Genomic DNA, 118,151 nt, shown 5'->3' with positions numbered 1-118,151 from the left:
CGCGGGGATGCTATTAGGGCAACGGTTCTAATCCCGGGAGTCCCTCTTCCCATCCAGCTCCCTGCTTGCGGCCTGAGAAATCAAAGACGGCCCAAAACCTTGGGACCCTGCTCCCGCGTGCAAGACCCGGAGGAGGCTCCAGGCTCCTGGCTTCAGATCGCCTTGTGGCCCCTTGGGGAGTAAGTCATCGAATGGAAGATCTTCCTCTCTCCTCCTCTTTGTATATCTGCCTTTCAATAAAAATAAATGAATCTTAAAAAGAAGAAAGAAAGAAAGAAAAGAAACAAAGATCTCTCTTTAAAAAAAGAAAAAGATTCCAAACTCCAAGCAAGTTGCTAGGGTGATGTTCCCCCTTGCGATTCCCCACCAGAATTTCAAATCAACCAAATGCCAGGAGTTCAAGGGTACTGAAGTCTATGTTGGAGAGCTTACTATTCAAGATCTGCCAAATTGCTCCAAATGACAAGCAAAAAGAAAACAGCAAATCTGGTTGCAGCAAGAAGTACAAAGGGAGAAAGAATCTGTGTGCTGATGAAGCTTACTGAATAATCTTGCCGGCATTGTCCCTGGAGTCCTCTTGATTTGGTGGGAGGAGGGTGTGGGCATGCACCTGCATTGAGAACACAGGCTTCCTAAGGACTCCAGCACAGCTGGGGAAAGCGATTTAACCCCAGTCGTGATTGCAGCCTTAAAGTCATGGGGGGAGGGGAGCAGCTCTGTGGCATAGCAGATAAAGCTGACACCTGCAAAAACAGCATCCTACATGGGCTGCCAGTTCACGTACCGGCTGCTCCACTTTCCAGTCCAGCTCCAAGTTAAGGGCTGCACACACATGGGAGACCCCGACAAAGCTCCTGGCTCCTGGGTTCGATCTGAGTGTTGCAGCCCTTTGGGGAATGTACTGGTGGACTGGAAGATCTCTCTCCCTCTCTCTCTGTAATTCTTTCAAATAAATAAATAAAAAAATAAAGTCTTTGGATTTGTCACTTTACCTGAGTCTCAAATTTGGGTATCTTGCAGGATGGAGGAAGTTCTTTCTGTTAGGCACAGTCGCTCTAAATCCTTCTTTTTCATAACAAATGGTGTTTCAATATCTTTGCAAGAAACACAGATGACCCAGTGGTACTTTGGCTGCCTACTCCACGTGAGCTGCAAGGAGGCCCCAGGTTGCAAGCTGCCCCTGCTCTCCGCGTCAGTGCATCCACTTTGGCAGCAAACAGGTCACCACCATGGGAGTCTGGATGTGTGCAGAGCATGTGGGAAAAAAGCAACCCACAATGAGAAAGCATGGAGGGATTCATCCCATGAATAAACTGGGGAGCTAACACTTCCTGGGAGCCTGTCCTGGGCAAAGAGGCCAGACCAGGGACAGAGCATGGAGAGACGCCAGTCCCCAGGATGAGACAGGATCACACCATCCTTGTGGTGGGCCTCCCCGAAATGAAAAATAAAAGGAAAACCTATCTTGGAGAAGGAACCTGGCAATGCTAGTTGGCTCATGCCAGTTTCGGCAACTGCTTTTGAGCACAGCGCTGTAGTGTTAACCAGTGTGGGTTAGTCAGTGTGTAGTTCCGTGTGGGAGAAGGGGAAGTAGAAGTAGACCTATGAAGGAAAATGTTATCAGTTACTGCGCACATGTGCGTCCTCATAGCCATCCCCATCACCACCATGTAAAAGTTAAAACATTGAATCACCATGCATGCAGACATACAAGGGAGACACAGGAGCCACAAAGATAAAGGAATGCCTCCCTCTTGGCTTCACGCATAGTATTTTAAGTATGAATTCAGCTGAACTTCATGCAAGCATTAAAATAAATAAATCACAAAATCTGTCTAAAGACAGAAAGCTCTGGGTTTCTGCCGGTGCTGGGAAGTTCAGCTTTCAAGGAAAAGAAAATTGGAAGGAATTGTGCCCCTAAAGATGTTTTAAGTCCAGGTATGAGGCCCGGGACCATGGCCTAGTGGCTAAAGTCCTCACCTTGAACGCACTGGGATCCCATATGGGTGCCGGTTCTAATCCCAGCAGGCCAACTTCCCAGCCAGCTCCCTGCTTGTGGCCTGCAAGTCGAAGACAGCCCAAAGCCTTGGGACCCTGCACCTGCATGGGAGACCCAGATGAGGCTCCTGGCTGTTGGCTTCAGATCAGCTCAGCGCCAGCCATCATGCTCACTTGGGGAGTGAATCATCGGACGAAAGATCTTCTTCTCTGTCTTTCCTCTCTGTATATCTGACTTTGCAATTAAAAAAAAAAAAATGTCCAGGTACAGGGGACCGGTGTGGTAGCTTAGTGGATAATGTCCTTGCCTTGCATGTTCCGGGATCCCATATGGACACCGGTTCTAATTTCAGCAGCCCCATTTCCCATCTAGTTCTCTGCTTGTGGCCTGGGAAAGCAGTCAAGGACTGCCCAAAGCCTTGAGACCCTGCACTAGTGTGGGAGACCCGTTAGAACTCCTGACCCCTAGCTTCAAATTGGTTCAGCTCCAGCCATTGCAGCCACTTGGGGAGTGAATCAAAAGATGGAAGATCTTCCTCTCTGTCTGTCCTCCTCTCTGCATATCTGACTTGCCAATAAAATAAAATAAATCTTAAAAAAAATTCCAAATACATTCCACTGGTGCATTTTCTCAGTAAGCCAGTGGCCCATACTCTCCTTCACTATATCATTCATTCAGTAAGAACTTTGTACCCCCTACAAGGTCTGAGTTTGAGTTCAGAACCAGAAGTCCATAGAGAATGTAGTTCCGCTTAAAATCCTTGCCTTGCATGTGCCAGAATCCCATATGGGCACCGGTTCTAAACCCGACAGCCCCACTTCCGTCCAGCTCACAGCTTGTGGCCTGGGAAAGCAGTTGAAGATGGCCCAAAGCCTTGGGACCCTGCACCAGCATGGGAAATCCAGAAGAGGCTCCAGGCTCCTACTTCAGATCAGCTCAGTTCCAGCCATTGTGGTTGCTTGAGCAGTAAATCACTGCATGAAAGATCTTCCTCTCTGTCTCTCCTTCCCTCTGTATATCTGAGTTTTCAGTAAAAATAAACAAATCTTAGAAAAAAAAACAAACCAAAACAAACAAAAAACCCCAGGCTTTATTAGGAATGCTGCCAGGCAAGGCTCACTGGTCTGAAGCAGACAGTTGGTGTGAGAAGTTGCCCCCAGGGGTTGAAGGGAGGAGATAGAAGAGGATGGTGGGAGAAGAGTCTGACCCAGAGCTCCCTGGTGGGAGAAAGTCCGGGACTAGCTCATGGCAGAGTGAACCATGAGCGTAATGGCCGCCAGGGTGCGCAGCACTGGGCTTTTCACACGTTTTGGGGTGTGAGGGATGGGGGAGGTGGGGGCGCCTCAGTGTGCGCATGCTTGTGACCGCGATGCGTCTTCATGGCGGGGGTTGATCTTCTGCACAGACTCAGCATTGGAAACATTTCTGGATAAGAGCGTCTGTCTGACCTTGGCAAAGACAGTATTGAGACTAGCGGCGCTCTCCCCTGCTGTTTGTGGCCAGAGGGAGGCAGGAAGGAGAGACAGCTCTGGGACTCTGCTTGGTGTTCCAAGGCCAGCAGGTGTTCCTGGCGCGAGATAAGTGTCCTTGTCTTTGATGTACTCGGCTCCTTGAGTTGCTTCTGCTCAGCCCAACACCCCTGCAGGGTTTGAGCGTGGAGACAGAGAAAGACAACAGCGTCACGGTATGATGAGTTAGGCGCCTATGTTCTGCGCTGGGTCCAGCTGGACCTCTTTTCTCAGCTGTGGGAAAATTCAGGTGCTCTGACAGTAAGTTGGAGTTGGCTAGGGAAAAGTGGAGATGCAAATTCACCCTAGAGCAGGTAGAAGCCTGAAGTGACAAGCAGGTCTCCCAAGGACCAGCAAGTCAAATGGAAACTCACGGTTCCTAATATAAAGAATGGGAAGGCAGTTTCCAAGGTGTTAGTATGGGTGGGAAAAGTAAAAGACAAAAAAGCTTTTCACGCATGCCAGGCTAAGAGGCTTGGCCTCCATTTCATGAAGAAATCAAGCAACTGCAGAAAAGGCCCCAGACGGCAGTACTATGGAGGTGCCCACAAAGGCAGCCGGGCTGGCTGCATCCTGGACATCAGGGCAGGAGAAAACAGTGGGACCTCTCGCTGGACCGGCAAACCCAGGGTGGGGCACCCCTGAAGCCGGTCCGGAGATGGGCTTCCTGTGTCTGTTAGAAATGCCACACAAAACACAATAAAGGCTGTGGCGGGTGCAGGGGCAAGGCTACTAACGTCTCTCTGTCAGATACGGAGTGAAACGCGGTGGTGGCAGCGGCTTCCCGGATTAGAGGAGCCTGTGCTTGGTGACTCATCCGGGAGTCAGGCAGCGGAAGGTCAGCCTGTGCGGGCTGGCTCCGCCGCCCTGAACCGCAGCCAAGAGGGGAAGTCAGACCCCGTGATGGATGCGATCCCGGAGACCCGCACAATGAATCGAGTCTCCATTACAGCTCACGTCGTCTCGGGGTCTGCTCGTGCTGGGGGGTTGTGGGGCGGGGTGTGCAGTCCCCACATCTAAGAAGTCAAGGAACAAAAGGGAGGGAGGAGATGGGTGGGCAAGGAGTGACTTGAAATCGGAGGGATGGCGGTCTCCACGTGGCGCTCAGCGGATGGATGTTTAAAAATTCAGAATGCAATCAAGTACATCTGAAACAGTCAGGAAAACAGAAGTCGATCTAGATAATCCAAACAGAAGAAATGTGATATAGGCAGCTGGTTACTGTGATAAAATACTGCAAGTGCGGCCTTGACTCAGGTCTGAGGCAAAGCTGCAACCACTCTGCTCCCTTTCGCAAGCTGCCTGCTGAGCCCCTGTTCCCACTGCCATGGTGTGCCTAAAATACAAATACCACACATACTCAGAGCCAGACTCCTGCATGCCCAATACCCAGGCCTGCTCCCTAATTCATGGGTTCAAAAATTACTCGAAATATCTAATCCCTACAAAGTTCATAGAAGGCCAGTCAACGCTATGGAATAGCAGGTAAAGTTGCTGCATGGGAAGTCAACAGCCTAAATGAGCACTGGTTCCCATCCCAGCTGTTCCACTTCCAATCTAGCATCCTGCTAATGTGCCTGGCATTGCAGTGAAAAAGCAAAAACGGTCCCAGTGTGCAGGGATCTTCTAGCTCATCCTGGCTTCAGCCTTCCCGGTTCTGACCACTGGACCCATTTAGAGAGTGAACCAATTAATGGAAGAGCTCTCTCTCTCTCTTTCTCTCTCCCTCCTTCTCTGCCTTTCTGGGAAAAAAAAAAAAAAAAAAAAGCTTCACAGAAGAAGACTCAGAGCCCGGTGTGTTGGTTCAATCACTAAATCTTCTCTTTGCAAGCACCAGGATCCCATATGGACACAGGCTCGTCTCCTAAAAAAGAACCATTACAGGGGAACACACAAGGTCTGGCAGGTTGACTCAATGACTAAATTTCACCTTGTAAGCACCAGGATCCCGTATGGGTGCCGGTTCACCTCCTGGATGCTCCACTTCCCTGCCTGTGGCCTGGGAAAGCAGTAAATGGGAGGCCCGGAAGAAACTCCTGGTTCCTGGCCTCAGATCAGTTCAGCTCTGGTCATTGTAGCCACTTGAGGGGAACTAGTAGATGAGAGATCTTTCTCCCTGTCTTCCTTTCTCTCCGTAAATCTGCCTTTCAAATAAAAAACAAATATATATGTATATATATATATGTTAACCACAGTAGAAAAAGATATGGTATTTAAGGGATGCCATTCAGATGCATCCTGTGACATGGGTTAACTTGAAAAACAAGCTGAGTGAAGTCAGCCACATGTAAAAGGGAAAACGGAGTATGGTTCCACTACCATGAGGTCCACAGAGTAGAGCAAAGGGGATTGAAGTGCGAGAAGAGCAGGCAGCAGGGAGTTACCATCGACAAGATACAGGCCTTCTACTGGGGAGGAATTGCTAAGATCACAATATGTGAGTATGCTCACGTCCCTGAAGGACAGCTGAAAGTCTAATGCTCCTGTGTGTATTTCATCACAATTTAGAAAACAAAGCACAAGAAGGGAGGACGGAAGGATTGAAAGCAAGACATATCTTCTTTCAAATCTCAGTTTAGAGAAATTCAGTTTTTCCAGCACAATTTGTTGGAGAGATTTTCTGTAGAGTGACTTTGCATTTGTCGAAGATCAGTAGATTATAGATGAGTGGGTTAATTTTACAGGTTTCTACTCTGTCCCGTTAATCTACCTGTTGATTTTTGACAAGCACCTTCCAACTCTGACTTGGTACCAAGCCTAGTTTATCTCTTTGATGATCTGGAAGGCAGAATCTTGCAATGTCTCAGGTCACCAGGCAGGAAGGCTAGTTAACTCCCTGGGCCTTTCTTTGTAGAAGGCGCAGGTTTAAGAAACACTTTGCCTATGGCTATACACTTATGAAGGCTACTGAATCTCAATTTTATTTTTTTATTTTATCAGAAAGGCAGATACAGAGAGCAGGAGATACAGAGAGAAAAATTCATCCACTGGCTCACTCCTCAAGTGGCCACAATGGCCAGAGTTGAGCCGGTCGGAAGCCAGGAGCCTCCTCCCAAGCTCCCACATGGGCACAAGATCCCAAGACCTTGGGCCATCCTCTATTGTTTTCTCAGGACCCAAACACGCAGCCGGATGGGAAGTAAAGCAACTGGGACACAAACTTTTGTGTTCATGGGATCTAAGTGGATGAAAGGCAAGAATTTAGGCATGAGGCCATCAAGATTTGTTTTGTTCTTATTAGCAAGGCAGATTTATGAAGAGAATGTGAGACAGATCTTCTGTCCACTGGGTCACTCCCTGAAGTGGCCACAATGATCGGGGCAGAGCTAATTCACAGTCAGCAGCCAGGAGCCTCCTCTAGGTCTCCCATACAGGTGTAACATCCTCAACTCCTCTCCCACAAGCAGAGCTGAATGGAAAGTAGTGCAGCCGAGACGTGAACCAACTTCATATGGGATCCTGGTGATCAAAGCAGGGATGTTGCCACTGAGCCATTGCACCAGACTTGTGAGTCTCAATTTTATAAAATGGCAGTTTTAGGGTCTAGTGCAGTAATCTAGTGGCTGAAGTCCTCACCTTGCATGTGCCAGGATTCGATATGGGCACCAGTTTGAATTCTGGAGACCCCACTTCCCATCCAGCTCCCTGCTTGTGGCTTGGGAAAGCAGTTGAAAATGGCCCAAAGCCTTGGCACTCTGCACTCACGTGGGAGACCGGGAGGAGGATCCTGACTTCGGAACGTCTCAGCTCAGGCCATCACGGCTGCTTGGGAAGTGAATCAGCTGGATCATCTCCTACTAGTGAGAATTGGATCAGAGGCTGGGTAACCAACAGGTGAGAGAACCAGGTCCAGGGGCAGATTCTGTGGGATATTTTGGGCTCACCCTGTAGAACTGTAATTTCCATTGGTTTGCTTAAGAGCTGGGGGTGGTGATGGGCTGAGCTACGTATAACCATGCAACTCTCTGACACACATGGGTGCTGAGATTGGGATCAGGCCAGGCTGATCGAGGCACACCCAAGAATAGGGTGTGGGATAGGCTGGGCTGCAACACCCTCCAACTCATTCAAAGGCTGAAATGGAGGGACAGGCTATGCCCAATAAGGGTTAGCAAGGGTTAGCACCCACCGGCACATGTGAGATCTGGATCCAGGAGTGGGGGAACTTGGAAAACTTCCCTGGTGGGACATAGCTCCCACTGGAGAGCATGTGGTTTAGTTAGGCCTGGGTGTTGATCAGGCCAAGCAAAGTAGCTCCCCCTGTTGGCAAGTGTATGCATTGTGTGTGTGTTGGTTTTGGAAGGAGGTGGATCAGGTAGGGCTGGGCCAATCTTAGCCCACTGCGAGCCAGGCTGGATACCAGTCATGCTGGGCTAGGCTATCACACCTACCAGTTTGTATGAGCCCAGGATGGGAGTTCACTGGGCAGAGTTATGCTGCAGCATCTGCCAGTGAGACTTGAGAATAGGGGTGGGCAGGGCAGGGCAGGCTGGCATCTGATGACAAAGGCCAAGACAGGAAATGGGCTACGAAGAGCTGGGTCAGAGCAACCACTGACATGCTCAAGATCTGTGGTTGAGAATAGGTCTGGTTGAGGAACTAAGGAGACACCCAGGCTGAGTTGTACTTCCCACTGGTGAGCACAAAAGCCAGAATGTGGGCAGCTATCTGGGCTGGCTATAACTGCAGTGTCACTTGGCATGGGTGTGGACTGGGTCTGGGGTGAGTCAGACTGGGCTAGACTCTAGCACCCACCGATACTCATGGGAGCCAGCGTGAGTACAGGATGGGCTGGTCTAGGTCCTGGTACCTGCTGAACCATGTGAGAACTGTGATTAGGCATGGACCAGTTGTGGCTGGGCTGTAGCACTCAGCAGTAAGAACCAGAATGGGATGGGCCTGGTTGTGTGGCCTAGCAGCTAAAGTTCTCACCTTGAATGAGCCAGGATCCCATATGGGCGCTGGTTCTAATCCCGGGAGCTCCACTTCCCATCCAGCTTCCTGCTTGTGGCCTGGGAAAGTAGTTGAGGACGGCCCAAAGCCTTGGAACCCTGCACCTGCCTGGGAAACCTGGAAGAAGCTCCTGGCTCCTGGCTTTGGATTGGCGCATCACTGGCCTTGGCGGTCACTTGGGGAGTGAGTTATCAGACGGAAGATCTTCCTCTCTGTCTCTCCTCCTCTCTGTATATCTGACTTTGTAATAATAAATAAATAAATATTAAAAAAAAAAAAAAAAGAACCAGAATGGGTATGGGCCGGTTGTGCAAGGCCACTGTTCCTACCAGGTCAGGAGGTGGACTAAGTCAGTCTGGGCCAAGGATACACTGGTGTGTGCAAGATCTGCCACTGGGAGGAGACCTGATAGAGGAGCTTGAGGAATGAGTTTTTTAGGATGCAGTCTCTGCAGATGAGCACAAGAACTAAGTCTGGGAGCAGCCTAGACTTAGCCAGGTTACGATATCCACTGGCACACATGGGGTCAGGTCTGGGGGTAGACTAGGCTAAGCCGGTTCATAACACTCACTGGCAAATCTGAGAATGAGGATGGGGTGCAGGCCAGGTCAGGTCAGGCTGCAACACCAGCCAGTTCACATTAGGGCAGGGACTGGGACTGGCTGAGCTGGGCTAGGCTGCAGCCACCACCAGCATGAGCTGGAACTGGGGACAAGCCTAGGCCTGGCCCAGGATACAACACTTGCTGACCAATGCCGAGGTGAGGTGGGCCATGCCAGATTGAGCTGCACACCTACCACAACGGGGCGTGGGGGGGTGCTTGGTAGGAACCTGCTAGGGAGGCTTTGTGCTGCCCTGTTGGGCCACTACTCTCACGGGTAAGCATGAGAGCTAGGATATGGAGCAGACCAGGCTGGGCAGGGCTCCAACATCTGTTGGCCTGCATGTGAACTGGGTTATGGGGAGAACCAGGCTGGGCTACCAACTATATCCACTGCGTGAGCCATAGTTCAGTGCAGGCTGGTTAGGCTTTGCTGCAGCATCAGCTGGCAAGTGCTAGGACTGGAGGCAAATCCTGTCAAGCTAGACTGCAGAACCATCTGGAGAGTGCAAGATCCAGGACTGGAATTGGGCCCAGTAGGGAAACTGTGGGCACCTCTCTGATGGCCTGCAACTTTCACTGGTGAGAACCAGGGCTGGGGGCGGGCCTGGCTAGACAGGCAGTGGCACCTGTCAGCATGAGTGTGGGCTGGGAAGTCAGGTTGGTTGGTTGAGCTATGGTATGAGAGCTGAAGGGGATGTGGGACAGATTGGACCAGTCTGCTGCACATGCTGGCAAGCACAGGAACCAGGACTGGGGCAGGCCTAGTGGGGGTTATTGTGGGTCACTCCAACTAGGCTGCAGCTCCCACTGGTATACGTGAGGACCAAGTGTATGGTGAGCAGGGTTGGACTGGGCTACCACATCTATGGGTTACATAAGAGACAGGGCTAGACACAGAACTGACCCAGCAATTGCAACTACCAGTGTGTGTGTAGGCTTTTGTGGGTGATGGGCTGAGCCAGATGCTGTACTGGCAAAGCGTATGCAAGAGTCAGGTCTGGGATCACCTCACATGAGTTTTCTTTGGGGATCCCCCTGAATAAAATGCTGAACTCCAATCATGGGGAGAATCACAGGATTTGTGGTCAGAGTGTAGAGTCCATGTGCCAGCCATGCTTCCTCAGTGGCTTAGATGGAGCAGTAGATGGCATACCCAGATGCACAGGGAGGATAAGGCAGTCCACTGGGGCCTACAGAGGATAGCTGATGTCACAGCAGAGGAAGCAGAGCAGAACACATTGATCAACTACCCCAGCCATCATTGACAGCAAATATCTGGGTGAATGGAAACTCTAAAGTGAACTATGCCAGCCAAGGGACTTTGGAAGGATTTCCTCATCCTTGAAGAAACAAAATCAACAGCATTTCAGAATTACTGAAAACGTTGAAGAATTGAACGTGCATTATTTTTAACATATTGTTTACTCAATACTATGTCAATTAATTCCATTACATTGTATATTGATGCTGATGTTTTGTTGGGGCTTTTAACTGACCGGAACTTTACTCTGTTAGCTCTACCTTCAGACCAGAGAAGGTCTCCCCAAGAAGCCACTGAACTTATCTGGACAATAAGATGCTGGACTTTATGCTAGGTATATGCTTGCAATGAAGGAATCTCAACTGAACTTGAACTGTGGTTATGCAGCAAGGTGGAGGAATCCATTATGGGGGAGGGATGTGGGAGGGGTGGGGGAAATCCCAGTGCCTATAAAACTGTATCACATAATACAATGTTAATAACAATAAAAAAAAAGAAAAAAAAAAAGAAAGAAAACGTTTAGGCAGAATCTTCTGAACGTGCTCCACATCAGGGACCCTGGGATGACAGTAGGTGGCTATTCTCCATGCCCAGGTACTGAGACAGTTGGGAGGCTGGGTGTGACTTCTCCTCTTATTACCTCCTTTTCCCAAATATGGAACAAGAAATAGAAAATATGGAAACAGGGCCCGGCGGCATGGTCTAGTGGCTAAAGTCCTCGCCTTGAACGCACCGAGATCCCATGTGGGCACTGATTCTAATCCCAGAAGCTCCACTTCCCATCCAGCTCCCTGCTTGTGGCCTGGGAAAACAGTCAAGGATGGCCCAAAGCCTTGGGACCCTGCACCTGCGTGGGAGACATGGAAAGAAGTTCCTGGTTCCCGGCTTTGGATCAGTGCAGCACCAGCCATTGTGGTCACTTGAGGAGTGAATCATCGGACAAAAGATCTTCCTCTCTGTCTCTCCTCTTCTCTGTATATCTGTCTTTGTAATAAAAATAAATAAATCTTTTCAAAAAAAAGAAAAGAAAGAAAATATGGAAACAATGGTCTCATCCACTTTCCTTTAATCCTGGACCCTTCCCACCCCAATCAACTGTGTAAACATTATCAATAATATAGATTTTTAGAAATGTATTTATTGGAAACAAAGTGAAACAGTCAGTAAGAAAGACAATGAGATCTTCCACCTGTTAATGTGTTCCCACAGTCGCTACAATGGTCCAGGCCTTGGCCAAACCAGAATCGATGCCAGGAGCTCCGGTCGGATCTCCCACCTGGCCAGCAGGCACCCGAGCAGGCTTCTTCTCCTGCTTTCCCAGGCGTGTTAGCGTGAAGCTGGATTGGAAACAGAGCAGCTGGGACATGAACTGGTGCTCATAAGTGCAAGTTAATTTGTTTCCTTCAGAACTGAGTCAAGGTAATCAGAGTGTTGGGGGAATCTTTGATTGGCATCGTCACGGCTCTTGGCATACCCAAGGATTCTTCTAGAGTGTTTTAGGCTTATGAGACCTATGATTCCTATGATTCATATCAGCACTTTAATTTTATTCTTTGTCCATGGTTATAAATTAACAAAGGCTAAAACGCACTCAAACATTTAAAAGCTTGTACAAATCATTCCTTAGGAGGGCAACAGCACTGAACCTGGCAGAATCTGCAGGGGAGATCAAGGCCTGGCTGGCAACTGAGAGCTAACAGATCAAATTCAGCAGTGCTGATCCTTGCAAACCTGAGCTAGTTCACACTAACAATCTATTCACCACATAATCTGTTCCATGGTGCCCCTGAAAAAACCTCAACATAAGACAATGAATATTTTCTAATGTCATTTCTCAGGTCTCATTGTATCTTAAGATTTTGCCATTTATGGATCTGGCACAGAAGTCTAGCGGCTAAAGTCCTTACCTTGCAACTGTGCTGGGATCCCAAATGGGCATTGGTTCGTGTCCTGGCTGTTCCACTTCCACCAGCCTCCTACTTGTGGCCTGAAGGCAGTAGAAGATAGTCCTTGGGGCTCTGCAGCCATTTGCAGAGACCTGGAAGAAGCTTCTGGCTGCTGGCTTCAGATAGACCACATGGGGAGTGAACCAGTGGACAAAAGATCTATCTCTCTGTCTCTCCTTCCCTCTGTAAGTCTGACTTTCCAATAATAATAATCAGAATAATCATGATAAGATACATAAGTACTATACTTACTGATCTTTAAGAAAAAAAAATTGCCATTTGTATATCTTTTTAAGGATTTAGTTTATTTTTATTGCAAAGTCAGATATACAGAGAGGAGGAGGAAAGACAGAGTGGAAGATATTCCGCCTGATGATTCACTCCCCAAGTGATTGCAATGGCTGGTGCTGCGCTGATCTGAATCCAGGAACCAGGGGCTTCTTCTAGGTTTCCCATGAGGGTGCAGGATCCCAAGATTTTGGGCAGTCCTCAACTGCTTTTCCAGGCCACAATCAGGGAGCTGGATAGGAAGTGGAGCTGCTGGGATTAGAATCAGTGCCCATATGGGATCTCGGGGCATTCAAGGTGAGGATTTTAGTCACTAGGCTATGGCGCTGGGCCCACTATTTGTATATCTTATATTGTTTTTTGTTTGTTTGTTTTATAGATATAATAAGGTCAAACATCCTGGGGCAGGTATCATGGTATAGCAGGTAAAGTCAGCATCGCCTACCAGCTCCAAGTGGAGCCCTAGCTGCTCCATTCAAATTCATCTCGCTGCTAAAGACTTGGGGAAACCAGTGGAGGATGGCCCAAGTACCTGACACGCACATGCAAAGATCTCTCTCTCTTTTTGTAATGTCTTCCAATAAATGCATACTTTTTTTTTTTTTAAATCAAGCTTCCTGCACACTTTCTCCATCCTATTCCTCTCGCTTTAACAGTCTACATTGTACAACTTCAGTAAATTAGGCCCTGGAAGCTGAGGTCGAGTACGTGGGCCTTGGAGGAGGAAGCGGAGGTCTCTCACTACCCGGATTGCATCTCAATTCTGTCTACACCTACTAAACATGCCAGCTGTGCGGAACCATGCAAAGCAGGACCTTGGGGCTGCTCAGGCAACTCAGGCAGAAGGGAGTCGCTCTTCTGCCTCTCTCTCCAGGCCCCGGAGATCATGGGTCATATCCCAAACTAGACAGTGGCTGGACTACCCGAGGAATGCTGCTGACCAACTAACAAAGTACAGAAATCTCACCCCAGGTGCCTCTTTTTCAGCCCAGCCACCTGGATACCCAATTCTCCTTCCCTATTTTCATCACTGTGAGACCAAAAAAAAAAAAAAAAAAAAAAAAAAGGAAAAAATAGAAGAAGTTTTTTTTTTTTTTAATGATTTATTTTATTTTTATTGGAAAGGCAGATATACAGAGAGGAAGATTTTCCATCCAATGATTCACTCCCCAAGTGAGTGCAATGGCCGATGTTATGGCGATCCGAAGCCAGGAGCCTCTTCCAGGTCTCCCACGTGGGTGCAGGGTCCCAAAGCTTTGTGCCGTCCTTGACTGCTTTCCCGGGCCACAGGCAGGGAGCTGGATGGGAAGTGGGGCTGCCGGGATTAGAACCGGCGCCCATATGGGATCCTAGGCGTGCAAGGCAAGGACCTTAACCACTGTGCCATCGCGCCGGGCCCCAAAAAAAGTTCTTAAAAAGCCTAAGCCATTTCTCCTGAAGTCAGTGGCCAGTGGACACTTCACTTCCCTGCATCCCCTTGGGGAAGCACTTTCCTGTCACTCTATTTCACTAAAAATATAGTCTCTGCTATGCTTGCACTTGCTTCCTGGCTTTTTACATCTGTACTAAACCAAGAAAAACTTTGCCACTAAGCTTTGCCCATAATCAAAATAACAATTCCACTTTCAAAAAGGGTGCCTTTTTGACAGCAAAACTGAGACGCACCCTTAGAAATAAAACACAATTTATCATATCAGGCTATATATGCCAGACAATCATTAAAAGCGCCAGCTGGGAGGAGGGCACAGCACCATGATGTGGCAGGCTATGCCTTCACCTGCAGTTGCCAGCATCCCATATGGGTGCTGGTTCGTGCCTAGCTGTTCCACTTCCAACCCAGCTCTCAACTATTGGCCTGGGAAGGCAGTGGAGGATAGCGCAAGTCTTTGGGCCCCTGTATTCTACTGAGAGACCCAGAGCAAGTTCCTGGCTCCTGGCTTCAGCCTATCCCAGCTGTCCCTGTTAAAACCATTTGAGGAGTTCCCATATGGGCGCTGGTTCTAATCCTGGCAGCCCCGCTTTCCATCCATCTCCCTGCCTGTGGCCTGGGAAAGCAGTTGAGGACGGCCCAAAGCCTTGGGATCCTGTACCCATGTGGGAGATCTGGAAGAGGCTCCTGGCTTCGGCCGTTGCGCTCACTTGGGGAGTGAATCATCGGACGGAAGATCTTCCTCTTTGTCTCTCCTCTCTGTACATCCGCCTTTCCAATAAAAATAAAATAAATCTTAAAAAAAAAAAAACATTTGAGGAGTAAACCAGCAGATAACTGTCTCTCGTGCTCTCTCTGTAACTCTGTCTTTCAATTGCTGGGTGGGCAGGTGCTGTGGTGTTGTGGTTCTGAGTGTTAAGCCACTGCTTGGGACCCCGACATTCCTTACTGCAAATCTCCACTGAAGCAGAAGACAGCTAAGAGTTAACTGGAGAAGCTGATAAAAGCAAATTCCACAACTCCTTTGTAGTCTGTTTCTCTCAGCTCTGTGTCGCCTATCCTCGACCTTGAGGCAAGAGACCAAACAAAGGGCTACTTAGGGAAGCTAAGAAAAAAGAAATTGCAAGGTTAAAACCCTTCACTTAGGAGCTATATAGAGATAGACGCCAGATGGGCTACCCGCCAGGTGACTCCAAAACCGCACCAGGGCCCCTCACCCCATGCCCCCTCCTATAAAACCCACAACCCCAATAATCTACCTCATGTCTCAGCCTCCATCTGAGCTTTGACTCTTGGCCTCTGCTCTCTTAAGTGCACTTCTTTTCCTGCAATAACCTCTGCTGTTCCACTTATCTGTGTGAGCTTTGTTCAAGTCACCAGTCCTCGCCTTTCTATTCTCGATTCCCACAGCACAACTACTCCATGTTTCCCATCCTGATCCCTGCTAATGTGCCTGGGCAGGCAGCTGATGATGGCCCGAGCACTTGAGCCTCTGCTACCCTGTGGGAGACCAGAATGGAGCTCTGGGCTCCTAACTTCCAGCCAGGTCTAGACCCAGCTGTTGCAACCATTTGGAGAGTGATCTAGTGAATCAAAGACCATTCTTTCTCCCTCTCTCCTTCCAAATAAATAAATAAATTTCATTTTATTTAATTTATAAGTACCAATGAGGGCAGGCATTTGGCATAGTGGCTTAGCCACCGCTTTGGTCACTTACATCCCACATTACAGGTGGCAGATCCTGGCCTGCTCCTGATTTCATCATCCTGTTAAAGTGCACTCTGAGAGGTAGCAGGCAATGGCTCAATACTTTGATCTCTGCCATGCATATGTGGGAGGCGTGGGTTGAGTTCCCAGCTCCTGGCTTTGGTCTGGCTGAGCCCCAGCCACTGAAGCCATGTGGGTAGTGAACGCCAGATGGGAGATCTGTGTGTATGTTTTACTCTCTGCCAGAGCACATCTTACCCATTCTCCTGATCCCTGTTTCTCTCTGCTTCTCAAATAAAAAGAAAATATTTTAAAATGCCAATTAGAGGAAGGAGCTGAGGGACAGGATACTATTTCATGATTATCTTGCAGTCTTTTTAAAAAAATATTTATTTATTTTTATTTCAAAGGAGTATTTACAAAAAGAAGGAGAGAGAGGAAAAGATGTTTCATCTTCTGGTTCACTCCCCGAGTGGCTGCACCAGCAAGATGAGCCAATCTGAAGCCAGGAGACTCCTCCAGGTCTCTCACTTGGGTGTTAGGGTACCGAGGACTTGGGCCATCCTCCACTGATTTTCCAGGGCATAAGCAGGGAACTGGATTGGAAGTGGAGCAACTAGGACACCAACTGGTGCCCATATGAAATGCTGGTGCTAGAAGGTGGAAGATTAGCCTGTTGAGCCATGTCACCAGCCCCTACCTTGCAGTTTCATTTGTATTATGTTTGCCCACCCTGAGAACTAGTATCACCCCACCCCTTACAGGTTTAATAGGGTCACAAAGTTTGGTGCTAACTCGAACCAGTATTTATATTTTCATTTGGGAAATGGAGGCCCAGAGAAGTGAAACAAGTTCTTCAAAGTCACACGGGAAATGCATGGCAGAGCCAGACCTTTGCTCCCAGGTCGCATTGCTTTCCAAACCTGGCAAGCAAGGGCGATGTCGGAAGGGAGGAGCGACCAGTCATCTCCCCACCCCGGAGGGGTGAGGACAAGGCTGAGGGGTTGGATTGTGCGAAAAGAGTGGAGCCTGGAGAGCTCAGAAACTCAGGCAATGCCTAATGACTGCACACCAAGGCTGGGATGGTGAGAGGGACTATAGACATTGCCTGGCATTCAGGTGCTGCTGGCTGTAATTGACATGAGGGAAACAGGCAGAAAGATCAGGTAAGATCTGAGTCTGAAGATTTTCCACAGTTTCTGCCTCTAGCCAGATTTTCCACAGTTTCCGCCCCTTACCTGTCAATCTGGTATGTTACCTTCCCATGATGCACCTGCTTCTGCTGCTAGACCAGGAAGGAGAAGATGCCATTGATGGGCATGTGGAAGCTAAAGTCCACTTGGAAATACCATAAAACTTCCAGAAAGCCCCCGCAGACACACTGAACCCCGCCCAAACTCCACTCTCTGAGTGTGTTTAATTAGGGAAGAGACTGTTACGTGTGGGAGTGGTCCTTTTGCTTCTTGGCTTCTGGCCTTTGTTGCTCCATCCTGGCCCCCTTCCTTTCTCTCTCCTCATAGGCAACTCTGGCCTTGTAGAGTCATTCACAGTCACGCGTAGATGAATGTTTACTCTCTCTTTTAAATAAATCCTCCTCTGGGAGTAGTCCCCACCAATTCTTTTCCCACTAGATACAAGAGAAAAAGGAAGAAAAGAAAAAGCGAAAGCATTTGTTCCACCCATCTTCCCCCTTATCTTGACTTGCCCCACTCTAATCAGTGGTCCTCGTGGGCATACTTGTCAACTATGTCAACATCAAAAATTAAAAATTAAAAAAAAACCCTACTCTTACTTGTGCCCTGCCGCTGGCAGCTTGTGAAACACACCAGCGTGACTTGATAAGAGAGAGCAAAGCAGATTGTGTTGGAATTGTGAGTTCACAGACTGCTGGCGCTAGAGACTGAGGTTGAACTCTAGGGGCAAGGGTCTGCAGGTGGATGACAGCTGAGGCTGACAGGTGAGGGTTCGCCCTGGGCAGTGGCCCAAGACCGCAGAAGTGTTTGCTTTGATATCCTTGAGACAGTCACGTACTGACTTCTGTACTTGGGTATACTGTTGTTTCCCAGTCATCAAGTATTGACTGCTTAACATGAATATGGGGTATGGCTATCAAAGTTTGTGCGGCATCACCTTTTGTAAATTTTTTTGTTAAGATTTATTATTTTTTATTTTTTTAAAAGATTTATTTTATTTTTATTGGAAAGGCAGATATACAGAGAGACAGAGAGGAAGATCTTTCATCTAATGATTCATTCCCCAAGCGGCTGCAACGGCTGGAGCTGAGCCAATACGAAGCCAGGAGCCTCTTCTGGGACGATCTGAAGTGGATGCAGGGTCCCAAAACTTTGGGCCATCCTCGGCTGCTTTCCCGGGCCACAGGCAGGGAGCTGAATGGGAAGCGGGGCTGGCGGGATTAGAACTGGCGCCCATATGGGATCCTGGGTGTGCAAGGAGAGGACTTTAACCACTACACCATCACGCCAGGCCCAAGATTTATTTATTTATTTATTTATTTATTTTTATTTATTTATTTTTATTGCAAAGTCATATATACAGAGAGGAGGAAGGATAGGAAGATCTTAGGTCTGCTGATTCACTCCCCAAGTGACCAAACAGCCACAGCTGAGCCGATCCAAAGCCAGGAGCTTCCTCTGTGCCTCCCATGTGGGTGCAGGATCCCAAGGCCTTGGGCCGTCCTCCACAGCTTTCCCAGGCCACAAGCAGGGAGCTGGATAGGAAGCAGGGCTGCTGGAATTAGAACCTCACATCTAAGGTGAGGACTTAAACTGCTAGACCACCGTTCTGGGCCCCAACTCTTGTAATTTGATCCCCTTCCCCCAAACAGCTCAATATAAGATTGAGACAGTAAGACTATGGGTTGACCTCCCTTCCTTAGAGAAGGGGGGCTTCCCTCTGGTTGCCCAGCTTTTAGAGTCTTTATTCTGTGTCTTATTTCTCATTTCTCAAGGGCACATAGCCTCCCCCTGCAATGCAGTTCATGCTGCATCAGCCAGCGGCATGGCCCTTGCTTCTGCTTCTGCCATGATTATTGATCTCTGTGTGGGCAGAATGTGAAACAAACATGGAGCTCCTTGTTCCCACACCAGAATCACCCTGACATCAAGGAGCTTCCCTAGGAGGCTGAACCAGACTTGAACAGGCCCTGCTGTTAAACAGGGTGAGAGATCTCGGTACCCAGAAATGCTGTAAAGTTGCCCAGGTTATCATTGCCCCTCTCCTGGAGCAGATCTCCATGGGCATCATGGTGAGAGGGACTTGAGTTTGTCTGTATCATTTAAGGAATGCAGCTGGCTGCTTTTTGCATTGTCTCATTACATTTTGCTGTAGTAATAACCAGAAACAAAAAATACATTTCAACTTTGTTCCCTCCTTGAAATGAAGTTTCCAATCAGATGAATCCCAGGGACATTTCCACCAGAGTATCTAATTTTTAAATGTGTTTAAAATATTTGTTTATTTGAAAAGCAGAGTGGCACAAAGGAGGAGAAAGAGAGAGAGAGAGAGAGAGAAAGAGAGAGACAGAGCGAGCTTCCATCTGCTGGTTCATTTCTCTAAATGGCTCTAACATTGAGACTAGATCTGGTGGAAGTAAGAAGCCTGAAATTACATTCAGGTCTCCCACATGGGTGGCAGAAGCCCAAGGACTTGGACCATCCTCCGCTGTTTTTCCCAGGCCTTTAGCAAGGGCGTTCAATCTGAAGTGAAGCAGCTAGGACTCAAACTGGAGTCCATAATGGATGCTGGCACTACAGGCAGCAGCTTTACTAGCTATGCCACGGTACAACCCCTAGAGAAATTATTTTATTGATCTACACTGTGGCCATCATCTACACTTTCAGGATGATGCCCTTTGTCTAAGAATACATAGCATTTTATACCCTGAATGAATCCGGTGTCATACAAAGTTTCCATTAATCCTTATCTTATGTGAAGCTAGCAATTCTTACATTAGGGACAAAACATTAACACAGAGTGTTGGTATGCTTTGATTTGTTACTTGTAACTCATGGACACAAAGAAGAAAACATAGTATTGAGGCCAGGGACAGTCTCTTCTGTTATTTTTAACCAGAGAGAGGCACAAATGAGAGATAGCACCGGGTAATTTAGTCTGTCGCTTGGTTCCAAGGTTAGACACAAGCCCTGGTATTCCTGGCTTGCGAGTAGAATCTTGTCCATCGATGAACATGGCTCCTGCACTGCCACGTGGATGCAGGGTCCCAAGGACTTGGGTTGATGCTTGCCTCCTAGTTTTCTCCCCCTCCACCCCGGCTCCCATTCCTATCCTGTTGGAATGTAGGGCCTCCTAAGCCAAAAAAAGAAAAAACAAAACAGATTGCAGTATTCTGAAAAAGGAAAAAGCTCCGCACTTACAATTGCTACTAATTCCTGAATTGGCTGTGCTGCCACAACACATCAAGAAATTAAAGAAACCATTAAATATTTAGGCACATTCAACATCAGAAGCTTTAAAATCAAAAGCAGCCACTCAAAGCTACAAACCTGCATTAAGATCTTTTCTTTCTTTATAAAGAATCTTAATGGATATACAAAAATTTGAAGCTTTTAAACTGAAGCAGAGAATGAACTGCATATTTTTAAATTTTTTTTTTTTAATTTTGGAAGTACATACTTTTTAAAGATTTATTTTATTTATTTGAAAGGCAGAATTGCAAAGATAATGAGAAACAGAGGGAGGGCTTCTATCCTTTGGGTCATTCTCCAAATGGCTGCAACAGTCGAAGGTGGGCCAGCCCAAAGTCAGGAGCTTCCAGCAGGTCTCCCACCTGGATGCAGGGACCTGAGGTCAGGAGCATCCTCTGTTCTCCCGGGCCACTGGCAAGGAGCCCAATTGGAGGTGGAGCATCTGGGACTCCAACTGGTGCCCATAGGGGATGCTGGTGTCACAGACGGCAGCTTTATGCGCTATGCTGCAGTGTCTGCCCCACAACTTCATGTACTTAGCAAAATGATGGCCTGAGGACACATGCATATCACATGTGTGTGATACTGTGTTACAGAGATGGCTGGATGTGAGATCCTTGTCTTCAGGTAGGGGAAGAATTTCAGATGGAGAGTAGCAATAAGCACACTGGCTATTGCCTGGAGCTTCTTCCTGGACTCCCATCAAAGCACAGGGATCCAAGGCCTTGGGCCATCGCCCACTGCATTCCCAGGTGCATTAGCAAGGAGCTGAATCTGAAGTGAAGCAGCCAGGATTTGAACTGGTACACAAATGGGACACAGGTGCCTCAGACAGTGGCTTTACCCACTATACCACAGTGCTAGCACCCATACTCTTCTCTTTAAATATATTTCTTTGCAAGGTGGAGAGCACATGGATGCTTCCATCTGCTGTTTCCCTCCCCAGATGGCTGCAATATCAGGATGGTAAGGTCTCAAGCACTTGGACCATCCTCCTTATCTTCTGGCTGCTTCTTCTTTGATTCTTGAGCATGGAGCCAGAGCTGAGCTGATCCAAAGTGAACAGTTAAGAACTTTTTTCCAGTCTCCAACATGGGTGCAGGGTCCCAAGGATTTGAGCCATCCTCTACTGCTTTCCTAGGCCATAAACAAGGAGCTGGATGGCAAATGGAGTAGCTGGGACACGAACCAGCATCCATATGGGATGCTGGCACCACAGATGGAGGCTTAGCTTGTTGAGCCACCATTCAGGACCCTCTAGCATTTCTCCTGCTCATTTATAGTCAACCACTGCTACTCCCATTAAACATTATTTTGTTGTAGAGCAGAGCTTTTCAGATTTATTCTGTGGTGTTTTACACTTTTTCTTTGTGCTTTGATTCTTATGTTATGATTGTAATTGCCCTTCCTCCCTTTTAATGGATTCTGGGGAATGTATACAAATTCCAATAGAAACAATAAAGAGAGCCTGGTGCAATGGGACAGTTGGCTAATCTTCCCCTTGTAAAGTACCAGCAATCTGCATAGGTGCTGGTTTGTGTCTCACCTGCTGCACTTCCCATCCATCTCCCTGCTTGTGACCTGGGAAGGCAACTGAGGATGGCTCAAAGCTTTGGGACCCTGCACCCGTGTGGGAGACCCAGAAGAAGCTCTTGGCTCCTGGTTTTGGATTGGCTCAGCTCCAGTCATTGCAACCACTTGGGGAGTGAACCAGAGGATGGAAGATCTTTTTTTTTTTCAGTCTCTGCTTGTCACTGTGAATCTACCTTTTCAATGAAAACAAATACATCTTCAAAAATAAAAGCTTGTGCAATTCTTGCCTTCAGCTTACAGTTATCTTTGGTAGATGCTTAGCTTTGTTTGATGGGATTGTGCAGGTTCCCCGTGGAAGCTTTAATAGAATGATTGTGTTCCAGGATAGAGTTACATTGAGGCTCTTGTCTCCCTATAAGAAGAGAATTTCTGGGACCAGCACCATAGAGCAGCACGCTAATCTTTTGCCTGTAGTGATAGCATCCTATAGGAGCACAGGTTCTGTTTGTTGCTGGCTGTTTCATTTCTGAACCGGCTCTGTAATGATGTACTGGGAAAGCAGTGGAGGATGGCTCAAGTCCCTGGGCCCCTGTGTCCATCTGGGAGACCCCGAAGATGCTCCTGGCTCCCAGCTTCAGATAGGCTCAGTTCTGGACATTGTAACCGTTTGAACCAGCAGATGAAAGAGGTCTCTCTGTCTCTCCTCTCTGTAATTCTGACTTTAAGTAAAATACATAAAATTTTCTTAAGAAAGATTTATTTATTTTTATTGTAAAGTCAGATATACAGAGAAGAGGAGAGACAGAGAGGAAGATTCTCCATCTGATGAATCACTTCCCAAGTGAGCACCATGGCTGGAGCTGAGCCGATCTGAAGCCAGGAGCCAGGAACCTTGTCCGGGTCTCCCATGCAGGTTCAGGGTCCCAAGGCTTTGGGCCATCCTCGACTGCCTTACTAGGCCACAAGCAGGGAGCTGGATGGGAAGTGGGACATCCAAGATCAGAACCAGCACCCATACGGGATCCCAGTGCATTCAAGGCGAGGACTGCAGCCATTATGCCACTGTGCTGGACTCAAAATACATAAAATCTTTAAAAATAGAGAATTTCAAAGTGAGATAGTAGTAAGCAGAGTAGCAAGGTTTAATGGGAAGAGCACCTGTCGGGACAATAGGCACCTCTGTGGATGGATCTGTGGGTGCCTAGCCATTCAGGCTGGGGGTAAGCAGGTTACACATCGAAGAGAATATACCTGAGTTGCTAGGTGAGCATCTCAGCAAAGAAGTGTGAGCAGAGAGTGTGGTCTACATCACACCAGGGCTTTAAGGGTATGGAGTTTGGTTTTTCAGCCAAGCCTCCCACCCACTCCTCGAAAAATGGGTTTGTTGAATGTGAAACACAGAAAAAATTCTCACATGGTTTTCTGGTATTATCTGATGGAATAACTCATTGGGTCCACAGAGCAGAGAGGATTCTCTTGGGAGGGAAGGTCTGGACCCCCTGTAAGATTGGGGTGCAGGCAGAACTTCTTAGTACAAAGTATTGGGCAGCTTCTGAGGCTGCACATTCATTTCTGTAGGTGCTTTGCTTTCTTCAGGCTCACCCCCCACACATAGGCTGTTTCGATATTTCTTTCTTTCTTGCTGAAGATATATATTTGAAAGTTAGAGTTACAAAGCGAGAGGGGAAGAATCACAGAGAGTGAGGTCATCTATCTGCTGGTTCACTCCCCAAATGACTGCAATGGCCAGAGCTGGGCTGTACCACAGCCAGGAGCCAGGAGCTTTGTCTGGGTCTGCCATGTTGATGCAGGAGCCCAAGACCTTGAGTCATCTTCTGCTGCTTTCCCAGGCACATTAACAGGAAGTTGGATCAGAAGTGGGGTAGCTGGGACTGCAAATGGTGCCCATAAGGGATGCTGGCATCCAGGTGGTGGCTTAATCTGCTAACACTGGCCCTGGAGATGAGGTTTTTTTTTTTTTTCCTTTAAAGAAAATGAATTTTTGTGCAATGGAACCAGGAAGGAACCAGGACACAAACCGTGAACACTGAGCAGCGGTTACACCTGCAGCCACTGCTCTTGTACTCTGAGCCTGACAGACGGGTTCCAGCCCTCTCCCTGGGGCAATTCAGGGGAATCTGCCTGCCCTGCATCAAGAACAGTCTGATTGCACTGTGCCTGACAGCATCCTGGGAGGGTTTTGGGGAACTCTACATTCAGAAATCCCCTATCCACAACTGCCCAGAAGAGGGAGGAAGGAGGAAAAGCAACCCTCTGCAGTGGACCATGGAGTTCTTCCTTACTGCGTCTTCATAGTATTCCACTGCGTGTTAGCATTCCACTGTTGCACCCATGTGAGCCAGTTCAGAGGAGCACGGGACGTGGAAAGTCCTCTGTCGCTGGCAGTGAAGAATGGGCTCACGCTCCAAAGATGTCCAGATCTCAAACTACAGAACAGCAGGGGTTATAAAGGCAAAAACCACAAACTTGAAAGAGTGTAGAGGGACTGAGCTAGTATGCTGAGCTAATGCAGAACTCTCTTAGGGATGAAAAATTACTAATTACTAACTTGACAAGCCTTTGTTGCTATACCCTTTATTACTGAACCAAGTGAAACTCATTTTTTTCCCCTAGTCATGCTTGAACAGCCTTGCCAGTGGTTTCTGCATTCTTGCCAAACAGGATGTAGTTTTCTTGACAGGTGGGGCTCCTAAAGATGGAGCCCAGCTGGAAATAGAGCCCGTCATGTCAAACCTCTGATTTTAGCATGTGCCCCATTTTCTTTATCCATTGGTCTGAGATGGGCATTCGGGTGGAATCCATATCTTGGCCACAGGCAGTGTAGTGGCTGGCGCAATGTCTTGAGCAATGCAGGTACTCCATATTGCAAAAAGAGAGGGGAGCCTGTTGGCTCCTGTCTGTGTTGGTATGTCAAGTCCAACTTTTTAATGAAATGAGCAACACGGTATGACCTGAATTCATCTACTTATGTAGTCATTCATATATATTTTTTAGCATCTCATTCCGACGAGTTATGAGTTCGAGGTGCCAGGGCTGTAGTGGTAAATTCAGCGATACAGCCTTTCAAATCAGATTGTGATCAAAATAAATTCTTGGCAGCAGACCTGAACTTGGCTAGGCTCACCTTCTTTTTTCCTTCAGCAAGGTTTCAGCTCTGTGCTTTTTACAGTAAGTAGTCCATAAATCTTAATTGAACTGCTGGTTGAAATAAGGGCAGAGTAGGAGATTTTAAATGTCCTCATTATCATCTCAATTTCCTCTTTAAAAGATGTCGCCTGGTCATTCTTCCCTTTGAAGTTTTATGGTCCCAAAGAAATGAACAGTTGGATAATAAGTGTTGGATATGAATTCCAATTCCCTTTCTGGGAATCCATCTTTGTCACACTCCACACTATTTCCCTTTGAACTTTAGATGGGTAGACATTTATGCAGAAGAGCTTTGCCTGGCGGCTGGGCACATAACATCACAAAATGTTAGCTTCCCTACTCCCAAGTTTTCCGTGTTAAAAGCCAATTGTGGCGTGGAAGCCCCCAGCTGCCATCGCAATTTTTGCATAGATTCTTCAAAGACTTATTTCCCTAAGCCTGAGAAGTAACTTCACGTTCATTCAGTTGCTGGAAAGGAAGTAATATTTTTCTACTTTCTAATCGTACATACACATGTTTGCTCAAAAATACAGTTCCTGGCTCATCAGCCAGTCTTAAGGTAATACTGATAGCAATTAGTGGAGGCAGACACCTGGCACAATGGCTCCCAAAGGCTCATGGCTTTAGGACCCTGTACCCATGTGGGAAACCTGGAAGAATCTCCTGGCTCCTGTCTTCAGTTCAGCTTGGCTCTGACCATTGTGACCATTTGGAAGCTGGAATATCGTCATTTCTCCTTCTCTCCAGAAATCTGATCTGTCTTTCCAATAAAAATAAAAGTTTTAAAACAGATTCATTTTTTTAAAAAGATTCAGTTTTTTTAAATTGGAAAGTCAGATTTACAGGGATGAGGATTGACAGAAAGGAAGATCTACCATTTGCTGATTCACTGCCCAAGCGGCCAAAATGGCCAGAGATGAGCTGATCTGAATCCAGGAGCCCAGAGCTTCTTCTGGGTCTCCCACATGGTTGCAGGGTTCCAAGGCTTTGGGCCGTCCTTGACTGTTTTCCCAGGCCACAAGCAGGGAGCTGGATGGAAAGTGGGCCTCCTGGATTGGAACTGGTGCCCATATGGGAATCTGGGGCATACAAGGCGAGAACTTCAGTCACTAGGTTACAGCACCAGACCTAGATTAATTTATTTTTATTGGAAAGTCAGATTTATGGAGAGGAGGAGAGACAGAAAGATCTTCTGTCTGTTGGTTCACTCCCCAAGTGGCCATAATGGCTGGAGTTGAGTGGATTCAAAGCCAGGAATTAGGAGCTTTTTCCGGGTCTCCCACGTGGGTGCAGGGTCCCAAGGCTTTGGGCCATCCTCAACTGCTTTCCCAGGCCACAAGCAGGGAGCTGAATGGGAAGTGGAACAGCTAGGACACAAAGTGGCACCCTTGTGGGATCCTGGCGCTTGCACGGTAAGGATTTAGCTACTGAGCAATTATACCATGCCCTCAAATAAATGAATCTTTTTTTTTTTTTAAGATTTATTTTATTGGAAAGGCGGATATACAGAGAGGAGAGACAGAGAGGAAGATCTTCCGTCCGATGATTCACTCCCCAAGTGAGCGCAACAGCCGATGCTATCCGAAGCCAGGAGCCTCGTCCAGGTCTTCCACGTGGGTGCAGGGTCCCAAGGCTTTGGGACGTCCTTGACTGCTTTCCCAGGCCACAGGCAGGGAGCTGGATGGGAAGCGGGGCTGCAGGGATTAGAGCCGGTGCCCATATGGGATCCCGGGCGTGCAAGGCGAGGGCCTTAACCACTGCGCCACCACACCAGGCCCATAAATGAATCTTAAAAGAAAAAAAGGAAGTGAGTGGAGACAGCATATGCCAAACTGGGGCTCAATAAACAGGATTCCAGGTTTTTCACAATGAGGTACAAAATGAGAGAAGATCTCCCAAAGAAGCATAGTTTTGTTTTGATCTTTTATCTACTGGTTCACTTCCCAAAGGACCACAACAGCCAGGGCTGAGTCAGACCAAAGCCAGGAGTCTGGAGCTTCTTGCACGTTTCCCACGAGGACAAAGGGACCGAAGCACTGGCTCCATGTTCTGCTGGCTTCGCAGGTGCATGTTAGGGTGATGGGTCAGAAATAGAGCAGCCAGGACTGGAGTAGCAGCCCAGAGGGGGCGCTGGAGCCATAGGCTGAGGCTCAGCTTTTTCTGTTACCATGTTGGTCCCCAGACACAAACCTGTTTATTAATTAGTGGCAATGTATTGGGGTCCGAGCACAATCATTACTTCCCATTAATGATTTCATTCAATTCTTGTTGTATTCCCCTTTCCTGTCCTTTTGTGACATCCCAGAGGACCCCACCATGTCCTAGTCCTGGTGAGTAATTCAAAGTCTACTGCAGTGATTCTATCCTTTTAAATAGGTATTTATTTTCTGCCTTCAGCATGCCTATGGACTTGAGCCTGCCCTCGATTGGCTGGAAATCTATGTTTCAGACTTGCTGGCTGCTGCAGCCTCCTTGTGCCCCTGGTAGGGGCTGTTTGTCTGCAGGGGTTTTGTCTGAATCTCAGCCCTCCCCACCTGGCCTGTGTCAGGGGCCTCCGGCTGCGGATGTGCTCTGCGGGCTCCCAGATCTGGGAAGGATTTTTCTGAGTTCCTCTTCTCTGGTTAGGTGAAGCACACTTCCTCCGCACACCTCCAGACAGGGCAGGGGAAGCCAGCATGGCTGCTCTGAGTCAGCAACATCCCACCCTTGCCCCTTCTCTTCCCTGCTCCCCTTCTCAGTCCTTCTGGGTGGGAATCTGGGTTAAGAAGATGGGCACCAGGGATGCTGGCTGTTTTTGGACTATAGGACATTGGGTGTCCCTTTATCCTCAGCCACAGGCCCCCAGTCATCAGTTCCGAGGCAATGGCAACACTGGACAATCACCACCAGTTACAATAAACTGCCAGCGTGTTGTAAGCCACTTCCTGAAAGATGATGTTCAGGGCGGGCCTTGTGGTACAACAGGACACCTGTTGCTCAGGACTTTGACTCTGCTTCCAACTCCAGTTTCCTGCTGATGAGCACCTGGGGAGGAAGCAGATAGGTGGCGTAAGTCTGTGGATCCCTGCCACTCACAGTGGAGACCCGGGCGGAGCTCCTGGCTACTGCTCTGCTCCTGGTCTAGACCTAGCCATTGTAGACACCGAGGAAGCAAATTGGTATGTGGAAGATGATTTCTCTTGTTGCCTCTCCGTGAAAGGGTTACTTGTAAAGGTGACTACTTCTGGACATCTCCAAAGAAACACCTGCATCCTGTTAGGGGAAAAAGCTCCTGCTTGCCAAGACACCAGGAGGCAGACAGGAGATAAGGAGAAATCTTGCAGTTTTTAGATTTACAGGAAAGACAGCTAGCTTCGAGGCATACAGTTTTAGTACTGTCTACACTGAAGTGACATGATCAGGACCCCAGCCTATGCGTTGTCAATTCTTATCGCACGCTTTCTGTTTCGTGTCACTAACAGCCCCTAATCATGTATTTGCTCACTGTCACAGAGCTTTTGATTCTCTGATAGATACTTACTATAAAAACCCACACTTAACTTCGTTCGGGGTGCTTCTTGCTTGTGGCAAGAGGTTGCCACTGGACTAGAAATTAAAATCATCTCACTCACCTTGGAGTCTTGTTCGGATTCATTGAACCCCAACACTCTGTCTTCATATAAATAAAAATGAAAATGAGACATTTTATTGTATTTTATTTTGATAATCTTTACATAATTGATTGGGGCACAAAGGGTCAAGGGCTGTAAAAAAGGGGGTAAGACCATTGTTTCCACATTTTTTTTTTTCCTGTATCTGGGATAAGAAGAGAGATAAAGCAGAAGCCCCACCCAACCTCCTGCTCATCCCAGGTCCCAGATGTGGGGCATTCTCCCAGGGCACTGCTCAAGCGGTTCAATAATTCAACAGTTCTGAATTGCTGCCAATCTCGCCATTCCAATGAACACACTCCAGACTCCACTGGCTGACACAGTCCATCTTAGAGTCTCTGTTTGCCCAGATTTCCATGGCCAACACATGGCTCGGCTAGTTGATCGATTTGTTCTGGATGGGAAGTGGAGCAGCTGGGACTGGACCCACTACTGCTCCAAGAGGAAATGCTACAAGGCTGGTCCCCTGCACTTCCTAGACTTGGACTCCAGAACACTGCTTTCACACTCAGGCCAAGCTCCCTGCAGTGTGTCACATGTTCTGACTCAGCTTCTATTCCCTGCTGATTCCCAACTGGACAGACTCTCGGGGGATTTTGGATTAAGGTAACTTCCTGAAATTTTATGATCATCCAAGAAACCATGCACAAAGTACCTGCTGGGAATCATCCGTGAACGATCTATCAGTTCAAGGCAGCTGAAGTTCATGGAAGTGGAATGAAACAGTCTCCATTCGTGACTATGTCTCACAGCAGCTCTTCTGTTGTGAGAACAGCCAAATGTGTACTGTGCTGTTCAGAAAAAGCCTCTATTTTGAATTGTGTTTTTATTTTTTTTTTACAGATTTATTTTATGTTTTTATTGGAAAGTCAGATAGATACAGAAAGGAGATACAGAGAAAGATCATCTGTCCACTGGTGCTGGTTTACTCCCCAAGTGGCCACAATGGCCAGAGCTGAGCTCCAATCTGAAGCCAGGAGCCAGGAGCTTCTTCCAGGTCTTCCACATAGGTGCATAAGGACTTAGGCCATCTTGTGCTGCTTTCCCAGTCCACAGGCAGCAAGCTGGATGGGAAGTGCACCAGTTGGGATATAAACCGGCTTTCATATGGGATCCTGGTGGATGTAAGGTGAGGCTTTGGCCACTAGGCTATCGTGCTGGGCCTGAGTTGTGCGATTTTATTTTATATTATATTTTATTTTACTTTATTTTGAGACAGAAAGATCTTCTGTTTGCTGGTCCACACCCCCAAGTGGCCATAACAGCTGGAGGTAAACTGCTCCAAAGCCAGGAACCAGAAGCTTCTTCTGAGTCTTTCACCTGAGTGCAGAGTCCCAAGCTTTTGGGCCATTCTCTACTGTTTTCCCAGGCCACAAGCAGGGAGCTGGAAGAGAAGTGGAGCACCTGGGACGTGAACTGGTGCCCAGATGGGATGCACTGTGCTTAGAGATGGAGGATTAGCCCGTTGCACCAATGCACAGGCCCCCTTGATGGTATTTGGAAAACGGTTCTGCTACAATCAGCCTTTTCCTTTGTCCTGTTTGCAGACTGACTCACAGAGGAAACCTGATCTACTTTTCCCAAATTCTGAGATCTGTTTGGCTTTCTTCACTGGTCAATTGAAGTTGAAACAAATGGGTAAATTCAGAGTTGGTTAAATATTAGAAAACTCCATTTCCTGTTAAAAAACCTGCAAGAGTAAACACAGTTTCCTGCGACCCCTCAAGCCCAGGCATCGCACGCACACCTTGCAATACTAGGCCATCCTTGGCATGCTTTAGCCTCCGCCCAGCTGCCTTGCTGAGGGGGGAGAGGAGTCTTTATCTTCTGGGGAATTTGGGAAAGTAATCCCCCAGTCTGTGCTAATTGCTCAGAACTTTCTGAATCAGGGTTTGGTCTGAGTGATAAAGTTCCATTATCTTCACTTTGCTAATTCAGTACACACACACTGGCTTGCACATTAGGTCTCAGAATAAGAGCTTCCTTTTGTTCTCTATTCTTTTTTTTTCTTCCTAAAGATTTTTACTTGCTTTTATTGGAAAGGAAGATTCACATAGAAAAGGAGAGCCAGGGCCCAGCGGCGTGGCCTAGTGGCTAAAGTCCTTGCCTTGAACGCGCTGGGATCCCATATGGGCACCAGTTCTAATCCCGGCAGCTCCACTTCCCATCCAGCTCCCTGCCTGTGGCCTGGGAAAGCAGTCGAGGACGGCCCAAGACTTTGGGACCCTGCACCTGCGTGGGAGACCTGGAGGATGTTCCTGGCTCCTGGCTTTGGATCGGAACAGCACTGGCCATTGTGCTCACTTGGGGAAGGGATTCATCGTACAGATCTTCCTCTCTGTCTCTTGTCCTCTCTGTATATCTGACTTTGTAATAAAAATAAATAAAAAAGAAAAGAAAAGAAAAGGAGAGCCAGAGGGAGAAAGATCTTCCATCTTTTAATTCACTCCCCAAATGGCAGCCATATCTGGAGCTGAGCAGATCCAAAGCCAGGAGCCAGGAGGGTCCCAATTAGGGCTGCACTTTCCCAGATCACAAGCAGGGAGGTGGACAGGAAGGGGAGCAGCCAGAACATGAACTGGCATTCCTATGGGATGCTGGGGCTTACAGGTGGAGGATTAGCCAGTGAACTGTCAGAGCAGCTCCAGATAGGTTTCTCATGATAGTGCATGGAGGGACTTCAAGAAATTTGAAGGAAGGTGGAATTAAGAGATGGGTTTACTTAGGAGAGGTGCAGGGAGGAGAAAGAGAGAACTAGGAGATATGGAAAGATCTTCCATTTACTGGTTCAGTCCCCAAAGGCCTGTAGCAGCCAGGCTAAAGCTATAGGTTGGCAGAGATCCAAACAACTGTTGTTTCCTGGGGTGCAAATTAGCAAAGAGCTGGAATGGGAGGCAGAGCCAGGACTTGAACCCAGGCAGGAACTTGGACTTGCCAGACATGCTAAATTGAGTCTGAAGCACTGAGTAGGCCATAGACAGCAGGTTACCTCAGCAGGTTCACCTTGCTCCCCATAGGGCACCCGAGGCAATGGCTGTTCCATTTTCTCCAGCTCTGACTTTGTAACTTAGGGTCTCAGGTATGTTTCCGATTTCTCTGGGAGGAGGGACACTTCACATTTGAGTGGAGTCTGCCCAGGTGTACCTTCCACCCCTTTCTCCCGTTTGAAGCACTCAGAGAAGGATGCTTGAGGAGGTCAGTGAGAACGGTGTTGTGGCAGATAGGATTAAAGTGCCACCTGCAAAGCACCCATAGCTTTTGGCTTGTTAGAGTCCTAGTTGCTCTACTTCAGATCCAGCTCTCTGATGCACCTGGGTAAGCAATGGAAGACGGCCCAAGTGCTTGAGGCCCCGTGTTCACCTGGGAGACACAGTAGAAGGTCCTGGAACCTACATTTGGTCTGGTCCAGCTCCTGTGCAGTGGATGGAAATCTCTGTCTCTGCCTCTTTCTCTGTAATTGTGAAATGCAATGCAAAGTGTCTCTTTTGAGGCCCTCCCCCCATTGAAGTCCATATATAACTTATTCAACATATGTATTTTCCTTGAACTTTCTGAAGAGCCTATTGGATGCATGGATTTCAACTTTTTGGTAAAGATTTATTTATTTTTATTGGAAAGACTGATATATATATAGAGGAGGAGAGACGAGAGGAAGATATTCCATCCACTGGTTCACTCCCCAATGGCTGTAATAGCTGGCACTGAGTCAATCCAAGGTCAGGAGCCTCTTCTGTGTCTCCTGTGTTGGTGCCAAGTTTTAAGGCTTTGGGCCGTCCTCCACTTAGGCAGGAAGCTGAAAGGGAAATGGTGCAGCCTGGACATGAACTGGCACCCATTTGCAATCTTGGCACATGCAAGGCTAGGAATTAAACCACTAAGCTACCACACTAGGCCCAGATTTCAACATTAAAAAACCAAATTGTAAGATTTATGGGCCCAACATGGTAGTCTAGTGGCTATATACATTTATATATAATTATTTATTTGAGAGATACGGTGACATAAAGGAACGAAGAGGTTTTCCATCCATTGGTTCACTCTGCAAATGGCCACACATGAGGTCCGGGTCAGGTTGAAGTCAGGATCCTGGATCTCTTTTACAGGTGTTGGGGCCCAAGGACTTGGGTCATATTCCAGTGCCTTTCCAGGCACATTAGCAGGGAGCTGGATTAGAGGTACAGCCGCTGGATTCCAGGTCATCACTAGGGAACAAAAGCCTCGCCAAGTGGTAGCCTAAGCTGTTGTACCACACCAGTGGGGCAGTTCAGTTGTGGTTATTACCCAGATTTTTTTTTCCCCATTTCCTCTCCCAAGTCCAGAAATCTCTATAGATTTTTGTATATTTGTTCTCTTCTCAGTGATATTTGAGGTTTCCACACATATGACCAAGAATCAAAGATCACTTTGGGCCCTATTGGCTAAATCCCTGGCTTGCTTTTGCTGGGATACTATTTGGGTACCATTCAAGTCCCAACTGCTCCACTTTCATTCCAGCTCCCTGCTGTGGCCTGGGAAAGCAGTGGATGGCTCAAAGCCTTGGGACCCTGCACCCACGTGGAAGACCTGGAGTTTCATCTGTGTCTCCCATGTGGGAACCCAATGTTGGGGAATTTGCTGCTGTTATCTGAGGCCATTAGCAGTGAGTAGGACAGAAGTGGAGCAGCTGGGACTTGATCCATATGGGATGCTGGCATAAGTAGGTTAGCCTGCTAGGTCATTACACTGGCCTTTGTGAGTTAAGAACATTTAACATTAGAACTTCTCTTAATGGCTTTCATCTTGTGAGACAGGGATCTCCCACCTGCTAGTAGCAGGAAACCAATTCTTACCCGGTTTTCGTGGACAGGAAATGGGAGTCAGGAGCAGAGCTGGACATGAACTCAGGGCATCTCAGGCAGCATCTTCATCTCTGCACCAGATGCCCGCACTGACTTCCATGATCAGTATTTTGTTTTTTGATAAATCAGTGGATCCAATTTGCCAGTAACAGAAACACCGCCAAGTTCATGGTGTCAGTGCTATGGAACGCTTCCTTTGGTGTCTCATTGCTGCGGTCGTTTCAATTCTAACTGGACATGGGAACTGCTGCTCCTTCTCCAACTGATCTCCCATTCTACATTCTTACTGAAAGTTAGAAAAGGAACCAACCACTGGTCCTCCCTCCAGCTTGCTCCCCAGTTCTTGGTTTTGGTGGTTTTCATTCTCCAGCCCCATGACCAATGTCCCGAGAGTGTAGACCAAGTGGGAGGCCTTGGGCTCCTGGCGGACAGCTGTCGATAGGAGCCTTGTTACTCACCCCTTCTTGTGGAAAGGTTGCCACATGCAGTTGTGCACAACTCTAGGGCACAACCCTGGGGCAGTGTCCAGAGGAGGCTGCCATGACACCCTCCTGAAAGCAGGCCAGACGACCTGTAGGACCCATAGCCCCCACTGGCACCAAGCAGCAGCTGTGCCCAGAGGTATCTGAGAGCTGTATGATCATTCATGGCTTTCCTCACCTAATCAATCCAGTCATCAAACAAAAGCTTATTCCATATTCCCCACCAAATGATTTTTTAACAAGGTTATCAAATTTATCTTTACCCACTTGAAAGGCAGAGTGACAGGGAGGGGAAGAAGTGAGCAAGCTTTTATTCACTGGTTCACTCCGTAAAGGGCTGCCAGAATTCCAGCAGTGTTGTCTAATGCCCGGAACTCTGACACCCACACCAACGTTCTATTTCTTAAGCGGAACAATGACGGTTTCAGAGATGTTCCTTTTCATTATGCTGTAAGACTTATGCATGTTACTTTTCTGTGTAACTGAGCCTTCGAGATCTGTTCACAAACCCCAGGATTGCACTGTTAGCAGGCGTGTTACAACAGCCCTCATGTCTTGATTCTAGGGTTAAAAGTAACTGTTATGACACAGAGAACTGGGGAACGAATAGTAGCAGTGCCCTTTCAACTTTTTCAAGATTACTTCATACACCACAGCAGTTGTTAAAGCTGCTAAAAGCTTATACTTGTAAATGTGCTAGCAGGGTTCTAGATTTCTCTCAGCTATCTCTAGAATTCAAAGCAGTCATTAGTGGCAGAAATGCCTTCTATACTATTTTGTAGTGAAGTTGGGATGTTATTAACTGCTATCCTGAGCAGCATGCAAGAACCTAGAAAATCTAAATTCTGATCTTAGAAAGGAAGCTTGGGTATAAAGGAAACACAGAGGGCATCAACTGTGTGATAGATACCGCTGGAGGTGACCAGCAATCCCTTAACAGAATACTGGGATGGTAGCTGGGTCCATGAGTTAACAGCAGACAGACTTACTTCCCATACCCCTGCTACCCTGGCAGAACCAAGCGACTAAGGTACGGACCACAAGTCTGAGTGCTGCGACTAACTCGCAAAGTGTTCCGAGAGGAGAGGGACCGCCATCTTTCAGCAGGCTCAAATGTCCAGGGCACCTGTCTCCAGGTCATCGGGCAGGGACGAGGAGGGACTGTGTGGCAGGAAACCATATGCCTGTCCTTGGGCAGTCACGTCAGCCAGCCCGGGTCTGCCTTTCCTGAGTAAGTCCCTACTGTTTGGGGCACAGCCAAATGTGTACTTATAAACTCAAGCATCAGCCAAGATTTCCCTAACCCAGCAGGTCGACAGTGACCCAGGTTCCTGCAGGCAGATGCACGCATGTACTGAAATGACAGAAACACAGGATGCTCCCACCATGAACACTGTGGGACACAAAGAGGGACACTTTCTAAGCAGCTTGACGCCACTTCCCAGCAGTAAAGCTTGTACCTGTTATTGCAGGGAGAAGAAAAAAGTCAAAAACAACAACACAACTTTCAATTAGTGTAGGGTGTGAAATGACTGACACGGTACCGTTCCAACAAGAGAACTATAGCGAGCATGTTAAACAAAACAAAAATGGTTTGTTTTATTTACAATATTCAATGCATCTTACAAAGAACATCTTTGCATTCCCTAAGTCCTTGGAAAGTAATTCCAGTTTGTGCAATGAGTTTACAGGAAGATCTTAAGACATCTATTAGACATCTTAAAAACTAAATTCTAAATTTTGAGATATTTCACGCTGTTTTAATAGAGGGCTGTTTTATTTACGAAAAACTAAGCTCTGTTGTTAAATATTGCCCTTCGGTAACTTTAAGGTAAATACAAATCGGATTCACCTATGAAATAAATAATACCTGCTGAGCTGGGTCAATTACTTTGACTTCCCTTTCCCAGAAAAACGCATGCACAAAGTAAACATGAAATTACAGGAATCACATTTTCATTCAATGCCTTTTTTCTATTTTTTTTTTGGACTCTCTCAACTGTTGTTTTGTTCAATACAGCATACAAGAAGGTAGGATTCCAGTCTGGAGATCTCTTCAACCAGCATATCCCACTTCAGCGCGGGGCAGGGTTTTCACCAAGCATGTGGAAGACAGCCAAGGTTCAGCAGCCTCCCTTCTGAGTGGTTCCTCTAGAAGGCTTGCTAATAAACAGTAACAAGGTCCCTCTCCCAGGCCCGACACAGTGTGAAGGGTCAGTCAGCCCCTGGCTATGTCAGCACAGCACGGTGCCTTCCGAGAGGAGGGAAAGAGGTAGGTCCTCTGGCAGATGTCAGAAACTGCTTTGATGTTACAGAAAGATTCCTGAAGAATGAGGAATGGTTCAGAATTGTTCAAGAGTTTTGTTATCTCAAGCATGGAAAAGGGAATGGGACTAATTTTATCACTCATATAGCTGCCACCTCTGGAAATAATCCACGCCCTCCTTAGCTTTGAGCCAGGGACAGCGACACCACCTTTCTGGATCCACCCCAGATTCAGCAATGTGCTTCTCCATCCCCACAACACAGCTTTCCTGAAACCACGCTGTCATGCACACCTGGCACAGGTGGCTGAATGGGGAGCTAACCAAGCTGGAGGAATACAGCTGACAGAATCTGAACATAAAGAAATGGTGAGGTAGAGTTGAGAGAGTTCAATTCAATTTCTGATCATAAATCTTTTGGCACATTCTAAAATCACAGAATTTTATTAAATTCTCCTTTGTGATACCTTCCCAACTCAGGGATCCTCAGATCTATTTAAGAAGCATCTATATAAAGCTACCAGAATGAAATCCTTTGAAGACATTCTTTCCTGGCACTCCAGCTATCATTTTCCCCTGTATTGAAGCCAATAAAACAATACTATCCATTTGCTGAATTTATTTAAACAAACTGATTTAAAAATTCCATAAAATTAAACAAAACCTCTGACATGTAAACATACTGTCACGTTCCTGAAACAGATGTTAACACCTGATAAAAGTTAACCACTTGATAGGAAAGCCGTCCATGAATAAGGCCCGTCTTCAGAAAAACTAAACCATTCTGTGTCTGTAGCTTTCCTAAGTCTGACAATGCAATACCACAATCAAGTAGAGACAACGCTGGAAAGGAAGATCAGTACCATTGGTTACAGCTGTTAACAGGTCCATTCTTGGCGCCACGTATAAACAGGTAAGCCAATCACATCAAATAAATCATGGCTTTTCTCTTTACCACAAGTCACTAAGTGATGTTAATTATGGTCCTTGTCAAACACGTTTGGTAAAGGCTATTTACAGTGTACATGGCTGAGCATGCACTATTTATAGTTACAAAGATACCTGCCAGGTTATTACAATAGAATTACACAGTGCCTGAAAATGGTGGAACATCTCACATGTCATGTAAATCAATACAGTTCAAGCAGGAAACGTTCCTTATTTGACCACAATTGCAATAATTACATGAAAATTCTTATAAAAACACAAATCCTCTTCAAGAATTGATGCATATTCTATGTACTACAGGTTAAGGCAGTAAAAAAATGTCTTCCTGATAACTGGAGGTCTTGACAATGTCAATTAAAGCTGTCTGACTCTAGGTTTCATTCTCCATCATAGACTCAAAGTTTGTGAATGACTTCAATTTTACAGTAAAAAAAGTTACTAGGAACTGAGAGATGATGCTGGAAAAAAGCAATTGCTAGGGAAAGGAAAAACGTAAGTTGAATTTTGCCTGAAAGTTTTCAAATCATCAACAATAGCATTATTTTAAGAGTCTGAACCTTAAATGTATATAAAAGAAATACATAGTTTACCTTTCTTAAAACATACTCTACTTTGAACAATTCAAGTAACGCAAAACTATCAAAAATAACTTCATAAGTCATACAAGTGTCAACTGCATTTTCAACCTCTTGAATTAAAAACTGCAAACTAAACCATGACAGTTTAGTTAAATAAATGATACATGACTTTTTATTTGCACTTGTGATTCTTTTAATACAAATTGCTACCAACAAATATGTAAAGATATGGCAGATTATGCATTTGATCAAAGCACTTTGATTTAAGCATAAAACAGATTCAAATGGTATAAGTTCGTGCATAAGATCCAAGGAGTCGCCTGCCATTTGAAGGCGATCCTTTCTCTAATCAGAATCCGTTATTTCTCAGCTGCAGAGGAGCCAGGGCACAATCCGTTGTAAACAGGGCACTGTTGTAAAACCAGGATAATATTCTTAAATTAAGATCGCTCTTGTTCAATGGAAAGACCTTCCCAAGTGTCTTCAAGCACTGTGTGTAAAATATTCTGATGACCTCTTAATTTCATAAATTAGCTTTGCTTTGATTCCATTTTTACGGTGGTTGTGTTCACAGTTTTGTTTTAAAAACTGGTTTAAATTTATATAAAACTCTGTACATGTTCACAAATTATTGCATAAACAGCATAATCTTCAAGACAGTGTTTGCAAACACGTGTCCAATATAGGAAAAAAAAAAATCACGTTTCCCGCCTGGCTTTTTTCTTCTTTTTTATTTGTTTGGGAGATTCCCAGTTAGTTTCAGACTTGGCTAAAGGGGGAGAGAAGCAAGGAAAGAAAGGCAAAAAAGTTAGGAGGATAATAAGTAATACTTAATTTAACAGAAAGCATAACACTGAAAAAAATTCCTATAAAATAGACTTTAACTCTTCAAGTCCCAGTTACACATTTTTAGGTTATTTTTTGTCTTTATTTTTTGAGCCTAGTGTATTATTAAGCTTAATCATATAGAAATAGTGATATTTAACCAGTTTTGACCTAAAAAGCCATCATTTAATATTCCTCATTCTAACTAGGCTGAGGGAGGCAGGTGACAAGGCCCACGCCCTTGGCTCCTCCCTTCTGTTGTTGTCCATCCTTGGCCTTTACAACTCGACTTCATGAGATTTTAAGGAATTCAACATTTGCAAAGAAAGCAAGGCAGGACTGTTCTGCTAAGAGCAGAACCTGAGCACACACAGGGGCATGTAAGGCAGACACCATGGCAGCAGGGCAGGGTCACTCACTCTGAGAAGGAGGCACACTGTTTTGCTTGGTGTTTGACTTGGATTTATCTGTCTCTGGCACTTGGGAAGAACTCTTGTCAGAATCATTTGTTGATAAGCTAACAGATGGCTCGGCAGAAACAGCAGGTGGAAGAGTCTTGATAGGCTACATTGAAACAAACTTATCTCAGGTTAGTTGTAAAATTTTCAAATAAAATAGTGATATCAAGAAAATTGTTCAGTAGCAAGTAAATAAACAGTTTCCAAGTGATTTAGTAAAGTACTGCAACTCATGTCTGCCCTCTATTGACAAAGCAAAGCAAACACTACTACAATGGGACCACAGCCTGGGACAAAATGGAGGCAGGTATAGGTGTATTTTTGTTATTTTAAAAATTTGTTTATTTTTCTTAAAGATTTATTTATTTTTATTGGAAAGGCAGATATACTGAGGAGAAACTGAGCCAATCTGAAGCCAGGAGTCTCTTCCAGGTCTCCCATGCAGGTGCAGGGTCCCAAGGCTTTCGGCCGCCCTTGACTGCTTTCCCAGGGAGCTGGATGGGAAATGGGGCTGCCTGGATTGGAACTGACGCCTATATGGGATGCAAGGCGAGGACTTTAGCTGCTAGGCTACTGTGCTGGGCTCCAAATTAGTTTATTTTTGATTTATTTAATTTGCTTATCTTGAAAGCACTTATTTTTATTAGAATGACAGTTATAGGAAGTTGGAGAGAGGAAGATCTTCCATCTGATTATTTACTATCTAAGCAGCCGCATCAGCCAGAGCTGAGCCAATCCGAAGCCAGAAGCCAGGAGCCAGGAGCTTCTTTTGCGACTCCCACGTGGGTACAGGGCCCCAAGACTTTGGGCCATCCTCCACTGCTTTCCCAGGCCACAAGCAGGGAGATGGATAGGAACTGGTACCCATATGGAATACTGACGTGTTCAAGGCGAGGACTTTGGCTGCTAGGCTACCATGCAGGGTCCGATTTATTTCAATTTTAATTTATTTAATTTTATTGGAAAGTCAGATATACAGAGAGAATGCAAGATGAGGACTTTAGCCGCTAGGTTACCATGCTGGGCCTGTTGTTTTTTTTAAGAGCTATTTACAGAGAAGGAGAGACAAATGAAGATCCTCTGTCCATTGGTTCATTCAAATTATGTAAAGCTGATGTGAAGCCAGGAGCTTCTTCCAGGTCTCCCACTTGGGTGTCAAGTGCCCAAGGCTGTGAGCCACCTCTGCCATCTTCCCAGGCTGTAGGCAGGAAGCTGGATGCAAAGCGGAACAGTCAGGATGTGAAGTGGCACCCACATGGCATGCCAGCACTAGGAGCTGGAGCATCTTCTTGATGATTACATCAGCTTTAGCAATGCGATTTTCACAGTCTTTTATATTCCTCTATTAGAAATGGCATAATTTTATATTTGTCAAGGATTCAACGACTTTGTTTATTCCTTATTGGATTAGAAACTTATTTTTTCTTTCTTTTTTTTAAAGATTTATTTATTTATTGGAAAGTCAGATATACAGAGAGGAGGAGAGACAGAGAGGATGATCCTCCATTCCATGTTTCACTCTCCAAGTGAGCACAACGGTTGGTGATGTGCCGATCCAAAGCCGGGAGCCAGGAACCTCCTCCAGGTCTCCTACGTGGGTGCAGGGTCCCAAAGCTTTGGGCCGTCCTCGACTGACTGCTTTCCCAGGCCACAGGCAGGGAGCTGGATGGGAAGTGGAGCTGCTGGACTAGAATTGGCGCCCATATGGGATCCTGGTGCGTTCAACGTGAGGACTGTAGCTGCTAGGCCACTGCGCCAGGCCCTAGAAACTTGTTTCTCAAACTTTAGTTTCATTTGAAAGGCAGATTCACACACAGATTTTCCATCTCCCCAGTGGCCGCAAAGGTTGGAACTGAGTTGATGTGAAGCTAGAGCCAGAAGCTTCTTCTGGGTTTCCCATGTGGGTGCATCATCCTAAGGCTTTTACCTCAAAATTAGCTTAGAGAATCAAAAACATCAAATCCGAAGTTATGATGAAAGTTTTGCTCTTATGAGACCTGCTGCAAGCTGTTTCACTCAACATGTAAACTTCACTAAGGCAAGGCAGACACATTTTGTTGTGCTCTCCGTCGCATTCAAGTCCCACAAATAGTTGGGGTACACACAGGGTTCACAGCACATTTGGAATAAAAAAAATCAACAAATTATGCAACTCTAACAAATTTTAATGATATGTTTACCTATTCCTCTGCGGCACTGGCCCATACTTCCTGTAAAATGATCCCTGTAACACACCACTAGCCTGCAGCAAAGCTACATAATGATAAACTAATCAAAGGAAGATCTGTGCCCTTCATGTCTCTTTCTAACTCTGACATTCAAATAAACAAATCTTAACCAAAACCACAAAATTTCAAACAAATGGTACTTTGGGGAGGCTGAACTGTCACATCATTCACATGCCTTAGGGAAAATAAAACCATTCCAATTTTTCTAAGCCATCTATCTTTTACATGTGCAGATTCTTAGTCATATATATGTGTATATATATGTATAAACATAATCTTACATATATTCTGATTTCTTCCCCTCCACTCATTCATTTTCTAGATGTTTGCAATCTAAGCATACTTTTCTTGTTTCACTGATTCAAGGACTTTCATCTTTTCACTTAAAGTAAGCATTTGGTAGCTTTGTTTTGGCACGTTAGAATTGCTGTATCATTACTCTTGCTCTCAAGGGTACGGAACACAAGTACGACAGTCAATTTGTCAGGAGAGCCCAAACGATTAACACATGGCTAATGTTTGCAGTGTAGACAGGACGGAGAAAGAGACGAGGCTCACTGTTCTTGGCAAGATGGCACAGAATGACACTTCATGACACCACTCAGAAGGAGCCCAACTTAAAGCTTAGCTAGCGCTTACTTCAGGAGTTCCCCAACACATATGTTTAAACCTAACTCATCATATGGAGCTGAATGGCAGCAAGCAAAATGATGGACAAAGGCCAATACCATATAGTGGCACTGAGTTCACTAATAAATGACTTGACATGTCACTTCTCTAGCCTCATTTACAGGAATCCTTTCTCTTGGGGGTGTCTAGTAGTATAACAGGTGTATTTAAAATACTTAGTACTGGGATCCGGCGGCATGGCCTAGCGGCAAAAGTCCTCGCCTTGAACGCACTGGAATCCCATATGGGCGCTGGTTCTAATCCTGGCAGCTCCACTTTCCATCCAGCTCCCTGCCTGTGGCCTGGGAAAGCAGTCGAGGATGGCCCAAAGCTTTGGGACCCTGCACCTGCTTGGAAGACCCGGAAGAGGCTCCTGGCTTTGGATTGGCATAGCATTGGCCGTTGTGCTCACTTGGGGAGTGAATCATCAGATGGAAGATCTTCTTCTCTGTCACTCCTCCTTTCTATATATCTGACTTTCCAATAAATAAATAAATCTTAAAAAAAAAAAAAGATTAAAAAAAAAATACTTAGTACATTGAGACTGGCATCCCACTTAGGTGCTGGTTGAAGTCCCGGCTGCTCCACTTCTGATTCAGCTTCCTGCCAATGTGCCTGAGAAAAAGCAGATGGCAAGTCCCTGGGCCCCTGCACTCAAGCAGAGACCCAGAGAAAGTTCCTGGCTCTGGACCAAGCCAGCTCCGCCCACTGGGGAGTGAACCAGCACATGGAAGATCTCTCTGCGTTTCAAAAAAACCTAAAAAAATAAAATGCTTAGCACAGTCCCAGCTGAGATGCTTGTTAAGAATTACCTGGCTGTTTTTGAGGAGTACTTCAGGTGCATCACTAGTGCTTATGGTCTTTGAGGAAAAAGCTTTTTCCTGTTTCGGACGGGATTTCGAGGTATTCACTGGAAGCTCTTCTCTGATTTCTTTTTCTAATTCTTCTGTGTCCTGCACATGAATGTGTTAGAAAATACAAATGATCTGCTTTAGTTATTAAAAGTTATTACTGTCCCAAGGAGGAAATAATTGCATCTTAGAAGTTGTCGACAAGTTAAAAAGCATATAAAATAATAATTACTCAAAGATTGAGAACACATACATGTACAATGGAATACACATTTACTATTTCCTGCTTTCTCCAAGAAATTGCCAATGGAAAGCAAAAAACAAAACAACCCGACAACGGTGGAAATGCCACCACAGCATCCTACATAGACACTGCTTCATGTCCTGGTGCTCCACTTCTGACCAGCTGCCTGCTAACATGCCTGGGAAAGCAGCACAATGCGGCCAGAGAGGTCCTGCCACCCACATGGGAAATCCAGATGAAGCCTGTGGCCTAGTGCTTTCGGCTGGAGCCATCTGAGGAGTGAACCAGCAGATGGAAGGTCTGTCTCTTCCTCTCTGTAACTCTCTGAGAATAAATGAACCTTAAATTAACACCTCCCCCATAAAAACTATTCTAATTAAATAAACTAAAATACAATAAATTAAACTAGCATATCTGATATTAAAAAAAAAGTTTTATTACTATCTATGTGGAAGACCCAGACTGAGCCCCAGGCCCCAAGCTTCAGCTGGCCCCATCCTAGCTGTCATGGGCGTTTGGAGAGTGAACCAGAACACAGACAATTCTGTTTGTCTTTGTCTCACATATGCATGCATGTACATGCTGCCTTTGAAATAAATAATCTTTTACAAGTACATAATAGGGCTCAATTGGCTAATCCTATGCCCTGCAAGAGCTGGGATCCCATTTGGGTGCTAGTTCATGTCCCAGCTGCTCCACTTCCCATATAGGTCCCTGTTTGTGGCTGGGATAGCAGGGGAGGATGAACCAAAGCTATGGGACCCTGCATCCATGTGGCAAACCAGGAAGAAGCTCCTGGCTCCTGGATACAGATTGGCTCTGCTCTGGCCATTGTGGACATTTTAGGGAATGAACCAGTAGATTGAATCTCTCTCTCTCTGTCTCTCCTTCTCTCTTGTAAATCTGCCTTTCCAGTAAAAATAAATTTTGATATAAGAAAAAAGTTTATAATGAACTAATCATGCTTGACCTAAGATTTTAAAGTAGCGTTTTGCTTAATGACTTCTCCAAGCAAGGAATGTTTGTACGTAAGTGCAATTGTTATATACAGTAGGTTGACACGTTAGAAAGGCTCAGACAGGGAGTTCCAATCTTGGCTTTGTCACTGTCCAGCTGTATATGCAGGGCCAAATCAATAGTTATTTTGAGACTTAATTTCTTCAATTACAAAATAAATTTATCTGTATGATTATCTTCCTCCTCCTCCTTCTTTTAAAGAAATTTATTTATTTACCAGAGATTCACTGCTTCACTCCCCAAGTGGCCCAAATGTCTGGTTGGGTGAGCCCAGACAGGAACCTGAAACGTGACCCAGTCTTCCACAGGGGTGGGAAGAACCCAAACACTTGGTACCTCCCGCTGCTTTCCCAGGAGCTGGATCAGAAGTGGAGCAGCTGGCTTTATCATCTATGCCACAACAGTGGCCCCCAAAACAGCATGTTTGACTTCTTTACTAAAATCTAATTTTATCCCATATAGCTGAGACCAAAGAAAATGTATGTTGGATGCAAAGGGTTTTTTCTGATGGTTAGAAGCCTTAGTTTCTCTCTCTCTCTAAAATTTATTTATTTTTATTGGAAAGTCAGATATACAGAAGAGACAGAGAGGAAGATCTTCTGACTGATGATTCACTCCCCAAGTGGCCACAATGCCTGGAGCTGAGCTGATCTGTTGCCAGGAGCCCAGAACCTCCTCTGGGTATCCCATGTGGGTGCAGGGTCCCATGACTTTGGACTGTCCTGTATGGCTTTACCAGGCCACAAGCAGGGAGCTGGACAGGAAGTGGGGCAGCTGGGACTAGAACTGGCAACCATATGGGATCCTGGCATGGAAAATAAGGACTTTAGCTGGTAGGCTATTGTGCCACGCCCCCCCCCCCTTTTGACCTCTAGTTAAAGGAAATTACCAGTAAACTGAGAGGCAAGAGTATTTATTATATGACTGTTTGTTTGTTTTAAAATACTGTAAAATTTACTTAAAAGCTAGGGAAATCAGGGTCTGGTGTGACAGCCACTGTAGCTATCTAGGGAGCGAACGAGCACACGGAAGACCTGTGTTACCTTCTCGCCCTGTAAGATCTGCCTTTCAAATAAAAATAAATCCTTAATTATCTATTTCTTTTAAAGGTGAGAAAATCATAGACACCTGAGCCATCCACAGTCACTGCTAAGGGAGAGGTGGCAGAGTGATGTATCTACCTTCTGTCCTATATCCCGTGTCCGCGGGAAGAGCGAGCTCCCTTCCACATAGCCAGACTAACTGGGAACCTGGAAATGGGAGTGGTTCCACGATGCCATCCCCAGGACCCACACACCTGGTCTTTCTAATCACTCAATTTATAAAATACTGTACTTCCCTTTTCATTTCATTATTACATAATCAAGAATGCATTTGAATAATTTGGAATTTTATTTATTTTTAGATTTTGGCTATAGCCATTAGTTTTTAGAGAACAATTTTAAATTACAGTATATTATCTAAATGAACATTATTTTTAAAATGCTTTAACGCTGACACCTCCTTCTCCCTCTCATTTGAGACACCCAACATCGTTTCCTCATATTGCCAGCTGCAGGTATGGAAGGCTTGCTGTTGATATTTTACCTGTGCAGGAGAGTTCTCTTCACCTTGCTTCTTCTTTTTCTTTTTTTTCTTTTTAGATTTCCCAGATGGAAGAGCTCCCTCTCCCTTTTCTTTATCATCATCTGAAATCTGATGTGAAAAACAAATTTAAAGTGAATCACGTCAAGTTTCTATTATTCAGAATTAATATCACCACTACATTGTCTTTATCCCTTAAAATGTAAATTAAGACTTAAAACATAACAAAACAGACCAAAACTTGCACATTCAAAACACAATGAAGGAGCCAGATTTGGGTACTGCCACTTCCTGCAATGCCAGCATCCCATTTGAGCTCTAGTTTGAATCCTGACTGCTCTATTTTCAATCTGGCTCCCTCCTAATGTACCTGGGAAAGCTGGTCCCAGTCTTGGGATTACGCTACCCACATAGGACACCAGGGTGCAGATTCAGGCTCCTAGTTTTGGTGTGGCCCAGCCCTGGCAACTGTGGTCAAATGGAGAATGAACCTGATGGTTCACTCTACCTTGATTACATAACCCATATTTTAGGGGGCTGGGCTGCAGCCACTGCTTGTGGCACTAGCTGGATATAGTCCTGGCTGATCCATTTCTGTTCCAGCCCCTTGGTAATGCACTTGGGAAAGCAGCAGAGATGGCCTTGGATCCTGTACCCACATGAGAGATTCTGAGGAAGCTTCTGGCTCCTGCTTTGGCTGTCCGGCTCCAGCAGTTGGAAGATCTACAACACTAGTCCCTATGTCCTGCCTTGGTCCATCCTGTCATTTTCCCAGGCCATCAGCGAGGAGCTGGAATCACAAGTGGAGCATTTGCAATAGGGATGCTGGCATTGCAAGTGCTGGCTTAACTGGCTATACCAACAGCAGTCCTACAGTCTTTCCTTCTTCACAAATTTATTTATAAGAAAGGCAGAGTGGCAGAAAGAGACAGAGAGATAGAGGGAGAGACAGAGAAACAGAGATAGGTATCTTACATTTGCTGGTTCGCTTCCCAAATGCCCACAACTGCCAGGTGTAGGCCAGGCTGAAGCCAGAGGAAGCAAGCAACTCATCTGAGTATCCTAAGTGGTTGGCAGGGGCTGTCTTCCTATTTCCAGATGCGTCAGAAGTTGGATTGGAAGTAGACAAGCTGGGACTGGAACTGGCATTCTGATACGGGAAGAAGCTTAACTCAAAGCATCAAAATGTGGACCCCTTAAAAAATTCTGGCTACAGTTACTGGCTATTTAACTTTGATAATTGTGCCTGGGGAAATTCAGTGTAAAAACAGATGTATGGTTATATATTTACTAAAAGTTCAACATTTATTTCAGTGACAGTTGTATGTTAAGGGGTCGTACCAGGAAATTTATTTAGGCCCAATCTACACTCTTTTCTCCCTTCAACTTTCACATGTTCCTTTTAATTTTTGTGTTTTTAAAGATTTATTTTTATTATTTTTTTATTGGAAAGGCGGATATACAGAGAGGAGAGACAGAGAGGAAGATCTTCCGTCCAATGATTCACTCCCCAAGTGAGCGCAACGGCCGATACTATGCCGATCCGAAGCCAGGAGCCTCTTCCGGGTCTCCCATGCGGGTGCAGGGTCCCAAAGCTTTGGGCCATCCTCGACTGCTTTCCCAGGCCACAGGCAGGGAGCTGGATGGGAAGCGGGGCTGCCGGGATTAGAACTGGCGCCCATATGGGATCCCGGGCGTGCAAGGTGAGGACCTTAACCACTTGCGCCACCGCGCCGGGCCCTCCTTTTAATTTTTAAAAACGATTTATTTATTTATTTTAATGGAAATCAGATCCACAGAGAGGAGGAGACACGGAAAAGATCTTCTGAAGCCAGGAGCTCGAAGCTCCTTCCAGGTCTCCCACGCAGGTACAGGATCCCAAGGCCCTGGGCCATTTTTTGACCATTCTCCTAGGGCATAAGCAGGGAGCTAGATGGAAATTGGAGCAGCTGGGATTAGAACTGGTGCCTATATGGGATTCCGGCCTGTGAAAGGACTGGATTTTAGCCACTGGACTACCATGCCGGACCCAGTTTTCACATGTTCTTTTGATTGTTTCTCCATTTGCCTACCCTCCTTGGACCCACCCCTCTCTTTGGTATCTAAACACTCTGTAATTCAGCCCAATGCTAATTTTTCAAGCAAGACTCATGTTTGTATCACCAATGGCTGTGTGTAGCAATTCAGTAGCTTATTCAGAGTATTTGACCTTTTGCTATTTTGCTACCTACACCAAAATGTCATTTACCATTACAGTACAAATAACCCTCCCCAACAAACCCTGAATATGCTGCCATCTATGACCTCACCTACATGCCTATCCAGACTTCAAAACAAACAACTCGTTCTGACTAGTTTTTATTCCTTCATTCACTCAACTTACTGCAATGTGGCTTCTCACCGTTCCAACATACCATAGGGCAAATGCAGCACTACTTTTCAGGCCTAACAACCTTAGATTGGCCATGCACTCTCAATGCTGTTGACTGCTGTCTCTCTTGGCATTCTACCAGCCGCAGGCTCCATCACCCAGAACCCTCCTCCCTCAGCCTCCTTCATTAACAAACCCCTCCACTCACCTTTTGATCATCAGGAACTGCCTCTTGGGACTTCAGAAGTGAAGCTCTTTCTTCATCTACCCAGTTCCCCCATTCTTCTGCTGGTGCATTCCAATCAGAGCTGGGATCAGCAGAGGACAGACCATCTAAAATTTAACAGTGCCAATTAGGTATCTTATTATTTCTGCCATACTCTAAAATATAAGAACTTAAAACTCTGTAAAGCTAAGGTAAATTTTAGACTTTTGCTTTTCTTTTCCTGAGTACATTACAAAAACTAGGAAAAAACCAACAGCATGATAACAATCATCCTCCAAATTTTGCTGGCCATATGCTTAGCTAAATAACTTTTAAGATACTCCAGGAAATTTATTAGCCACCTAATTTTACTCTCCCTATTCTTTTAGCAGTTCCTGAATTTGTATTTTGGATTCCTTTCCCTATTTTCCAGTTGGTCTAGAACTGGTAATTTTTTGGCCCTTATTATCACATTTTTGTGATAACAAATTCATTTTCTTGGTTACAGAAATCTTGCAGTAATACCAGTATTATATTTCAATCACTATCAAGAGCTTCCTAGTTTCTTCTTCTTTTTTTTTTTTAAAGATGTATTTATATTTATTGGAAAGGCAGACATACAGAGAGTAGGAAAGACAGAGAGGAAGATGTTTCATCTGATGATTTACTCCCTAAGCAGCTGTAATGGCTGGAGTTGAGCCAATCTGAAGCCAGGAACCAGGAGCTGCTTATGAGTCTCCCACATGGGTACAGGGTCCCAAGGCTTAGGGCTGTCCTTGACTGTTTTCCGAGGCCACCAGCATTAGAACAGGTGCCTATATTGGATCCTGGCGTGTTCAAGGTGAGGACGTTAGCCACTAGGCTACTTACTGTGTCATGCCTGCTCCAATCTCTTAAAACCTTTAATTAAATATCATTTGCAATCTTACCACCAATTAATGACTATTTTTGCATTTTGATGTGTTATTTTAAGAAATGCATACATTTACATGTCCATATACGGAATTTTAAAAAAGGATTTATTTTTATTGGAAAGGCAGATTAGATTTATGGAGAAGCAGACATAAAGATCCTCCATCTGCTGGTTCATTCAGCAAGTGAGCTGCTAGGCCACCATACCAGGCCCTCCTAGTTTTTAAAATAGATTTTATTCCAGATTTCCAAGTTATTTTAATCCTTTTTTTACACTCTTGGAGCTACTAATTTCTTTCAAAACTTCTCTGTAATGCTATCAATTTATTCTAAAAGAAAAAAAACATTCTTGGGCTTTGTACTAGATAAATAAGCAGATCTCCAAATCAGTACTTCTCTCCTGATTCCACGAATCACATCTTCCCATACACTCCTGTAATATCTGCTTACACAGTCAGGTTTAATTTTACACTTGCTTAAGATGACAGAGCCTGGGCTTTATTTTCATATGGAAGATCTGTTGTTCTAACAATTCTTGGCTAAAATCCTCCAACCATTTTCTATTAACCCCTAATGCTACTGTGATGTAATATTCAGTTATTTCAAAGACTCCCGTTTCTGAACTTTTAATTGCACTGATCTATCCCTGGGGTAGTGCCATACGTAATTTAACACTATAATACATTTTAGCATCTAGAACAGGGGTAGAAAACATTTGGATCATTGATCAGGTAAGGGCCATGAGGCCATTGTGTCTGGTTCCGCCAAGCAACTATACATGGGACCTGAAATTCAATAAGCCCACAGCAGGCTAAATTTTTAAGCTGATAATTTTGTATGGCCCATAAATGGTATTATAGTATCTGAACTGTCCTTGGCAGAAAAAAGGTTTCCCACTAGTGATAAATCAGCCTTTTTTTGTTATTCATTTTTACATATGAATTCTTATTTTTGTTAAAGGGGAGGTATATTGATGCAGCTTTATCAAAACTTAAACATTCATGCTTTGTAAGAATATACAGAAGATGTGTGCAGGGGGGAAAAGAAAACAAAATTCCACAATATAATCTTACAATTTATACAAAGTATAGCAGTATGCATATACTTAAAAAAATTTTTTTTTTGTTAAATTTCCCTTTTATTGTTCATTTTCCAAGTAAGTATATTTTTAATAGTGGAAATAAAATACTATGCACTACAATTTGAACTCAGCAGGTACCAGAGATACAGAAATGAGTCAGACAAAACTCTTCCCATATCCAGGTCATAGAATGCTTACTGCAGAGAATGCTGGGCCACAAATATGTATACATTTATAGTAAGATTTATTTGAAAGGCAGAGTTGGCAGGCGGGACAGAACAAGAGAAGCAATTCTAACTATTCATTTAATAAATGCCCACAATGGTCAGAACTGGTTTGGAAATCCACCCTGGTTTCCCCTGTGGTTGCAGAGTTCTGAACATCTTGGCTATATTCCATTGTTTTCCAGGCACATTAACAGGGAGATGGATAAAAAGTAGAACAGCCTGGACTCACTGACACAAAGGATGTCAGCTTACCAGGCTGTGCCACAATACAGATCCTTCTTAATATCCTTAAAATCATTTATTTTGGCCTGACAAGACAACCACAGGAAGGACTCAAAATTCAATAAATCCACAGCAGATTAAATTTTACATTGATAATTTTTTATGGCCTCTGAATGATGTTATAAATATCCACATGGCTCTTGGCAGAATTAAGGTTCCCCAAAGAAGACAGTGGCTAAGAACAAAATAAAGAAGGGGCTGTTGAAACAAGAAAAGAAGCTAAACCAATATTATAGGATGAAGATTAAGCCAAGAATCGATACTGAGGAGAACAGCACAGAACAAGTTATCACACATGTAAAATAGAGTACAAAAAAACCTAGTTCCTTCCATATTTTTCTAGACTCATTCTCAGGAACAGGATCCCAAGTCAGCATCACGTAACATTATCACAAAGGTTAAAAGCAAGGGGTTAGACTAACAGGACATGTGAATGTTGTTCCACTTCTTTAGTATAATGTGATTTTAGTTACGTTGCTTAGTTTTTTTTTAAGATTCATTTTTATTGGAAAGTCAGATATAAAGAGAGGAGGAGAGACGGAGAAAGATCTTCCGTCTACTGATCACCCTCCAAGTGGTCGCAACGGTCAGAGCCTAGTTGATCTGAAGCCAGGAGCCCAGTTCCTGTTCCAGGTCTCCCACGTGGGTGCAGGATCCCAAGGCTTTGGGCCATCCTGGACTGCTTTCCCAGGCCACAAGCAGGGAGCTGGATGGGAAGCAGGGCTACCAGGACACACATCGGCATCCATATGGGATGCCAGTGAGTGCAAGGCAAGGACTTTAGCTGCTAGGCTACCACGCACGGTCCAAGTTGCTTATTCTCAATGGGATAAATGTGAATGTCAAAGGACTACTAGGGGCCCGGTGCAGTAGGTTAGTGGCTAAAGTCCTTGCTTTGCAATGGTTTTGATTGGCTTAGCTGTGGCCATTGTGGACACTTCAGGAGTGAACAGTGGATGTGAAATCTTTTTCTCTGTAAATCTTACTTTCCAATTAAAAAAATTACATACATAAAAATAAATCAGTTCATAGCAATGCAGTAACTGCTCACTTAAGGTAGGTTTTTGAAAATTTTTTTGGTAGATAAACCACTATTTTTTCTTTTTTTAAAGATTTATTTATTTTTATTGCAAAATCAGATATACAGAGAGGAGGAGACAGAGAGGAAGATCTTCCGTCCAATGGTTCACTCCCCAAGTGACTGCAATGGCCAGTGCTGTGCTGATCCGAAGCCAGGAGCCAGGAACTTACTTACTCCAGGTCTCCCATGTTGGTGCAGGGTCCCAAAGATTTGGGCGATCTTCGACTGCCTTACCAGGCCACTAGCAGGGAGCTGGATGGGAAGCAGGGCCACCCAGATTAGAACCGGCGCCCATATGGGATCCTGGCACTTTCAAGACAGGGACTTTAGCCATTAGGCCTCGACGCTGGGCCCAACCACTATTTTTCCTTACAACACATTCCAAATATGTGTACACACAGGCCGTGATTTATTCATTTACTTTCTATGTGAAAGGCAGATTTAACAGAAAGAGGAGGAGATACAGAGAGGAAGATCTTTCATCCACTGGTTCACTCCCTATGGGCCCACAAATGCCTGGAGTTGAGCTTATCCGAAGCCAGGAGCTTCTTCTGGGTCTCCCATCCATATTCAGGGTTACAAGGCTTTGGGCCGTCCTCTACTGCTTTCCCAGGCCACAAGCAGGGAACGGGATGGGAAGTGGAGTTGTTGGGACATGAATGAGTGCCCATATGGGATCCTGGTGCATGAAAGGTGAGGAATTAGCCATAAGGTCACTGTGCTAGGCTCGGTGCTTAAAAATTTTATTATCTATAATATTAAAGCCATTTTCAAGCTATGAGTCTATATGATTACAATCAATTTGTAAAGATTTTATTTTTTATTTAAAGGCGGATATACAGAGAGGAAGATCTTCCATCCAATGATTCACTCCCCAAGTGAGCGCAATGGCTGATGCTATGCTGATCTGAAGCCAGGAGCCTCTTCCGGGTCTCCCACACAGGTGTAGGGTCCCAAGCTTTGGCCCAGGCCACAGGCAGGGAGCTGGATGGGAAGCGGGGCCATCGGGATTAGAACCGGCGCCCATATGGGATCCCGGGCATGCAAGGTGAGCACCTTAACCACTGTGCCATCGCGCTGGGCCCTACAAATTTATTTTTTAGTCATCCCAAAAGGACAAACATCATGTTCTCTCTATAAGGCAACCTCGATGCAAAGTGTAAGATCAACAGCCCTTCTAATACTGTTTTCATTGCATTTCTTGGGTTTGGATATTTTTATTTTCATTTTTCAAAATAGTTTATTTTCTCTTATTGAACTCTTCACTGACTCACAGGTTATACAGTAGCATTAACCTCTCCAAGAAGGTTTTTTATTTTCTTTTTCATTGCTTCATTGGCACAATACTCATTCAGTAATATGTTATTTAACCTCATGTCATTGTGAATTCTCTAACTTTGTTTAGTTTTTTAATTTGGTAAGGCAGATAAATAGAGAGGAGGGAAACAGAGAAAAAGATCATCTGTCCACTGGTTCACCCCCTAAGGGGCCACAATGGCCAGAGCTGAGGTGAACTGAAGCCAGTAGTCAGAAGCTTCTTCCAGGCCTCCCATGTAGGTGCAGGGTCCCAAGGCTTAAGCAGGGTGCTAAATCGGAAATCAAAGCAGCTGGGATACAAACTGGCACCCATATGGGATCCCGGTGCATGCAAGCTGGGACTTTAGTCACTAAGCTACCATATCAGGCCCTAACTTTATTCTTGTTGTCGATCTGTTTTATGGATTTTCATTTAGGGGAATATATAGTAACTGTGCATTAGATATTATCATATCCAGATGTGAAGATACAATGCAGTATGCATCTCTACTTCCAAATCAAAGATGAACTCCCAACGAAACTGTTAAGTATGTCTTAACAATAGGATGCTGGATTCTCTGCCAGTGATGTCAGGATACACTTTCACAGCAGAATGATGGACTTTTGAATGCTTATGAGGCACTACAGTATTGTAATAATATAGGGAAAATCAGCACTCAGTGAATATTATGTATAAGGTCATATTCCAAGTGGTTTGTAAATACTAGTTGACTCAATCCTTTCAAAAACTCTATGGAAAAAGAAATTATTTTATGGACAAAGAAACTGAGGTATAGAACAATCATGTAAGTTGGATAATGGTAAAGACCAGGAAGCTAAAACTGAAGCCCATGTCTGTCCTCCAAGCCTATGCTGTTAGTCATTTCACTAGGATATAGCCCATTCAGAACTCCGAGTATGTCAAGAAACATTTTATATTTCATAGGTTACAATGACATTGCTCATTTAGGATCAAGATCAATTAAAGTCCAGAACCTGACTTTAAAAACAGGATCTCAATCTCATGCCTATTCAAGAACTTGGGCGTAGTGCATGTCTCTGTGTGAGTTAATAATGTGGCTATTTCATACCAGAGGGAGAGAGCTGGTGCTGTGGCATACTGAGGTAAAGCCTCAGCCAGCAGTGCCATATCACATACGGGTCCTGGTCAAACCTGGTTTGCTCCACTTGCGATCCAGTTCCCTGCCAATATTTCTGAGAAAGCAGTCACTGGTCCCTGCATCTGTGCGGGGGACCCAGTAGAAGTTCCTGGCTCCTGGTTTTGGCCTGACCTAGTCCCAACCATGGGAACTATGTGGGGAGTGAACCAGCAAAGAGAGCCCTGTCTCTCATTCTCTCTGTGTAACTTTGCCTTTCAAATAAACAAACCTAAATAAATAATCACCCAAAGAACACTATATTAATTATTATCTAAATGTAAAGCTACAATTTTGTGGACTAATCTAAAAAAAAAAAAAATCATGTACTGTAGAAATTGAAAACAATTCTATGACAACCCTACCCCAAAAAAAAGTCCCATTAAAAATTGTAATACAAAAAATAAAACCTCAGCAAAAATAGGTTACACAGAAGCTCAATTAGTTAAAGAGACTCCTCAATGGTATTTTGCATAGCTAATTATTCTTTCACAGCACAGATTATATTTTTCATACCTTTGTAGCACCTTGAATTTTAGGTTGTCATGTACAAGTAGGCTTCGTGTTTACAGAGTGAAATGTTACAACTGCCTACAACAGTAAACAGGACAGATTATCTGCTCCATTTAACCCTCAATCAATACAGATTCCAAGATAAGTGACCAAGTCTATGACACCCAGAGCTATACTTGAGGAACAGGACAGATTCCCTTGCAAACTTCCCTGGTCTCCAGCCAGCAGGGAAGGCCCCGTCCTAGGCTAGCTTTCCACTTTCATCTCCCTCATCTGTAAGACTTGTGCCCTGTGACTGTCATCATTACCAAGGCTGTACCAGGTTAAGGGTTCAGAGCATCACATCTGGATCAGACCAGCAAGATTCAATCCCAACCTTCCACCTCTAGCTGGTGCCCGAGCAAATGTTAGATAAGTTTTCTTTACCTCAATTTCCTGATATGCACTGGGATACCATGTGGGAGCTGGTTCTGTATCCTGGCTGTTCCACTTCCCATCCAGCTCCCTGCTTGTGGCCTGGAAAAGCAGTGGAGGACGGCCCAAGGCCTTGGGACCCTGTACCTGTGTGGGAGACCCAGAAGGAGCTCCTGGCTTCAGATCAGCTCAATTCCTGTCGTCATGGCTACCTGGGGAGTGAACCAGTGGACAGAAGATCTCTCTCTCTCTTTTTTGTATTTATTTATTTAGTTAGTATTTTATTTTTATTGCAAAGTCTGATACACAGAGATGATGAGAGAGAGAGAGAGAGGAAGATCCTCCATCTACTCCATCTACTGAATCACTCCCGAAGCATCCACAACGGCTGGTGCTGCGCCAATATGAAGCCAGGAGCCAGGAACGTCTTCAACTATTTTGGGGTCAAATACACAATGCTAGAGAATCTCATAGGGCAATAAACAAATAGTGCAAGATGCGCCCAGTACAGTAGCTTCAGATCAGCTTGGCTCTGGCCACTGTGACTACCTGCGGATGAATCAGTGAACAGAAGAGTTTCCTCTCTGTTCCCTGCCCCTGCCCCGTATATCTGACTTTCCAACAATAAACAAATAAATAAATAAATAAAAAGAAACAGTGGATGATGTATAAAAATTCAGAAGAGTCAATTCTGAGATGGGGGGGGGGGAAAGCCTACATATAGACAGATATGCAGGTCATCTATTTAAGGCATCATATGCTAACTATTGAAATAAAAGCTTGTGTGAACCTTCTGAATGTCCTTTCCTTCTTTCATTATTACTGTTTAATGATTATAGTAGACATTTAAAGTAACACATCCTTCTTGTGCTTCACATTTAACCAACATGGTAAAAATACTTCAGGACAGCTGCACCTACAGACATCAACTACATGATTATTTCCTTCCCAAATACCTTCTTTCAGATATGGTTCAAGGTAGAACTTATTCTCCTCCTATTCTGTCTACTGCTCCTTGGGCAAGATCTGCTGCCTCATGGTCAGGTCCAGTGCCCTCTTGATGCGAAACATCCTGTCATTATAAAGGTTCTCAGGGAGCCTCCTGATGGCTTCTTTCACATCTTCATCCTCGTACGTTGTATCATTTCGCATTAACCCCAGTTTGTTGAATCCTGCAGCACTGTAATACCACTTCCAAATGCCCTTCAGCCATCAGCCTAAAGTTGCAATAGCAGCTTGGCCAGCCATGTTTACCTGAGAACCTCCTTCCTTTATTTAAAAACAAACAACAACAAACAAAAAAACCACTTGCCTTTACGTTTCCCATGCTCCTACCTGAAACTAGGCTAAGAGAGTGGCTTTCTATCAGTACAAAAATGTGCCCGTACCACAAATTCAATCTTTCCTGTATATTCTATTCACTATATTACACTAAAAGCAGAACAAACTGAACATTTAAAATGAAAACTAACAAAAAATACTGCAGAGCAATTAGAATTAATTAAATATGCAATAACTACATTTCAAGCAGTACATTTAGTGTTAAATGTAAATTTCACAATGACTTTTACAAGCATGAAATTAGCATTAAAGTTAAAACAAAGCATGAATTCAGGTGTGAGAAGGAAAATTCTAAAAAACAGAAAACAAAACCAAAATTGCTAATTTTTAAAAGGACATACTTAACCCAGACCATTCATCGTCGACATAGGGTTGATTACGGCTAATATCCCACTGATAATCAGAAGCAGCAGACTGAGGACCTGGCTCAGCGGCTGACCCTTAAACAAAAAACAAATGCAATAAAATTCAAAAAAAAATTTCCTAACGATGTTTTAACAATATTTTTATACTTTGCACATGGAGACCTTATTTTTAAAATTTTTCCTGAAAGGAAAATTCAGATATTAGAAAGTGTTAAATTAAAAGGAAAAGGAGAATTGAGGGTAATTTTAGATTAAGTATAATAATCATCTAATTTATTGATCAGAAGTATATTTTTCTCTCCATTATATTTTGTCTTTCACAATATAGACTTCTAATCATTTAGCTATAAATTTTTAAGAAGTGAGATTTTCTTCTTAAAAAAATCAAGCACAAAAGAAGTCCCCATTATTTATCATTTTAGTCCTGGATGTTTCAGGGTGTAACTAGAAGCTCTGAAGCCTGAGAGACAGGACTACAGAATGTCTGAGTCAGCTAACGCCTTCTGGCTAAGCAGAGCTAGCTAGACAGGTCAGCATCCAGAGAGGTGAGGCAGAGAGAAGCCAGAGACAAACGTTGCTGGAGGTGCATTTAAAGAAAACAGAACATTACCTTCCAAGCTTTGTTTTTGTTATTTCTGTTTTATTTTGGAGGGGCGGGGTAAAGAGATCTCATGAGTTCCTTAGTAATACAAAAGCAGTGGTGGCCTACTACGTAGAAGCTAGCAACAAATTTGAAAGGAATTCTTTCAGGATCATAAGTTAATGGGCTCCACATCATAAACCCTTGCTCTACTGCCACGTTCATTTCAGAATGCAAATGTAAGCCAGTGGTTCTCCATCACAGTTACTGAACTTCTATGTCTAAGTCCTTAACTGATACATATTCACTTCGAATTCACAATCGCTGACATGGTTAAGAAAACACCTACTACTATAAAAGGCTTAAATACAATTACTTCTTCACATCTGAATTCTAATTCCCATTTCTGCTTGGTTATTATAATTGACCACATTAACATTCCACTAAAGTAACTGATATATACACCAAACAGTTAATATTGTTTTGGTGTAAATTCTAACAAACAGAGCAACCCTATAAAACTTAGAAGAAAAACAGCATCTGTGCTATACAAAATTACAAGAGGAAAGCAATTAATCTGGACCTATGGAACTAATATATATACTGCATGAGATCAGGGTTTGGCAAACTGCAATCTGCAGGTCAATTCCAACCATTTCATTTTTGTATGGTTCATGAACTAAAAGTAATTTTTCAGAACCAGACCCAAATATTTGCTTATGTATCATCTTTGGCTGCTTTCCACTGGCAGAGTTGTGAAGCTACACGAGACAATGTGTCCTATAAAGCTGAAAGCATTTACCATCTGGCTGTTTATAGAAAGTTTGCTGACTCTTATTCCAGGCTAGTGATTCTAGACATGGTGGAAATATAGTGATTACTGGATCCATGAATTCCAATGTGAACCACCAGTACATCAAAGTATTCAACATTTATGTAATATTTGTTAAGTAGATATACCAGGGTCTTCAATAAATTCATGGGAAGTGCACACTATGCAAAAACTACAAATTTCGATTTTTTTTCCACCAAAATGAGAGATCATAAGTTAAATCTATTTTTCCATGAACTTTCTGAAGTACCTTTGTTACTTCTGTATGTTTATTAAAAGGCATACTATTTAAGTAATTCCAAAATGACAATGGTTCACAGTTGCATTTTTAAAATATATATTCAAGGTAGAATTATCACAAAGGTTCATATAACCTGAAAGAGTTAGCTATAAACTAATGGTGAATAGAAATGTCAGATTGCAACTAGCAATATGATCAGAATATATGAAAGACTATCCATCAGTTATTGCATACCAATATATTCCTCTTCCCTACGAAAAGCGCTTCATCACTTGTATATAAACATCCAGGTTTCCCTGTCTTTTTCTTTTTAAAAGGTTTCTGCTACTCTTTGATAGCAGTACTTGATTCTGATTGTTTTTCAAATAACAAGCACTACAATTAATTTAAACAGATTTTTTTTTTTGTTAACTAAATGAAAGACTGTTTTTCACATACCAGAAACAGCAGAGTTAAGTGTGAGAGATGCAAAAGAAGCAGAATTCTGTTCAGAAGTATTCATCCCCCTATCCACACTAGACCAAGCAGCTGTTAAAATAAAGAACGTCACTTGGAACCTTCAACTTGCAATGAAACTCATACAAATTTAAACTATGGCAACAAATTTAGAGATAAATTTAGAAATCAGAACCACAATAGTAATAGCTACTACATACTGCATATCTATTATGTGACTGGGTCCTCACGCATTTCTAACCCTTACAGCAACCTTACAGTTAGTACTTCAGCAGTTAAATGACTTGCTGATAGCTAGGAAATAGCTGAGCCATGACTGGAATTCAAGTCAGTTTCTAAAATTTATACTCTTCATTTCACCAAGGCACTAAATAACTAGATGGATTTAGGCATTTAACTTAACACTTGACATTCATTCTTTATAATGAACTCTTACAACAATTTAAATATCAGATACATACAAGTAACTAAGCTTAATGTCCACAGAAAGTTTGGCTCAACTGGTGCATATTCATTTTTTCTACTATACAATTTTTTTTATATTTTCAAGAAATTTCTTATATGAATACAGCTGTGTGCAATACTAAATTTTGTTGAGTGGCAGGCTACATATACAACTATGCTCCTGAAGGATTTTATTAGTGACATCACAGCCTCATTTTAGTTGGTATAAGCACACTGATGTTCACACATGCTAGAAATAACCTAGTTATACGTAAACCAATTTTCCCCAATGCTAAATGATACGTAGCTGTTATTTCTAAATTCATGGTTGTATTATACAGAACATACACTTCCATGAAAGTAGTAATACCTTTTTCTTCAGAATAACTAAATGCAAGTTTAACATATATCATATTCCCATATGATTTCAATAAAGGTCCTAATCCATACAGGCAGGGAATTCAAATCTGCTGCTTAATTTTATCTGTAGCAATATTGAGCAAATACAATGCAATCTCTGACCTACTCATGAAATGCTAGGTAACTTTTATAAGTAAACTGTAGACGTCAGATAATAGTTCCTAACATTATTCCATAACATTATGCTAGTTATTTAATTAAATATGTCAGAATGCTTTATAGCACAGGAATGTGTTCTCTTCTCTGCTGAACACGAGGTTAAGAATTTATTGAGTGTCCTTACAAATATTTTTTATATTGCTACCTATGGGGATATGGCAGGAGGAGGAGGAGACACTAAGCTTAAGAACAATCTTAGCAAATTTAGAGTTTGCTTGTTGAGAGTTTTTTTTAAAGATGGAAGAAGCTACTTTTTTTTTCTGTTTAAAGCTAACAAAAATACTTGCAAAAAAGCACAGCAGAAAAAAAAACATAACGTGTAATGCACAATTATAATCTGATTACAAAAAACCACAATAAAAGGGGCCATTAGACAAATAGCAGGGAGTTGCTACTGTGGCTCAACAGGCTATTCCTTCATTTTCAAGTACCAGTATTCCATATGGGCGCTGGTTCACGTCCTGGCTCTCCACTTCCCATCCAGCTCCTTGCTTATGGCATGGTACATTGGAAGGAGGATGGTCCAAGTGCTTGGGACCCGTCACCCATATGGGAGAAGCAGAAAAAGCTCCTGGCTCCTGGCTTTAGCTCAGCTCAGCACTGGCTATTGCAGCCATTTGGAGAGTAATTCAGTGAATGGAAGACATTTCTCTCTGTTCTTCCCCTTTCCCTATAAATCTGCCTTTCAAAAAAAAAAAGACAAATGACAAAGAACATAAAGAATTAAAAAATAAATAGATGGCCTGGTGTGATGTCTTAGTGGCAAAAGTCCTCGCCTTGCATTTGCCAGGATTCCATATCTGTGCACCCGTTCATGTCCTGGCTGCTCCATTTCCCATCTATTTACTTGCTTGTGTCCTGGGAAGGCAGTGGAGAATGAGCCAAAGCCTTGGGACCCTGCACCCTTGTGGGAGACCCAGAGAAGACTTCCGGCTCCTGAAAGGCTCATCTCAAGCTCTTGTGGCCACTTGGGGAGTGAACAAGTGGATGGAAGATCTTTGTCTCCCTTCCTCTCTATAAATCCGACTTTCCAATAAAAATAAAACAAATCTTAAAAATAAAGAAAAATACATAGAATTCGGGACTGACGTTTTGTGTAAAGCTGATTCTTATAATGCCAGCGTCCCACATATGTTCTGTTCGAAATTCTGACTGTCCCACTTCTGATCCAGTTAATGGCCTGGAAAAAGCTGCAGAAGACTACCCAAGTGCTTTGGCCTATACCACCCGTGATGCGGGAGATATAGATGAAATTCTTGGTTTGAGCTTGGCCCAATCGCGGCTGCTATGGCCACCTGGGAAGTGAATCAGCAGATGGAAGATCACTCTCTGTAATGCTTTCAAATAAAAAAAAAATCTTAAAAAACAACAAAAGAACCCACAACCAAACCAAACCAACAGTAACAATAACAAAAACCTTCATAAACAACAACAAGTTGTGGAGAAATATTCAAACTCAACAGTGACTCTAAAAAAGTTAATCAAAATGTATCTAATTAGAAGATGTTTCTTGAAAAACTAAGCCTTCACCACCTCAGTAAACTTTTTTTTTTAAACAAATGGGCACTTATACTGATGTTAAGATTATAAGATAGAGTAACTCTGATAGAAAATACTGAGTGAAGAGCACAGTAATATCAATATTCACATTTCTTTTACTCTAAAATCACTCCCAAGAATTCATCCTGAAGGAACAACACAGAATGAAATACTTAATGTGAGCCTTATTTACAATGGGTAAAAAGTTACTTATCTATATAGTTAAGTAAATCACGCTGTACTTATATAATACTCATTAAATGTGCAACAGGTATTAAATGAATTTAATGAAAATATTTATGTTACAATGTTAAGTGAGCAGAAAAAAAAGCATAGTTAATTTGGGTTATTTGAACAACAAAAAAACTAAACTGTACATGGGGAAGAGGAGACCATAAAGAAATACAAAAACTTACAGTGGTTACCACAAGCTGGCATAAGGTCAATGCGGTTTTCCCACATTTAACATGGGTTTCTTTTCTATAACATATACACGTGAAGATAGCTGACAACAGAAATAAGCTTCTCAGCTATTAAAATTCAGGGGGACAACTCAACTACACATAGGCATTTTGCTGACTGTAAAATATCCTAACAAGGATGATGTAACCTGTACTTACATTTGCTACTTATTTATCACACAGCAATTGTACCAGTTTGTTATACTGATAATTAAATGTAATGAAGCATATGAAAACACTAGATACCGATTAGGAGATAAATGTTATTCACTTTAGTTCTCAATTTGTTCCATGCAAAAGATCTCTGATGAGCTCATTATTAGGATTATATCTTTATGGCACTACTAACTTGGTATTCATGAATTTGTTTTTTCATTCCTGTAATATTCACCAGATATTATGTACCAGATTAGCAATTTTAAAGGAACTTCAAAAAAATTTTTCTTACACTTCTTACCAATGCCAGAAAATATTGAACGTTCACTCCAGTTCCTTCCCCAGTCTTTTCCATTTGTACTGTTATCTCCAGGGTCCTGATTCCAAGCAGATGGCTCAGCTTTCCTCTTGCCTGCAGTAGCAGATGGAACAGAATTCCACTTCTCCTCACCTGCACTCATCTGTGAGGAAAGTTTTACAGACTTTTCATTCCAGCCTCCTCCATTGACAGTGAGGTTTTCATTCAACCCTGAAGAAACTTAAAGAAGAAGAAGAAAAAAAACCATGAAAAATCAGGTACATGATAGCTTATTAAATGGATGTCTTTAAGTTTCTATAATTGCTCATCTTATACATCTCACTCACTCCTCCCCACCATTGTCTTTTAAGTAGCTTGAACTTGATAAATAAGAATTTTAAAGTGACATGATCAGCACAAATGCCTTTTAATTTAAAAACTAAAGGTTTGAATGTAACATACACACCAATGATATTTTTAATAGAACGACTTGCTCAAAGGAAGTACAACAAAGCAAACAGAAAAATGATACATATTCTGGTATACTCAGAATACTCACCCACTAAAAATATAAACATCTCTCCTTAGATAGATGTTCTTTCCTTTAATATTTACACATTATATTATGTATAAAGCAATGGTTCTAAAACTTGGCAGCACATTAAAATCCATTGAGAAATTTCTTAAAAACAAACTGATTTGAAAAAAACAAAAAACCAGACTGATTCTTAAGTTCAGAATCAGTTAAAATCAAGACTCGAACTGGAGCTAGGACTTCATGTGTACTCACTGCAGACTCAGACATAGGCATGTGTGCACACATGGACACAATCCCTCTTAATTAGCCATCCATGTTTTCACATGCCTTTGGTGACTATAACGTATAGTCATGGTTGAGAACCAAGGCTTCATACTTTCAGTGCACGCCCAATTTGAGAAGGTGTTTTTTTCATTTCTGAATTTTTGTTCCACAACACATTTCTCTTCTAGCCAGGCAAACTAGTCTGCTTAATTCAATCATTTTCATGAATGAATAATCAAAATCTATTTTCTATTTTGTGAAGTATTGAATAACTTCAGACCATAGCTCATTTATTGTGAAACACTTGATATTGTTAAGAAATTAATTCTCAAAATTATAGAAACTAAGGTCTTTTTCTTTCTATACAAGTTAAAGTCTTTTATCCCATATTAAACCTGCATTCAACAAAGATCGTTCTCAATTTGCTTAAGTGATAAAAATAAGAATTCAATTTACATGTTGCTCTCATATATGGGGGGAAAAACTAGAACATACCAAAGATTGTGAGAAGTGGGAGTGATCTTTTTTTAAAATTTATTTTCCAAAACTCTCTGGATTGTGATTATGTTATTTTAGTAATTAAAAATAATTTTAAGCCTTTTCCTTCCTTTTGCATCATTCATGTGAGAAAAGAGACATGTATGTAAGTTTCTATTTTGATGGGCCTTCACTTTAAGTTACATGTAATTTCTCTCACCCTGAAGTGTGGAATCTCCTTTTCCAGACTTAAAGTTGCTAACTTGAACATTTAGATGAGAATCACCTGGTTGAAATAGAAATAAAATTTATTTAACACTAAATAGGCCACTATGCACATTAAATTAGGAGTAACATACAAATTATTTTTTTACTTATTATCCTCCATAAATTGCTTCTTTCAGTGTTGAACTCTTACACTGGAAGCCAATTTTACAACACATTTCGCATGTCCAAAGAATTGAGTTCTCTAGTTACCATATTCTTATTAATCAGCTAAAAAGCCAATTAAGGACCTGGACAACTGCCCAGATATAAATCGAGTTTGCTATTCTGTAATGGTAAATAAGAATCTGTTCAGTAGGACCTGGAGAATTAGGCTCTGTAATTGGATTCAACTTTGCCACCTCTCAACAACACCAGCTGCCTTTTCAACAATCCTGGAAGCAAACACATCAACTTCAGTACTGTTTTGGTATTTGGAACCAGGACTTAGGAAATATGGCAAGAGGTGAGACTACATGTTATAACACGAGAATACTATTTCTGACGCTAAAAAGCATAAATGACCACAATGTATCAAAAAACCAGCATGACATAGCAGTGTGCTAGCAAGGAAGGCATGCACAAGACAGTGAAACAGGGTCACCAACAAAAATACTTAAGCACAGCTAACAAGTGACAGCGAAAATGAGTAAGAAGTCATTGATTAATCATGGCAATAAATTACAAGTTACCAAGCAAAAAGTAAAAAGTAATAAGGCTAAGTGGTTTCAAAATAACTGAGTGATGGGGAGGTGGGAAAGTCATTAGAAAAGGAGGAAAGACGATAAGCCAATTTCTTGAGGCATACTGAGTAGACTGTTTTCTCTGGGATAAAAAATGATGGCACTGCAAAAAGCTACCAAGAGGCCACCAGCAACGGGAGTGTGTCTATCTGAAACTGGGGAAGAACAATATTAACCTCACAACCTTTTATCAAATATCAACGCAACTCTCAAAAGCTGGGGGGTAAGAGGCCCAGGCAGAAACTACACTAAACAGAAGAACATGCTTGCTTCATCTTGGAATGAAAATGCTCAACATGCAGATGGTGATAAACAATTCCGCTTATAAATATCTTATCCACTTAAGAAATGAAGATGTAAAAGAGAGTTTGGGCAAAGCAATACACACAAGAAAAAGAAGCAACATCATTTTCTCATATGACTCAAGGCAGAAAGGCAAACTTCAGCTTAACAGGCCATTCATTAGGCAATATGTAAGAAGTAACACTGCTGGTGCTAGGTAAACTTGTACATGGTTCACAATATTCTCACGAAGAAGGGTATATCAGCACAATGATGTTAGCAGTTTAAAATAGATTTTGACATAGTGATATTTTGTACATCTGGTTAAAAGAGGTTTGATCTGATGTACCACTCTTTTATGTTCCACTAATATACCTTTATTCTTCTTGGAACCAACAGGAAATGATGCAGTTGTAAGTTGCTCGGTGGGAACTGTGATGGTATTTTCTATCCCAGGGATAGTTGAATCCAATGAACCAGAATCAGTCACCACTTTATCACGTTTACGCTGCTGTCGTTTCTCTCTGTGACTAATTTTAGTTTCCCAGGCTCCTAACATAGCCCCAGAAAAAAAATATTATTCAGTAAGGGCAAGACAAAAGGGTTGTAGATTTTTGGGGAGAATGGGGTGGGCATACAAAATATCATGATAAATTTAGATATTAAGCTAAAAACCCAGAGGGCTGGGTGTATTAATTCATACTACAAAACTGTTCTAATCTCACGTTGTTTTAGGCAACAAACTATTATTTATGGTGTTTTTAAAATTTTAAATCAAATCTGTCATCTATGGTTTAGAATGTACATACTTTTACCTGTTGAGACGTGATGAGAGTGTTATGTATAAACTATTAAAAAAAGGATGTAAATGACAATAATAAGTGGCTCTTTCAAAAATCTTATACATAGCCTTCCAGGGACGATAATATCTAACAGGAAAATACTTCTAAACAAAGATAAGTGGCTTTTCAGTTGCTCAAAATATTCAGCTAAATCTAAATTTCAAAGCAGTATCATTTAAAAAAGCACTATTAGGTTCTTAATTTAGACAACAAAATGTTTGCTAATAATCCCACAAATTTGTATATGAAAATCTACAATCAAAAACAAAACAAATGCAGCTTTTATAATACACCTTGGTTAAAAGACGATGAAGAGGTTTCTATAGTCCCTTCCCTTGCTTAAGTACCTTCATCAACTTCCTTTCCATCATGGCGAGAACTGTTTTGCACTGCTTTAGCATCTGACTTTGATTTCTTCTTATTTTTCTTTGACTGAAAGTAAAATAGAATGTTACTTAACACTTTGATATATTTTTGGAAAATAGGAGTCAGTAAAAAAGATAATGAAATGTATGATGCTGACAACTAAGAAAATTCAATGCATGTTGGTTTTTAAAATGTAACATTAAGTTGCAATAATAATAAAGTTATTATTAACTGAATGGTTATTTTGTGCTAAGTACTTTATACTCATTATCTTAATTCTTCCTAAGGGACAAAGAAAAATCATAGTAGTGATGAGAAAACAGAGGCTTAGAGAGGTAAGATACTAAATAGGCTTCACTGAGTCGCATAAGTTAGTATTTTCGTTTTTTAGTAATAAGAACTTTAAGACAGAGACAGGGAGCGAAAACGACAAAGAAAGCGAGAGAGTGAAAGAGGAAGAGATCTTAACCCAGTCACTGGCTCCTTCCTCCAGTGGCTGCCACAGCTCGGGTTGGGCCAAACAGAAGCCAGCAGCCAGAAACTCCGCCCAGGTCTCCCACGTGGGTAGCAGGGACTCCAACCACTACCTAGCAGGTATATTAGCAGGAAACGGGATTGGAAACAAAGAAGCTAGGATTCAAACCAGCACTCTGACATGGGAGATGTTGAGTTTTCTGAAATGATGGCTTAACCCTCTAGGCCACAATGCCCACCCCAAGTTAGCTGCAATGAGGGACTAGGTCTTGTTTGGGGCCAATGTTTATGCTCTTATACATTATGCTATCCCAATTTACATTATAAATAACATATACTGTAATATAGTGTTTCCAGATTAATAAAATTAAACTGTATTGTCAGAAAATACGGTACTGATTCAATTAAATAAGGATTGAAAATATTTTGGGGGAAGAAACAAACAAACCGAACTATGTCCATACTATTGTCTGAGTCATCTCTTAAAGCGATACATGTGACCTACTGTTTACGTTGTACTGGGTATTGTCATTAACTGAGAGTTGATTTAAAGTATGTAAGAGGACAGGCTAGAAGGGATTAAAATACTTATTATTTACATAAGGGAGTTGAACATTCTCAGATTTTGATTTCAGAGGAATGTTCTGGAACCAATGCCCACTGATACTGGGGAATGAAAGCATTCGCAAAAGTGATTGTCCAGCAAAAGAACATGTATTCTTAAAAGCCTTTACTTTCTTTCACTGTATTCATAACTGACTTGTATTTGTTTTAGTATATGTTCTCATTAACTTGTAGCTTAGGCTCTACATAAAATACCATTCACACTTTCAAAGTATACAACTCAGAGTTTTAAAAATATATCTGGGGCCCAGTGCGGTAGCCTAGCAGCCAAAATCCTTGTCTTGGATGCGCTAGGATCCCATATGGGCGCCAATTCTAATCCCGGCAGCTCCACTTCCCAAACAGCTCCCTGCCTGTGGCCTGGGAAAGCAGTCAAGGACAGCCTCAAGCCTTGGGACCCTGCACCTGCGTGGGAGACATGGAGGAAGCTACTGATTCCTGGCTTCGGATTGGACAGCACCAGCCATTGTGGTCACTTGGGGAGTGAATCATTGGACATAAAATCTTCCTCTGTTTATCGTCCTCTCCGCATATCTGACTTTCCAATAAAAAAGAAATAAATCTTTTAAAAAATATAACTGAAGTTGGACAGTTAACACCAATAAGGAAGCTGATGCCATAAATCTACTACATGAAGTATCTAAGATCACAGGGTTCAGTGATGAAACCAGTGCCTCCATTACCTGACCTTGTGAATGTCCTGTTTTCCTGGCTCCTCACATTTTACTAGTCACAGTCCATCTAAATGGCTTTGGACTAACTCATCAGTCTAAACCCTTTCAGTATCAAAAGCATGTTATCTATAAAACAGAATACATTAAAAAATCCTCTTAAGTGCTAGTCCAATGGCACATCAGATTAAGCTACTGCCTGCATCTCACACAGGCATCAGATTGTGTCGTGGCCGCTCCACTTCTGATCCAGCTTCATGTTAATGTGCCCAAGAAAGCAGCAGAGGATGGCAAAATGCTCAGGCGCTGAAGCCGCCTGGGAGACCCAGACGAAGCACCTGGCTTGGGGCTGGCAGTCCTGGCTCCTGGGGCAGTGAACACGTGGCTGGGAGATCTTGCTTTCTTCACTTCTCCCTCTGCCTTTCTAATAAGTAAATCAACACATAAATAAGTAAATAAACAAGTAAATCTTTAAAAGATTAAATAATGCTGATCCAGATGGAATTTAATATGCTATAAAAACTTCAAAATAACTATGTGGACATACTTCTATTTGTTCCAGCCATATCACTGCAGTGCATAATTATTGTTAAAGCTATTGAAGGGAACATGGAGCTGGGGTTGATTATATTACTAGCCTTCTCTTCAATGAATAAAATAACCATGTATCAGACATTGTTTTAGGAGATACACAAACAAATTGAGGAAAACTCACTAATAAACTGATTTAGTGGGGAGAAATGTAATGAGACGTTCAGAGAAATTCTTATCTTTAAGGGCTGTTCTTTTCTTTTTAAAGATTTATTTATTTTTACTGGAAAGTCAGATTTACAGAGTAAAAGAGATACAGAGAGCAAGCCCTTCCCTTCATTGATTCATTTCCCAAGTGGCCGAAATGGCCAGAGTTGAGCTGATCTGAAGCCAGGAGCTTCTTCCAGGTCTCCCATGCGGATGCAGGATTCCAATGCTTTGGACCATTCTCTGCTGCTTTCCCAGGCCATAAGCAGGGAGTTGAAAGGGAAGTGGGATACAAGCTGGCACCTATAAGGGATCCAAGGAGTCCAAGGCAAGGGTTTTAGCCATTAGGCTATGGCACTGGGCCTCTTTTTTTTCATTCTTTTTTTTTTTAATTATTTATTTGTATTGCAAAAGCAAATTTACAGAGAGAATGATCCTCAATATGCTGGTTCACTCCCCAAATGGCCACAACAGCTTGAGCTGAGCTGATCCCAAGCCAGGACCTTTTTTCAGGTCTTCCACACAGGTGCAGGGTCCCAGGGCTTTGGGCTGTCCTTTCTGCTTTCTCAGGCTATAAGCAAGACAGGAAGTGGAAAGGAAGCTGAGCAGGTGGGAAACAAACCGACATCTATATGGGATCCTAGTGCTTGCAAGGTGGAGGATTAGCCAATTTAGCCACTGTGTCGGCCCTTTTTTCCCTCCCCAAATATGTTTTTTTTCTTGAAAGAGTTAGAGAAAGGGAGGGAGAGAGTGAAAAAGATCTTCTATCCGCTGGGTCACTTCCCAAATGGCTGCAATGGCTAAGGCTGGGCTGATCTGAAGCACAGTGTCAGGAGTTTCTTCTGGATCTTTCACATGGGTATAGGTGTTCAAGCTCCTTCAGCCATCCACTGCTGTTGTCCCTGGCCATAAGGAGGGAGATGGATTGGAAATGGAGCAGTCAGGACTAGAACTACTGTCCATATGGGATATCGGCACTGCAGACTAAAGTTCAGTCAATTAAGCTATGGTGCCTCCCACTCCGTGCTTTAACACATGGATTTACTAAAAAAAAAAAAAAAGACAGCAAAACTTCAAAACTTTAAAAATGCTTTTGCCAATTTGGTTTGCAAGTATCATGTAATGCATTCTAATTAACTCACTTCTCAAAATAACCGGAGGCAGGTACATTTTCCACTCTTGTTCACTCCCCAAGTGCCCATAGTAGGCAACAAGGCTGGGCTAGCTTACAGTAAAGAGTCAGGAACTCCAAGTACTCGGGCCGTTATCTGCTGCCTCCTAGGCACATTAGCAGGAAACTAAAAATGAAGTTGAACAGCCAGGACTGGAATCAGCATTTTGATATGGAATCTAGGTGTCTCAAGATATAGATGGTCTCATCTACTGTGCCATGATGCTCATTTCAAAAAGATTTAACTTACACACTGATACAAGATTTTTAGAACACACTCTTCATTGCAAGATTTTCTTCTACATATTAGCTACTATATGACACTTGTTTAAACAATCCTTAATTTTAAAGGAAGAGACAAAAATGACAAATGGAGCCTGGCATGGCAGTCTACTGATGCTGGTGTCAGCAGGTGGAGGATTTGCTTGCTATGCACTGTGCTGGACCTTTGGTGGAAGCCAAGGAACCGGGAGCTTCTTTGCAGTCTCTCACATGCATATAAGGACTGTAGCAAACATACAGGATGCTGGAGTTGTAGACCAGGCTTAAAAGGCCCCCAGAGGTAAATATGTATTGTAGAAGGTAAAACAACACCATGTAAGCCATCTGGGCATTCATGTGCTCTATTTTGCTAAGAACTGCTTAGGCTTACACCTGTTTTAAATGTCTGCTGCCAGGACCCACTGCGATAGGTCAATGGTTAAATCTTCACCATGTAAGCACCAGGGTCCGATGTGGATGCTGGTTCATATCCCAGCTGCTCTACTTCCCATCCAGCACCCTGCTTATGGCTTAGGAAAAACAGCAGAGGATGGCCCAAAGCCTTAGGCCCTAGAACCCACGTTAGACCTTGGAAGAAGCTCCCAACTTAGCTTAGCTAGCTGTACAGCCTTTGGGGGAGTGAATCAGCAGATGGAAGATCTCTGCCTATCCTCTCCATAAATGTGACCTGACTTCCCAATAAAAATAATTAACTCTTAGAAATAATCAAGGAAAAAAAGTCTGCTACCAGGGTATTATTTTGTTTTGGGCCTTCTACATGCTCTTCATTCTGAAAGCAGCCATCCTGGGTCAGAGGGCACTTGTTTAGATGAATATAATGTATTGTATCAAGGATGTCAGAGAGCCTTTGCTAATGTGAGTCATATATACCATATCACACATTTACTAGGAAATTATTTACTATACAATTTCAAAGTGATCATAATAAACATACCTATGTATATATCTATGTAAATAGTGGCATTTTCAAAGAGAAACCTTTTCATGTAAAGAATGGCATATTTCACAAATACTTGAATATCTGGCTTTCGACAGCTTCACATAGATGCTTTTGTACAAGATTTACTGTGGTACACTATTTCTGACCAAAGCATATGAACAAAATGTGGCTATAAACACATGGATGTAGAATAGAAAAGGGGTGTTTCAACAGTTCTTTCTGATGACTGTAAGCATTTTTCCTTGAATGTATACTTATAGATTAGTGGTTTCAGGGAATGGAGAGGGGGAACGTAGCTCTAAAATTAGACTGTGGTGATAGTTAACCAACTCTATAAATAATCTAAAAGCATACATTGGCTAACAAAAAAAGGGAAAAAAAAAAACCAACAAAAACAGCAACAACAGCAACAAAACCAGCCCTAAAAAAAAAACAACAATGTGGCTGGGGGTTAGAAAGGTTAAGAAATGAGAGAAAAGACCATGCCACAGACATAGCTTTTAAAGGGTTATGCTTAAGATTCTGGAATATTTTCTAAAAAGAGGAAGGCATAAAGGGTTTTAGGTATGGTGAGGAAAAAACAGGACACTAACACTCAACAAGTCGTAGTTTTTTAAAAAGTTGTTGCAATATGGAATCTGAAATAGCACCTGTGAACTTTCCATACTTTAGTACAATAAATCTAATTAGTCACTTTATAATATGCAAGTACTGGTCAACTGGGAAATACTGGCTTTAAGTTATGATGATAATCCAAATTGTGAAAACATTCTACTTGTTTTTGTACAAAAAAAAAAAATCTTTGTTAATATCATAACTGATATCAGAAATTCTTTAGGTACTAAGAAAGTGTCAAGCTTATAGCAGCAGATACAAATTTCCCAATATTTCTAAAGTTTACTTGTAAACAATTTGATCATTTTAAACAAATACTATCAGTGTATATATAATATATACGCACACACACTGATGTATAAAGATCATCTTTTTTTAAGTTCAATTTTATTAATTTAAAAGGCACAGAAACAGAGATATAGATTTTCTATAGATCTTCTGTCTGCTGGTTCATTTCCCAAATGCCCCCGCAGCCAGGACAGCTGCTGTAGCTGAGGCAGGAATTTCACCGAGGTGTGGCAGGGACTCAGTACTTGAGCCACTGCCTGCTGTCCCAGGCACTCCAAAAGGGTAATGTGGGATCTCAAGCAGTGGCTTTTAATAAATAATAATAATAATCATCATCATTTATTTACTTATTTAAAAGGCATAGTGAGAAAACACGAGAGAGAAGAAGGAATTTTCCATCTACTGGTTTACCCCCCCAGGAGGCTGTGAAGCCAGGATCCATGACCCTGTCCTGCTCAGGGTTGCAGGAGCCCAGGCATTTGCTCCAACCTCTGCTGCGTTCTCAGGGAGCTGGGTCAGTAGCAGAGGGGACTGAAAGCAGCAACAATGTGGGGGTGCCAGCATTACAAATGGTGCCACATTCCTATCCCTGAAGAAAACATCCAAGCATAAATCACCATGGCTGTGTTGATGACCTCTAAATAAAACTGAAGCAACAAGTGACTAGTTCAGTTTTGAACTCACTGCATGAGCATTTTTCCTTAAGACAACTATCATGCGAGGCATACTTTATACATATTTCCCATTTCATAAACAGATTAAAAAGCATGCAATCACAGATTGAGACTTCATGAAAATAATTTTCACTGCGACAAGGGCACTGTTAAGTGAAACTGCAGTTTGTTTAAACTGTCAGTGGAAGAATGTAAAGCTTACGATGACTGGTAGCTTGTTGCCACTGCCTTCATTCATGATCAAAAAGACGGTTTTTCTCACATCTGCTTTTGCACCATCAGTGCATGCAGCGACACTGCTGTATCACTTGGATCTCTACAGCACGTGAAGGAGCATGGTTCACCAGCACGTGCTTTTGGGCACTTGACTATTTTTACTGGGCTATCAAAACAAACAAAAACAAACACCCTCCTACAGAGTTGACAAAAGGACTGAGATGTGAAAAACATTTTACACCTTGTGTAGCATCATCAAAATCTAAGTACTTAATAGAACTTGCAATGAAGGGTATCAGTGGATAATCTTTGATTTTACCCTGAAAATCCACCTGGTGGTGACAAATTTTATATAATCTGCTACTGTGGTTTCTCTTACCAGCAATCTTTACAGGTCTACCTTAATCCAGACTCTTCCAATCACAGAGATACCAAACTGCTTCATGAATCACAAATGGTGCGGTCACCTGATCACATCTACTCGGACCAATCAAACTTATTTAGTACTTATTTAGTACGTTCACATCAAGTATGCTGGAGCTTGTTTATTTGTTTCATGTGAATAATGCGGTCATCACTCTCTGCTTCCAAAACTGTTCCTTTCTCCTACCCTTGTACACTCCTGAAATGAAACACTACCCCAATTCAGTCTTTGATGGCTACCCAAGTAAAATAACCTTTCCTCCTGTTAATACCGGGCACCGAATGCCTTAAGTTACTTTGTATCTTCTCTATTTTTCCCTAACTAGACTGTAACTTACTAAAAGGCAGACATTAACATTTCTCTTCATCTCTGGTATCAGCACAATGCATTCAGCCTGGCTCCTGGTCCTGTTACCTGTACTCTGCTCGACACCAGCATCAGTGAAGCAGACCTCGAGACCTATGCTTTATAGACCTAGGATATACAACTGGCGGGACAAGGTCATTAACATCACAGCCTAGAGTACAACTACTCTACTGGCAAAAACCATACTTCTCCAACATGTGTTTTTGAGAGTCAAACAATGTATAATAATGAATACTAAGTTGCATAAATCATCTATTTAAAGCACAAAGAAACATACAATGTACAACATAAAAAAAAAAAAACACTAAAATGAGTTATTTGAGCTGAAACAATGTAAAAAGCCTAAATCTTAGATCCCAGATGACATAAAGGAACAAGAGCCCCGAGGCACAGCATGACTTTATTCAAAAGTCACACTAGGGCTAGCATCTGGCCTCCTGTTTGGGACGCCATGTGGGTCCTGGTATTTAAGCAAGCTGTCTCCAGCTCCCAGTCCAGTTTCCTGATAATGCAGAGGCTCAGAGGTAGCATTACTCAGGGCCTAGGTAGTTCAGCTCCTGCCGCCCAAGTGGCCCACCTAGACTGAATCTGTGGCTCCTAGCTTCAGCTGAGTCACGACTACTCTAAGCCCTGGGGAATAAACCAGGAGATGGGAGCTCTGTCTCCTCTACAAGCTAAGCTAGCCAACAAATAAAAGTTCTGTACTGAAAAAGCAAGAGCAAATGAAGGTGGTACTATCAGGTGATACAAAGAACATAGATTTCAGTACCATAAGCTGGACTCAAATCCTACTTCAGAAATTTAATGAAATTATTGAACTCACAAATCCATCTACACTTTGGAGCCCTTATCTGTAAAATGGGGTTATTACTACATGCCCAGTAGTTTTTGAGCAGATTAGATATAAAGAAAAATAGGGGAGTATATAGACTTTCATAACAGATGGGTCTGTATTACAGCTGAACACATATTTTATAGGTAATTAGTTAACATAACTTAAGACTCAAGTTTCCTACTTTAAGATTCATTCTTAATTTGAAAGTCATAGAGCTCCAGAGAGAAAAGAGGAAGAGTAAAAGCTTCCATTTGTTAGTTTACTCCCCGAGGGTTGCGGTGTCAGGGTCTGGCTGTGCCAGACTGAAGAACTTTATTTAGTTTTTCTATGTGGGTGCTAAGGGTCCAAACACTTAGGGCATCTTCTACTGCTTTCCCAGGACATTAACAGGGAGCTGGATCAGAAGTAGGTTGCTGGAGTTGCAGGCAGTGACTTCGCCTGCTTTGTGACAACACTGGCCCTGGGCTGCTCATTTTTAAGACAGATAAAATCCCATCTCCTCAAAGTTTTTGTGAGGGATGTGTGCTGTGGTACTGCTCTAAGCTGCTGCTTGGTATGCCTACATCCTATACCACAGGGCAGTTTGAGTCCATTCTCCTACTTCTGACCCAGCCTCTTGCTAATGTACCGCGGAAGGCAGCAAAGGATGGTCCATATACTTGGATTCCTGCTACCTACATCGAGTTCTAGCTCTTGCGCTTCAGTCTAGCTCAACCCTGGTTTGTTGTGGGCATCTGGTGGGTGAACCAGAGTGTGGAAGACGTCTGTCACTTTGCCTTTCAAGTAAATAAATCTTAAAAAAAAAAAAAAAAAAAGAAAAAGAAATAAGAAAGAAAACACAGAGTGGCCTCTGGTGAGGATAAATAAAACAATGCCTGTAAGGCCTTAAAAGTACATATAATGCTTATTAAGTTTTCTCTTTACTGGGTATATGTAGATAAATTCAATATATACAAATACACCCCCCCCGCACGATACCTACTGTATTATACTTAATATATGTCAACTATTTTATTTATATATATCAACAATAAAAAAATTCAGAACAACGATTATAAATATTGAACTCCACAAGCAAGGATACACCAGGTGCGCAATGTGTAAAGTGTTATCAGACATTTCAAATATTCACTCTGAAAACTCATAGTTCTTAAATTACATGCTCATTTACTAAAATCATTTACCAATTTTCTACTTAGGGCAAAAATATAAATTTATTTCTTACGACTACACTTGATTTCAAGCTACTTTACTTGCAGCTTTCTTGGCTCTAGATAAATTGCACTGGATTATGGATAGGAGAACTAACTAACCACTTCTTCAAAGACACTTTGAAATTGCAATTGTAGTGGGGCTGGCATTATGCCAGTCTATGACAGTGGCAACCAATATGAATGCCAGTTCATGACCTGGCTGCTTCATTTATGATCCAGCTCGAGTGAATCAGTGGAAACATTTTTTCCTGTGTCTCTCCTCCCTGTTACTTTTTTCAAATGAATAAATCAAAATGAATTTTAAAATCACTAGTCTGGGGTGCTGGGACTGCTGCATCCTGGTTGGTGGAAACCAGCTGCTCACCTGTGGTGGCTGATGCTTTCCTCCCTGAGCAGGGTTATTATACACACATAGAGTAAAAAAGACAAGGCAATTCAGCTTATTAAATGGAATTGAGGGGCCAGTGCTGTTTGGTGTAGCAAGTTAAGCCTCCATCCTAAGTGCTGGCATTCCCATATGGATGTTAGTTCAAGTCCTGGATACTGCACTTCCAATCCAGTTCTCTGCTATTGTGAAAGCAGTTTAAGATGGTCCAAGTACTTGGGTCCCTACGTCTACATGGGAGACCCAGATATAGTTCCCAGCTCCTGAAAGATATCTTTTCTCTGCTGTAACTCTGCCTTTCAAATAAAATAAACCTTAAGGAAAAAATATTGAATAAAGTTTCTCCACAGCAGAAAGAACCACTAAGAATTTGTTTACCTACTTCGTAACTATATTAGGTAAAAGTTCATCAGTTCTAACATTGGCAACCAGAAAAATTAACAAAACCCCAGGAACGGACTCATGTATAGGATACAGCAGATTGTCTTGCTGGGAAAATTTAGCTAATCTCTTATTAGTCACTTGCGACCCCATGTTGTGGTGCAGTAGACTAAGCTGACACTTCTGATGCCAGTACCTTTTATCAGAGATTCAAGTACTGGTTGCTCTGCCTTTGATCCTTGCTAACATGCCTTGGAAAAGAGTGGATGATGCCCTAATTACTTAGGCCTCTACCACCAATTTCAGCTTTTTGGAAAGTGAACCAGGGGATAGAACCTCTCATCCTTGATGCCCTGCCTCTCTGTAACTGTTCCTTTTCAAACAAATAAATTAGTAATCAGTATAGAATATTTTCTTTTGTTGCATGCAGTCACACTGTGTCTAATAAGTAAACGATTATGTCTCTACCAGAACAGAAATTTCCCTTAGCAATAACAGTGGACAACTTCCCTAAAGTTTTTAATGCTAGTAGTATTTTGTTAACAGGATAATGCAATTCTGTTTGAACAAGATACATATACTGGGAGCCTTACTCATACAAAAGATGTTCAACTCAAGAATAAACTGTTTTTGTTATACAGAATATTTCATACTGCCTCAGTGTTAAAACATTTGGTGATATATCATTTCTTTAAAAATAAATACAAACTCTCACCACCAAGTCACCACGATTCAGATTTTTCAGTTAAATGGGGATATAGTCTTTATTTTTTTTTCATTTATTTTATTTTTGAATTTAATGATATCAATTCCCTTTCCACTCATACTTAAAGTTTTAAATGCAGTTCCAGAGAAAGCTGTCAAAGATCATTGGAATAATACTTTAATTGGCAGTGAAAGTCATTTAATAACAATGTTAGGAACAACTTATTTCGCATAACATAGTTCTTTTCACTCCCTATCTAAATCATATGTCAAATGAACACAATAAAAGTTAAAACTATCTTGCCCAAGTTTTTAGAGCATTGTTATGCCTATATATGTTGGTAAAAACTGATTAATGGTCTTATGGTTACTCCTTCAATGAGCATTTGAGGATATACACATAGTCTTATGAAACAGAAAAGCATAATTTTAATGTCACTCTCTTTACTAAGACTCGTTATATAACTCCATATGCTCCCAAACTTACCTTCTCATTTTTCTTGTCTGTCTCTGGCGGCTGTTTTGCTGTTACACTTCGAGGAGTGCGGACCACGTCATCCTCAGCCACGTCAACAGTCCGTCCATTTGGCTGCACGAACGAAAAGGGTATCATGTCAGCACAATGCCCAGCAGATCAACTAGTGTGACACTCAGGACAAAGCATAAACTACAGTCAAACCTTACCCTGACGCTAGGCAAAAGGGCTCTGTGCAGTAATGTCACCTCAAACATGGCGGACTACTTCCCCTAAACATGCTTTGTATTACAAATACAATTAACTTAGAAAAAAATTTCGAAGTAGTTTTTTTTTAAAAAAAAAATTATTCGAATATCAAACTCTCTTATAAAAGCAATGCAATAGAGGCAGCTAAAAGAAAAACAACTTTATTTGCATCCAGATGAATTAACTCCGTAATCTCAAAACATTTTGCTTATCGTCTTTGAGCCTTATTCTACATGTACAAAATCACAGCTTCGATCTAAACTACAAACACTTTCTGTTTTTTAAAAGACTTATTTTTATTTGAAGGGCAGATTTTACAGAGAGGAAAACAGAGAGGCCTTCCATCTGCTGGTTTGCTTCCCAACTGGTCGCAGCAGCTGAGCTGATCTGAACCCAGGACTAGGAGCCTCTCTCAGGTCTCCCATGTAGTTGCAGAGGCCCAATGACTTGGGTTATCTTCCTCTACCTTCCGAGGTCAAAACCAGGGAGCTGGACAGGAAGTGGAACAGCCAGGATATGAACCTATGATTCCATGGCAGAGGTTTAGTTTACTATGTCATGACATTGGTCCCAACAAACTTTTTCAATGTAGGGCCACAAAGAAATATTTTTGGCGTTGTGAACCAAATCATGTCTGTTATAGCTACTCAACTCTTCCAGAGCAGCACAGAAATAGCCATACACAACACAGAAACAAACACTGATTTCCAACACCTCCTGTAACTCCCTAATTTAATGTCTCTACTCTTCCGGGATGAAGCCTTATCTATCCATTGCACTGGCTTAAACAGGCTACACTTCATACTTTCCTAGCATCCCTAAAATAAAATGACAGCATTTACAGAAGTTCATGAGAAGTCTGTGATTTCCCAAACTGGCTTTTAATCAGTATTCTTTTGCTTCTTTAAAATAAATATTTCTGAAGCTTATAACCAGTAATGTATGCATACTGAGGATGAGGAAAAAAGGGATTATTCTCTCCCCCCAAGACCCTACTACCTGGTCTCACTTGTGCATTTTTCTCACACTCAATACCACACAAGCGGTAAATCAATGTAGCTATATAAAGTTTTAAGTACAATTTAAAAAATTTATTACTTTTATTAGAAAGGCAGATATACAGAATGGAGGACGGACAGTGAGAAAGATCTTCCATCTGCTGATTCACTCCTCAAGTTGCCACAACAGTTGGAGCTGAGCCCACCTGAAGCCAGGAGCCAGGAACTTTTTCCAGGTCTCTCATGAAGGGCAGGGTCCCAAGGCTTTGCACCATCCTCAACTGCTTTCCCAGGCAACAAGCAGAGAGCTGGATGGGAAGCGGGGCCTCTGGGACACGAACTGGTGCCTACATGGGATCCCTGCATATGCAAGGTGAGGACTTTAGCAACTAAGCTACTGTGCCAGGCCCTTAAGTACAGTTCTTGCAGAAGACTTCTATCAGACTGCCTCCTCACTACAGCAAAATTACCCAAGAAAAAGTTACAAATGTTCAAGATTTCTGTTCTGCATTTGTTTAAACTGATCAGGCATGCAGTTAGGAAAGACACCACTTACATTCTGAAATACAGCTGCGGATATTCCAAAGATCTGTGGCAGAAATCAAAACAAAAGCTGTTTTCTAGCAGCTCAAATTCCTAATTAACTCAAACTTAATCTGCTGTCTTAACCAACTCATTAAATCCAGCAGTGAACACTAAACCAGGTTTTCTTTGTCCTGTTCCATCACTTCAACGTTGCCTCTTCTGAGCTTCGGGATGCATGAGAGATCTTCAGAAAGTTCGGGGAGGAGGAGAAATTTAGTCTAGAGGTGCAGACAACGGTTAAGAAGCCTATATCCCATCCTGAAGCATCTGAGTTGGAAATGTGGCTCCAGGTCCTGATAAACATAAATGACTACGGCTCAAAGCACTAGGCCCCTGCATCACTCATGCTTATAGGGAGTGAGCCAGCAAATGGCAGGTCTCCTTAGTCACTCAAAACATTTAAAGTTCACAGAAATGCCTAGTATGAAAAAACATGCCTGGATTAAAAAGAAAAACTGAGCACCAAAATACTGAGCACCGAACTTTTAAAATAAAAGATTTATTTTTACTTGAAAAGCAGAGTTAAAGATACAGAAGACTCCCCAAATGCCTGCATTAGTTGGAGATGGGCCTAGTCTAAAATCAGGGGCAAGGAGTTTCTTACATTCTGCTAGGTGGCTACAGGGGTGCAAGGAGTTGGGACATCCTCTAGCTGCTTTCCTAAGCCACCAGCAGGGAGCTGGATTGAAGTGGAGCAGCTGGGACTTGAACTAATTTCCATGTGGGATGCCAGTGCTGCAGGTGGAGGCTTTGTTTGCGCCACGTTGCCAGCCCCTTCCACGCACTTTTGAAGTACTCTCACAGAGTGTGGTAGTTCACAGAGAAAGCAAGCAAAGCGGGCCCTGTGCTTTATACTGGGTTAACTCTGCTTTCTAACACATCACTTTCCTTGTCTATTCTCATAGGCTATTTTTTCATTCATACTATTCTCTCTAGCCAAAATTACCCTTTCTGGTGTCCTATGGTTAAATTTACCTTCTAGCCTTACACTATCGTAGCAATTCTGCAGCTCCAATTCTACAGTCTTCCACATCTTCAAATACCAGTTCCCAAGGGTTACATCTATGAAACTGTACTTACCTACTCTTTCCTGAAACTTCTCCATCAGTCATTTATATACCACCTCCAGTTTACTCATGCAAATCACTGCAGAGAATCACTTTATTTTACTAAATGCTACAAGCCCTGGGGACTGACTCCAGCTTCCTGTCAATGCAGACGCTGACAGGTGCTGGCAGTAGAGCCAACACTGGGTTCCTGTTGCCAATGCGGGAGACCTCAATTGAATTCCCACCTTCGGGTTTAGCTCCGCTGTTGCAGGTATTTGGGAACTGAAATAGGATAAGAGCTCTTGGATTGTGTCTCTCAAAACAAAACAAAAACTCAAGACTTTCAAAACCTTGAAAAGCAGCACGCTAATCAATAGTGAGGAAATGCAGTAAAAGTTAGTGTTTTGTAGGTTTACTGCTGTTCCTGTCCTCCAAGATCAGCAGCAATTAGTGAAGGTCTTTTATACTTTGCCTGACAGAATACAACAAAAAGACAAACAAGTGCCATCACATACCCAAACAAATGGAACCAAATTCTAGAACGTTCGCAAAGGTCATTTGGCCTAATTTTCAGCAGAAACTTCTGATTCTAAGGGTGAACTTTAAAACCAACAAAGTTCCTGATTTATGGTAACTAATATACAGAGTACAAATATCTCATATATATATGTGTGTGTGTATATATAGTGAAAGTGAGATTTTTTTACTGTTTGCAGTTCTTAACTATACTCTTGAGAAACAGGCCTGTCCCCTCAACTTACTGTTCAATTCCTTACTTAGTGGAGGGTTAGATTTGTGGTTGTAAAATATACTGAAATCATGTCACCATAAAAATTATAAGAAAAATTAGGAAGGGAGGAGGAGGCAGAGCGAGAGCATGGAAGTATCATTATGCTCCTAAATCTGTATATATGAAATACAAAAAATCTGTTCACCTTATGAAAATTCTTTAAAAAACTGAATTAAAAGAAAAAAAAAAAACATAACTCATTGGGAAAACTGAAACTCTCTCTGAATGGACTTTACTATCCTCAACATGCCACTGAAATCATAAGATACATGTACAGTAAAAATCAAGCAGCTGCACTGATTATCCTTGAATAATTCACTCATCTTTGAACCTGGAGATTATTCTGGTATAAAATTAAGAATATTTTATTTTACCTATCTCTTAGGAGTCTTGTCAAATTATTACTGTTTCAACAGTTAAAACTAGAGGGCTAGTGGCTTTTATAAGGCGGGAAGTGGTATCACTTACTTGTAATATGACCAGCTAGACTACTAGCTAAAAATAAGAACACAATTCTACTGAAAATGTATTAAGAAAAAATTATTTAGTCCAATAATCAATTTTTCCATTAAACTCTTGACATGTAATTTTAGTTGCTTCATTCAGCATTTAGCTTAACATATAATTTTCAAGGACTAGCACTGGGGCCTGGTGTGGTGGCTTAGTGGCTAAAGCCCTGCTTTGAGCACATCAGGATCCCATATAGGTGCCAGTTGTAATCCCAGCAGCCCTGCTTCCCATCCAGCTCCCTGCTTGTGGCCTGGGAAAGCAGTCGAAAATGGCCCAAAGCCTTGGGACCCTGTACCCACATGGGAGACTTGGTCCCTGGTTCCAGGCTTTGGATCAGCTCAGCCCAAGCTGTTGCAGTCACTTGGGGGATGAATCATCAGACGGGAGATCTTCCTCTCTATACATCTGACATAGCATTAATAAATCTTAAAAAAAAAGACTAGCACTGTTTGTGTTAGGTTTATAATCTACTAAGGAAGAAGACACTCAAAAAGAAAACAAAGTGCTGTGGCGTGGTAGGTTAAGCTTCTACCTGTGGCTCCTGTATCCCATACGGATGCTGCTTCATGTCCTGGCTGCTCTACTTCCGATCCCACACCCTGTTAATGGCCTGGTAAAGCAGCGGAGGATGACTAAAGAGTCTGGGCCCTGCACCCATGTGAAAGACCCAGAGGTGGCTCCTGGCTTCAGGCTCAGCTTGTCAGTGCAGACATCTGTGAAATGATGCAGTGGATGCACGAGCTCTATCTTTTCTTCTCTTTGTAACTGTGCTTTTCAAATAAAAATAAATCTTAAAACAAACAAAACAAAAAAAGTAAACAGGGCCTAGACCAGTAACCTAGCAGCTGAAGTCCTTCCCTTGAACGTGCTGGGATCCCATACGGGTGCTGGTTCTAATCCTGGCCACTCTGTTTCCCAACCAACTCCCTGCTTGTGGCCTGGGAAAGCAGTCAAGGATGGTCCAAAGCCTTGGGACCCTGCACTTGTATGGGAGACCTGGAAGAAGATTCTGGTTCCTGATCAGCCCAGTTCTGGCCGTTGTGGCCACCTGGGGAGTGAATTAGTGGATGGAAGATCTTCTCCCCGCTCCCGCCTCTCTCTCCTACTCTCTATAAATCTGAGTTCCCAATAAAACAAAAACTTAAAATTTTTTTTAAATCTTGAAAAATATTTAAAAATTAATATAAAAAATTTAAAAAGTAAACAGATAAGCAAATAATTCACAAAGTATGATAATTAATACAAGGAAAACATAAGATGTAGACACAGAAAATCAGGGAAGGTGACTTAAGGTCAGATCTAAGGATTGTTGACAATTGTGAGGGGGAATGTTTCAGACATATTAATAATTCCTCATGTAAAGGAACTGGATTGTGAAAGAATCAGAACTGAAAAGATCATCGTAGTTGGAAATACCCAACAGGAGGAAGCAGATTAAAAATCAGCTTGGAAAAAAATGCAGGTTCCAGTTTATATACGCCATGGAAAGGAGTTTAGATTTGAAATGCAAAAGCTAGGAGGTATAATTCTGATACCGGCTGTGATTGATTTTTAAGACTCCCCATCAGTGTCTTGATAAAGGTTTGGAGGCAGTCAAGCAGAAGCTATTGCTGCACTTCAGGTGAGCCAAGAAGGTTCAAGCAAGAAAAGACAGCGGTCTGGATGCAGACAACTCCCACTGTTGATTCTGCATCGGTGAATGTGCCTACTCATTAAAACCTCTGGCTCCCAAGTCAATACCGATCATTTTTGGACATAGACAATGCAACAGCAAGTCAGGCAATACTGTCTTATCCTCAACTCTCACAACTGTAAAAACGCATTGTTTATAAGGTCTAAGCAATGTCACATAATTTGTGCTCCTTATGCTTTTAGATGGTGATTTCACTTTTTTTTTTTTAAAGCTTTGTTAATTTGAAAGGCAGAGTTAAAGAGAGAGGGCAAGGCAGATAGGAGAGATCTTCCCTCTGCTGCTACAATCCTCAGATGGCTGCAGTGGCCAGGGTTGAATCAGGTCGAAGCCAGAAGTTTCATCCTGGTCTCCCGAAGCACCTGGGCTATCTTCTGCTTTCCAAGAATGTGAGTAGGGAGGCAGATCAGAAGTGGAACACTTGGCACTTGAACTGGCATTCATATGTAATGTGGAGGCTGCAGTCAGTTGCTTAACCCACTGCACAACAATGCCAGCCTCTGCTTCTCTCTTTTTTAAAAAAACAGGTTCATTTATTGATCTGAAAGATAAAATGATAAACAGCAATACAGAAAAAGTGATCTTCCATTCTCTGGTTCATTCCTCATACATCTGCATTAGACCAGGCCAAAGCCTAGAGTCAGGAAATCCATACAGGTCTTCCAAATGGATGGCAGGAGCGCAAATACTAGGGCCACCGCCACTGCCTGCAGATGAACCAGCAGGAAGCTGGCTGGAAAGCAGAGGGTAGCTGGGACTCAAGCCAGGTGCTGTGCTCCAGGACACAGGTGTTCCAGCGGTGGCTAAAGGGCTCCTAAAGCATTAGAAGGCCATACTGCACGTTATGGAGAAGATATGCGCATTGCAAGAACTTCATGCATGAATTCTAATACTGTTGGAAAAGATGCCAGTGCTAATCAACCAACTATATTAAAGTAAGTTGCCTAAAAAGATAAAATTTTATATTGAGTGGTTGGGGAAAATACTGTCACAAGAGGCCCGCCAAGAACTTAAGCTTGCAATCCCCTTATGAACACCAGTTCCCCACTCATTGATTCAGTGTCTGTGGTGACTTTACAGAGCATAACTACTTCAAATAATGAAAAGCAGCTGTGCTGATCTGTTCCCTACTGTTTAAAATGCTAGCCTGGGAGCTAGGGAAGGTTTCACAGCTGAAGCAGCACTGCAGATTGGACTTAATAGCAAAAATTGGTAAAGAGCTAAAAAGAAAGGCCCTCAACCCAAAGAAAAGAATGCAAACAAGACACATACAAACTAGCTAGGCAGATTTTTTTTACTTTAGGAGTAATGTTCAGAGAAGCCAAAGGCAGGCTTACAGAATAAGATTTTAGAGCAATATCATGGACTTTGAATTTTATTCCAATAGGTTATTGAGAAATTACTGAAAAGATGCCACCATAAAAACTCACAGGGATCAGAATTGGGCTTCAAAACATTGGGCTTGCATGAGTGGATAGGAAAGCCTGGTAGAAGCAGGAAAACCAGCAAGGATGCTGTACTAACAGCGTAAGCAGAGTAATAACAGCCCTCAAGTAGGACACTGTCAGCACACACAGAGCAGCAGTAATGACCTCCTAGCACACGATCACTGCAGTAATTTACTGGTTAAAGGACAGACTTCACAAAATTATAGTTCAATGAGATGTGTATTTATCTTCCAGGATGAAAATAGAAATGAGCTCATATAGTTGTTTACTAGGCAAAAAAGAACAGCAATACTTCATATAAATATTTTCATGGGTCACCTTACTGTATCATGCATTCAATATTTTTTTTCTTTTGGAATCTTTTTTTAAAAAGATACATTTATTTAAAAACATTTATTTGGAAGGTAGAGGTTCGGAGAGAGGAGTAGAGACAGAATCTTCTCCTCACTGGTTCACTCTCCAAATGGCTGCAATTGCCAGGGCTGGCCAGGCCAAAATCAGGAGCCCAGAGCTTCTCCTGGGTCCCCCAGGTGGGTGCAGGGGTCTAAGCACCAGAACCCTCATGTGCCACTTTCTCAGGGCATCAGCAGGAACTGAACTGAAAATGGAGCACGCAGGACTCAAGCCCACGCGCCTATTATTGCAGGGGAAGGTTTAGCTTGTCACATCATAATGTTGCCCTATGTCTTTTTTCCCCCATTTTTAAAACATGTTTTTTTTTTAATGTGAAAGAGACAGACAATGGAGACACAGACCTTTTAGCTGCTGCTTCACTCCACAAAAGTCCACAGCATCTAGGGCTGTATCAATGAAGCTAGGAACCTGGACCTCCATATGGTACCCAGGCACTTGAGTCATCCTCCATGCTGTCTCCCAGGATGCACCAGCAGGGACCTGAACGCGCACTCTGATAGGGGATGCTGGTGTCCCAACAGCCACTAACCTGCTGTGCCATAACACTCAGCCAAGTAATGATTTTTTTTTTCCTAAGTGCCAAGCACTTTGCAAGGTTGCACGGTAGTGAGCAAAAATCTTTAATTTCTTGAATAACAGAAAATACTGACAATTTCACTATGGCAATTCTTTATGAAACTTCCGACACTAATATACAAATAACTTGCTCACTAAAACAAATTTTCTTTGAGGCCAACCTGATTAATTACTGACAATTTCACTATGGCAATTCTTTATGAAACTTCCGACACTAATATACAAATAACTTGCTCACTAAAACAAATTTTCTTTGAGGCCAACCTGATTATGTGCTTCCAGTTGACATTCAAAATAATTAAAAAAAAAAAAAAAAAGATTTATTTTTATTGGAAAGGCAGATACACAGAGAGGAGGAGAGACAGAGAGGAAGATCTTCTTTCTGCTGGTTCACTCCCCAAGTGGTCAGGGCTGATACGATCCAAAAGCCAGGAGCCAGGAGATTCTTCCTGGTCTCCCACGTGGGTACAGGGTACCAAGGCCTTGGGCCATTCTCTATTACCTTCCCAGGCCACAAACAGGAAACTGGATGGGAAATAGAGCAGCTGGAATATGAAACAGTGCCCAAATGGGATCCTAGTGGTTGCAAGGCGATGATTTAGCCACTAGGCTATTGCACCAGGTCCCAAAATAATGTAATAATTGCTAAAGACTAGGTATTTCAGCTATCACAGTCATGTAAGTCATTATTCAGATTCAAAGTCAAGGGAGGGGCCAGTGCCTACAACATTAGCATCCATATGGGCGCCTGTTTGAGTCCCAGCAGCTCCAGTTCAATCCAGCTTCCTCCCTACTCATGGCCTGCAAAAGCAGTGGAAGATGACCCAAGTCCTTAGAACCCTGCACCCATGAGGGAGACCCAGAAGCTCCTGGCTTCAGATGGGTTCAGCTCTGGTCGAATGAGCCTTTTAGGGAGTGAACCAGTCAGTGGATGGAAGCAGGCTCTCACAGTAACTGCCTTTTAAAGAACACTAAGTGTTCAAAACAAAAGTCAAGTGAAAAAATATTAATAAAGCACCTACCCAATGCATATACTGAGCTAGGTGTTATGGAAAATACTTATGGCATTAGTAAATTCCAAAATGCCAAGAACTGTACCCAGTGTAAGTGTCTTCCTCTTCAATTTTAATGAAGGATCAAACTTCAACTCATGTCCTGAAATACCTATCCAAGATCTTATTAGAGGATAAAATCAAATCAATGAAGAATTTCAAAAACACTCATGACTAGAATGAAATACAAATTTTAAAAATGATATACTACCTACTCTTTAGATAAATAGTTAAAACCAATTTTAAAAATTGGAGTTGTACCACCAGCTGATCGGGGCAATGGACTGTGCCGGGCCCTGTACTTGCTACCACACACAAGAATCTGGTTTGAGAACACCTCAGACAAACTTTCTTTGGAGATCTCCCCAATCGAAATGCCAGACTCAGAACCCTAACCAAGACAAGACAGAAGACAGAACAGGTCAACCAACCATCTCAGCTATTATATCTTGGCAGTGAAATACGGGGCAAAAAGAGACTCTATGATGGATTATGCCAATCAGTGGATTCTTCAAAGACCTCACAGTGCTTGGAGTGGCAAGACTGGCAGCGATTCATAACTGTTGAAATATCAAAACCACTTGAGCAAGAACCTCAGAGCATACCCTACATGTGGGACCTGGAGAGGGCGGGAAATTGGGTGGGCCTTCTCCCTTAATACCCCCTTTAAACATGAAGGAAACAATATGGAAAAAATAATGGTCTTTCCCACGCTCCTGTAGCCCTTGAACCTTTTTACCCTAATTAACTATGTAAAGAACGTAAAAAAAAAAAAATGGAGTTGTAAAACTTGGCACAGATTAAAACTAAAAGCTGGAATAAAACAATGAATATACAAATATACTTAGGAATAATATATTTTTAAAGAGTTTTTTTTTTTTTTTTTTGGAAAGGCAATTCAGATTTATGGAGGAGAGACAAAGATCTTCCATCTGCTGGTTCACTCACTCCCCAAATGGCCACAACTGCTGGAGCTGGGATAATCTGAAGCCAGGAGCTTCTTCTAGGTCTCCCATGCTGGTGCAGGATCCCAAGGCTTTTGGCTATTCTCTACTGCTTTTTCCAGGTGTTAAGCAGGCAGCTGGATGGGAAGTGGAGCAGACAGGACACTAACTGGCACCTATATGGGATCCCGATGCTTTAAAAGAGGTAGGATTAGCCGAATGAGCTATCATGTCAGGCCCAGTACAAGGTTCTAACAAAAGCTCTTTTAATGAAGCTGGTTTACATTGAATTAAAGTAAGCATAACCTAAGATAACAAAATGAGTGTAAGATGTGAAATGACTCCACTTGGAAAGCTTATATTCTGGTTTAAGTGATTTTCAAACTAATAGGCAGCCCAACAGTGTTCTATGCCTCAACTGGTGTCACATGCCTTGCTGGAAGTATAACCCAGTTTAGACTATCTCAAACACTGCCAAGTTCAGTAGAAATTAGGCTTCAACACAATAAGCTGCTAAATACTAAAATGAAAATAGACGTGAGACAGCTGAATAGTATCATATAGCCAATTTTAGATAGATACAAGCCATTGTATACAAACCATAATTGAAATGTTATGTTGGAAACTATTGTCATGTCATGGCTTTTAATTGGTCGGAACAATATTCTGCCAGCTAGGTCTTCAGACCAGGGTTGGTATTCCCAAGAAACTGTTGAATTTAGCTGGGCAATAAGATACTGGACTTTATGCATGGCACATGCTTGCAATGAAAGAAACAAGACTGGATTTGAACTATAATACTGCAATAAGGTGGAGCAATCTACCACCGGGGGGAGAGTACAGGGATGGGATGGGGGAACATCAGAGCCTATGAAGCATTGTTATGAAATGCAATTAAAAAACAAAACAGGGCCCGGCACGATGGCGCAAGTGGTTAAAGGTCCTCGCCTTGCACGCCCGGGATCCCATATGGGCGCCAGTTCTAATCCCGGCAGCCCCGCTTCCCATCCAGCTCCCTGCCTGTGGCCTGGGAAAGTAGTCGAGGCCCAAAAGCTTTGGGAAAGCAGTCGAGGCCCAAAGCTTTGGGAACCTGCACCCGCGTGGGAGACCCGGAAGAGGCTCCTGGCTTTGGATCAGCATAGTATCGGCCGTTGCGCTCACTTGGGGAGTGAATCATCGGACGGAAGATCTTCCTCTCTGTATATCCACCTTTCCGATGAAAAAATAATAAAAATAAATCTTTAAAAAAAAAACAAAAAACAAAACAAAACAAAACAAAACTAATAGGCAGGCACTCAGTGAAACGCAGGTGCCCAGGGGTGAAGCACACTAAGCCTCTGCCCGCGGCTCCAGCACCCCACATGGGCATCAGCTTGAGACTTGGCTATTCCATTATTTCCTTCCTTTCTTCTTTTTTAAAGATTTACTTATTTTTATTAGAAAACCTGATACAAGACACAGAAAGATCCTTCATCTGCTGGTTTACTCCCCAAGTACTACAATGGCCAGAGCTGAGCTGATCTGAAGTCAGGAGCCAGGAGCTTCTTCCAAGTCTCCCACATGGGTACAGGGTCCCAAGGCTTTAACAGGCCACAAGCAGGGAGCTGGATGGGAAGTAGAACAGTCATGACATGAACCAGAGACCATAGGGGTTCCTGGTGTTTGCAAGCTGAGGACTTGAACCACTAGATTATTGCACTGGGACCGCTACTCCACTTCTGTGCCAACTCTCTACTAAAATACCTAGGAAAGCAGCAGATGACCCAACTCTTTGGCTTCTGGCTTTGGACTAGCCAGACCCAACTGTGGTGGCAATCTGGGTAGTGAACTAACGAACGGAAGGTTTCTTTCTATAATCGTCTTCCCTATAAAAACAGAAATAAACAAAGTAGACCCCAGGTTGGTGCTGTGGCAGGTAAAGCTGCTGTCAGTAGTGACAGCATGCTGTGTGTGCCCATTCAAGTCCTGGCTGCTCCACTTCCAGTCTAGCTTCCTGCTGATGGCTAGGAAAACAGAAGATGGCCCAAGTATTCGGGCTGCTGGACCCTCTGGTGTACTGGCATACTGTACTATTTAGGGGATGACATTGGGAAAAGTCTGTATGTGTGTAACAGATGCAATTTTTTTCTTGAATATTTTCAACCAGGGGTTGATTTTGCAGATATAGTATCAGAGGGCTGACTGTATATAATTTCTCCCAGGGGATGGTGTGACAGCATAGTGGCTAAAGTCCTTGCCTTGAACGCGCCAGGATCCCTTATGGGCACCGGTTCTAATCCCGGTGGCTCCGCTTCCCAAACAGCTCCCTGCTTGTGGCCTGGGAAAGCAGTCGAGGATGGTCCAAAGCTTTGGGATCCTGCACCCGTGTGGGAGACCCGGAAGAGGCTCCTGGCTTTGGACTGTCTCAGCTCCAGCCGCTGCAGCTGGGGAGTGAATCATCAGACAGAAGATCTTCCTGTCTCTCCTCCTCTTTGTATATCTGCCTTTTCAATTAAAAAAAAAAAAAAAAAACAAATCTTAAAAGAAATAATAATTTCTCCATCAACAGGAATTTTAAGCCCTATTAAGAGAATCTGACCTTTGCTTTTGTATTTATCCCCCTTTCAGTAAGGCACAGGAATACTTCATTACTTCTTGCTGCCTTCAGTTTTTAAGCAGCATTTTCCTTTTCTCTCTCTAAGTACTGAGCGGGGTAAAGAGTGAATCCTGAATAAATGGCAATTGCCTCATAATCAAATATAAAACCAACTTAGTGGGCCACAAATATGAGTAAAGAAAAACAGACAGCTTAATATTTATGTCATAATGCAAAATGCATTTCTTACTGTGGGTTGCCACCAGAACAAGTACGAAAGCCAACACTTCATGAATACTGATAAAGCTAAGGTTCTTCAATAACTCTTCAACATCTGGTAAGCAAAGACACTTTTGCATTTAATCTAGTTTTCCCAAGCTCTACTCTTCAAAGTTAATACTAATTTTCTTCTCCATGCCTCCCTCCTCAGGGAGGAGGGCAGAGAGCCCCACAACTAAGGAGCATTCTGCAGAGGGCACACACCCGCAGGAGTAGATGAGTCATCTGTTAGGATGCACTTCAGAGGAGCTCTTGGCGCACCTGTCTCTGAAATTCTAGATGGCCCAAGGAAGGCTTTGAAATGGTCGTAACCTGCTCCATGCACACAGGTCTTAGGATTCATGAAGTGGTCTTTCAAGATCACCTTTCTTCTTCACCTTGGAACCGGACTCTCTATTTTGACCACAAAAATCACTTTCTGGGAAGCCCTGGCGCACTCTACCCATTTTAAAATCATGCTTCTAATGGGCTTTGGCTTCTTCTTCCACTACTATAGACATGAACAAAATTAGGCCCTTTACTAGCTTTGCATCTTACATCATCTTAATCAGCAAGCAAAACATGAATGCTTACCCAGGCCTAATAATGCATTAATTGTGATCTGTCACAGTCTAATACAGCCTTCTTTTTGACACTGATTAGTTTTAGCTTCAACAACACCTCCTCCGATAACTTTTTCTGAATGCCTTGGATGGGACGGGCCTCCCACTGCCCAAGCTTCATTAACCCTGGATTCGGATCCGTACCTCTCTGAGCTGCCTGTAGCAGACTCCATGCTTTCCTCTAACTCCTAGGCTATGCCTCCAACAGCACCTGACACAGCAGGGCCCTGCTACTGGCTTACTGAGTGGTACTCAAAGATGAAAAGCTTAACTCAGGTAACATACATAGACTAGGAGATGTCCCCAGTCTTGCACATCCTACATATTCTCCCTTTGCTCAATGGTAAAGTATCTTAAAATGTAGTCACAACACTGTGAGAGATAATGGGAGAACCCTGGGAAACCGCCAACAAAGAACGCAGAAGTCACACACGTTAAAACAAACAAACAAACAAACAAAAACAAGCCGGATAAAGGGATGTGAGGCGCCCCGTAAGCATTTCCACACGCAGTCCAGGAAGCTGGTGCCTGAAACCTTCTCACAGCCTTCCCCCATTCTGCCTTGTCATCCCCTTTTTACTCTTATTTCAAACAAACAAACAAAACAACCTGCCACAGCACGACGGGACCCCTCCAAAACTTGGCTGAACTTACCTCATCAGTCCTCTGCTCCCTGGGGTACATCCCCCAAATCCCCGTTCCCCGCAAAGTACATTAGGTAACCTTCCGGCCTCCACAGGTCACACTCTCCAGAACTCGAGTGGGGACAACCATTTCCCTTTTCAACAGCCCCAACTAAAATGGAAGTGCGTCGGCACCTGGACGTCAGTAATCTTCCGTAAGCCCCTAGCGTTTGGAGGTCACTCGAGCTGCTGCACCGGCGACGAGCTCTCTCCAGGCCACTCGCCGCGGCTTCCCACCGCCACCACCTGGGCCACCTGCCCTGGAGGGCGCAGGCAAGCTTGGGCTCCCTCCCCGAGCGGCCCTCACCTCTGGGCACTTGGACTTAACACGGACCCCGAGTCCCTCTTCCCACTTTCCTCCCCGACTCTCCCTCATTCCCTCCTCCACTGGGGTGGGGGGCAGGGGAGAGGACCTGCGGTCTGGACTGCCACCAGAACCTTCCCACCTCGCCCCCGCTCCTCCTCCCCTCCCCACTCACTTTGGGCTTCTCGGGCAGTTTCTTCCGGTTCTTCTTCTTGGGCTCCTCGCCTTTGAGGTTCTTGAGCGAGGCGGGGTCGTCAGGGGTCGAGGCCGGCGTGGCCGTCGCCTCCTCCCGCTTGCGGGGCGGGTTCCTCCGCTTCTTGCGGGCGCCCGCGCAAGCCGCGGCCCAGCCGTAGCCCAGCAGCAGGAGCAGCAGCAGCCCGAGCGCGCCCGTGCCCACCAGGATCACCCAGCCCGGGTACCGCTTGGGCTCCAGGCCCAGGTCGAGGCCCAGTTCGGTGCGCAGGAAGCCGACGGCGGCCGAGAGCATTTCCCGTAGCCGGGCCGAGCCCTCCTCGGCCTGCTGGGCCAGCTCGTCCTGCCAGCTCCGTGCAGCCATCTTCCCTCCCTGGCAGAGGGACTTGCAGGATGACGCCGGGGCGCGCAGGGACGCCGTTGGAAGAGTCGAGGGGGAAGCGAGGAAGGCACCGGCCGGAGAGCCTCAGGCCGCCGAGCGCATCGCGGCCGCCCCTCGCGCCGCAGCCAGGGATCGGCCGCTGCCGCCGCGGGGAGGGCAGAGGGGGCTCCCGGGTTCCCCCAAGTCAGTCTCCTCTTCGCCGCCGCCACGAGATGGGGAGACGGCAGCGAGCGTCTCCAGTGCCGGCCGCTAAGCGGCGTCTCGGCGCCAGCGCCAGCGCCAGGACCCGCTGTCCTCCCTGGGCGGAACAATGGCGGCTGCGGCGCGAACGAGCCACACCGCGCGCGGGCGCCGCCGCGAGGTCACGTGGCTCGAGCGGGCGGGGCGTCGGGGTCACGTGGGCGGGCCTAGGCGCCTGTGCGGCCCGGCCCGGCCATTGCGGTTGGCTGTGGCCGCTTTGGGGCTTGGTGGAGCCGCGGGGCCTGGCGGGGTGATGAGGGACTATGGACTGGAAGGGCTGGGAGGGCCTTGCCGGGCGTGTGTGAATGTGTGTGTCGTCGGGGGACGTCTCCCTCGGGTGGCCGGTGCGTCGGGGCTAGGAGACGTGGCGCTCTGAAGGAGTGCCGGGGATGGACTCGCGTGGAAGCGTGGGGAAGCGGTCACGGGGTCCAAGGCCGAGCCGTCGTGGGAGCTGTAGGGTTTTTCCCGCTGCTTGTGGAGAAGGAGGTTCCCGCCTCATCCCCCAGCCCCATGTTGCCAGGTGTCGGCCAGCGTCGGTGCCCGGCGGCGCCTCCGCGAGAACCCGGAAGTAGAAGTCCCCTGAGTGCCATTCCTCCTTTCCTACTAATTGGGTGCTTCGGAGCACCTGAGGTTGTGTTTACCGGGCGAGGGATATTCTCGGTGCGTTTTAAAGCCTTTGTATTACATCCTCTCCCCTCCCCTCAAAGGATATGAAAAGAACCTACTTTTCAAGCGAAGTGATTTCTAGGACATAACGTTAGAAGGAAACAAATGACTGAACCAGGTTGTAATGGAGAAGATGACGTTTGGGGGTGGGAGACGGCCTTAGGGTTTTTGAAGTTCCATTTTGCTGTGAGGCAGCGGCGGCGTTGGAGCATGAAAGAATGGCAAACTTGTAATCACAAGTGTCTTATGCCGACCGCATACCCACTTGCCCAAAGAATAGAAGGATGCGGGGAGTATTGTTTTAGTAAGTCCTGAGTGCCGAAAATGTACCATGGAGTGTTTTGGCTTACTTGTGAGTGTTGGAAGTTTATGAGTTTAAGACTAGTTTGTAAATAATAAATGGGGCCCGGCGCGGTGGCGCAAGTGGTTAAAGGTCCTCACCTTGCCGCCCGGGATCCCATATGGGCGCCGGTTCTAATCCCGGCAGCCCCGCTTCCCTTCCAGCTCCCTGCCTGTGGCCTGGGAAAGCAGCAGAGGACGGCCCAAAGCTTTGGGAACCTGCACCCGCGTGGGAGACCCGGAAGAGGCTCCTGGCTTCGGATCGGCATAGTATCGGCCCGTTGCGCTCACTTGGGGAGTGAATCATCGGACGGAAGATCTTCCTCTCTGTCTCTCCTCTCTGTATATCTGCCTTTCCAATGAAAAAATAATAAAAATAAATCTTTAAAAAAAAAAATAATAAATGGAAATGACGACGTTTTCTCAGCTTTATACTGACTTGAAGTCAGCAGATTATTAGACTGAGACGGTAGAAGGCATTGAGAAGTCTGTCCAAGTGCCGTTTATATTTGTGAAGTAAGACTTGGAATCTTAAAATATTTTGGGTGCAGGGCCAGGAAGGGTGGTGGTTTGCCTGACATCCACTGAGCACTCTTAGAGTAACACCCCGTGGATTTCTACATTTATTACAGCACTAGACTGGAGTTTGTCAGTCCCCTTGGCAGCCTAGTAAGTATTCATTTGCCAGTCATCGTCCCCTTGTTTCTTTATGGCTACCCTTTAATTTAAAAAATACAAAACCATTATGTTTACTTTTATTTGGTATTACAGATAGGCCTTTTTAAAAAATATTTGTTTGAAAGAATGAAAGTGAATGAGCAAGGGAGAGACTGCCTCTGTCCACTAGTTTACTCCCCCAATGGCTGCAAAGACCTGGGCTAGACTGGGCCAGGCCCAAGCCAAGAGCCTGGAACTCCACCCTCCGCTGCTTTCCCCAGGCGCCTGTCAGGAAGCTGGATTCAAAGCAGAGCCACTGGGACTCCTAACTGGTTCTCTTGGGATGTGTTGAAGCCAGAGAATTAACTGCACCACACCACAATTGCCCTAAGAGTTTTTTTTTTTCATGTTAACTTACCTTTCTCATATTTTGGGATAAAATGAGATCTGCTGTTTACTGTCTTGGCTCTTGTAGTAGTGAGTGTTGGTGTCGTTCTGTAAAGCCTAGTTGATGAAGCCAGCTAGGAACACGTCAGTGGGTCTCCACGTTTGTCTGTTTACAGCAGCATGCTTAAAAACTCAGCAAAGTAGGGCTGCATGGAAAGGAGTTAATATTTGGCCAGATATTAATGAAGCATAATAAATCCATGTAAACAGCAAAATGAAGATAAATTGTGCAAAATGTGTCTGAAACCCCTTACCCAAGACGTTTTGCATGTGGATTGGAAACTGACTGCATTTAGGAGTGACTCATTGAATCAGGTACCATTGAAACATCAAGAAGTATGAGTCTGCTACACTTTAATGAATCTCAACATGGTTATATAGAAAGAAGCCAGACCAAAAAGTCCGTGCCATGTGATTCCCTTGTTATAAAACTAGAAAAAGCAAAGTAATCCACAGTGATAGGAAGCAAATTAGGGTTCTTTGGGGTTGTGGAGTGGGTGCGGGGAGGGTTGGGAGGGAGATATTACGTGGAAGTATCAAGAAGGTTTCAGGAGTATTGATTCTGATACTGAGCTTATGAGTACTTCACAATTTACCAAATTGTATACTCTATCGTAGTTTATTTCAATTTTATATTGATAGGAGTTTTTGAAAAGTGATTCAACTTGGCTCAGTCCGAGCAAAGAGTGGGATGTTTCATTCTCACTGCAGGGATTTTAAACAAAGATTTTGTCACTCTATAATTCAAAAAAAAAAAAAAACAAAAAAACAAGCTTTCACAATATTATATCCTTGATGTTAATTACAAAGTGACTTTATTTTTACAAGTTTGCACATTAAATAATATAGTATTTTAATAATTTTTTTAAAAGCCAGAAAACTGCTCTTTCACCAAGTACAACAGCAGCTGAGGCTTTACCAGATTGAAGCTGAAAGCCTGATTGAAACCCAATCCACTCTCCCCTGTGGGTAGCAGGGACCCAAGTACTTGAGCCGCCATCTGCTGCCTCTGCAGGTTGTGTAACAGTGAAGCTGGCTTCGGTAGTGGAGCTGAAACGCCAGTCCAAGCACTCTGATGCAGAAATCTCAAATGACTGTCCTAATTGCATGTGAAATGCCCACCCCAGGCTTGATGTTTCACTTTGCTGTTAAATGTAGTGTTGGTGTGAACATGCTTATAACAAAATGTTTATGAGACTCATGGTTTTTTGGGATAGAATCCTGGTACTTTACTTGCCTGAGCCATAGCTCACACTGTATAATTAAGACACTTTGAGTTTGATGGTTATTAAGGAACCTACACAAATGCTACTTATAGTTTATCATTTTATGGGCAATAGGGTGCAGAGTCCGATTGGTTGAATTAAGACTAGACCCCAGTTCTGGCACTGCTCTGGTCATAGTTCATGAGGTTACCACACATACTAGTTTGCTAAGGCTGCCGGAACAAATAGATTGAGGCAGGCACTGTCACATATAAGTCTGCCTCCTGTGATGCCAGTATCCCACATAGGCACTGGTTTGTGTCCTGGCTGCTGAGTTTCCAATCCAGCTCCCTGCTAATGGTCTGGAAAAAACAGAAGGTGGCCCGTGTGTTTGAATAACCTGCCACACACGCAGAAGACCTGGAAGAAGCTCCTAGCTCCCATATTTGGCCTAGCCCAGTGCTGTCCATTATGGCTATTGGGGGAGTGAACCAGCAGATGGAAGCCATGTCTTTCCCTCTCTATAACTCTTGATTTCCAAATAAATAAACCTAAAAAACAACAACAAGAAAACCAAATAAAACTTAGACTGGACTGGGTGGCTTAAACAACCAACAGCTATTTCCTCACAGCTCTGTGGCTGCTAGTGTGCTGGGGCAGCAGTGTGCTTGGGCTCTGGTGAAGGCCAGGCCTCCTCTGGTGGCAGATGATCATCTTCCTAGCTTGTCCTCATGGCAGCAGCAAGTGAGCTCTCTGGTGTCTCTCTTCATGAGTGCTCAGTAATTCTTTCAGGTTAAGACTTTATTCCTATAATCCCTGTTAATCTTAGACTTTCCTAAAGGCCCTTTCTTCAAGTAGAGCACATTGGCAGTTAGGGTGTCCACATACGGTTTTTGTGGGAGACATAAGTGTTTCAGTGTGGGAAGAAAGTAGATTTTGTGCAGAGACTTAAATTTTTCTGTGGGTCATAGGATTGCACATCTAGCAAGATGATTTTATAGTAGAACAGGGAACTGTATTCGAATGTGCCAAGACTTAGAGGTACAGCCAGGAAAAGGTCATCCTAGAATACATTTAGTGTGAGTAAAGAAACCACCTTAAGGGGCTGGCATGATAATGTTGTGAGCTAAGCTGCCTCCTGCAAAACTGACATCCTGGTTGCTCTTCTGATCCAACTCCTTGCTAATACACTTCAAAAAGCAGAGAAGATGGCTCAAGGGTTGGGTCCCTGCCACTCAGGTGGGAGACCCAGTAGAATACCATGCAGAGATGAACATAGAATATTTACATTCTTACACCATGCATTAAAAGTAAAACACGTGTGTAGGTACGTAGGCAGTAGTAGAAAGCTTTGCATATCAGACCTGGGGTACTAATTATCTCTAGGGAGAGTGGGAGAGAAATGGGCTTGGCATGAAATATGGGGCAACTGCAAATATAATGTTCTCTTAATGTTATGAATATGGGTTGCATCTTTTTTTTAAGATTTATTTATTTTTATTGGAAAGAGAGGAGGAGAGAGAGAAGAAGATCTTCTGTCCGTTGATTCACTCCCCAAGTGGCCGCAATGACCAGGATCCAAAATCGGGAGCCAGGAACTTCTAGGTTTCCTACATAGGTACAGGGTCCCATGACTTTGAGCCGTTCTCTACTGCTTTCCCAGGCCACAGGCAGGGAGAGCTGGGTGGGAAGTGGTGCCACTGGGATTAGAACTGGCACCCATATAGGATCCTGGTGTGTTCAAGTGAGGACGTTAGCCACCAGGCTACCGTGGCAGGCCCTATGGATTGCATCTTATACTATCTCTACTGTTTATATATTTGACATACTAAGTGACAAAAGTTAATTGAGAAAAGTAATAATAGTTGGGGAACAGGAATGGTGGCTCAGTTGCTTAATGTTACTTGCTTAATGTCATCATCTGATATTGTACCCGGAACCAAGTCCTGTTCCTTCCTATCCAGTTTCCTGCTAGTGAGTTTGTGAGACAGCAAGTGACAGCTCAAATATTTAAGTCCCTGCCACCTATGGGGGAGACCTGGGCACTGTGGGCATTTGGGAAGCGATTAAGTAGATGGAAGAGATATCTCTCTGTTCCTCATCCCCTTTCCCCTCTGCATATTTCTGTCCTTTTCTTCCCCCCTCCCTCTCTGTCTTGTCTCTGTCACTCTGGTTTTCAACTTTTCTGATGTGACAATTTACATAGAAACTAGACAAATAAGAGTCTACCCTGACCACAAAATTGCTGGGTTGCTATAATCTTTTTTTTTTTTTTTTTTTTTTTGCTATAATCTTATAGTAGGGAAAAAGAACAGAATGATCTCTGCTAAGTAGGTCACGTCACATCCTTTGCTCTGATTTCATGCCCAGCGCACCACACCCAGATTGTAATGTGACTCCTGTAGATTTTACTATGTAGGAAGATGAGTTGAAGAACTGGCTTTTAGGAAAGCTGATCCTCCTAGCAGTTACTTACTAGTGTTAAGCATACATTCTCAAAGGAGTTGTTTGACTTCCCCAGTGGTGAGACCTTTAGTTTTCAGGAGAAGAAATAAACAAACAAACCAAAAGCTTCTTTAGTGTGTAAAGTTCAGAATTACTATATATACAGAATACAAAAACATCTGTGTCATCCAAATTGCATGGAGAGCAACTACAGACAGTCTAAAAGGGTTCTTGTGAAGGGTGACATTGAGAAAACTCTGGTGTGAAGGAAGAAACCAACATTTGCCGTAGTCCTGTGTTTTTGCTTTATCCCTTCCCTTGGGTCATTTATTCAATTGTTCCTTCAGTAAGTTTTTATTAAATACATGGTTAGGGAAACCTGCCTTAATGCAAGGGACTATCACTGTTGTCTGTTTGAGCATAGGGATTGAGGTTGATCCAGTGATGTACGTCCTGGAACCTCCTTTAGGAATGATGGATTGATTCCCTAACACCAGGGGTGTTGCCAGAAGACATTACTGTCATATTTTTGGGGTGATTACTGAGCAACACATCCTCGCCCAAGGTTATACCTGCCTCCAGGATAGCTCACATGCAATGGCTGAACAGCCTGTGCGGGTGTTAGGTCCTGGTGCTTATTCCAACTTGGAACAGTCCCTAGGGCCATCCTAGTCTCAGAGGACACCATTTGCTTTGAGGACTGTGGAGACAGCATCTCCCTTCTCTTAGTAACTTTTTTTTTAAGAATTATTTTTTCAGTTTTTATTTGAAAGGCAAAGTTACACAGAGAAGGAGAAATAGGAAGTCCTCCATATACTGTTTTCACTCCCAAAAATGGCTGCAACAGCTGGAGCTGGGCTGATGTGAAAAGTCAGGAGCCAGGAGCTTCTTCCAATTCTCCCATATCTGTGCAGGGGTACAAAACCTTGGGCCATCTTTTCCTGCTTCCCCAGGGCACAAGAGGGAGCTGGATCAGAATTGGAGCAGCTGGGACTCGAACTGGCAGATGCCAGAGCCATAGCCGGAGGCTTAACCTACTATGTCATGGAACTGGCAACTGGGAAGGAAATTTTACAATCTAAGCTTTGTGCACATTGATTTTGAGCAGTATGAAATATCCAGAGGATGATACCAGTAGAGAAATATATGTCTATGGGTGGAGAGCCAGGCAGTACCACTTCATTCCCTTCTTCTAATTTTTTGTTTTTCAGTCATCTGACACCATCTGTAGTCACAAGCCTGTTGCACTTGCTCTTCTCTTTATGTGGAATTCATGTCTTGCTTTTGCTTTATGGTTTCAAGGAAATGTCATTTTCTCCCAGAAGCACTGCCCAAGCACTAGATCAGGTCACCATGAACTTTCATAGTATTTGTCAAAAATCATAACTTTTCATTTATGCTTGCAATTATTTTCTCTTTCCTTTTAACTACAATTTCCATGTTTTTGCTTATCACTGTTCCACATCCTATACCTAACATAATATTTTGGATATGGTAGATGCTTAGAATATATTTAAAAGGGTAGTTTATGTTAATTATGTTACTACTAATGTGAATAAAAAGAATAGTAATTTACATTTGGTGGAAGCAAAGATATTTCTGTAATTGAAGGCATCAGTATTTTGTAGAGGAGACACTGTAGGTGCCCATCTCCTACTGTTACTTGTGTCCTATGTTATTCCCATCCATTGGGTATATCAATGCAGTATGGCAAAAAAATGTGGAATATGATGGAATATCACTCTCAGGGTCGTGTTATGTAAGATTGTAGCTTCTGTCTTGCTAATGTACCATTTTCTTTTTCTTGCTCTTTCTGGGGGAGAGGCTGATGTGAGAAACAGGGTGGCCTCCTACTGGCAACCAGCCATAGAGCAAGACCCTCAGCCAGACAAGCCGCAAGCACTGGGTCCTGCTGATAAGCCTGTGAGTTTGGAAACAGGTCCCTCCTAGGTCCCTCCAGTCTGACTGCTGCATTGCAAGAGCCATTCCAGCCAAGTTGTGCCCGCTTTCTGATCTTCAGAAGCCTTGTAAGAATGAGTGCACATTGCTATTAGCTGCTGTGTTTGTGGGAATATCATTATGAAGCAATGGATATATATACATTTTAATGTTAGTCCCTGGGAGTATATGCTGCTGTAAGAGATAAAGTTAGGAGCTGGTGTTGTGGCACAGCAAGTTAGCCTGCTACCTGCAATACTGGAGCTCTGCGTCAAATTTCAGCTATTCCACTTCCAATCCAGCTTTCTACTAATGCATCTGGGAAGGCATTGGGTGATGGCCCAGGTAAAGCTGGGTCCCTGTAACCCACCTGGGAGACTCATATGGAGTTCCTAGTTCTTGGCTTCCTGGCTATTACAGTCATTTGGGGGAATGAACCAGCAGATGCAAATCTTTTTCTGCCTCTCCTTGTCACTTTTTCAAATAAATAGACTTTTTAAAATTGAGTGAAGCAGGATTTTATTGAAATGAGAAGCTTCCTGTTTTCAGCAGTCAGGAGGATTAGCTTGTAGAGAAGAGTTGCCCCTAATTTCTTTTTAAAGAAATACCTAAAAATGTAGGAGTGGCTAGAGTAAATTTTGGGTATCATATTGAAGAAAATTCAGATTGCTTCCCCACTGGGAATATTTGCAGCTGTTTTCCTTTGCTTGCAGCACTGTTGTAGATTGAGTGTGTAGGGGGAAAGAAACTTGACTCTCTGAGATGGGTATTTGGCTAAGATAATGACATGCCTGGCTCCAGGTCCCGTCTCCCCCTGCTCACATTCCTGGCTCCAGGTCCCGTCTCCCCCTGCTCACATTCCTGGCCTCCTGTAACCCCATTTCATTATGTCATTTGCTTCTAATCAATAGAATGCCTCCTCGTGGAAGGAATGTCACTTTGTGTAATCAGATTACAGAAGCTTCTGACTTCAAGACAAGTTGCTGTGTTGAAAAGGCACACAAGGCAAGGAGCTAAGGGCAGCCTCTGGCCAACAGGCAGCTAAGGCCCCTCAATGCAACAAGCAAAAGGAACTGAACGCTGCCTGCCACCTTGCACGTGAGCTGGTAGGTGAACCCTTCCTCAGCGGAGCTTCCTGATGAGGCCCCAGCCGGTGCTCACACTGATTGCAGCCTAGAGGACCTAGCGAAACTGCCGGGACTCCTTATTCACAGGTGCTGTAAGATAATGTGCTTTAATTGTGATGCTTGTGGTAATTTGTTATCCAGCTGTTGAGCTAGTATACCTGTCATATTGCCAGCATGGGAGAAGATGGATAGTACCCAGCGTTTGCAGCTTTTGGAGAAATAAGCATGTATCATACTGTGTTGCTATGAGTGCCTTAACAATGTCCTTAAGACATTTTGGCAATATAGATTTTTTAAAAAAATCAAAATCCAAAGTTGAATATTTTTTTTTTTTTGATCCAGCAGTGTCCATCACCAGCAGATTATCCAAAGGAAATAACTGGTCAAATACAGAGAATTACAATCATTACATTATAGGCTATATTCTAAAAAAATTTGGAAGAAACATAAAGAGAAGAACATTTGACTGTATCATGACTTATATAAGGATAGAAATATTAGGGATTTCAAGACTGTGGTATGTATTTATACATATATATGAACTATGAAGTAACCTGGAAAGCCACATTGCTAAGTGAAAATAGTTGCTTAATTATTCATTAACATTTTAGAACATGTATGTGTGATAGCTGAAAAGATACTCCCCAAGGTTGTAATAAGAACTGACTATACTCATATCTAGGAGTTAGGATTTTTGGGTGGATTTTAGGTTTTCTGTATACTGTTGTAAACTGACTATTTTATGCAGCTATACACTTTTTAAATCAAAATAGATGAGTTTCACTTAGCTTTTAAAAATTAGAGAAGGAAGCGTTATTGAACTATAGAACAATTTCTCCTACAATGATTATAGTCTAGAAAATTTACTTAACTTATTTGAAAGGTAGAGAGAGCAAGAGACAGGCTGACAGAGCTTCCATCCACTGGTTCACTCCTCAAGTGCTCCTAAAGGCTGGCGCTGGGTTGGGCTGAAGCCAGCAGTCAGAAACCCAATCCAGACCTCTGGGGTCAGTGACAGACCCAAGGACCTGAACCATCATCTGGCTGCTTTCCCAAGTGTGCACTGGAGGAAGCTGGACTCAGGAGTGGAGTGGGGATTGGAACCTAGACACTCTGCTAAAGCACATTGAAGTTGAATATAAACGACCATGCCTAATACACTTGAGTTAGAATTTCTTGAATACTATGTGTTAGTGTAATATAAATTTATTTTTTAAATTTTAAAAAAATATTTATTTTCTATTGTAAAGTCAGATATACAGAGAGCAGGAGAGGCAGAGAGGAAGATCTTCCGTCTGATGATTCACTCCCCATGGAGCACAATTGGTGATGCTGTGCCGATCAGGAGCCAGGAACTTCCTCCAGGTCTCCCACACGGGGGCAGGATCCCAAAGCATTGGGCTGTCCTCGACTGCTTTCCCAGGTCACAAGCAGGGAGCTGGATGGGAAGTGGAGCTGCCGGGATTAGAACTGGTGCCCAAATGGGATCCTAGTGCGTTCAAGGCGAGGACTTTAGCCACTAGGCCATGCTGCCAGGCCCAGTATAATATAAATTTAAAATGCCTCCCTGGAAAATGCCCTCTGAGAGTTGCGATGTGTATTTAAGTGTATTTAAGTATTAGGGCCCACTCTGCCAAATAATGCCAGGACTAAATGTTAAAATATGTCAACATCCATGTTGTGATTTAATAAACCCCGTGGCTTTGAAGGTTCCTGCTAAATATTAATATGTTTTTCTAAAGCTGTTGAACCTTTATTACTAAAAGTCAAAATTTCTGTAAGAGGAGCCTCTTCTGGAAGAGAGGAAAGAAAACAAACAAAAAACCACGTCAAACCACACTAAGGACCCAACATTTGTGAAAATGAGTAGCTATTCTGGTGGCTGAGCAGAAAGGAAAGAAGCAGCTGTGCCTATTGGGAAGGACCAAAGTGTTTATGCAAACTAGTAACCTCAGTTACTCAAAAGCTGACTACAGAACTGAGAGTGCACTCAGAAAATGTGCTTTGGCAATGAGTAAGCTTACAGCGCCATGTGACCTTGCTTCAGCTAATAAAGTCTCAACTGATGGATTATTGGAACCCAATGAATCTTTTTTGGCTTAGTTTATGTTTTGCACATGATTTGCAAGAATGGTTTTTCTTTGGATAAAATTCATTACCCTTACTCCCAATAAGCCACTTTGTGAAGATTCATGAAAGTTTTGGCTGATTCAATATGAATTTATCACCACTACCTAAAAGATACATCTGTTTTTTGGTATGCAACCTGTTTGTTCAGATCTGATATCTCTTCCTCTTTTAAAAATAGCACTCATTATAATTTCATTTATGTTTTCAGATCCCCTGTTTTCAGACCTTGCTATGTTACCATTCTTGCCTCTCTCCCCTCCCCAACCTTTTCTTTACTTATTTTTGTCTGTATCTTTGTTTTTAATGTGATGTGCCATGTGACATTTCAGCACAGATGTTCACTCTGCCATTCCTGCTGCCTTAGGACACTACCCTCACGGCCTCATTTCACTTTATCTCCTTCAAGGCTGGTCCCAACACCATCACGGCAGGTGTTTGAACTTCATGTGAATTTGAGGGAGGGAAATAATGCAGTTCATAGCACGTAAACGATCTGGGCTTCTTCTGTGGTCGTGGAAGATAAGAAATCATACCAATAGTTTGCCGGCATTCTTTTCTATATCAGCTCCATGGGCAAGGAGGAGTATCTTCCTTGGACACTTTGGCACTCCTGGCACTTAGGCAGCACCTATCAGTATAAATATTTGCTGAATTAAGAAGTTAATGGATGTGTGATTAAAAACTAAGCAGAGGAGGCTCTATCAGAGGTGTAATATGTAAGGTAACAAGTGTCTGCTTCCTTGGTGGTAGAAATGAAGAGAAGGGGAGAAGGTGGGTGACAAGAAGCAGTGAGAATAGGAAGGTGGGGTGAAAGGACAGGAGGTCTTCTGAGTGGCTGGCATTCTGTGACAGACATGGTGTCATTGCTCCACTTGTGAAAATGGAGAAGTTGAGAGGACTGACTTCATTCCTGCAAGAACTCCTTTTGGAATGAGAGGACTCGCTGGTGAAACCAAGTCTCTGCACCTTATTCCCGTTGATTGTCTAGGTATTTCTGAAGTTTTTCGTTTAGCCGCATCCACCACTCCTGTTTGCTAGCTGCCCTCCTCCGACTCTCGTGGCCCAAAGAGAATTTTAAGGATGAGAATATACATTCTTCCCCCTCTCTCTTATAACAGTACTGTTTCTTTTCTCTGTGATAGCAACAATAGAAATAGAAATTATAGTCATATCCGGCATGACACTGACATAAAGCTTCTTCTCACCAGTGCTGTTTATGTCAAAATTGTTTTTTTTTTCCTGGTTGCTTTCTTGTCTCTAAAAGTGTAAGAGAAGTGACTCAGGGGCCCGGCAGCATGGCCTAGCAGCTAAAGTCATTACCTTGAATGTGCCAGGATCCCATATGGGCAGTGGTTCTAATCCCGGCAGCTCTACTTCCCACACAGCTCCCTGCTTGTGGCCTGGGAAAGCAGTCGAGGACAGCCCAGTGCTTTGGGATCCTGCCCCCATGTGGGAGTCCTGGAGGAAATTCCTGGCTCCTGGCTCCAGATCAATACAGCATTGGCCATTGTGCTCACTTGGGGAGTGAATCATCGGACGGAAAATCTTCCTGTCTCTCCTACTCTCTGTGTATCTGACTTTGTAATAAAAATAAATAACTCTTTAAAAAAAAAAGAAGTGACTCAGAAAGTTCCTTCTGTTTCTTAGCTGAGTTATTTATGAATGGGAATTTGCTTCTAATAATAATCTACTTTCTGAAAGCACTCATAGCCATAGCAGTCTCAGCTTATTGAAGATCTTTTTGAATGTGTCCGTTATCTCTTCTGAATAAATTACTCTTAGCTCACTTTAAATCTGAAATGCAAAGAAGTGCTTGATATAGACTTGGAGTAATTGGATTGCTTCTGCTCTAGGATTTAGCATCATGAAATTACTTGTTTATCCTGAATAATTGGGATGCTGTCTTCTAGCTTCTGTCCTAGTTGCTCCAAAAGGTCAAGAACTAAGTTCAGTGTTCAAACCTACTTGCCTAACAGGTCATGTAAATTTTCTTTTTAAAAATATTATTTGGGAGGCCTGGTGTGGTGGCCTAGCAGCTAAAGTCCTTGCCTTGAACGCGCTGGGATCCCTTGGTGCGTTCTAATCCTGGCAACCTCACTTACCATCCAGCTCCCTGCTTGTGGCCTGGGAAAGCAGTAGAGGATGGTCCAAAGCCTTGGGACCCTGCACCTGCATGGGAGACCCAGAAGAAGCTTCTGGCTCCTGGTTTCAGATTGACTCAGCTTTGGCTCAGTTCATTCTTGGGGAATGAACCAGCAGATGGAAAAGCTTTCTCTCTGTCTCTCATCTCTCTGTAAATCTGACTTTCTAATAAAAATAAATAAATCTTTAAAAATATATGCATTAGTTGATGTGGAGGGAGCTGGCACAATAGCTTAGATGGCTAATCCTTTCCTTGTGAGTGCCAGAATCCATGCAAGAGCCAGTTTGTGAACTGGCTGCTCTTCTTTCCATCCAGCTCTCTGCTTGTGGCCTGGGAAAGTTGTTGGGAGTGGCCCAAAGCTTTGGGATCCTGTACCCATATGGAAGACTTAGAGGAGGCTCCTGGCTCCTGAATCAGTTCCGTTTTGGCCAACGTGGGCATTTGCGGAGTGAAGCAACAGATAAAAGACATTTCTCTCTGTCTTTCCTTCTCTGTAAATCTGCTTTTCCAATAAAAATAAATATATTTTAAAAAAAATGTGTATTTTGGGGGGGGGCTGGTGCCATAATGTACCAGGCTAAACCTCGTTCCTGGCACCAGTATCTCATATGGGTGCCAATTGAAGACCCCACTGCTCCATTTCTAATTCAGCTCCCTGCTAATGTGCCTGGAAAATCAGTGGAAGATGGCACATGTGCTTGGGTTCCTACACCCACAGGGGAGACCTGGAAGAAACTTCTGACTCCTAGCTTTGGACCAGTCTAACTCTGGTTCTTGCAGCCATTTGGGGAATGAACCAGTTATGGAAGACCCTTCTTTCTATCTCCCCTTCTCTCTCTGTAACTCCGTCTTTCAAATAAAAACTAAATCTTTGAAAAATTACTTGATTGGGGCTGGTATTGTGATGTAGCATGTTAAATTGCTCCCTACCCTACCAGCATCCGATATGAGAGCTGGTTTGAGTCCTGATTGTTCCATTTTCAGTTTAACTCCTATTAATATTTCTTAGAAAGCAGTAGAAGATGGCTCAAACCTTTGCTCTACTACACCCATGTGAGAGACCTGGCATGGAGCTCTAGGTTTCTGGCTGTAGCCCAGCCCAGTCCCACTTGCTGCAATCATTTGGGGAATGAATTAGTGGATGAAGATCTTTCTCCATCTCTTCCCCTCTTTATGCAATTCTGTCTTTTAAGTAAGTAAATATTTTTAAAAAAAATTGTTTGCAATGCAAAGAGTGAATGAGCAAGTGTACTTCCACCTGCTGGTTCATCCCCCAGATGCCTGAGACAGGTTGGCTAAAGCTAAGAACTGAGAACTCAATCCACTTCACCCACACTGGTGACAGGCTTCCAATTACTTTCAGTCATCGCTTACTGTCTCCTGGGATCAACATTAGCAGGAAGCTGGAGTTGGGAGCCAGAGGTAGAGACTCAAGGCCAGGGACAACATGGGACAATACCATGTTAATTGTTATCTCAACCACTGTGCTGAAATGCACACCCCAATGTTAACATTCTTTATGAGTAGGCAGCATTTTGCATAACTTTGATTACTGGGTTTGTTCATTGAACTTAGACATAATTCTTTGATAAGATGATCTTTTGAAGCCATTCTATGATATTAATCCTATCAATTTTAACAAAATTACTGTTCCCTTTTGCACAGAAATGTGTAGAATTCCCTGAATATTTTAGCATTCCTAGTGTTAAAAAGTCTAACTGGGCCGATATTGTTATGTAGTGGGCTGGACATCTGCCTGTGGTACCAGCATCCCATATGGGCACTGGTCAGAACCCTGGCTACTCTACTTCCAATCCCCCTTCCTTCCAATGTTCTGGGAAAAGCAATGGGAGATGGGTTAGATACTTGGGCCCCTGCCTCTTATGTGAAAAATTTGGAAGAAGCTCCTTCCTGTGGACGGGCCCAGCTCTGGCTGTTGTGGCTGTTTGGAGAGTGGGCCAATGGATGAAAGATCTTCCTCTGTCTCACCTTCTCTCTCTCTAACTTTGCCTTTCAAATAGAAATAAATAGATCTTTTAAAAATAATCATTTCACATTGAAATCCAGCCAAATAAATGAATATAGATCCAGAATTTAGGAGTAGTAAGAGATCCAGAAATGAGGATCCATGTGAAAATAAAAGAAAGGAAATAATCAAGAGTATTGTAATTACAAACCAGAGTACAATGATTTTTTTACTTGCCATCATAAGATATCGCATGAGCAATAAAAAAGAGGAATGAGGAAACATTTAGGTAGGAGAAATTAGAATTATAATCATCTCATCTTTCCCAGCAGGGAGTCAACCAATGCCATCTGAAATTAAAAGATCTAGTTAAAAAAAGGAAAAGGGCCCCTACCTCAGATGATTTGTATAATCTCTTAGCTTAAACTGAGAGCCAGCAAGGCTAGCCAGCTATGTTTTGGTTGTGTCAGATCAGTGCAGCATTCTTAAATATTTTAAATTTGGAATGCCCTTAGGTGTGAGTTCTCTTGTCTGTTGTCATTTTTTGCACTCTTTTTTTTTTTTAAAGATTTCTTTTTATTATTTTTTCATTGGAAAGGCAGATATACAGAGAGGAAGATCTTCCGTCCGATGATTCACTCCCCAAGTGAGCGCAACGGGCCGATACTATGCCGATCCGAAGCCAGGAGCCTCTTCCGGGTCTCCCACGCGGGTGCAGGTTCCCAAAGCCTTGGGCCGTCCTCGACTGCTTTCCCAGGCCACAGGCAGGGAGCTGGAAGGGAAGCGGGGCTGCCGGGATTAGAACCGGCGCCCATATGGGATCCCGGGCGTGCAAGGCGAGGACCTTTAACCACTTGCGCCACCGCGCCGGGCCCGATTTTTTGCACTCTTGAGGGACTAATGTCTGATGTGGTGATGAATCATTTCAGTAACATAAGGCCCATAGATGCCCTCCTGTTGTTTGTTTTGTGAAATGTTATTTTTCTGTGATGTTACATGATAATGACATCAATCTGTCTCCCTGTGAATGTAAGTTCTGCCACCTCCACTTTCTTTCTTGACTTGACTGTCACGGGGCTGGTAGGTGCTCATGGTCCACAGGGAGTGACTTTGGTAAACCATCCCTCATACCATAGAGGAGTGCTCTAGCGGTATCTACTTTTATTTATAGCCTGGGCACTTAGCTTCTGTCATCTCTTAGCTATTTCTTGGGTCAACTTTAACTCTCAGTCCTTTAAATAGTATGGGTTAGGACTGAAATAGAGCCAGAAGAAACAGCTGGTTGGCTGTAACAGCTCTGTTGGAAGTTTCTGACTGTGGTCTGGAGGCTGAGCCAGTCAATACTTGGATCATCTGCATGGAAAGCCCCAGGGTCCACTCTGATGGCTGGAAGGACAACGATGACGGTGGAGGATAACAGAGATGAGGCGCTGTAAAAAGAAATGGAGAATTCTAAAGTTAGTATTGCCACATGCAAGTGTAATTTTTTAAGGGATCTGCAGAGACACAACAGATACCACCTCAGAGAAGCAGAACTGAGTCCACCCTTGTGGCATGGCAAGTTAAGCCACTGCCTGCAATGCTAGCATCCCATATAGGTGTCGGTTCAAGTCCTGGCTGCTCGGCTTCTGATCCAGCTCCCTGTTAATGCTCCCAGGAAAACAGTGGAAGGTTTAAGTGCTTGGGTCCGTGAATCCATGTGGGAGACTTAAAAGAATTTCTGGACTTTGGTCTGGCTATTGTGGCCATTTGGGGGAGTGAACCAGAGAATGGAAGATGTCTCTCTCTCTCTCTCTCTCTCTCCCTCCTTCCCTCTCAAAAATTCTGCCTTTCAAATAAATAAAATTTTAAATAAATAAAAAAAAATCAACCTTTCATTAAATTAAACTCAATGATATTTAAGAGAAATGGCTGTCATATTTGACGTTTGAGTTTCTAAGGGCTCCCATATTTGAAAGGTGTTTCACAGAGAATAATAAAGGCTTCACTGTATGCTGGCAGCTGTGAGAATAAGAACCAAGAAGGATTCACCTGAGCCTTGTGAAAGGAAAAACCAAAGAGGTGGTGCTTCCCGGGTAGAGAAACAGAAAAGGTGTCAAGATTGAGTACTTGCCTGGTAGGCCCTGTCTGCAACTACAGGCAAGTGAAAAGGTGTGTCCACAGGTGTGCTCATTGATGTGCTCATGGCTTTTGTAGGGGCTGTGGTCCCAGCAAAAATGCTGGGGTGATGACTTTTCTCTGTTTTGGCAGGGCTTACAGTGACCATTCCCCAAGGACAATGTCCCCAAAGCTGAATGGCATATTTCCATTGCAGAGGGACTCCTAGTAACATTTTTATTATGACAAAAGTATCATGAATTTGTATGAAGCTGATTGTAGTTAACCTATGATTATCTTTGACATCTAGGATTTAAAAAGATGAAGTATTTGTTACTGAAATATTTCAGGCCTGAGTGGCCTGTTTAAGCCAACACCTGTGCCTCCAGCATTCCATAGGAGTTGCTGATTTGAGTCCCGATGACTGCACTTCTGATCCAGATCCCTGCTAAAATGCCTGGGAAGATGGCTCAGTGCTTGAACCCCTGCACCCATGTGTCAGGCTTAGATGCAGCTCCTGACTTCTGGCTTTGGCCTGGCCATTATGACCATTTAGAGAGTAAACTAGAAGATGAAAGATTCTCTGTCTCTCTCTCTCTCTCATTCTCTTCCCTCTCTCTGTAACTCTATCTTTCAAATAAATAAAGCACATTCTTAATCTTCAGACCTGTACAGACAATGATATTTTTTTCTTTTGCTAACCTATTACATATGAGAAAAGTCTAATTAGAGTTTGTTTCCTCTATTTTGCATGTCTCTCTACTATGTTCTTTGAGTTTGTATCTAAGGGCAGTATTGTACATAGAAAGAGTTGCCTGCATTTGCTTGTATTTCATGGATAGTCAGTTTACCATCATTATAAATTGCAATTTTTTGGTCTTATGGCTGTAAGTCCAACTAATCACTCTTGTTTTATTAGTAAATCTTACACATTTTTGTAAAGATTTAAAAAATTGGCTTCACTTGTTTTCAAAAATATTTTTTCCATTAATCTCTAAATTCAATATATTATAACCACAAATAAAATTAGTTTGTTGAGTCTCCTTAAAGATTATGAGCTCCTTTTATAAGTTTAAGATCATGGCACACAATCTAAAATCCCACCAATTCTAAGATGCTTCATTATTTTATATACTATAAGGGAAAACACTGCCAGTGCTAGCTTATCATACTTACTTTGAGACACATCTGGAGTCAGGTTTCAGATCTATTATAATGAGCTATAAACCTGTGCATCTAGAATTGAGAAAATACTATTAGTATGTTACTAATAAAATAATAAAAATTTAAAATGATAAAATACTATGGCTGTTTATAAACTACTGTGATCATCTCAAATAGTGCAAATGCCTGGCATTTTGCTTGGTGAATTGAAATAAGCAAAACCAGGTGCCTAGGTGCCTTGCTTCCTCCACAGTGGTGTCTAGGTGGTCTTTGGGAGCCTGGGGACTCAGGCTGGGGGCTGGCAGAGCAGAGTGGGCCTGGGAACTCCACGTTTGAGTCCCAGGCAGGCAAAGGGTAGAGATGTGTTGGCAACGCCCGCGTCGCCACGTACCCCGAGCTCCGAGTCGAGCGGAGGGACTAGGGTTACAAGACAGACAAGACAGACAACACACAGACACAGTGGGTCATTCATGTGAGGAGAATGCCGTTTATTTGAAGTCAAGCTGCATCTTTTATAGTCTGCTTGGCCCCTCCCAGGATCCTCCCAATGGTTAAGCCACACCTAAGCTCCCCCAAGGACATGCAACAAGGGGAAGTAGGAAGGAAGGAGATTGCAGTCAAGCCACAGGCTAAATGTATCAGGCCATGATTGCCCCTCCCGTTACACCTTTGAGAAACAAGCTGTGCTGTGGAGTTAATCCTTGGGAGACTGGGGCCTACAGAGATGGAGGGTTAGGGCCCTAGGTTGGCATGCTGGTGGACTGGTCTTATGGATTTGTTAACATGCTTCAGTCCTGGCTGGGTGAAAAGGTGGGGCCCCAGGCCAGCAGATGTGCCAGAGGAATTGCTCTGGTGTCTTGGGTGGACAGGCAGGGCTCCAGGCCAGCATATCACTCCACCAGAAGACCAGGCTAGGAAACCCAAGTGTTCACAGGAGAGAGAGAACTGTGGATTGATCAGGGAAGGGGTTATAGGATGTGTGTGTGTGTGTGTGTGTGTGTGTGTGTGTTGGAGGGCACTGAGGGAGTATGTTGCAGGCAAGGATTGACTTTTGGGGGACCTCTGCTGACAAGGCCACTGTACTTACAGATAAATGAGGGGGCTGAAACTAAGTAGTTTGGAGCGGGGGAAGCTGAAGGACCTTTATGGATCAGACCAATGCACACGCCCACATAGGAGATGAGAGTTGGTATGGTTAGCATTTACCACCACTGACCACCACCCACTGTTGCACATAAAAGCTAGAGCTGGGGAACTACCTAGTAGGGCTCGTTCACAGTAAATACCAATGAGTGTCAGAACAGTGGATGGGTAACATAAGGCTGGACCAGGAAGCTAACCAGTTTGTGAGTGAACCAGGTGTAGAGGTGCCGGAGTCCAGTTCGGAACTCGCGAAGGGTGCGTGGATGAGGCGCAAAGAGGAAAGAAAGAGACGGACCACTAGGACTTCATGATCATAATGGACAATGTGGGAAAGCTGTCCGCTTTATTTATACAAAATCAGTCAAATTCTGGCTCAGACTTTTTACGTCATGAACAAGTGGTTGTTTCTAAGGATAATTCTGCCATTAGTTTTACCTAGAAACAATAGAAGTTCCTGCTAACATTACCTAGAAGTTCCTGCTAGGATTCTTAACCTACAACTCAATCTTGTATCACAAAGAAAAGGAGAACTTAAAGATCAAGGAAAGAATGAAAGCCTAAATACAGGTTCCTTGATTAGCAAAGGTTCAATGGGGACAGTCAAGATAAGAGGAATAATAAAAGGGCCCCATTTGAGATCCCTTGATTAGCATAGGTTCAATGGGGACAGTCAAGATAATAGGAATGATAAAAGGCCCCATTTGCAACACATTGACCTCCAAGCTCAGGCTGAGCAAAAGGTTAACCTCGCAGTAGCAAATGCCAGGATGGATTAGAATTCTTCTGCAGGGTGGTCCAGTGTCCATGCAAAAGAAGGTGGAGTTGCATTCAGGTGGTTGTAGAGACATCCGCCAGGTGGGCCCTGCGGAACAGCGGGAAATTCCTTGCGGCCCTGCCTGCAATGGAACACTCTTCACCCCCTCATGTCCCCCACATCTACTGCACGGACCCCAGCATAGAGGCAGATTCTGTGGGGAATATATGGGTTAACTCCTGTGGAACTGCAACACCCACTCTTTTGCTCAAGAGCTGGGGTGGGTGGCCGGCTGAGATAGGCATGACCATGGAATTCCTGACATTCATGTGTACTAGGGTTGGGAACAGATAGGGCTGGTCTACGCTGTAGCACCTGCGGGCACACCCAGGATTAGGGTGTAGCACAGGTAAAGCCATAACATCCACCAGCACATATAAAGGCTGACATGGGGGGGACAGATTATGTCAGGTAAGAACCTAGCACCCCTCTGTCCGATGGCTCACTCCGCAAGTGAGCGCATTGGATGGAGCTGAGCCAATCCGAAGCCAGGAGTCAGTCCCACATGGGTGCAGGTCCCAAGGCTTTGGGCCATTCTTAACTGCTTTCCCAGGCCACAAGCAGGGAGCTGTATGGGAAGCAGGACTGACAGGGTTAGAAAAAGAAACCACATGGGATCCTGGTGTGTGCAAGGTGAGGATTTTAACCACTACACTATTTGCTGGGCCCATAAAAGATGTGAGTCTTTTTATGTCTTCTTGTCTGGAGCATGGGTGCAACCGCTAGAGATGGGATAATTGCTTTGTGACAAGTCTTGAGGGGCTGCTGCTGTGGCATAGTATGTTAAGCCTCTGCCTGCAGCTTTGGTATTCCAAATGGGATGTTTTATTCATAATAGTGGATGGAATGGAAAATCTATAGCAATTTAAAATTTCCCAACATATCGTTACATGCATTCTATTTCTCATTTTTTTCTAAACCCTTGGGGCATTCATATTTTGTTGTAGTTTTTCCCCTAAGATTTGAATTCTAACAAAGAATATTTGTATTAAAAGCTGCTTGATTCTGCATTTCCTCTACTAAATTTTACCTCTTTGTTATCACGTGGAAGAGTTTAAAGTTCATAGATCTGTGCCTGGACTGCTCTAAAATTATATTGTTCAAATTCATTCTGTATCTTCTTTAGTAAGATTTAAATTTTTAAAAAAATAATCAAATGTCTTGTCCCTGGAGTCTGAAGAATCCTTGTAAATATTCAATTCTATTTTTCAGAGAAGGGAAGAAGAAACAGCCAGGTCTCCCAATGCATGAAAAGCAATTTCCTTCCCTGGTAGAATGTGCCTGGGAGATAACAGTTTTCCATCCAAAGCTGTGTATTTCATGTCAGAGTCTCCACATCCGGGGCCTCAGTTACAAGCTGGATGATAAAGATAGCTTTCCTGAGTTACATTTGGGGGACTGAGAGAGAGACCCATCTTTCCTTTTTTTTTTAAACTTGGTAATACCCTAAACTTCATTCATTCCTGTTCTGGAATGGTCCTCCATTGCTCCTCTGCCAGATGCTTTAATTCCTTTGCTGTCTTGGAAGATTTGGAGTTGATGTTACTCCTCTCTAATGTTATCTGGCCAATCTACAGATGCTTGAGGAGACAATGATCCATTCAGGGCCAGTGTCCACCTGACCCACTGGGGCCAACCTTTCCCATCCTCCCAGCTGCTCCTCCAGGTGGGCCAGCTGGACCACTCCCAGCATTTCTGATTGCTGCTGGAAATGGCCCAATCTCCATACATCAGGGATTCTAAGAAGCAGTTGTTCTCTCTCCCTATTGTTCAAATTTTTCTATTCAGATTCATGTTCCCATAAGGATTGCATGTTTTTAGCCTGTCTACAAGGTATTATGCCTGCTCTTTTATTCCTTGAAAGGCTCAGCAATATTGTTTGGGCCAATGTGTTGGTCTAGATAGGGCTTTTACCATGAATTGAAATAGTAGCGATATATTTTCCTTGCTGAAGCAGGAATACATTATTGTTTTTCTAATTATTTTTGCTATGAATTTAGAAGAATTGAAAGTTTTTAAGTGCCCAAGACCCAGGTGCCAGCTGTCCCCAAGGACAGCCTCTGTTCTCACTTCAGGCAAACCTAGACACACAGTCTACACTGCAATGCAGTCTCCAGAAAACCCACAGAAGGAATCATGGTTGGAAATGGTGGATATAAACCTTTGCTCTGGCTCTGTGACTCTCGGTATCTTCAACAAGACCTTCATGCTTCAGTTTTCTTAGCTCTGAAATGGAGATGACAGACACAGCATCTAGGGCACAGGTTGGCAGGACTGCAAAAAGATTTTGTGTTAGTCATTTGGTAATTCATGGGTGTTTATTCATGGGAAATGTAGATTTTAGAACATTTATTATAAAACTTTCAAACATATATAAAGGTAGAAAAAAATAAATATGATTAGACCCTTCCAAACTCAGTGATTCTCATGTCATGAGCAGTCTTATTTTATTTTTTCCCTTTATTCCTTTTCTCAATGTTCATTGAAAGCAGTAAGTCTTAAATTTCATGTAATCTTAGCCACAAGTATGGCTTGCTGTTTCCATTGCTTGGAGACTTGAGGTCTTAACTTTGACCTTCTTGCAACTCTGCAAACTTCTGCCCACCCCTGCAAAGTCTTTCCAGGTATTAGGACCCCACAGTTGGAAGCCACTGGAACAAAATATACATCTCAACGCCTTTGGCACTCAGATGTGTCCTTACAAGACTCAAATTTTAATGCTTTCATGAATAACCTGCAGAAAGAAACATCTTCAAATTTTGTGTGTCTAAAACATTGAAGTCATGGCCTTGACCTTAAGAAGGAAATAACCAAACATAAGTTTCCATTGGTTGGGAAGTAGGAACATTGTTCATAAATGCCATAGAAAGAAATCTAGCTCAGAGTGATCATGCACATGGGTCGTTTTCCATTCTCTGGTCCATCTTGAAACTCCTCCTCCAGCTAAGCTAATCTGGGTATTGTCCTAACCAGGAATTATTTGCTCATCTCAATTTCAGAGAAAAATGCACTTTTCATGTGTGGAATGTTTTCTGTTTTCATTTGCTGCTTTCATCAGCAGCTGGCTTAAAACTCTCACTTTTTTTTTTTTCAAGAAGCTAATCTGACTCCACCTGTTAGAATATTTTCTGTACCTTGCATACCTCAAGTTTCAGGTTGCCAGAACCAGAAGATACCCAGTTACACCCCAATTTCAGATAAGCAATGTATGTGTACGTATTTTTCAAAAAAGATTTATTTATTTGTTTGTTTGTTTGTTTTATTGGGATGCAGATATACTGAGAAGAAGATACAGAGAGAAAGATCCTCTGTCTACCAGTTCACTCCCCAAGTGACTGCAACAGCCAAAGCTGAACCAACCCGAAACCAGGAACAGAGTTTCTTCCAGATCTCTCACACAGGTGCAGGGTCCCAAGGCTTTGGGATATCCTCTACTGCTTTCCAAAGCCACAAGTTTGGAGCTAGAAAGGAAGTGGAGCAGCAGTGCCCACATGGGAACCCAGCAGGTGCAAGGTGAGTATTTAGCAAATAGGTCATTGAGCTGGCCCATGTGAATGTATTTTTAAGCACGAGTGTTACTTTTGTTAAGATTATTTGTTGTTTCTGAAATTTAAATTTAATGTTTATTTTTTAAACATTAAAAATTTATTATCTATTTGAGAGGTAGAGGGAGACAGCTCCCACCTGATGGCTCACTCTCCAATGCCTGGAATGAGTAGGGCCCATAACTGGGAGCAAAGGACTCAGTCCAGGTCTCCCACATGAGCGTTGGAACTCAAGTACTGAGCCATCAGGTGCTGCCTTCCGGAGCTGGCTGTAGCAAGAAGCTGAGACTCTATGATATGGAATACAGGTATCACAGGAGCAAGGGCAAATACAAACCCCTTCAATTCAATCTGGGTACTCAAGTTTAAAGATCTTGAAAAGAAAAAAAGTTACTACATGTGTTTATTATGTTGCTTTCAGAATTGTGTATGAGTGATATTTTATGTGTTTTTTTTTTTTGCGAAATAGATTATAAATTCCTTGAAAAATGTGAACACTGTGCCTTCCATAGCCTGCCTTTACACATCCTATTCTCACCACCATGCTCATAATTGCTAAGCTAGTGTTGAGACCAAACCTCTATAATAGGAAAGCAGAGCCCAGCCTTTCATTTTGCCTCCCTTTGCCCCAAATGTCCTTACTTTCTAAGCCCAAGATTCAAAAAGAGGTACAACATTGATGGTCAGTATTGCTGGAAGGGTTTGTTGAGGGGATTCTAGGACCAGGTAGAGAAATTCCAAGTCTGAGGCAGGTGGTAAGTATCACTATGTCCTCCCCTCCCAACAGATACTTCCCCCAGACCCAGTGGAACCCACTTGTCCATCAGACATTATCTGAAGAACATGGCATCATCAGCCAATCCAAGGAGAGTAACCAGCACACTGACCAACCAAAAACTTGGACACTGCTGATCACATACCTCTTATCCCCAGTTTCTATATATGAGAATCTTCATCTCTAACTCCTCAGGGAGCCTAGGAATAAGAGCCCGATCCTTCCTGAGTCTTGCAGAAACACCTGCTTTCTTCCACCACTCTGTCAGTGATTGGCTTTCTGTGTGATGAGCAGGCAGATACCAGGTTTGGAGGTTCTATAGCAACACCTCCAACTAGTTTTGGGGGTTGTTTGGCAACAGAGTTGAATGAAGAGAGTCTCAAAATTAGCTTTGTTTTGCATAAAGAAACCTCTGTCTCGAGAGAA

General features: G+C 43.3%; 1 protein-coding gene and 1 long non-coding RNA gene across 8 annotated transcripts; one reads left to right on the top strand and one right to left on the bottom strand.

Annotated features, from left to right (window-relative positions):
• Positions 1–35,385: 35,385 nt before the first annotated feature.
• On the bottom strand, positions 35,386–93,225 carry MTDH (metadherin). Of its 7 annotated transcripts, XM_040972621.1 has the most exons (13): positions 92,486–93,225; positions 77,575–77,676; positions 66,066–66,150; positions 65,252–65,428; positions 63,808–63,873; positions 62,312–62,548; positions 58,814–58,903; positions 56,699–56,797; positions 48,057–48,181; positions 45,481–45,588; positions 42,594–42,734; positions 38,846–38,990; positions 35,386–38,370 (listed from the first exon to the last, which is right to left on the bottom strand). In XM_040972621.1, the coding sequence occupies exons 1-13, from the start codon at positions 92,864–92,866 to the stop codon at positions 38,300–38,302; spliced, it is 1,827 nt and encodes a 608-aa protein (XP_040828555.1). In that variant the 5' UTR covers positions 92,867–93,225; the 3' UTR covers positions 35,386–38,299. The 7 variants fall into 7 exon arrangements, with proteins under 7 accessions (XP_040828555.1, XP_040828557.1, XP_040828556.1 ...); XM_040972623.1 differs by lacking the exon at positions 58,814–58,903; XM_040972622.1 differs by lacking the exon at positions 63,808–63,873.
• Positions 93,226–93,325: 100 nt separating this feature from the next.
• Positions 93,326–102,123, top strand: LOC121151306. The gene is made up of 3 exons (XR_005883150.1): positions 93,326–93,784; positions 100,706–100,910; positions 101,733–102,123. It is a non-coding gene; the product is annotated as an uncharacterized LOC121151306 (long non-coding RNA).
• Positions 102,124–118,151: the final 16,028 nt, after the last annotated feature.

The sequence above is a fragment of the Ochotona curzoniae genome, unplaced genomic scaffold (assembly GCF_017591425.1).
Source record: "Ochotona curzoniae isolate NIBS_2020 unplaced genomic scaffold, NIBS_Ocur_1.0 contig_2318, whole genome shotgun sequence".
Lineage (NCBI taxonomy): Eukaryota > Metazoa > Chordata > Mammalia > Lagomorpha > Ochotonidae > Ochotona > Ochotona curzoniae.
The sequence above is the reverse complement of the archived record's forward strand: the minus strand, read 5'-3'. Positions and strand labels throughout refer to the sequence as shown.

Excerpts from the sequence above, each read along its gene's own strand:
- MTDH (XM_040972621.1), bottom strand. The coding sequence starts at position 92,866 with ATGGCTGCACGGAGCTGGCAGGACGAGCTGGCCCAGCAGGCCGAGGAG. Across the intron at positions 77,677-92,485 it reads AACTGCCCGAGAAGCCCAAA|CCAAATGGACGGACTGTTGA; the intron begins GTGAGTGGGGAG and ends TCGTTCGTGCAG. Across the intron at positions 66,151-77,574 it reads CAGACAAGAAAAATGAGAAG|TCAAAGAAAAATAAGAAGAA; the intron begins GTAAGTTTGGGA and ends TTTTACTTTCAG.